This window comes from Pygocentrus nattereri, chromosome 10 (assembly GCF_015220715.1).
Source record: "Pygocentrus nattereri isolate fPygNat1 chromosome 10, fPygNat1.pri, whole genome shotgun sequence".
Taxonomy (NCBI): domain Eukaryota; kingdom Metazoa; phylum Chordata; class Actinopteri; order Characiformes; family Serrasalmidae; genus Pygocentrus; species Pygocentrus nattereri.
In genome coordinates, this window is record NC_051220.1 from 31,923,436 (window position 1) to 32,046,463 (window position 123,028).

General features: G+C 39.3%; 9 protein-coding genes across 26 annotated transcripts; 5 read left to right on the forward strand and 4 right to left on the reverse strand.

Moving 5' to 3' along the window:
* Nucleotides 1-7,182: 7,182 nt before the first annotated feature.
* atxn3 (ataxin 3) lies at nucleotides 7,183-14,549 on the forward strand. Of its 2 annotated transcripts, XM_017690893.2 has the most exons (12): nucleotides 7,254-7,270; nucleotides 8,204-8,292; nucleotides 8,431-8,595; nucleotides 8,690-8,734; nucleotides 9,724-9,809; nucleotides 9,912-9,978; nucleotides 10,215-10,302; nucleotides 10,407-10,542; nucleotides 10,856-11,019; nucleotides 11,551-11,710; nucleotides 11,911-11,963; nucleotides 12,683-14,549. In XM_017690893.2, the coding sequence occupies exons 2-12, from the start codon at nucleotides 8,278-8,280 to the stop codon at nucleotides 12,718-12,720; spliced, it is 1,017 nt and encodes a 338-aa protein (XP_017546382.1). In that variant the 5' UTR covers nucleotides 7,254-7,270; nucleotides 8,204-8,277; the 3' UTR covers nucleotides 12,721-14,549. The 2 variants fall into 2 exon arrangements, with proteins under 2 accessions (XP_017546381.1, XP_017546382.1); XM_017690892.2 differs by lacking the exon at nucleotides 8,204-8,292 and having other exon boundaries at nucleotides 7,183-7,270.
* Nucleotides 14,550-14,594: 45 nt separating this feature from the next.
* si:ch1073-416d2.3 (protein Z-dependent protease inhibitor) lies at nucleotides 14,595-17,619 on the forward strand. Its single transcript, XM_017690891.2, has 5 exons — nucleotides 14,595-14,664; nucleotides 14,954-15,565; nucleotides 15,806-16,079; nucleotides 16,260-16,407; nucleotides 16,913-17,619. The coding sequence occupies exons 2-5, from the start codon at nucleotides 14,974-14,976 to the stop codon at nucleotides 17,102-17,104; spliced, it is 1,206 nt and encodes a 401-aa protein (XP_017546380.1). The 5' UTR covers nucleotides 14,595-14,664; nucleotides 14,954-14,973; the 3' UTR covers nucleotides 17,105-17,619.
* Nucleotides 17,620-18,135: 516 nt separating this feature from the next.
* ddx24 (DEAD (Asp-Glu-Ala-Asp) box helicase 24) lies at nucleotides 18,136-23,302 on the forward strand. The gene is made up of 9 exons (XM_017690885.2): nucleotides 18,136-18,248; nucleotides 19,053-19,900; nucleotides 20,771-21,274; nucleotides 21,353-21,506; nucleotides 21,661-22,173; nucleotides 22,280-22,355; nucleotides 22,450-22,638; nucleotides 22,806-22,935; nucleotides 23,028-23,302. Exons 2-9 carry the CDS (start codon nucleotides 19,063-19,065, stop codon nucleotides 23,264-23,266), a joined length of 2,643 nt encoding a protein of 880 aa, XP_017546374.1. The 5' UTR covers nucleotides 18,136-18,248; nucleotides 19,053-19,062; the 3' UTR covers nucleotides 23,267-23,302.
* A 215-nt stretch (nucleotides 23,303-23,517) lies between these two features.
* LOC108423522 (ubiquitin thioesterase OTUB2) lies at nucleotides 23,518-26,021 on the reverse strand. Its single transcript, XM_017690890.2, has 6 exons — nucleotides 25,577-26,021; nucleotides 25,344-25,424; nucleotides 24,310-24,428; nucleotides 24,113-24,197; nucleotides 23,831-24,022; nucleotides 23,518-23,750 (listed from the first exon to the last, which is right to left on the reverse strand). The coding sequence occupies exons 2-6, from the start codon at nucleotides 25,422-25,424 to the stop codon at nucleotides 23,544-23,546; spliced, it is 684 nt and encodes a 227-aa protein (XP_017546379.1). The 5' UTR covers nucleotides 25,577-26,021; the 3' UTR covers nucleotides 23,518-23,543.
* A 119-nt stretch (nucleotides 26,022-26,140) lies between these two features.
* si:ch1073-416d2.4 (coiled-coil domain-containing protein 42 homolog) lies at nucleotides 26,141-32,854 on the reverse strand. Of its 7 annotated transcripts, none has more exons than XM_037541895.1 (9): nucleotides 32,772-32,854; nucleotides 29,312-29,366; nucleotides 28,244-28,420; nucleotides 27,809-27,966; nucleotides 27,625-27,707; nucleotides 27,269-27,441; nucleotides 26,923-27,033; nucleotides 26,720-26,836; nucleotides 26,141-26,639 (listed from the first exon to the last, which is right to left on the reverse strand). In XM_037541895.1, the coding sequence occupies exons 1-9, from the start codon at nucleotides 32,792-32,794 to the stop codon at nucleotides 26,397-26,399; spliced, it is 1,140 nt and encodes a 379-aa protein (XP_037397792.1). In that variant the 5' UTR covers nucleotides 32,795-32,854; the 3' UTR covers nucleotides 26,141-26,396. The 7 variants fall into 7 exon arrangements, with proteins under 7 accessions (XP_037397792.1, XP_017546377.1, XP_017546378.1 ...); XM_017690888.2 differs by lacking the exon at nucleotides 32,772-32,854 and adding an exon at nucleotides 29,825-32,755; XM_017690889.2 differs by lacking the exon at nucleotides 32,772-32,854 and adding an exon at nucleotides 29,825-32,751 and having other exon boundaries at nucleotides 26,141-26,615.
* Nucleotides 31,449-39,434, forward strand: asb2b (ankyrin repeat and SOCS box containing 2b). 3 transcript variants are annotated; one of them, XM_037541893.1, is made up of 9 exons: nucleotides 31,449-31,549; nucleotides 33,004-33,102; nucleotides 33,594-33,757; nucleotides 33,975-34,130; nucleotides 34,264-34,509; nucleotides 34,996-35,167; nucleotides 36,097-36,706; nucleotides 38,087-38,240; nucleotides 38,411-39,434. In XM_037541893.1, exons 1-9 carry the CDS (start codon nucleotides 31,542-31,544, stop codon nucleotides 38,614-38,616), a joined length of 1,815 nt encoding a protein of 604 aa, XP_037397790.1. In that variant the 5' UTR covers nucleotides 31,449-31,541; the 3' UTR covers nucleotides 38,617-39,434. The 3 variants fall into 3 exon arrangements, with proteins under 3 accessions (XP_037397790.1, XP_017546371.1, XP_017546372.1); XM_017690882.2 differs by lacking the exon at nucleotides 31,449-31,549 and having other exon boundaries at nucleotides 32,815-33,102; nucleotides 33,570-33,757; XM_017690883.2 differs by lacking the exon at nucleotides 31,449-31,549 and having other exon boundaries at nucleotides 32,815-33,102.
* A 146-nt stretch (nucleotides 39,435-39,580) lies between these two features.
* On the reverse strand, nucleotides 39,581-41,757 carry LOC108423519 (protein FAM181A). Of its 2 annotated transcripts, none has more exons than XM_017690884.2 (2): nucleotides 41,587-41,757; nucleotides 39,581-41,318 (listed from the first exon to the last, which is right to left on the reverse strand). In XM_017690884.2, the coding sequence occupies exon 2, from the start codon at nucleotides 41,222-41,224 to the stop codon at nucleotides 40,403-40,405; it is 822 nt and encodes a 273-aa protein (XP_017546373.1). In that variant the 5' UTR covers nucleotides 41,225-41,318; nucleotides 41,587-41,757; the 3' UTR covers nucleotides 39,581-40,402. The 2 variants fall into 2 exon arrangements, with proteins under 2 accessions (XP_017546373.1, XP_037397798.1); XM_037541901.1 differs by having other exon boundaries at nucleotides 39,581-41,341; nucleotides 41,587-41,662.
* A 6,458-nt stretch (nucleotides 41,758-48,215) lies between these two features.
* Nucleotides 48,216-64,317, forward strand: LOC108423434 (proline-rich membrane anchor 1-like). Its single transcript, XM_017690726.2, has 4 exons — nucleotides 48,216-48,939; nucleotides 50,483-50,624; nucleotides 57,458-57,584; nucleotides 62,780-64,317. Exons 1-4 carry the CDS (start codon nucleotides 48,844-48,846, stop codon nucleotides 62,883-62,885), a joined length of 471 nt encoding a protein of 156 aa, XP_017546215.1. The 5' UTR covers nucleotides 48,216-48,843; the 3' UTR covers nucleotides 62,886-64,317.
* A 3,319-nt stretch (nucleotides 64,318-67,636) lies between these two features.
* LOC108423516 (unc-79 homolog, NALCN channel complex subunit) lies at nucleotides 67,637-120,785 on the reverse strand. 8 transcript variants are annotated; one of them, XM_037541943.1, is made up of 51 exons: nucleotides 120,678-120,785; nucleotides 117,513-117,633; nucleotides 110,084-110,238; nucleotides 109,061-109,231; nucleotides 107,291-107,386; nucleotides 107,054-107,109; nucleotides 106,846-106,975; nucleotides 106,605-106,669; nucleotides 105,412-105,500; nucleotides 103,831-103,871; nucleotides 103,442-103,470; nucleotides 101,198-101,427; nucleotides 99,716-99,887; nucleotides 99,000-99,230; nucleotides 98,719-98,909; nucleotides 97,597-97,720; nucleotides 94,765-94,905; nucleotides 94,077-94,292; nucleotides 93,159-93,386; nucleotides 92,843-92,990; nucleotides 92,245-92,324; nucleotides 91,997-92,145; nucleotides 91,586-91,743; nucleotides 90,768-90,949; nucleotides 89,483-89,684; nucleotides 88,981-89,160; nucleotides 87,474-87,542; nucleotides 86,332-86,633; nucleotides 85,996-86,178; nucleotides 85,311-85,476; nucleotides 85,065-85,214; nucleotides 82,592-83,854; nucleotides 81,548-81,649; nucleotides 80,188-80,313; nucleotides 79,392-79,494; nucleotides 78,838-78,978; nucleotides 78,579-78,617; nucleotides 77,991-78,103; nucleotides 77,808-77,893; nucleotides 76,635-76,808; nucleotides 76,450-76,518; nucleotides 76,245-76,355; nucleotides 73,323-73,427; nucleotides 73,158-73,235; nucleotides 72,537-72,626; nucleotides 71,748-71,923; nucleotides 71,238-71,421; nucleotides 70,572-70,775; nucleotides 70,115-70,192; nucleotides 68,492-68,533; nucleotides 67,637-68,387 (listed from the first exon to the last, which is right to left on the reverse strand). In XM_037541943.1, exons 1-51 carry the CDS (start codon nucleotides 120,697-120,699, stop codon nucleotides 68,199-68,201), a joined length of 7,950 nt encoding a protein of 2,649 aa, XP_037397840.1. In that variant the 5' UTR covers nucleotides 120,700-120,785; the 3' UTR covers nucleotides 67,637-68,198. The 8 variants fall into 8 exon arrangements, with proteins under 8 accessions (XP_037397840.1, XP_017546367.1, XP_037397837.1 ...); XM_017690878.2 differs by having other exon boundaries at nucleotides 80,188-80,304; nucleotides 110,084-110,397; XM_037541940.1 differs by having other exon boundaries at nucleotides 70,575-70,775; nucleotides 110,084-110,397.
* Between the last annotated feature and the right edge of the window lie 2,243 nt (nucleotides 120,786-123,028).

The window sequence follows — 123,028 nt, forward strand, 5'->3', positions numbered from 1 at the left end:
ATATTAAGGAACTAAACAATTATTAGTACACAACACACAACTTTCAGTCTCTGACTGAACTTTCAAATTCTAAGCAATAGTGTGATGGTACTGTAACCATGATCATGACTTAGGGTTAGTTTTATGAGACCCTTTTTTAAATCTAGTATTAAAAAAGCAGTGTGTGTGTTTGATACGTTTGATGCTGAGATTGGTGATCTTAGTAACCTAATTCTGGTAAGTGGGAATGACAGTAGTGACATTCTGAATAGAAAAACAGACCTCTGCAGTTGTATATGGTTATACTTTATTGATCAATGAAAAGGTGGTTTGGATTTTCATTTTGGCCAGTGATGTAGATGCAACACTACTGCTGTTAACTAATAATACAAAGTGATTTGCCTTTATGCCTTTACCTGGGATGCTCATGTTTCTCTACATCTGCGTCAAGAGAAGCTGTGGAGTAGCTGTGGGAAATCCCAATAACACCAAACAGTGTCATCTAATTTGAAAGGCTCGTCCAAGAAGCTGAATCAAATGTTTGCAGCTAGTGGTTTTAGCCTTTGCGCTGCACTGAAAGAACACATACAAACCATATGTCCTCTGATTACAATATCTCGGGCAAATTAGGCCAGGAAAGTGCCATTTGGATACATTAGGAGTCTGTTAGTCTCAAACTTAGAGCCAGTGTTGCTGTATATGATGAAGCATTTCTAGTGTAGGCCTGCCACTGAAAAATCTTCTATCGTATATAGCAACTGAAAACATGCAAAATTAAGGACAGGAAAAGCAAAACAACAGATGTGTTACAAATTTGGTCAAACACATATTGAAGGTGTGTTATTTAGTGTTTTCTAACCTAAAACCTATTCTGCGCTCAATGCATTCTAAGTATTATTAAATAGTAATATTTACATGTCTCAGTCAGACACCAGAACTTTAATTTGCTACCGCTTCTCACAGAGAGGTTTGTACAGAAGCCCTTAGTGCCTTAACACCTTGCTGTTATACTCAAGTCTCAAACATGATCTCAAACATGTCTCTGGTTTCACCAGATTCTGTCTCATTCTGTCTCAGTCCATTTACTGTTAAGAAAATGTATTTTGTATACAGTATATTTCCAAAAGTTTTTACTCACCCATCCATCCATCCATCCATCCATCCATCCATCCATCCATCCATCCATTATCTTCCGCTTGTCCGGGGTTCGGGTCGCGGGGGCAGCATCCTAAGCAATGAAGCCCAGACCTCCCTTTCCCCAGCCACTTCCACCAGCTCTCCAAGGGGGATTCCGAGGCGCTCCCAGGCCAGCTGGGCGATATAGTCACGCCAGCGTGTCCTGGGTCTTCCCCGGGGTCTCCTCCCAGGTGGACTCGCCTGTGACACCTCCCGAGGGAGGCGTCCAGGAGGCATCCTAACCAGATGCCCGAACCACCTCAGCTGGCTCCTCTCGACGTGAAGAAGCAGCGGCTCTACTCCGAGTCCCTCCCGGATGACTGAACTTCTCACCCTATCTCTAAGGGAGTCCAGACACCCTGCGGAGGAAACTCATTTCGGCCGCTTGTATTCGCGATCTTATTCTTTCGGTCATTACCCAAAGCTCATGACCATAGGTGAGGGTGGGAACGTAGATCGACCGGTAAATCGAGAGCCTTGCCTTGTGGCTCAGCTCTTTCTTTACCACAACAGACTGGTAAAGAGCCCGCATCACTGCTGACCCAGCACCAATCCGCCTGTCAATCTCCCGCTCCCTTGTACCATCACTCGTGAACAAGACCCCGAGATACTTGAACTCCTCCACTTGAGGCAAGAGCCTATCCCCGACCCAGAGAGGGCTCTCCACCCTTTTCCGCCTGAGAACCATGGTCTCGGATTTAGAGGTACTGATTCTCATCCCAGCCGCTTCACACTCGGCTGCAAACCGATCCAGCGAAAGCTGAAGTTCGCGGCCTGATGTCCCCAATAGGACCACATCATCTGCAAACAGCAGTGATGTGACCCTGAGGTCACCAAACCGGACACCCTCCATCCCTTGACTGCGCCTAGAAATTCTATCCATAAAAATTATGAATAGAATCAGCAAAGGGCAGCCCTGACGGAGTCCAACTCTCACTGGGAACGAGTCTGACTTACTGCCGGCTATGCGAACCAAACTCCAGCCTCAGTAATGGACAAGCCTATTCCCATGTCCCCAGATTCAGCCTCCTCACTGGAGAACGTGTCGGTGGGATTGAGAAGGTCCTCAAAGTATTCCTTCCACCGCCCAATGACGTCTTCAGTCGAAGTCAGCAGCACACCATCTCCACTATATACAGTGCTAGTGACACACTGCTTTCCCCTTCTGAGTCGCCTGACGGTTTGCCAGAATCATTTCGGAGCTGACTTAAAGTCAGTTTCCAAGGCCTCACCAAACTCCTCCCATACACGGGTTTTTGCCTTGGCAACAACTGAAGCCGCAGATCGCTTGGCCTGTCGATACCTGCCAGCTGCCTCTGGTGTCCCACAGGCCAACCATGCCCGGTAGGACTCCTTCTTCAGCTTGATGGCATCTATCACCTGGGGTGTCCACCACTGGGTTCCGACAGGCACCAACCACCTTACGGCCACAGCTACAGTCAGCCGCTTCAGCAATGGAGGAACGGAACATGGCCCATTCTGAGTCAATGTCCCCCACCTCCCCCGATATCTGGTCAAAGTTCTGACGGAGGTGTGAGTTGAAGATCAATCTGACAGGTTCTTCTGCTAGACGTTCCCAGCAAACCCTCACTATGCATTTGGGCTTGCCTGGTCTGACCGGCATCTTCCCCCACCACCTGATCCAACTCACCACCAGGTGGTGATCAGTTGACAGCTCAGCTCCTCTCTTTACCCGAGTGTCCAAAACACATGGCCGCAAGTCCGATGACACGACTACAAAGTCAATCATTGAACTGCGGCCTAGGGTGTCCTGGTGCCATGTGCACTTATGGACATCCTTGTTTTCGAACATGGTGTTCGTGATGGACAAACTGTGGTTTGCGCAGAAGTCCAAAAACTGAACACCACTCGGGTTCAGATCAGAGAGGCCATTCCTCCCAATCACACCCCTCCAGGTCTCACTGTCATTGCCCACGTGAGCGTTGAAGTCCCCCAGTAGGACAATAGAGTCTCCAGGAGGAGCACTTTCAAGCACCCTTCCCAAGGACTCTAAGAAGGCTGGGTACTCTGAACTGCTGTTCGGTGCATAAGCACAGACAACAGTCAGGACCCGTTCCCCAACCCGAAGGCGTAGGGAAGCTACCCTCTCGTCCACCGGAGAAAACCCCAACATACAGGCACCGAGTCGAGGGGCTATGAGAAAGCCCACACCTGCCCGCCGCCTCTCACCATGGGCAACTCCAGAAAAGAATAAAGTCCAGCCCCTCCCAAGGAGATTGGACCCAGAGCCCAAGCTGTGTGTTGAGGTGAGCCCGACTATATCTAGCCGGTATCTCTCAACCTCGTGCACCAACTCAGGCTCCTTCCCCGCCAGTGAGGTAACGTTCCAAGTTCCAAAAGCCAGTTTCAGCAACCGAGGATCAGAACGCCAAGGCCCACGCCTTCGGACACTGCCCGATCCACAACGCACCGAACCCCTACTACTGCCCCTCCCATTGGTGGTGGGTCGATGGGAGGGGGGACTCATGTAGCTCCTTCGGGCTGGGCCCAGCCGGGCACCATGAGTAAATGCCCGGCCACCAGACGCTCGCTGGTGAGCCCCTCCCCCAGGCCTGGCTCCAGGGTGGGGCCCCGGTAACCCTGTTCCGGGCAGGGTACACAAGTCCTGTTTTTGTGTCTTCATTGGGGTTATTATGGATCACACTTTGTCTGACCTGTCACCTAGGACCAGTTTGCCATGGGAGACCCTACCAGGAGCTTTTGCTCCAGACAACATAGCTCCTAAGATCATTCAAGCACGCAAACCCCTCCACCACGATAAGGTGGTGATCCAAGGAGAGGACTCACCCATCCAAATAATTGATTTCAAGTGTTCCAGTCACTTCCATTGCCACAGGTGTATAAAACCAAGCACCTAGGCATGCAGACTGCTTCTACAAACATTTATGAAAGAATGGGTTGCTCTCAGGAGCTCAGTGAATTCCAGCAGAGCACCATGATAGGATGCCACGTGTGCAGTCATGAAGTTTCCTTGCTACTACATATTCCACAATCAACTGTCAGTGGTATTATAACAAAGTGGAAGTGATTGGGAACAACAGCAATTCAGCCAGTGGTCGACCACGTAAAATGACAGAGTGGGGTCATCGGATGCTGATGCGCATAATGCGCAGAGGTCGCCAATTTTCTGCAGAGTCAATTGCTACAGACCTCCAAACTTCATGTGGCCTTCAGTTTAGCTCAACAACAACAAGAGAGCTTCATGCAATGGGTTTCCATGGCCAAGCAGCTACATCCAAGCCTTACATCACCAATCGCAATGTAAAGCGTCAAATGCAGTGGCATAAAGTGCTGCCACTGGACTCTAGAGCAGTGGAGATGTGTTCTTTGGAGTGATGAATCACGCTTCTCCATCTGGCAATCCAATGGACGTGTATGACTGCATGGTGTAAAGGTTGGTGGAGGGGGGATTATGGTGTGGGATTGTTTTTCAGGAGTTGCGCTCGGCCCCTTAGTTCCAGTGAAAGGAAGTCTTAATGCTTCAGCAGACCAAGAGATTTTGGACAATTTGGTGTTCCCAACTTTGTGGGAACAGTTTAGGGACAGCCCTTTCCTGTTCCAACATGACTGCGCTCCAGTGCACAAAGTAAGGTCCATAAAGACATGGATGAGCAAGTTTAGTTTGGAAGATCTTGACTGGCCTGAGTCCTGAGTCCGGACCTCAACCTGACAGAACACCTTTGGGATGAATTAAAGCGGAGACTGCAAGCCAGGCCTTCTCATCCAATATCAGTGTCTGACCTCACAAATGGGCTTCTGGAAGAATGGTCCAACATTCCCACACAACACACAACACACAATTCCCAGCACATTCCTAAACCTTGTGGAATGTTGTCCCAGAATAGTTGAAGCTGTTAAGGCTGCAAAGGGTGGGCCGACATCATATTAAACCCTATGGGTTAAGAATGGTGTATCACTCAAGTTCATATGCATGTGAAGGCAGACGAGCGAATACTTTTGGAAATATAGTGAATGTTTCGTTTTTAAAGGACCCATTTCATGGAATGTTTTATGCTCCTCACTTTTTTAAAATAAGAATTATAGAATGTAAATATTGCGATGTCACTAAAACCAACGTTTATCTATCTATTCAGCCTACAGCAGTTTGGCCCCACCCATTCCTTCCACTTGGACAGCACAGGTCATCTACATGTACCAGTCTTACAGGGACAATAACAAAAACACTCTAATTATCTAAAAACACTTTAATTATAAGAGAGAGATTGGAAATGGTTACACAAAAATTAATTATGACTGTTTTGGTAGATAAAAGCACACAAACATTGGAAATAGACCTGGAATAAATAAATAAATAAAATACAAGAAAAATTTAGGATGTAGGCTCTGTCACCAACATGCACTGACTGAAAAAATGTGTCTTGTGTTATATTTCATTGTATTAAAAACAGTTGAAAACTAGTTAAGGCTTGGTCTTAAAGAAGACTCATTTATTTATTTATTGGGGGTTTCTTGGTCTTGATCACTTTCATTTAGACTCAGTCTTCGCTTTGTCTCGGCTAGTCATGATCTTGGCATTAGGCTTATAGTCAACAGGTGGTCCTGGCTACAGCCCTTACCCTTGACAAGTATGCAAACTGGCATAACATCAGTCCCAAACACACACACACACACACACACACATCTTCTAAGCTGCTTCTTCCTCAGGGTCCCAGGGAGAACTGTAGCCTTGGACTGTGGGAGGTAACCGGAGTACCCGGAGGAAACCCACGCAAACATGGGAAGAACATGCAAACTCCACACAGAAAGGACCCTGATCTGGGAATCGAACCCAGGCCATTCTTGCTGTGAGGCGACAGTGCTCCCCAGTGTTAGCAGTGGCACAGTAACTAAAATCTGCAGTTAAAGCAAGCAACACATTTACTGGGGGGGTGAGGCTGTGTTGAGGCTTTATGGACAAAAGATCAATTTATTGCCAGTTTCATCACTCTTTACGATAATAGCATATGGGTACTATACAAAAGGCAGCTTAGTTCAGGTTCAGTACTTGGTATAGTAATGACATTTCAGCTGAATGGTGGATCTGAAGGCTAAATTTTAATTACGTACCAGCTCCTGCAATCTACTCGTCTATGTACATTGATGTGGATGTCAATAGCGCCATCTGGTGGACTAGATGTCAATGGCACAATCTGCTGGACAACAGCAACATCTGTCTATTTTGTTTTCTTGCCTTATTGTTTGCTCACTACTTAGGAGGACAGAAACCACAGATCTCAATAAAATACCTAACAGTACATTAATATCAAGCATCTCACATGGAACAGTGGCACCCACTGCTTTCAGAACCGTTTCAAGTCGTGGCAATGCTGCTGTACACCGCAGGAGCCCAAAATGATCTACAAGCACAGAATACTCACCAGAGTGCTCTTGAAATACAGAAATACAGCGGAAAAAAGCCGAGAAAGGCGTATTTGAGGCACACAGAGCATAGACTACATTAAAAGAGCTAAGAGTTAAAAGGGAATTAAATGGTTAATAAACGAAGTCATTGTGGTTTGGTGTGAAATGCTCCGTTTTAGAGAAACTTACTGAATCTGAATTGTTCACAGTGGCGGATACGAACCCGACGTCGACAGAAATTTTTAGATGAAATTGTTGGATATATGCTGCCTGATGTCTGATACATTGTTTTAATATCATTTTTGGATAAAATCATAAAACATATGGAATCAGTTTATTTTAATCTATTCATGGTGGGAAGGACAATAAGGCAACATAGTCCCCAAAGAAAATGGGTGTAGATGAGACCCCTAGTTCCACCACTGTAAAGAAATCCGAGTCTGTAAGTTTCTCTAGAAATGAATCATTCACACCAGACTAGCCTGAAATATTCTGTTTACATCTCAACCACTGAACCGTGCATCTGATTATTGTGCCACTGAAAACGTATCTAAAGTCAAGTCACTCACTCACTCACTCACTCACTCACACTCACTCACTCACTCTCTCTCTCTCTCTCTCTCTCTCTCTCTCTCTCTCTCATATATGTGATGTCACACACAGGGTCAAAGTTGGCTTGTAGCTATGATGCTTCATAGACAATTCAAACATGGAGTCTATCTTCCACGAAAAAGTGAGCTCTGGTGTTGTTTCTTTTCTTTCCTTATCTAGTTGCCGACTGATTTTTAACTAACAGCGAGCTGCACTTAAGTCGATTGAAAAGGTCGTCTGTAAAACGCGTGTCTCCTGTGATTGTGCCTTTATCTAGCGCTTTGCTAGGTTGTTTAGCTAACTTGCTAAGCTAGCTCGCTAACTGACAACAACACTGAAGCTAGACGGTGTTTTGACGAGTTACGACAAAGTGTGTAGGTGATGTTTATTGCGCAGGTTTATGTGTGTTGGTTGAGCTCATTTTAGAGGCTATATCGATGTCATTGTAAGCCATGTAGCGAAGCTGCAGTAGTTCCTGTGTGCTAAATAACTAGCTAACCAAAATATTATAAATATGTTGGTCCGAAGCTTTTATGAACTAGCTAACGTTAAGATTAGTTACCCAGCTAGCTAACTAGCTAGCAAGGAAGTTACTTTGGAAGTAATTTTAAGTTTAGGTAACGTGATGTTATTACGTTACATGATGTAATTTACAGTTTTGCTAGATACACATTCATCTGTGCTTATATTAAAGTTACATTAACGGTACCAGTTTTATAGCTTTCTCTGTAAGGTGGCCACAGCTACGTCAAAAGTTGCTTTCAGTTATGGTTCATTTGGTTTGGGATGATGTCTGAAAAAATACAATGTACAAAACTTTAATGACACCTCTTTGTCTAACATTTCTTCATAAATTAAAGTTATTAATAAAGAGTTTGTTCCCCTTTTGCTGCAGTATCAGTCTCTACACTTCTGAGAATGCAGGAATCATTGTTCCTGCAATTATTGGAACATTGCTGTGATTATTTGACTGCATTTGGCCATAAGAGCATTAGTGAGGTCAAGGAAGATACTTATGTTAGATGTTTTGTTCTGGATCACAAATGCCTCTCCAACTTATCCCAAATGTATTCAGTGATGCTCCATCACTCCAGAGAATGCAGTTCCACAGCCCAGTCCTGGGGGGCTTGATAATCATCTAACCGACACATGGCATTGATCATGGTGCGCTTAGGCTCTTTATACTGGCAATGCTTTTCTGTGGAGATAAAACGGCCTATGTGTGCATATTTGATTTGTCTTTATCAGCAATGCGTGTATGTCAGTTGTAAATATATTAAATGTCATATTACTGCCTTGTAGCAAGAGGGCTCTTTATGTGCCCAGCACTGCCTGAATAACCTACTTCAGGGGGAATATTTCACTCCAGTGGACTTGTCATCCATCGCACAGCAGCTGGATGAGGAAGAAAGGATAAGAATGGCTGAGGGTGGTGTACTGAGTGAAGAGTACAGGACATTTTTACAGGTAAGCAGTAATGTTGGGGTAAATGCAAGGGTCAGTGTTGTGGGAAGCTGTTCAGTGGCTTATCAGTGTTTTTGCTGTTCCTTCTTTATCTCAGCAACCATCTGGAAACATGGATGACAGCGGATTCTTTTCCATTCAAGTGAGATATTTTATATCATTTTTGTCAGTAGGTTTGTTAATAATAATAACAACGATAAGAAGAAATAGAATAATTTATAGATGTCGTTCCGTGTCACACTACTAGAGCTCGCTGCTACGTTACCAGTATTGTCATAAGAACCTTCAGATACAAAGTTTACAAACACAAATTGGTAAAGAGCCAAAGTTGGCTATTTGGTTTTAGAAATGTCACTTAATACTTTCTAATGATAAAAAAGAGAGTGCACAAATGAAGAATAAGTAAAACCAGAATGTGAACATTCAGCAAACAGCATTCAGATATATTTCAGCTATAGTTCTTCAGTTGTCATGTTGTCATTTATCTTTGTATATATGTTATGTTAGGTTTATGTTAAATTAAATGATATTTTCCCTATCAGGATATTAACATCTCAAGTGAAGTCTTTTCTAGTTACTCTGGCCCAACAGTGCCCTCACCTGGACTGATTCGCTATCACAATAATAGATGAAATTTAATAAAAAATATAAAGCTGAAGACCTGATAATATTCTAAAGCCATCTTGGTTTTCTCCATGATCTGTCTGTCAAGTGTGTAAATATTAATCTCAAATGATCATGCTTATTAAACATTTACATGTGTTTACATTACAACAGTGGTACTTTGGAGCTTGACCTGCTGTGTGTTGTTTTGGATCACTCTGGTCTTTCAACAGTGATAGAGCTCCACATATGTGACTCATAAAATTAGTGATGATTAAAAACATAAAATAAATTTGAGCCTTTCTTTGTGTCCCATGAACATTTTTACAAACATTTTAATGGCTTTAAAATCCTTGGTGGATGATGTCAGAACTGCCTTTCTTCAGGTGATTTGACATGGAATGACCTTTATTCAAAACATGTTCATACAACAAATTTTTGAATGAGATGTTAAAGCAAGCTTTTACTTTACTATTTGCATTTGAACTGCCAAAAAATGACTGCTTTGATATTGTACCATCTTGGTAGGTAATAAGTAATGCCCTAGGAGTTTGGGGTTTGGAGCTGATTCTCTTCAACAGCCGCGAGTACCAGCGACTAATGATAGACCCAGTGTAAGTACCTATATGTGCTTTCATGAGTCAGTGTTGTCTTATTAATATATTTTCTGTGGTTTCTTTAATTTATATTTAATAGAATGTTATTTGTGGTTTCAGAAATGAAAGAGCCTTTATATGTAACTACAAAGAGCACTGGTTTACAGTACGAAAACTGGGGCAGCAGGTATGATGTCTGAATAATACATTTTATTTCTTAAGCACCTTTCATGTTCTTATGTCTTGTACAATTCTGATCACAAAAGACAATTTAATGAATTGTTAAAGTGCATGTATAAGCTGCTTTTATATTTGTGGCATCTGAAGATCTCTGCTGGTTATCTGACTGAAAATAACTAAGGATTACAAAACAGTGTGTAATAAAAATTTTATCTAAACTCCCTGTACTGTCATTCTTTCTAGTGGTTTAATTTGAACTCACTTTTAACGGGACCAGAGCTGATATCAGATACATACCTGGCACTTTTCCTTGCACAATTACAGCAAGAAGGTAAACTAATTTTAAGTAGCATTTTATTTGCTTAAATATTCTTTAGTTTACCTTGCATGTAAAAGATGACCCTGACTATGGATGCATTCCTGTCTTGTCTTTAGGGTATTCCATTTTTGTCATTCGTGGGAACTTGCCTGAATGTGAAGCAGACCAGATTTTGGAAATCATGAGGGTGGAGCAGCAACACAGACCAAAACTCATTGGAGAGGATGAGGCTCAGACAAGTAGTGGTCAAAGGTATGGAGTCACAAGCAGTAACTACATTGTGTTCTTGCCAGAACACACTGCACATCATATATGTTTTCGCTTAAAAAAATGTACGCCTGTATGCATGAAGTTACATCATCAAGGACCAATTTTTCTTTTTGGAATTCTCTTTTTTTCCCCTCATTCATAGTAACATTAACATTATTTACACTGTAATGTCATAACGAGCCAGTAGTAAGACGCATGATTGTAGGAACTGCAGACAGTACAGATCCTGTATTTTTAGACCTTACACCAGCAAGGACAGCAAGAAAGTTTAAATATGGCCTATCCTTTTGTCCAGAACCTCAGGGCAGCATGCATTAGAGACTAGGCATGGTCTGGAAGAGAGTGTGATGGATGAGGATGAGGAGGAGCTGAGAAAGGCTTTGGCTCTGAGCAGGCAGGATATGGAAGTGGAAGATGAGGAAGCTGACCTTCGCAGAGCCATACAGCTCAGTATGCAGGGTAAGACATGGATAAATTAGAACATGTGGCGATGCTTAAGTTGTTCTCTAACATGGAAGTGTGTTATAGTCATGATGAAAATTGTTCTCCCTCTTGGAGTCCATTCAAAAGTATCATTGTAACCTAAAATCTAATTGGCCTTCCAAACACAGTATAGAAACTGTGATCTCCAAAACAGATGGAGATCATGAATGCTTTACTGATTCCTCATCAGACTCGATTAGGATGTACCATAGGTAGCAATATATGAAGTGAATCTGCTTTCAGATGTACTACACAGTTTGACTTAAAGTCATACAGCGAAATTACGTGTTGCTTGAAAGTCCACACACGCCCTGTTGATGGATGCAATAGATAATCATATTGTCATTTGGTCAGGACATCCTACTCAGGAAATGGCATGTGTGCATTTACAAATTCTGCTGTATTATCCCCTATAGGTAAAATATGCTGAGACATATATTGAAGCTGTATTATAATATTTATGGTTTTGTTGACAATACCTACACAGATCTTCTCCTCTTACTCTAGGAGCTTCAGGGAGCAGTAGCCTTATAGGTACTAAAGAGGTTGGAGCTACAATGACTCCGGGTTCCTCAGGAAGCACTACAGGTGGTGTGGCACAAAGCACTCCAAGCGAAAGCCTCACAGCAGAGGAGCTCCGCAGGAGAAGACAGGCCTACTTTGACAGGCATGAAGCATTTTATAGCTTCTCATCTGATCATTGAACACATTTTCACTTGTACATTTTTGCTTTTTGAAATCTATAAGGGTTGTAAATTTCAGCCAGTGCTACCGAACATGTAATTGTTTTCTATTTAATTTAGCAGCTCACACGCATGTCATAATGCTTTAGCCATTTGCTCTCCTTTTTATTACATTACCTTATAGGCAGTCCCAACAACAGGCTCAGCCCACATCTTCACAGGACACAAAAGTTGCTGGTAAGGGCTAATTCAGAAGGTATTCTTTTAAATTGTGTTATGACATGGAGGTAGATGTATTTGAGAAATCTATAAAAGTATTCCTAATGATGTTGTTTATTTATAGTGAGTAGCTAAAACACAAATAGAATTTTGTTCCATGTATATTCCTAAAAAGTGCCCCAAAGGGTTCTTTGAGCGATGTATATTGAATAATGAAACATAATTTAAAGGTTCTATACTAACATAGCTTTAAAAAAAATTTTTAGACCACTTCCATTTTAAGGAGGTTGTTTTCCATAGGCTCCCAGCCATCTGTTGGTGGGAGTCCAAAACAACATGACTCTTCGTGTTCTGACTGGGTGGGTAGGATGACCCTCCCTCCCCATCACTCAGTGCAAAGCCAGCCAATGTAGGCGTCTGTTAATTAACGTAATGAAATCGGCAGTTAGCCAACTCCTCCAAGCGTGTTGAGCTGTCCAGTGAGGTTGCATTAGTAGCTGTTTCAAAAGATGTGCTGGCACTAGTCGTCACCCTCTTATCTTGGTAGATCGACATGATCTAGTTATGGAATGGAATTGGCATGCATTAAATTGGGGAGAAAATTGGGGAAAAAAGGCTCCTCAGGGTACTAAAGGTGGTTTTTCTCTGCCACTGCACAAACAGCCCTTTTCGGTACCTTTTTTTATTTTGTATTAAGTGTATTTTCAAGTTTTTGCTATTACTTTCCTTTTTACCAGGTGAAGAGCAAGACACTGGAAGTAAACACAGCCAGTAAGGACATGGTGGCAATGGGGATCTATAGCCAGAGCCCTATATCAACCAAGTACTACCTGCCCCGTCCACCTCTTTAAACCGTCTCGGTGCTTGAATGACAGGAAGGACCAGATTCCAGGAAGGGCCATTCACCACCAATGCACCACTCTGTGGATCCACTCATAAGGCTCTTATATGGACAGAACTGTTAAAACAGACATTCATATGAAAAATAGTATGATGATGATCTACTGTTTAAAGTGGTGTTGTGTGCACTGCTGCTTTACCTTTTAAAGTCAGAGGGAAAAGGGAGGGCTCAGTAGCCTGGTACAGTTTTCTTGCTTACATCTGTTACGGCCTTTTTACCACAGCGCCTTTAAATATGCTAATATAATTTTCATAATACTGATCTGTTTGTAATATTTGGGACTCATGGTGGAACAGGAGGTTTGTGAATTGAGCGAGTGTGCCTGCATTGATGATGTTATAGATGGGCAGTGGGTGTTGTCACAAACATGTCAGCTAGAGGAGAGTGGAAAGAAAACTGAATTCCTTCTTTAGGGTGCAGGGGCTAAGGACCACTTAATGGGCACACCACACCCTGTCTTATCTTTCTTTGCCAGCTATAATTTTAAGAGGGACCGATTTCTTAGTGAATTCTGTTGCAGTACCTGTCTTTTTGGGTAGTGCTCTGGGGTGGTTTTAAAAGATTGCTTGAAAAAGCTCAAAGCTACCATTTTTTTGGTGTGGGTTCAGTCATATAAGGGTCCACTGTGACCTCAGAATCTCATTTTGAGGGAAAAAAAAGAATGAAGCTGAATGAAAAGGTATTGTCAAGTCTTATTCTACACTCTGTCCTCCCAAGATCAGAATTTGTTGTGACTCTAAGAAAGGGACTACAGCAGTGGGCAGTATTAAACTGCATGGATTCATAGCTCTCAGTATAATCGAACAGTTACTGCTGTTTGTTCTTTAACAACTGTTGTTCGTCTCTGTGCGCTTGTGTGTGTGTGTGTGTGTGTGTGTGTGTGTGTGTGTGTGTACGCACCAAGCCCGCATAGATAACGCGTGTTAATGGATACTCTACATTGGTCGCTGGAACATAAAAGCATATAATGCATTGCCAGGGCAGTTACTCTCCGATCCTGCTTAATCGCTGTACTTCCAATGCAGTAAAGTAATGAAGCTTTACTGAGAGTGTTTACAGGTACCTCTCACTGGATTTACCAGTGCCGCGAATATCTTGAGTGAGTTTGACGTATGCAGCAATCAAGGGGTGGTTTTTCAAGCAAAGAAATGTCATGTATACTAGTAGTAAACAAATATGCTACTATGGAGATTAAACCATCTAGTTTTTCACCCATATTTTAATTAATTAATTTTCTTCCTAATAGACTGTACTCATACACTTAGTATTCAGTTTTTAATTCATTAAAACAGGTTGTGGATGTTGAAAGCTTTTTGTTTTAGTACATAATCTTACTCCCAACCCTTTGCAGTAGACTGAGTGATCTTTATGCTCATGCACCGACAATTACCTTTGTAGCTTTTGATTTTTTTTTTTTACTTCTTAAAATTAAATGATGGGTTTTCCCTTTGAATCGTATCCCTCTCCTCAAGTTTGTTTCTTTGCCTACTTTTGAAAGAACACTTTTAAACATTCTGATTTAAGCCATATGACCTCGACAGACGGTGAGACTGTATGGTAAAATGTTGTAGTAAGATTGCAAAGGAAAATGTAAACTTCTCCTACACTTGAAAATGCATAGTATTCTATTAAGTATTATTTTGAGAAACTGCTCAATCATTCCATTAGATTTGCTTTGGATTAAACTTGCTTTGTGGACTGTACACGTTTGAACGCCCAATTGTTAATAGATAATCTTTGGTGCACACTTGCACTTTGTTTCTCCAAACAAATGGGAACAGAGCAGCCTGAAACGTAGCCTTTAGCTGGTGTTTGTTGGTAAGTTGAAGGACAACAAAGCTTATCTATAGTCACATTTATGTTTTGATCAGTAAATAAATTGCTTCTATGTATGTCTGTTTTTCTACACTTGACTGAGGCTTTATTTTAGACAGCATATTCTAATGTGTTTATGTAGTTTTCAAACTAGTGATCAGTGTCTGTACTTGTTGCTCAGGTCAGTTTAATCAATGCCCTGATTTGGGTAGTTACTTTTCTAAGTAATAGCTAATTTAGCTGAGGATTTTATGATTATTGTAAAAGATTGCTTGTTATTTCTTCTCTTTAGATCATACATTGAGGAAGGTGATGATGAAGAATAGCGTATTCTTTCTGATCTGTGCTTCCTGCTTCCAGCTTTCTCTCCAAGCTCAGGAAGCCCAGGCTCCTAACATCACTGATCTCACCTTTAAAAATATTGACTTTGCCATGAACCTTTATCGCAAGATTTCCAGCCATCATGATAATAACATTTTCTTCTCGCCCCTGAGCGTTTCCACAGCATTCGCCACACTGTCGTTGGCAGCCAGGGACTCTACTCGCAGCCAGATCCTGTCAGGGCTGAATCTGGACACGCTGGAACAAAATGGCCAGCCTGAGGTCATTCCACAGCTCTTCCAGCACCTCCAGGGGAACATCACCCATGATGGAGCACTGAAACTAGAACAGGGAACAGCACTCTTTGTGGACCTTAATTTCCAAGTAGAGAGGGCTTTCAGTGATCAGATCAAAAAGTTCTTTGATGCTGATATTGAGAATGTGGAGTTTGAAAAAGCTGACCTCAGTAAGGAGACAATTAACAAGCATGTAAGGAAGAAAACTGGCAATAAAGTGAAGGAGATAGTGACTAACATTGAACCACTGACTCAGATGATGCTGATCAATACCATTTTCTTTCAGGGTGAGTTATATGCATACTTAAACTAACACAGTCATGACATTTCAAATGGCTTGCTGGCTAGAACTGGCTTGACTTTGAAGAAGTGAATTTAGTCTTGAGTAAGATATGATCTATGTATATGTGTGTGTGTGTGTGTGTGTGTGTGTGTGTATATATATATATATATATATATATATATATATATATATATATATATATATATATGAGATCTAAATGAGATTGTTCTTTTTCATCATCCAGGTGCCTGGGAGAGACCATTTAACCCAAACAACACTGAAAACGGTCGTTTTTATGTAGACAAATACAACATTGTCCAGGTTCCCATGATGATGAATTTGGATAAGTTCTACATTGCCAGTGATGATGAGCTTAAAGTAAAAGTGTTGCGTCTGCCTTATTTGGGTGGCGCAGCTATGCTCATTGTCCTACCTGACAACAATGTTGATTACACCATCATAGATGATGAAATAAATGCTGATAGATTTCTTAACTGGATCAAGAATATGAAAAAAACGTAAGTCTGAAAGTTAATGTTATGCAATTGTCAGTTTGTTTTATGCTTTTGTCACCATGAACTCTAAATTTGCATTAGCATTTCCATAAAATATATAATGTAAAATCACAAAAATATCTATGTTTCAGATTACAGTGCAGTTGCTGGATTTTAATGTCTCACTCTCATTCATATTTTTAGAAAACTGGAGGTCTACCTGCCCAAATTTAAGATGGAACAGTCTTACCCCCTGCACAAAATTCTGCCAGCTATGGGTATTCAGAACATCTTCAAGAACACAGCTAACCTCAAAGGCATGAGCCAGGAGCCTGGTCTAAAAGTCTCACAAGTTAGTGTGCATTTTTGCCTGTAATATAAGGTGCATATGTTTGGGCAGTCGTGGGCTGGAGGTTAGGGAGCTGGACCTGTGACCGGAAGGTTGCCGGTTTGATCCCCAGGGCCGACAGTCCATGACTGAGGTGTCCTTGAGCAAGACACCTAACCCCCAACTGCTCCCCGTGCACCGTGGATAGGGCTGCCCACCGCTCCGGGCAAGTGTGCTCACTGCCCCCTAGTGTGTGTGTTCACTAGTGTGTATATGGTGTTTCACTTCACGGATGGGTTAAATGCGGAGGTGGAATTTCCCTGGTTGTGGGATCAAAAAAGTATCACTTAACTTTAATATTACAAAATACTTGTGATGGTTTTAAGGACTAGATATTGCTACATTGTATGCTAATATTTCACATGTTTGAGGTCAGTTTGAAGTAATGTGAAACCAGAATATGAAATTTGTACGGTGGAGATCTTAAGGGAAAATATGATTCACTTATTTACCCTTTATTTGTGTGCAGGTTTTGCACAAAGCTGTGATTGAAGTGGATGAGAAAGGCACTGTAGCTGCTGCAGCAACAAGTGTGGGAATCACAGCTTACTCCATGCCAACCTCCTTTGTCGTAAACAGGCCTTTCTTCTTTTTTATCTACCACGAAGCAACCAACAGTCTGCTGTTTATGGGCCGAGTGATTGATCCCACTAAGCAGTGAATCAGCATGTGCTGTCATCAACAAATTAGTGCCCTGGATTAGAAACATTATTCCTACTGTGCCCTGCATTAAAGCACTGTTTTTCTAGATCATATTGCTTAATATATTATTAATAATTGCTTATATGTTATTAATAAATATTTTTTGTTTTAATGGACAAAGTGTGTACAAACTATAGGAAAATATTTGCATATAAGTGCAATAGGTAAATCTATTCCTAAACTGGTTTTGTCATGTACTTAGGCTAAAGAATTTCTGTAATTTTTGAAGCTACATTACTTTTTGCATTATGAGACCATGGTTAGATTTAGATTCAGACTACAACATTTAGATCATTGTAAGGGTCATAGCAGGCCTGTCTGTTAAAGGTTCTATATTAGGCTGTGAAAAGGATAAGTTTTATACTTTGAATTATACAGACTGTTACATTAAAATTTGAGTCCTTTCAGGCATTGAAAATGTATGTGTTAACTAGCAATTTACAGTGTGAAGATATTAAACTTCTTAAAACTGAACTTTGTGGTTTAAAATATTTCATGATCTAATAAATTTCGCAATATCATCTTAAACAGTGGGTGATTAAAATGATCGAAAGCTGTTTTAGCTTGTAAGTTATAATTTTTTTATATCAGAAATTCAACATGTCAATTCCAGGTTTAGTTTTCATTAGTAGGAAATATATTTGAGCATGGAAGTTTTCAGTTAACCTTCGCCAGTTTGTTTTAATGGAAGGAACACTTTTTGCTAGTATAAGTTAAAATTTTAAATGCGGTTACTTTTTCAAGTAAAAAGTTGTTAGACATAATGAAATTCTATATTCAAAGTGATTACTTGCTAGAAAGTTAAAAAGATATATTAAAATCGTACATGAACAGAATCTGTTTTCCCAGGCAAGAAATAGTCGGATTTGTCCAACGTCGCCTTTTTAAAACTGAATTTCTGTGAATTACTCTCTGAAACGACTTGGCTAGAAAATGGAAATGGGGAATTTTAATACGCAGCAGGTGGAGTTCGTCGGAGGTATTTGGCAACCCAGTTCGTCGTCACTACCGTAATGGCTGCGCCCTCGTGTTGGGCATGTGAAGAAGGGAGAGTTTTATCAACCGCGTAACGTTCCAGCTTTTATTGGAGAGCCGAGCCAGCTGTGAGTACTGATCACATTTGTTTTGACCTGGTCAGAAAGAATGAAAAACAGCGTGTTATTAACTAGTTAAAGTGGATGGCGATGATGTTTTTAATGGATTAGCATAACGGCTAATGCTAGTTTTCTAGCATTATAATATATGCCTATTTGTGTCAAAATAATAAAAAATTATATACATATATATTAAGATAAAACTACAAGTTAGGTGCTAGTAGACCACCCTGCTTATTGTATGACAACTTTTATATGTTTTTGTTGGGGACACATTTTTGAGAACTATTCGAGATCTTAAGCAGCAGCAGACACACACACACACGACAGCAGTGGTTCTTAAAGCCTGGTCCTGGACCGCTTTCCTGCACGTTTTAGAATTTCCCACTCTGTCAGTACACCCGAAACAACTAATGAACTAATCAGCAAGCCCTGCCCGAGGTAAACTGAAACTTGGAGACCCCACAGATAAGTCTATATTTTTCTTTATCCTTGTCTGTTGTGAGCAGGGCTCAAGCTAAAATGTGGACCGTCTGGTGGTCCTTGACCAGATTAAAAACAATGCATTAAAGCGGGAGAATCCTACGACAGTGGTCTATCCAGAACCAGGTTTAAGAATAACTGCTGTTTAATTATTCTGTATTATTGGAATGTATTCCAAATTCAGAAAGCTTAGCATTTATGAAGTAAATACTAAAATCAAACTTTGCGTACTTTGTTTAAGCCTTTTTTCAGGTATCCAGTTTACATTTTGTATCTTATTCAGTTTCATTCACTTATTTCATATAACTTAAAGTCATTTCTCTCTTGCAGGAAAAAAAAGATGAAGACTAAAAATTCACAGTCAAAGAAGCGCTTCAGATCTGCTAAAAAAAGAGGGATCCTGGTAAAAGGCAAATGGCAGACTGTCAAGATAGATCCCAGCGTTTTTGCTGATGAGGGCATGAGTGAAATAGTTTGCTTTGAAGAACTGACAGATTATTCTCTGATTGAATCTGAAAAGACAGCGACTGTGTCCCAGTTGCTGCAGGAGCCTGTTGGAAAAAAGAAGAGGAAGAGAAAAGCCTGTGAAATAGAAAATTATGATGAAGAAGAAACCTTTGAAGAAGCACAGGAAGAATTTGCAGAGCTGTCATCTGATGACAACATTGAGCAAGTGGATATTGTGGAGAAACCAGATAAAAAGCGGAAAAAGAAAAAGAAGAAATCTAAAAGTGATGCTGCAGACTTTGAAATGAAACACCAGGACAACAATAAGAATATGGAGAGCTCTTCAGAAGGTTTGTCCAATTTGGCTGACAAGGGAGAAGAACAGATTACAGCGCAAACAACACTAAAGTCTAAAAATAAGAAAAAGAAGAAGAAGCAAGACAAATCAGATGCAGAACAAACAAGGCCTTCTTCACAGGTAAAAGAGACTGATGGCCAAATAGGACCCGTTAACAAGACTAAAAGAAAAACCAAGAACTGGGCAGATGCAGCCCTCTCACACTCAGCAGGTCAGGATACAGATGTATCTGCTTGGAAAGACCTGTTTGTACCTGCGCCTGTTTTGAAGGCACTAAGCAAACTTGGATTTTCTGCACCTACACCAATTCAAGCTCTCGCTCTCCCTCCTGCCATTCGAGATCACATGGATATCCTGGGTGCAGCAGAGACAGGTAAAAAAAGTCATACTGTCTGTTGTTTTAGCGGAAAGCTATATCATGCATATAGTGCCATCCATAAGTAATTGGGCAGTGACCTTTTTTTTTTTTTATCTTTTGGGTCCGTACTCTGTGCTCTTCATTCAGTTGTTCGCTGGTCAGTTGTTTTTCAACGAGCTGGGTATCAAAACTCAATACCTTTGTGGTGCAGACCAAATAACTTTAGTTCTACTTACTGAAAAATTCAGTGTCATTTAGTACCAAATTTTAGTATCATTGTTAGCATCCATGAGCCAATAAGCATATTTGTTCTAAAATCCAGATTGCTGACTAGCTGTATAAATTACGCTCTGCCAGCTTGTTAATATCAGCACTTCTTGACTAGCTTGCGAACAGTTACTATCTGGTTGTAATCTGGTCAATACTCACTTCCAGCACTTTACACTAATTTCTGGTTTGAGCTACACTGACTTTTGGCTTGTAATTTAAAAAGTAGCAAAATACTGCAACCAAGATATTGGTGTTGATAAAGTTTGTAACAACCCAGCCTAACCGTAATGTTGCTGAATCATTATTTGTACACAAGAGAGCTAACAAATAGTCCAGAGTATATTTTGCATGCAGCATTTGTATCTGTATTTGTATTGCTGTTAACTGCTGTTCACCACCATGACTTAAATAAGTGTTAACAGCTATTAAACAGGACATCATGCGGCTGAAAGATGAGAATTAAGCAATCAAAAGACATGGTGAAAAAATTCGGTCTTTATTATAAACTGGTAATTTCAGAATAACTTGATATTAAAATTTTCCTTGTATTGATATGGGCAAAATATACACTTTGGTTTGTCTGTCATTATAAACATCTTTGTTATTGTTCTGCAGGAAGTGGGAAGACTTTGTCTTTTGGGATTCCGATGATCCACACAATATTAGAGTGGAAGAAAACCATCAACTGTAAGAATGCAGGGGCAGATGGGAAGTCTAACACAGAGGAGGACACTGAGCCAGGATTCAACAAAGCAGCTGGCATAGCAATGAACGCAGACAACAGTCAGGAAAACTCCAGTGCACAGGAAGAGGGCAGTTTGAATGATGAAGATGAGGGGATCATATTGGAGTCAGCAGAAGATGGAGATGTGGGTGGTCAGACTGTAGAGGAAGATGATGATGATAGTGGTGATGATGATGACTGTGGTTCTGTTGATCAAAGTCAAGATGAAGATGGCTTGACAAATGATGATGAAAGCATAGGTTTAGACATTAAAACAATGGGAGACGTGAAAGGAGATGGTGAGAAAAAGCCTTTGCTTGGACTTGTTCTCACCCCTACCAGAGAACTTGCTGTTCAGGTCAAGCATCACATTGATGCTGTGGCACAGTTCACAGGTTGGTATCTTTAAGTGCAGATACTTTTCAGAGTGGTTTGATTGGTATATCAGCACTCATAGTGATCTCTGTAAACAGGTATAAGGACTGCTCTTCTGGTGGGTGGGATGGCACCACAGAAGCAAGACAGGATGTTGAAGCGCAAGCCAGAGATAGTGATAGCGACACCAGGGCGACTGTGGGAGATGGTTCAGGACAAGCACCCCCATTTGCGCAATCTACGGCAGCTCAGGTAAGGTTGTGTGGCTGTAATGTTGTCATTGCTTTCCTCCCATAGTGCACAGAATTAAGTTTTATTTTATTGAACATATTGACTTTTTCACCTTCACCAAATGTAAGATGCAATAGAAGTTAGCAGCTGTTAAAGTATAAAATAACCTCCTCAGGTGCCTGGTCATTGATGAAGCTGACCGCATGGTGGAGAAAGGCCATTTTGCGGAGCTCGAGAAACTTCTGGAGATACTCAACACCTCCCAGTTCAACCCAAAAAGACAGACCTTTGTGTTCTCTGCAACTCTGACCATGGTCCACAGCTTGCCCACCCGTCTGCTGCAGAAGAAAGGAAAAAAGCTGGAGGAGCGCAGCAAGCTGGAGCTCCTCATTGAGAAAGTAGGAATCAAAGGCAAACCCAAAGTCATCGATCTTACCCGTAAAGAGGCCACAGTGGAGACACTCACTGAGACTAGAATCCACTGTGAGAAGGAGGAGAAAGATTTTTATCTTTACTACTTTCTGATGCAGTACCCTGGGCGCACAATGGTATTCGCCAACAGCATTGACTGCATAAAGAGACTTACGTCACTATTAACTATTTTGGACTGTACCCCACTGCCACTGCATGCCAATATGCACCAGAAACAGAGACTGAAAAATCTGGAGAGATTTGCAGAAAGGGAGAGGTAAGGGAAGAACAAGCAGTTCTATCTACTACACTGTTAAGCATTTTTGACCAGTGACTTCTGATATATGTATATAATTTTTTTTTTCTTTTTCTATTCTAAACAGTTGTGTCCTCCTTACCACGGATGTTGCTGCTCGGGGGCTTGACATTCCAGACGTTCAGCATGTCATCCACTATCAGGTAATATTTCAAGTAGATGTTTTATATCCTTTCATTATATAAATGAATCATTTATGATAAATGTTTTAAAATCTTTCATTTTGCTTTGGAATAGGTTCCCCGGACATCTGAGACATATGTCCATCGTAGTGGACGTACAGCTCGTGCAGCTAAAGAAGGTCTTAGTCTGCTCCTGATTGGTCCAGATGATATGATGAATTTTAAGAAGATCTATAGGACTCTGGGAAAGGATGAGGATCTTCCCTTGTTTCCTGTTCAGAACAAATGCATGACAGCCATTAAGGTATTGGGGGAAAGCAATTACATTTTACATTACGTTTGGAGACTTCATTTTGTTTGTTATAATGTACATTTCTGAAACTAAACATGAAGTAAGAATTCATTTAAAAGCCATACAGTGAAAAGGTATTCTCATAACCTACTTGGTCTGATCCTTGATCATTTCTACAGGAACGTGTTGACGTGGCCAGAAAAATAGAAAAAATTGAATACCACAACAGCCGAGAGAAGCAGCACAATTCTTGGTTCAGACAAGCAGCAGAGGAAATGGATATAGATCTTGATGATGACTTGCTTTTGGGTAAGTAAAATGTATTCTACAATGCTGGTGTTACATTGACATACGTATAAACGTTTTGTTATTTAGAAATAAATTGATTTATGGTTTTTCAGGAGCTGGCAGGGATGAGAATGAAGAACGTGAGCAGCAGAAGTTAGTGAAAGGCTTGAAGAAACACCTGAAGCACTTAATCACTCAGCCAGTCTTCAAACCCCATATGAAGACAAAATATCCTACTCAGATGGGCAAGCTGCAGCTGCCAGAGCTACCCTTGGCTAACGAAACGGCTTTAATTAGTGTGACCAATCAACGGCGTAAACAAAACCAGCAGAAGCGTAAAGGGAAACATTAATAGCTGTAATTATTTTGTTGAGGATAAATGGCTATAAAGGACTTGCTTAAAATGTGCTTTTACAAAAAAAAACTGCTGTTTATATATAAGTGATCTGTCTAAAGCGTTTTGCTTAATTTTGTCAATTAAACTTCAGTTTGTGTATATTAAAAAAAAAAAAAAAAAGCAACTTTCTGGTAACAGTTTTTCTTATAGTTTGTGGAAAGGGTGTATAAACTTTTCTTATATAAAGCAGTCAGTGGTCTTCCAAATGTGGAAATCTGATCCAAGATCCTTTTTAATGTTCTCTACACTTGTAGAGAATGTCATAGTGTGATGTCTTGTAGAGAAGATATAAAGAAGGTTGAGATCCTTCTGGAATGGTGTGGTATACGGGGTGGCTGTTGCTGCCGTCCATAGATATAATACACACACTAATATCCAGCGTTTCAGACAAAGCCAGGATCTCCACATGGTCGCACTCCATTGCCATGGCTTCCACTTCCTGAGAAATCAAAGAGGCCCATGTCAGTGGTGAAGCTTCTCTAATGACTCTAGAAGATGAAACACAGTAACAGAGCTGACCTGAGTACAGTAAGCTTTCAGGCTGGGGGCCTCCACAAAGTGCTGGAAGAAATCCGCATGATTCTGCAAATGTGCTGATGTGAGGAGCCTCAAGTACTTCACCATGCTGTCTGAGGTAGCCTGATCATTGAAAAACCCCAAAAGGGTCTCCTCACGATCATCTGCTTCTAGCTGATCCAGTACCCTGAGAAACTTGAACAATGCCACACTTTTAGGCTAATGCTGTAGTTTATGGTTTAAACTTTTAGCTGTAATGGAAATGATGTGGCTCTAAGTACTTACAGTGCTGAGGAGATCTTTAAACTCATTTTCATCAAATCCTGCTTTTAGAAGTTCTTCATGACTTCTCAACAGTTTGTCCTTAATTCTGAAGAATGTAGAGACAACACAACATAATGTAAGAGCATTGTATAAACAAGGTGCCAGAGAATATTGCAGGGAAGACATAAGCTGTTGAAGCATCAGCTCACTCAATGTACCTTTTCATGGCACTTTCATTGTGCACCAGTGTTTCTACAAGTCGGAAGCAAAAGGCTCTGTAAAAACAGTTTCCATCTCCTTTTACTCTGCGAATAAACCCAAACTGATGGCAAATGTCCTATGAGAAAGAACACAGAAGTTGAGAGAGAGCAAGTACCATCCTCTTAAAGGGAATGCTTAAATGTTAAGACATGCAAATGTCAGATACTGTCAAAATATCCTGTATAAACAAAGTGAAATACTAATATTACTACCCAACAGAAAAACCTGTGTTATATCTGACTTAGTCCAATGCAACCATGTGACATCACAGTGCAACAATGGCAACCTACCAGTAGAGGTGTTTTATCACTATCAATGGCTATAAAGGACTTGCTTAAAAATGTGCTTTTACCAAAAACTGTTCAGTTTGTTCCCCTTTAACTATTGTTTCCCTTCCGACTTTGTGCTCTCCAAATCCACTCTACACATCAGACAGGCATGCTATATGTGATTTTAACATGCTCATGTCCAAATACCCTGCTTGAAAAAAACAGTATAGACCAGCATTGCTGGTCACCAGCAAAATCAGCATTTGTTGTGTTTCAGAAACTGGTATGCTGGTCAACCAGTATGACCACACTGGGGTGACCAGCTAAACCACCACGACCATAAAACGCATGCCTGCCTGCTAGATTTCCAGCAGTGAACACAACGCAAGTCCCATTGAGTGTCAAATAGTTTTGCTTTGGATGAACATCTAACATTTTATGAATTTCTTTTATTAATGTATTTGTCTGAAATTTTCACATTTTTATTCACAATTAAATTTGTTTTCTACTGTCAAACAAAATCACTCATGTCACCAAAGCACTACAGGAGGAATTAAAAACACACTTTTTAGACATATCGTTTAAGCAAAAAAAAAAAAAAAACAGATTTGTGTTCAGCAAAGCTCAGAGATCATTGGGGCCACAGAAAATATTACATTTTCAAGTACGGACATTAATGGGTTAATTACAGCATCGTATACAGAAATGCATCGTACACAAACCTGACATTTTGTGGCCTCCGGCTCTTCCAGTACCTGAGCTGAAGTTGCTTCTTTGAGTGAGACTAAACCGGACTCATCCATCTAAAACAGAGGGGTGCAACTTTGCAAATTTATCAAATCTCGAACGTTTCATAAGAAACATCTGATTATGCCTAGTTTATTCATGTTAATCGAAACGACCATAAGATAATTTGTCGTGATGAACACTTGCGAATGCTTATATTCTGAATTACCGTATTTAAAAGCCTCGAAGCTGTGGTGAGCTAGCGCTCAGTCGACAAAGCGCAGGCTGAGGTCTGTCTGCTGTGTGTTCCATGCAAACCAGTCGACGCTTCCAGTCTTACAGCACGCGCCCTTCCGAAACAGCTGCTTAAATTCAAATGTCTTTTGAAGCGGCATTCTGGAACATTTCACATATGGTTAATAATTGTTGTCACAGTAACCGGACGTATGGAACAACCACGTGCCTTCCTTTTAAAGGGGCAGAGGATAACAAAAGCGAAAGTAGCACAAGCACTACACAAATTCATGAGCTTTCTTAAATTAAACGAGTTGATGATGATGATGATGATGATGATGATGATAATACATATTTGTAATGTGAACATGGCTTATCCACGGTATGCAACAGCAGGGGGCGCTATAATTCATTCTTTAATTCAATGGAAAGTTCTATACTAGGGATCCTACTAACAAAAGGCCTCAAAATCAGATTGTTGTTTATAAATTTTAAATCTTATCGCCTAACCATTTAAGATTTTATTGTATGTTTAGATGCACACAGTTCTATTTGCCAGCACTTTCAATCTGCTTTTAATAAACATCTGCAACATACACAATTCACAAAATTGGTTTTCAGTCTCATCAGTACAAAGTAAATATAAGGGATCCTATTAGCAAAAGGCCAAAAAATCATATTGCTGTTTATAATCTTATTACCCTTCCATTTAAGGTAATACTGCATGCTCAAATGCACACAGTTCCATTTGCCAGCACTTTCAAGCTGCTTTCATCAGTAACACACACAATGTACAAAATTGGATTTTAGTTTCATCAGCAATCATAAATATGTCTCATTGTCTTGGTTGAACTGAACAGTTCACCCCTTCCGCTGGCTTTGCTGGTACTCTTCAGGTGGACTTTACTGGAGGTATTTCTGCTCAGGGCCGATCCTTTCCTTCCTCTCTCCACACTCCCCTTCGTTAGCTCTGAGCCAGAGTCTGTCAGTCGCAGTGCTCTCCGCTCCATGTCTGCCTTGTCCAGGATGAACTCCTGCAGATATTGTAACAAGCAGGTCTAACTTCTAACATTAGTTCTGCCATAAAAAAAAATTCATTCTATTCTTTGGGACACAAGTAATTAGAAAATAATATTACCTTCATCATAGCCATCATAGTCAGGAGGCTCATATCTTCTAATGGCCCATAGTGTTGCAAGTGGCATTGCTGCCCAAGGTTTTTCACAGCTATCAAAAGACTCCCAATCTCCTCGACCTGACCACACAAAAATACATAGACATCAATACTGTTATAGTGCAGAAGGATTCTGAGTTTGTGCGATTGAAGGTCAGAAGTCAGACCTGGTCACGGGACTGGCCCTGGTGTACATGCAGGGTCATCTCCAGTTGTTTATTCTTCTCTTTGATTTGATCCCACTGGGTCTGCAGTTCTGAAAGCTCCTTATTTGTCATCTGTCTCAGCAAGCAAGTACAGACAGTTTGATCTTGGCTGAGACGTTAATTTTTATGTGGTATGCTACACTAAAGGAAGCAACAGGCAAAGCATGCTAGCTGATGATATATTAGCACTCTGTTTGTAGAGCCTGTGTCTTCTCCACGTATAACAGACTCTAAAGCATAATTAAATACCAATGCCTTGTTTTTCCAACTATTTCAGAGTGCAACCGTGATGTGTGTTTCCACATACCAGTTTGTTTGTGGTGTGCTCCTGTTTAAGTGAGTCAAGGCTGTGTTGGCTCTGGTCCAGTTCCTCTGCTAGGCTGGCCAGTCGCTGCAGCAGGTCCTGCTGGGTGATGGACAGAGTCTCGTGGCGTCTGATGATGGGCATTGCCAAAGTGTCAGCTCCATATTCTAGATAATCTGCACAAAAGAACAACCAGTGGAAACCCCATCACCAAGATAAGCAAAGCTACATTAATTAATGTTAATGTGATATACAAATCACATCAAGATTAGTATTTTATGAGTTTCTAATGTGAACACAGACTTACATATATGAATTACTTAGTCAAATTTGAAAGATAGAATAAAGTTATCTCTCACTCTCTGGAAGTAAATCCAGAATCTTCATCAGATAGACTTCATAAATCTTATATTTATCAACCCTTTCTTTGAGACGTTGATGCCTGTAGATAAATAAACAAAAGAAATAAAAAAAATTTAGGTTCTACTTGAAACCTATGAGGTATGGACATTATCAATTTCAGTCTTGTCACAAATCTCTTGCCTTTTCTGAAGATGCTCAAGTTGCGCAGATAGCTCTGATTTCTCTTTCTCCTTCAACTCATTCTGTTTTCTCTCTACCTGGTATTTCTTCAAAGAGCGGCGTCGCTTCACCTCATTTTCCTCCACAAACTTCTCAAATTTTTCTGCCCTCTCTTTTGTCTGAGGGAAAATTGAGGTTATACAACACATAAAATAGCAATTCATATTTTCTGTACAATCTAAGTGTTGATTTCTATTGAGTGACTTATTAATATTGTTTCAAGATATTTATTGAGATAGAACATTGATAGGCATCAGGCAAAATTCACTGAACTATTCACTGGTTCAGAGTTATTAATGTCATGTGACTCTAAAATGTCATCAGATGAACCAATCAGTTAGGAACATTGAAATTTGAGGAGGAAAACATGCTCTCTACATTTTAAAGTCCACCTACTTCTTCCTGTTTGTGCAAAAGTTCTGCCCTTTTCTGCTCCAGGGCCTGCATGCGTCCTTTAAACTCCAGTCGTTTCTGCATTAACTGTCTGTTCACTTCATCCACCTGCACCTGCTTCTTCAGTACTAGAGTTCTCTGTAATGTGTTGACTCCTGTGTCCAGTATTCTGCTAGAGGACTGGATTTACAGCAGCACACAAAGTTAGTGCGCATGGAAACTCTTTCATTAAAGGTGCAGCATGTCAGATTTAGTGGCATCAAGTGGTAAGGTTGCAGATTGCAACCAACTGAATAACCCTCCCTTTCTAAACGTGTAGTACAACCTATGGTGGCCGTCAAGTTTTCTGCCATCGCCTGTCCCAGTTTTGTTTTGCTTCTTCATGTTTTCACTTCTTTGTTGATGAGGATTCACCTAACCTTGATTTTTCTTGAACTTATCACAACACAAAATGGTTAGCCAGCACTGGCAGCAACCACTGATTCTTCTTTATATGTCTTCCAACCAGTGCTATAGCATCACCAAATTCAAGCTGCTGCTTCAACATTCTGAATCAATTCTGGTCGCCGGTTCGATCCCCAGAGCCGATAGCACATGACTGAGGTGTCTTTGAGCAAGACACCTAACCCCCCAACTGCTCCCCGGGCGCTGCAGATTGGGCTGCCCACTGCTCCAGGCAAGTGTGCTCATTGCCATCTAGTGTGTGTGTGCTCACTAGAGTGTATGTGGTGTTTTGCTTCATGGATGTGTTAAATGCGGAGGTGAAATTTCCCCCATAGGTGGACTAATAAGGGAATCTTAATCTTTAATTATACACTAATGAAACATGGACATGGCTTTGTACACCATATTGCATTTCTGCTAATAGTGCCCCCTGAATCTTACACACTGCACCTTTAACATACAGATTATAAATGTGCTGTGTAAAGAAATCATTGTTAAGTTGAAACTGTCATCCAGATATTAGAACTTTCAAGTGAGAAGCAAAATGTGTAACAAAGGTCAACAAAGTTATCATAGTCAGATTATGTATGATTATGCAGCAGCTTTGTTTAATGCAAACTTACATACCTCTGTAATGACAGGAATGTGATTGACATTCTCAGCTTGTTCTGTGTTCTGAAAACTACAAGGGTTAAAAACATAGAAGCATTTATGCAAATCAGCCACACGCATTCCTGTGGCTGTTAAAAGGCAGGTCTGGCCTGCTGCTAGCAATGCTATGTGGTACTGGGCGTACTGTTTGAACTCATGCATTTTTAAGGGTGCAACAATACAGCGTATCGTATTGTATTGTTTTGTAATGTATTGTATTGTAGTGCACTAGACCAGCATACAATATTTTGTTAGCAGGTGTGTTAAAAAGGTTGTTAAACTTTTATAATGTTAAATGCTCCAATAAATTCAAAATGGAACATTAACACATAAACAGAAGACACATTTTCAGGCACTACTTATTTTAATCGAGACACCACTGTATGGAATCGAATTACGCGTTTTGTGAATCGCTACACCCGTCCTTTTCATGCATATGTTTATTTTATGCATCATATGTGTCAAGAGTTTATGCATATGAAATCGTACCTGATATCCGCTGACTGCGTTACAAAGATATTTTTCAACCTATTTTCCACTTTCAACTGCAAACGGGAGTCATCCTTATTCAAAAAAGGGAGAGATGCTGTAGCCATTTCTAGGGAGGCCGCCAGCCTGTGTTCAGTCCAAATGTTAAATCAGAGGAGAGAGAAGTCCGCGCTGTTGAAGTCCTCTTGTAGATATGTTACATTTGTCCCCTGCACTCGAACAAGAGCTCTCCAGTCAGCTCTTTCCGGGTTGTGTGTTGCCCGTTACCGGGACACCGAGACACACACGCAGCCACGCGCTCTATGCTGTCATGGCAACTGTCCGGCAGGCGTTCTCTTCAGGTTAACGTGAATTTTCACTAAGTGGCCTCTGAGGGGAGACGGTGGGTTGATCTACACACAGGACCACCGGTAACCAGCACAGGTCCCTTATAATTTCTTACAGGACCATCATTAACCAGAACCACTCCTGTCCCTTATAGCTTCTCACAGGGCCACTATTAACCAGCACCTTTACTCGGTACTGCCCTTTAGTTACTTACAGGGCCACTGTTAACCGGTGCTGTAGGTTATAATACTTCTACGACAATCAATAATGTTATATTATTGATATAATATTCCTGGTTTGCCTTATCTTGTCTTATGATGATCTATAATACTTGTGTATCCTGCTGTATACTACAACAATTACCTGAATTTATCTTACAGGAATCCTGAAATTTCTGTAGAATTATGGATCTTTTTCATAAGGAGTGGTCCACCTGCTCTCACAGTTTGGTGTTTTCCTGTACTAACATGCCTAACACAACAGTTATGAAATAAATGAGATGTTATGCATGGCCAGGTTAATAATCAACAATCATGAAAAAAGGCATTTCATAAACCACAACACCTCTAATGATCATATATAATAGTAAGCAGTTCAGTTTGGCCTCCCCCAACACAGTTACACAGTAATGTGCATGGCTGGTGGTTCAGAGGCAAATGAAGCTAAACAACGTTAAGCATGTCCTTAAAAGGCATGTGTAGCGCAGTCAGGGCAGCTTGGACTTGTCAGCTCAGTCAGGCAGTGAAACGGGTTTCAGATCCACATATGCAGGGTGAGTACAGAACTCTTCTTTCTTATGCAAAGTATTAGACTTCTGGCTTTAAATGCTAACAGTGTAAATGTGTACAGTTGCATCCTCATATCTACCAACCCCTGGGCTGACTGTGCTCTGTCTTTTAAAACTTAAAAAAAAGAAGTAAAACAAGGCCTTTTAAGGCTCCTGTATCATATGTACTGTTTACCTTTACCACATCCTCGCACTATTATACACTAAGAAAAGGTGATGCATTGAATTTACTTGTGTAAAATACATATTCTCATCAAACCTTGTGTTGTATGCAGCAATTAAGTTGATGTACTTTATTCATGTGGAAATGATGTATGCATTTCCTGATGTAAATTCAGTGCATTGCTTTTTTCGTGCATATGAACAAGCTGTACTGGACTTTATAAATGCTATAACAGCTACGACATTTGCTTGAGGCTGCTGAAATAGGATCATGGTCACTCATGATTAGCTTGAGTTTGATAAAGAGTTTGATAAAGAAATCCGTGATTATATTCATTCAAATCAAAGGTCTTTGGACTGCCACACATACATAAGGACCACAACCGCAGAATTTCTCAACAGCAGAAGCTTCCCCGCTATATCAGCTCAGAGTTGCTGCTTATGGCAAGGTAAGATTTTTTTCCCTTAAAGGGCTGATATCATGAAAATGTGCCTGCTTAATGTTGTATGTAAATAAACTTGACGCTTTAAAAGGCATTCACTCATCAGTCCATGCGGACCAAGCTGCAAAAACTGTTTATGTGATATCACGAAAACATACAGCCATCTATTCGTGTAGGGATCTATTCAGCACACAGTAGTTTAGCCCCGCCCATTCACTATGATGTTATAGGCGCAAAGCAGGACAGCCAATCAGGACAGGCGTCACTTGTATATCGGACTTAAAGGCACAGAAAAAAAACAACCTAGTTTCGTAAACGCTTCGTAGTATTAAGATCATCTTAACTGCTACAGACAGTGTTTAATATAATCCTGCTGTACCATTTGATCTTTGTGCTAAGAGGCTTCTGAGAAGCACAGCCCTATTTAATTCTAGGTGATAAAGATAGGTTAGAAATAGGCCACATAAACATGAATTATGACTGTTTTAGTACATAAACCCACACAAACGTCATAAGTGGACCTCAGGGGAAGAAGATAAAATACAAGAAAAAGGTGGGATATGAGCCCTTTAATTCTAAAGTTACAACCCAGTTCGTTCAGCACTGCCAATCAACATGTCTATACACACAGTAAAAATAATATGTTTTATCATGTACTGTGTACACGTTTTAAAAACTTATTCAACTTCGGATGTCTGTATACACAGAGGCCATGCTGCTTCATGCCGTTTACTCTAGCTTCAGGAGAGTAGTCTAATTATGGGAGGCTAAGGATAGCTGGGAATCTTTTATCAGTCCAATCTGAGTCTGCCCGGCCTACTTCCAAAAATGACATAAAAAAAAAAATAGAATGAAAGAAAAAAGGAGGAGGAGGAGGAAAGAATATGAAAAACCATTTGACCTATGAGTTAGCTGCTGAGGCAAATAGATTAATTTCATTTTCGTTTCTTTGGGAGGATACCAAGTGCTTGTGTGGGTCAAATGTACTTCAGGTTTAGTACATTGTTTGTTTTTTTTTTCTTTTCTTTTTTCTTTCTCTGGAAGTCTCCATGTAGGAAACACTTATGCCATTCAGTCTATCTGAAGCCTTTAGCATTCTAGCAGAGACGATTAAATTCCCGTGTAGCCTGGGCTAACAGAGACAAAATACAAACAGCACGCCCACTGCATGATGTCATTTCGATAGCTGAACATTAAAAGCAGCCGCTACAACACAAAAGCGTCAAACCTGTCGAGTGGTTGGTCATACATGGTAATCCTCAACGGCCTTGCCCACTGCCTAAAATTACCACAGAGAACAGCTGAGCCCTTGATGACTGCTCGCTCTCCCCCTCTCTCGCGCTCTCTCTCTCTCCCTCTCTATTTCTCACGCGTGCTCTGTCGCTTGCGTTATAGTAACAGCCTCTTTTCACAATGACACGTTTTAGTTACACGGAGTATTTTTCGTTGTTTCATTCAAGTGGAATGAAGAGCAGCTCGGCGCTGGCTGTGCTCAGCCAGTGTTTTGACAGTGGAGGGCGACGAGGGAACCTCGGCGACGTCACCTCAATCTCCCCAGAGTGAGTGTGCCTTTGTTATGCTGTTGTTTCAGAGCAGAAGTGGGTAGAACGGCATAAAACCACAGTCTATTAAGACGATTCTTCCTGCAGCCAAATAATATCTCTGGTTGAAGAAAAATGCCTGTAAAATCTACAAGCATATATAAGATATTAAAGTTATGTAAGTCAGCACAGGAGTTGAAATGTATGTGCAGTTCTAATTAGTTTTTATTACTGTCCACCTCTGCTTAATTCTTATATTTGCATTATGCAAACAATTTCAGTTAGTCTGAAAGCATTTATTTCATTGAAACCACCCTGTCTTAGAGGGTAACAGAGGAGTAAGTAAGATGCCAAAAGCTAAACATCCACTATCAACAAGGTTATATTCTCCTTGAGCCATGTTGGTCAACCTCAAACCTACATTTGGCATTTGCAATAAATTAAGTCATGTGTCATTTTCAGGATGTCCACAACAATGCAATTAGGCCTACACGTTGTCTATTTCGCAGGGATGTAGAGCCCATGATACAGGCTATTAGAAAAGGTGACGTGCAGACCGTGTCTGAACTAGCCGCATCTACATCATGCATCCAAACACAGATGGAGGGCTGGACAGCTCTACATGAAGCAGCATACTGGGGGCAAGCCGGCTGTGTTAAAGCTCTACTTAAAGGTGAGCATGTATAGAAGCCTAATCTTTCTCTTCCTTGAGTGTTAGACGCAGTTAACTTAGGGAAGTTGGGGACTCGGAGCCACAGGATGTTTTGCTCTAATCGTTTCTACGGAATTCTAGATGGGAGGATAAACTTGCTGTACCAGTTTAGCCACTGTTATGATTTGGCCCAGCTATGATTTGGCACGTGTCATGCAAGGTTTTTTCCTTCACCCAGCTAAACCCACTTCAGTAGATAAGCGCACGCTCCAGGAGCAGACCGCTCTTCTAATTGCGACTGATGGAAAACACCTGGACTGTGTAAAGTGTCTTTTGGAGGCAGGAGCAGACCCAGATATCAGCAATAAAAACAAAGAGACACCACTATATAAAGGTACCATATCCACATTTATCTTATCTCTTGTGCTGTATATGCATGAGAGGGTGAAAATATAAGTAAGCATTATTACTAAAAAAAGGAGTATTTAGGGTGTGCATGTTTAATACTCTGCACCCTGTATCTCCAGCTTGTGAACAGGAGAGCATTGACATAGTCAGAGTGATCCTAGCATTTGGAGGTGCAGTGAACCAGCGTTGTCATCGGGGGTGGACAGCTCTCCATGAAGCAGTGAGGCGTGGAAACACAGAGCTGTGTGAGACCCTCCTTCAAGCCGGAGCTGCCATTGATCCCCCTAGCACCTACGGCATCACTCCACTCATAGAGGCTGCGCAGCATGGGAGGACAAAGGTTGTGGACTACCTCATCCAAAAAGGTACACTGAAGATATTCATGCCATTTCATGATCATGGCTGGCTGTCGGGCATCTGAGTGAGGGAGGAGGCAAACTGTTATATTCGACAGCAGTTGTGTAGGGTTGATAACTGTAAGCAGCCAATCTGCAAAGTGTATATCCACCAACATCATTCAAAAGTCATTTTCAACTACTTAAATTGGTGCGTTTGCCCTGCCTATCTTCTCTTTGGCTGTGTGTAAGAACATACCCTCTGGCAATGGGTGTGTTAGCTGTTGTAGTCTGATAAGACATAACTAATGGAAGAAGGGTCATGATAGCATGCCTTAACTGACATAGTGTAGCTAATAATAAGTGAGAGAGTCAGCGGGACATATAAAGCCATTTCCATTTGTGTCACAAACACCGTAGCAACATGCAAATGCCTCTTTGCCTTTGATAAGTGTTCCCCTAAATAGAGATGAATGTTAACACCCACACAACACCAACTCTTTTTTATCTGTATAGGTGCGAAAGTGAACCTACAATCATGTGAGGGAACAACTGCTCTGAGTGAAGCAAGTAAGCAAGGCCATCTAGCTACAGTAGAGCTTCTGCTCAGACACCATGCAGATGCCAACAAAGCTTCCAATACTGGACTTCTACCTCTGCACATTGCTGCCCAGCATGGACATAAAGAGTAAGTATATTTGTGTACTGCCCAGGAATCATTACAGAAGCTGCAGATATAATGCAATTTTAGTAATAATAGTAATCATAGGGCTTTCTCAGAGAAGTACCCCTCAGGCTGCTGGACAGCTATAGTAGACACCATTATTGTCTCTGACAGCTGTATGTCGACAATGTGACATAAATCAACAGTAGCAGTCAGGGGAGACATGAGGGTTGAGGGTAAGAGGGCCAATGGGTCAACAAAGTACATTATATTGACAGTGCCTGCTGTGTGACAGATGATGCAAATAAAGCATTTGCCTATGGCAACTGCCAATAGCCATCCTTTTGTGAACTGCACTGAGCTTGCTTTTCCTTTTTTTCTGACAGTAAATGTAAATATATATGTACTAAGTCTCTTTAGCTCCTTCAAGTTATTGCTTTCATTTTGCCATGCTATTCAAATGTAATTAAACAATTATATATTTAATTACACAGCAAGTAGATTGAATAGAATGAATAACACTTACATTAAATTTACATTGTGTATTGACAGGTTTGAATCTACATTTCTGACATTTTTCAGGCAAAATCAAAGCAAAAATATTGTTTCTTTCCACAAAATAATAAAATTAAATTACAAATTACATATGACACACCAATATATATATACACACATATATATATATATATATATATATATATATATATATATATATATATATAAAGTTATATTGATAGATACAAACACAGTAAACACAATACAGGAGACACAAGGAAAAATATTAATATCTTGTTATACCATGCTTCCATGCTTTTATCACTGCCAGTAACTGAAAGGGTTCTAAGGGCTAAAATCTGGCCTTTAACTGAATCTCTTCATCAACACATGGAGATTTATCCCATGGAGGAAATCAGATTGAGCTAATCCTAACTTTGTTATCTTGTTATTTACAGGATTGTCTCCTTGTTGCTGCCTGTCACAGGTCGAGCTAAGATACGGCAAAGTGGGATCACACCTCTCCATCTGGCAGCTGAGTTCAACCATGAAAATGTTGTGTCTTTCTTGATCAGTTCTGGCTCTGATGTAAACAGCAGATTGTCCAACCAACGATCATCCTTATTCCATGACCATCGTACTACAGCTCTTTACTGTGCAGTGGCAGCTGGTAATGCAGGTGTCGTGGACACTTTGCTCAAGGCTGGTGCAAACCCCAACCTGGACCCTCTCAGCCCACTGATGGTTGCAGTGCGCCAGGGTTGTTTCAGGACTATTTCCACCCTGGTGGAATATGGGGCAGATGTTAATGCTCGCATACCAGCCCATCCAACAGATTTCCCAGGAGTGCTGTTGTGTACACATCATTTGGGAATTTTACAGTATCTATTGGACAATGGCTGTCAGGCACATAATTGTTTCAGGTGTTACCATAAAGAAACCAGGCAGCCTTACATCACCAGTCAGAGCAGAAGGGGAGATGCAGGGCAGAGGATTCACACAATGATGGAAAACACATCGATTCCATCACGAACAACCTGCACAGAATCAGCCACCAGAAATCTACAGGTATGAACCAATTAGATTAAGGAATTATTCACTAATGCTGTTAAGATTGTAGTTTTATTTATACCTATAAAGAGAATTCAGGCCATTTCAGTCACAGCATCCAACTAAAAAGGATGTAAACTCAAATAACCTGCACAAAATAGATATAGATTGAGTATGAAACAAATTTTTTAATGAATTTTTATAATAATAGTAATAATTAATAATGTTATGTAATGTAATTTGTTAATAACGTTTTATAGTTTTACATTTAGATGACAAACATTTTACTCTTCTCTATAATGATTCATATGTTAAAATGTTGTCAAAGCCAGTGCTTTAGTATGTGTTTGGTATTGCATACTTTCTTGTAGATTTTGTAAGACATTTAACCCCTTCAACCAGGCCAATCTAAAGCGTGGCCTGTCAGTCAAAACTGGTTTCTGAGGACATTTGATTTGGCCTGCCAGAAAATTGTCCTGACCCTACCCCTTTATCCAAAAAAGAACAGATTTGTATACTGTATATAAGTAATTATATTCTTATTTCCCCTTTTTAATTGCATTTTAAGTTTTCAGTAAGCACATATAGTGACCTGTTATAAAATGCATTTAAAAAAACTTGACTGGAAACATATTTGCCTTCTTTATTGTATATTGTTTTGACCTTTTGGCTTTTGGGCTGCCACAAATGATGGGCCTCATTCACCAATATCTTCCTACGTTTTCTCTTAAATTCTTACACAAGAACAAATCCCAAAAAAGAAAACACTGGTGAATGTCAGAATCTTCATGAAAACATAAGTGGGTTTTAGGAAGATATTTCTTCTTAAGAACAGTTGGTAAATGAGGACCATTGCTCTTTGGCCCCCAAAACAAAAAATTTGCGCACCACTGCGTTAAACACTAAGGACCTGTTAGCAGGTTCTTCACATTTATAGCTATGTACATATACAATATGTAACATGTATATGCTACATATTAGTTTCATAGTAATTTCTAATAATTCATAGTAATTGCCAGATAGTAAGCCTAATGATAAATAAATTAATGACAATCTTAGAGTCTAAAATTGCATTTTGTTGCAAACAATCTGAGCTTTAGTTTACTTACAATATATACTATAACATGTAACTTATTGTATTCATTCTTTTATTACTCAAATGGTTAGTGGTATTCCTTGAATTTGTTGAATTAACCTAAACCATTTCCTAGATTGAAATAAGCATGACATACAAAATCAACTAGTCAAAAACATGATTTAATTTAGCAGTATAACCAAACATTAATTGCATGTATTGGTGAATGAAAGCAATATATCAGCACATTTCAATGAAGTTTTATCATTTTAATGTTTCTGTCATAGCTCTAAATACTTGTGCCTCTCTTGTCCCAACGTCAGTTTTGTGAATGGATCTCCTCTGCCTCTGTGTGTCATATGGCAGCACCTCTTATCAGCCTGCTTCTGGACTATGTAGGAAATGTCCATCTGTGCTGCAGAGTGACTGAACAGTTAAACAGAAAAGAAGAGTGGATTGGTATTAAGGAAAAAGCATGTAAGTAATTGGTGTCTGATGTCTAAAATTCTTATTTGTGCATACTCCCAAGGACATACCTTTTAATCCCATAAAGAAATGATGCCTCTACCTCTCTGCGAGGCTCATCTTATCATTGACTTACAGTCATTGTGCTTTAACCATTGACCACTGTGCTTTGATCTCCACAGTGTCTCCCCGTCCACTGATGCACCTTTGCAGGTTGAAGATTCGTGAGCAGGTTGGTGCCCACAGACTGAAGTCCCTAAATACTCTTCCACTACCAGGCAGACTACTCCACTATCTGCGCTGTTCACAGACCAGCACTAGAGAATACCCAGACCTCATGCTTGGCACAGCTCAAACACAACATGCAGGACCACAAAGATACCTATGATGCCTTTCCTGCCTCAGCTGATGGCAGAAACTAAACCAGTAAGACTTTGGTAAAAATGAGGTAATGGGAAGGGTTAGAAATGTTGAAACAGGCATGCATTAGGGAATGTCTGTAAATGCTGCTTGTGATACTACAAGTTATATTCCAGTGGTGCTTTCTGGTAGATTTGTACACATTTGCATTATTATTTGAGGTAGGGATTCTAGGCATTAATGTAGAAAGTGATTTGGCGGTCAAACAATCAGTAAGTCCAAACTCTGGGTGCTTCTAATTTCTATTAAACAGTAGTAATAGGTGAACAGTAAACATGCATACAAAAGTATAAATAGCAAGTAAAATTGCCAAACGCTGTCTATAAGAAATGCACTAACTACACTTGGGAATACAGCTACTGAGTGGACTTCAAATGTGTTTTGACTGAAAATTGAAGATGAAATTTTATTACTTGAAGGTCTCTTCATTGTAGATGATATAGTGTTGTTTTATTAAGTGTGTTTGTGTTCAATGTAACATAAAATGTGGCCAAAATGAATGTTAAAATCAGTTATACAAAACATGAGCAATGTGTGCAGGAAAATGTGCAGAAAGGTGTTTGTTAAATGTGACCATTGTTGTTTGTTTGCTTGGCTTTTTTGTTTACAGAAAAGATGAATATTACTGCATTGATTGAATCTGGCTTTATGCTTTAAATTTAGCACACAATGCATGAGAGTGATAGACAAAGGCTTACTGTAGTGGTTTAAATGTGCACAGTATCATGTATCAGTACAATGGATGCTACAGAGAACAAGGGTGTGGAATTAAACTGTGTAAAGTTTTCTCTGAATCTAAATCATTTGAGGTAGCATATTCACATCATTGTGAATAATTCAATACTTACATATATTCTCAAACATGATGAACAGAGGTCTTCAGAATCTTTAAAATGATCAAAACCTGACCCAAACTCTTAACAAGATCTGACCTGTATTAAGAAATGTAACACATACATTCCCTGAATATGATACAAATGCATGATTTACAAAACAGCTTCTAAAAGAGTCTCAGGGTAAAGCAATGACATGAACACATTTCCCTTAGTAACATAAGCTACAAGCTTCATTTGAGTTTGCTACATTTATTTATTTGTCATTATTTGTCATTTAAGTGCTTCATCAGAAATGGGTAGGCCTAAGGCCTATTTGTGAAGAATTACACATTTAACCTAATGTGGAAATACAAACTTCAAAAAAAAAGGGAAATTGTACACATTTTTATAAAATTATGCATAATTAAATTATGAAGACGTATAGAAAGTCTGTTGAAATGGTTTGATGTGAAATTTTGGAGAAACTTACATAATTATAGTAGTGCTGAAAGGTAGCAGACATCTTAAGTATTCAGTGCCTTTATAGGGTACATCACAGTGGAAAGCTATTAAACATTATTATGTGACCTGATGTCTGAGACACTGGTTTATGAGTGCTTATATAAGGATTTGGCCTAAAATTTAAAAAGCAAAACAGTGTCCAAAGAAAACATTTTTTAAAATTCCCCTCTGTTATTCCATTACAAATATCAATATAACATATTTACTAGTCATTTTGGATGACAAATTGGTACGTTTCTCTACAGTGTACTATTTCACATCAAACCACCCCAAATGACCTTTTTTCCATCTCAACAACTGAACTGAGCAGATTTTTTTTACATCTGTGAAATCCTCCTTTAATTCTCTGGATAGAATATTTACCGATCATCTCAGCTAAGAGCAGTTCAGTTTACACTCAAACAGTCGCGCTGAGACCTAAATGAAGCCGAACACACTGAAAATGGAGGCTGAAACCGGTTTGGTAGGAATCGGCTTGACCACCACGTGTGCTGTATTGTTTTTAAGACCGTCCGGCATTTTTTGCATGTCCAAGTCAGTTCCGTTTACTTTCGCCCTGAGCCCCACGTGGGTGAGAGGGACCTGGGGCAGCAGGAGGTGTGTGTGCGCGTGTGTGTGGAGAGCCTGGCTCCCGCGGTACTGGAAGGGAGTGCAGCCGCATGTGAGAGCAACCCTTAGCGGCTCCAGGTCTGGGGAGCAACGCCGAGCAGACGGCAGCAAGTTAGCTTTTCGTTCGTCGTAAATCCTGGCGCTTTTCTCGCCGTCAGACTCGTACGCGTGAGATCCCACGTGCGAGTTCCTCTTCCAAGCGTGGTGAAAGCACGGCCGCTCGCCGCGAGAGGAGCGAGGCTCTTCCCAGAAAGAGGCCGGGAGCTGCCGCTTGCGCATGGGCACCTGGCCCGTCTGCTGAGGGTCCTCCGGGTCCGGGTCCAAATCCAGACGTTCTGTGCGCGGCTCTCGCTTCCCATTCGCGTGGGAAAGGGATGCAGCGCTCTCCTGTGTGAGCGTAGCAGGCTTGTCCTCGGTCACTTTGGGGGCAGAGTCGGTAACTCTGTGCGTATGGCACCGGGGCATCCTGGAGCACTTCTGCGAGAAGCGCTTCAGCTGTTTCTGGAGGTATTTTCTGTGGTCCACGGAGCGCCTACACGGGGCTGATTTGTCCAAGGCTGCCTTGATGTCGCTGGAAGCCAAGTTCACGAAGTTCAGTAATGTTTTCACCTCGCTGTCTGAACTTGCCATCTTTTATGAATGATTATTCTTTTTCTTTAAAAACAAAAAAAAAAACAAAGTGGTGTCTTTTTAATCCATCCCGCTGATCCGCTACAACTTCACTCTGCATGAAGTAAGAAAAACATCCTGTAATTTATCAAGAAAAAAAGTAAATTGACAAAATTGATGCTGATGATGCCTAGGTCGTAGGATTTGATTTATCACAGCATACGACAAAAGTACAGTCCATATAATGAATGCTCTATGAATATCATTATTGAAATTATTCGTTGACACGCAATATCCTTCAACCAGTCAGTGATAAAGCAACACCAGCATGCAATTAAAAAGCCTTCAATAATACACCAAAATAAAACACCAATAAAACTCACTATTTTTGTTGAAGCGTCAAACTTTGCCCCTCTTTCTCTCTCTCTGGAACGGTTTAACCACTTGAACGAGCTGAATGAATATAAACTTCGTGTAGTTATGGTGCTTTTCTTTGAGCCAATCAGCGACCCCAGTTCCCCCCGCAGTCACCCAATGAGCTGCAGAATTCCCTGCTATCGAATTCTTTACCCGCGCAAATTGTTGTCATGGCAATCCCTAAGAAAAGAGGCTAATAGATGCTATATTTCTTTGTAGCGACCGTTGTCTCATTTCCCCCCACACATATTGGATCCCTTCAAGACAAACTTTGCTCTTTTTGTCTTCTTGCCACACTTAAAAAATAAATAAATAAATAAATTTTATATATATATATATATATATATATAAGTTGCTCACAAACAGTTAGCTAGTTAGCTACATAGCTTAAACATCAAACGCTTGGTAGGCTGTAGCTAGCTTAAGTCTGTGTCCACTAGCTGGGGAGCTGGCATGCTTCACCGCAACAGGACAATAACAAGCTTTTAGGGTTTCGTTCAGGCTACTTTTAACTGTTCTGATCTAAAGTTCTCTACCTAAGAGTGATGTAAGGAAAAGTAGGATTTGGGGGGGTGTCTAAAGAGATGTGCGCATAACCATGGAAAGGGGGCTTGAACGCTCAAGAATCTTGTCTTTCTGTTTGCCCCCTCAATCGAGCACCACAAAAGCTGAATTACTCATTCAAACCTTGCGGGACAAAAGGGAAGGAGCTGGATAGCACTCCTGCATTTGTAGTCAAACATTTAGAGACTTAAATCGAGTCGTCATGAAGGAGAAAGAGTTAGACAAAGCCCATAGAATTGCCATCAGCAAACATTTTCCTGTGTCATATTAGTGGGGTCTCCATGACTCCTTCTGGCCTGGGGACAATAGCACAAGTTTGCACACTCGAATACTGTCACCCTGCCAACGCCGACAAGAGCCAGAAACAGGACAATCCCTGCAGAAAGCACGGGCTCCGCGGGGAAGGTCGCAATAGAAAAGGAAAAAGGGACTTGTGAAATGCTAATTGAGCTCCGTCCCACATTGGGGGGGAGAGGAGGCTACCTATCGTCCCGTTGAGCCACCTCCTCCTAGCAGAGGGGTATTAGTTGAGAGGAGCAGTTGTCTGAACAGCACACTGCAAAGCATACCCTAGCACCTTAGATTCACATGTTGGGGCCTAAGCACACGCAAAAAACATTAGTAGACATTTAAATGTTTTTAGCACGTATAATGGAAATTTGTGTATATAGTGTATTGTAAGTCATCATGGATTATTACCATTATAGAAAAATACAAAGCTTTATTTAACAACCTGACTATTACACTTGGCTTTTCTTCTGTTGGGACAAGAAGCAAGGATAAGTTCGTTCCATTGCTGTTTTCTTAGTTGCATAATTGTAATATGACAACAAAAACTCTGTCTTCAGGCCTCAATAACCCATACTGAGACTACTTATTGAGAATGAACAGAGTGCATAATGAAGTATACCCTATAAAGGGTGTACACCCTTTCTGTTGTGTTTCAAAGCACGTCCTAATACCTAAACTGTAGATGCGACGAGGACATGGTATTTACAGCCAACTGCTGCAGTTGGCCTGAGGTTTTTATTTCCACTGGCCCTACAGCTCAGACTCTTTAATGGCTGCAGGACTCCATTGTCATTCTCTTTTTCAATTCTCACCACTCCTCTGTCCATCTCGAAAGGCCAATTAAACAATAGCATACCCCTCCCCTGGCTGCCTGCCTCACTCCTGCTCTTTTGAAGTGACAGAAAAAGAGGGAGGAAAGACAAAAATACGATGGGCTAATAAAACCCCGGTGTCGGCTTCTGTCTCTGACAGCCTGAAGAAGATGGATGGTTGGATTGTTGGACAGATGATTGATTTATCTGCATTTGAAAGACATGGTATGTAAACCTGGATGGGACTAAAATAAGTATTATAATTATGCTTTACATGCCCATGCATGATCAACATTTTAGGTAATGGGTGCATAGGAGTAGGTATGGATATTTACATTGTAGTACACTGAAAAATGATTTAAAATCATTTGGATTAAGCCTCATGCTTGACTAAATTTCAGCATACCATTGGACATTCTTTAGACTCAGGCTTAATCTGGGTTTGGGAAAGTGTCATTATGTGTAATATTTCTCTCTATATACTCAGTGACGATTATTCAAAACAACTGATATAAATATAATCCCTGAACACTAGCACTTTATAATTTAGATCTAGGGAATTAAACCAGACCTACTAATGGCTGAAAATATTCCAGATCTTTGTGCTGGTACAAACTTAAAAAGAAGTAGGTGCCAGTGCAAAAATATTCATAGTACTAAAACATGCATAGCAATAAATTGCTAAAAAGTGTGGAAGTCTACACCAAGCGCCTATAAATGTATAGTGTTTTTTAGTGATGTTTTGTGAGTAAACCATTGTATTTATGCTGCTGTTTTTATGGTGGGCAATTGTCTATCCACCCTAAATGGCCTGCATTATAAGTGATTTCCTTTAGAGGGCAGCAGTGATTTACTAAAGTAATCCTTTCCTCCAGTGCACTACAACACAAAGAATGCCGGTATAATTGTGTTATCCCATATCAGTAAATTCAGCAAAGCTACACTCATGCAGTGTTTTGCAGTGTAATGTTACATCAATAAAGTTGTATGTTTCAAAGCCTTGGATATAACACACATGGAAATGTATATGTTCTGAACAATTTCTAATTTAGTTTTCATTTATTTCAAAAGATCCTAACCTATAGTACAAGAACGGCCTCAGAGAGCAAACATCAGCACATATCTCCTCCAGTATATGTAGTTAAAGGCTAATGGCATTCTCTTGGACGCTGAGCTACAGATGGTACATGGCAGACCTCAGTATTGCTAAGCACTGCTTTTACCAGGTACGTCCTCTGGGGTGAAATAAGATCAGGCTGATGCAAGACCAGGAGTTTTAAATGTCAGGTCTGCCTCAGTTTATCTCTCATAACATAAAGGACTGGCAGCTCTGTTATTCTCCCTCAAATGGCACTTGTACCCTTGGGCTAGCATTGTGCAGCGAACATGTCTACGTGCCACCACATTCAGGCTTAATCACTCGCACTACTAGTTTGTGAACCTTTCATGAGTATGTGTGTATAAAAATCGAAGACTTTTCAATTCAGATATGATATTGAAACTGTGAAGAACATGGTAGCTATGGCACACTATCTATTTAAAATCATTCATTATCTGTAATATACTTGACATTAAAAGATGGCTTCACATGATCTGAGTTCTTGTAAGAAAATCATTAAAGGCTGAGCAATGTTCTGCTGTTTATGTCGTGCTTATTGTTTCCCTGAATATGCACTGCAGTTGGAATATTTTGCAGGAATAATTTACAATACTCTCTAGGCTTTTCGACTAATGAGACCCAGTTTAGTGAGCTGGAGTGTTGGTTTGAGTTTTCTGAGTTTTAGCTTGTGCCCTAAGCTCCATCTTTCTAGAAGGTGAAGGGGAGGAGAGCAGAATGACATCTGGTGAGAAGCAGCATGAACCCCCATGCTGAACAGAAGCCAGCATGCCTCTTAACATGCAAGCTGGTTATGGATGCTGAGTATCCCTGGCAGCATTATGACTGTGAGCTGAAGCACAGCTTCTCTTTTCATCTCAGCTCTGAACTGCAGCCAGTTACTTTAGTTAGATGCATACTTGGAGATTTGTACATCTGTGTAACATTCTCAGCATATTACACAGCTAGCACAGTTAGCGGTTAGCATATTACACTGATGTGTAAAATGAATAAAGATTTTATTTTATGAAAATAGTATAAAAGACTAAGCATAGAATCAACCAAATATATGTCCAAAGGTTTGTAGATAATCCCTTTAATTAGCTAATTCAGCTGCTAACTGCACCCATTGCTACCACAGGCGTTCAATTTGCACACAAATAAACTCTTGTATGTTCTCAGTAGGCAAGCATTGTACATAGTACATACTCTGGAGCAGCTGCACATAAGCCTAAGGTCACCATGCCCATTGTCAAGCATTGACTAGAGGGACCCTCAGACTACCCACATTTTTGCCCCAAACCAACTTGTAACACATAGGGATAGAGCAAAAATATGGACTATGGCCCTTGAGGACTGAGAAGACTTTGAGAGCCACTGGGCCAGAGGTGTATCAAGCTCCCCATAGCTTTGGGCCATGCAGCAGTGGATCAGAGTTCCAGAACTAATCATCTAATATCAGTACCTAACTTTAATTATGCTCTTGTGGCTGAATGCCTTCCAATTCTCACAGCAATGTTCCAGCATTTAGTGTGAAGCCTTCCCAGAAGAGTAGGGGCTATTACTGCAGCAAAGACAGACAAGCTCCCCAATTAACACCCTTGATTTCGGAAAGAAATGACAGGTGAACAGGTGTCTAAAAACCTTTAAACATATGAAAAAAGTAAGATATGTCCATAATTGATTGCAATGATCAATGATAACACACACACACACACACAGATATATATATATATATATATATATATATATATATATATATATATATAGAGAGAGAGAGAGAGAGAGAGAGAGAGAGCATTAATTGTTGCCGCTTTAACTCAAGTTACAACAGTGACACAGTGGTGGTGTGTCTAATATCCTCGCCATTACAGAGCATCACTGCACTGCTGAATAACTCATGTTCCCAAGTTCTGATGAAAATGTGACATGGCATGAATGATTAGGTTTTTTGGATATCCTTTAGGCAATGTTTTAGCATCAGGAGGAACCACTCTTTAATAGTACTTATAGAGAAAGAGTACTAGAAGGTTTCTACAAGGTTTCTTTCATGGTGATCTATCTATACATGGTGATACACCTGATATAGAGGAAGCATCTGTTCCATAGCTGTTTCTTATCTATGGGCATTCGGTATTCACAGAGATGTATGCAAATGCATCTGCCTGACTAATACACACGTTCTTTTTTTGATAACATTGTAACACAATGTCTGCACATTTAAGCCTCTTCTCCAGCTTATAGAGAGGTTAAGTATGGTGACTAGATGACATACTGGTGCTGACAGAGAGCAGGTCTCCTGCTAATATCAGCTCAGGACGAGAGCACTTATGCAACTTTCTAAGACTGATCTTGCTTCTTGAGACTCTGTGTGCCCCACATATCACTCAGGGCAGCTTAGCCTTACCCCTCTATTCAGTCTAAAACCACTGCTGTTATACATACACTAATAAGTGTGATATCACTACAATGGGAGAGATAAAACAGTGTAGCCTCAGATATTATGAGCAATTAGGCAACATGTTATGCATAATTAACAAGCCCTCAATGGCAGTCATTCTTACATTCAATTTCCCATTACTATAATAAGCTATTTGCTTTGCTCATTTACAGCAGTTCCTTCTACTAATTTGGAAAGAACATATCAGCATCTGAATCCACTCAGTACATCTAAAATCACTTTTTTTATATAACATGCATGCTATATCATTATATGTAATGTAATGTGGCTATGTATATGGCTGTAACATGTGGGAGCGATAACGAGGCGGACGCATATGTGAAGAGAAGCGAGATTTATTAGGGGCGAATCCAGATTCAGGGTCAAGACAGTCCAGGGTCAAAGAGCCAACATGGAGAGATTGAGGGACAGACATTACAAAAGAAACACAGGATAAACACAACAAGAGAGAACAGGAAATATCATGTAGGTCAGAATACAATACAAACAATACACTACAAAGACCAAACAACACAATCCAAACAATACAAAGACCAGCAAACTCACAGGGGAAAACACAGGGCTTAAATGCAGGGAAAGGTTGAGAGTTAACAATACACAGGTGGACAACACAGGTGAGAACAATTAAGGGTGGATTCAAGAAACAAGGGGGCAGGACAGGGAAGAATCAAAACAAAGAAAGTATATTGACAAGACCAAAATAAAACAAAAGCACATGGCGGGCTGGGAGGGGTCACTTGTGACACTGACTTTGCAGGTTCTGTCTTGAACAAATCACTAAATTACTTTTTAAGTAAGTAAATTTTAATGCCTCTAAATGCTATTTCACAGAAAGATGTTGCATGAAATGTTACATATACATTGCCTGATGCCTGAGACATACAGGGCATTGCAAAGCAAAGTAGTACCCAATGGAAACTTTATTCTTATGGTAAAACTCAGAACACATGTGTAGGCTTGTTGATCATTACTGATGGTAAATAAAATGACTATATATCTGTCGTAGACATTGTGACCACTGGTTCTTATCCCTACTGAGTCTGTACATTTCTCTACAAGAAACTACTTCACGTCAAACAACTAAATGCCTGTTTTAATCATAAACGGCTGAATTGCAAAAAAATTGAAAGGAATTGGGAATTCACCTTTAATTGAGCCTATTTACGATATTGCCTTTTGCTCAGTAGTAAGAATGCACTGTTAAACATTAACTGCAACCGGAATAACAACGTGTCCCCTATTATTTGACGTACCTGCATCTACTCTATTGCTTTCTATTAAAGCCTGTATGAATATTACATCATAGGTACCCAGCTAAAAAGTACTAATACTCTCTCTCTCTCTCTCTCTCTCTCTCTCTCTGCACCCTCCCTATCACCCTCCCCTGGAGCTCCAGCACAGCAGCCCTGCGCAGAGAGGAACATCCAGAGGAGCATCCAACCACGCTTCAAGAACTTTCCCCTAGCATCTCGCGCTGATTGGCGTTTGGTTTTGTTTACTTCTCTCCGCCTGGCCAAGTATGAAGAGAACGAATGACTGTGTCTGGCTCTGGGATGCAGAAGGGGCTGGACTAGCGGGTGCGTAGTTGTGGAGCAGCACGCAGAGGGTGGAATGCATGCACCTAATGCAGCTGACCACTTGACTGCCTCGTGCGTATCTGGCCAGCACTAGGGACGAAGATGCTGTGGAGAGGACGGAGCACATGCGTATGAAATAAAACGGGGCTGAATATGGGACTACATGGACGTGGTGATCGGCGTTGAACTCAGGAAAGTTTCCACAGAAGACACTGTCCAAAATACGTACAAAGTCTTTGCTTTCAGTCAGTCTTTCATGCTGTAGACCGCTGGCATGAAGACTTGGACGGAAAGGAGCCAGGGGAGCCCTTTGCTGGACTAGCCAGAACGGTCGAGGTCCCTGCCAGCTGTCCAGTCCAGTCCTATGCGTCCTCCGTTTGCTTCCACGTTGATCTGTGCGCGAGAAGAGCCGAGGAGGATCAATGCTGCTGCTTCCACACACAGCACCCCTCACACTCCGCCTGTGCCCGTTTGTCTTCGGGCACTGCTTTCTCTCGTCGCTTCTGCTGGTGTGCCAGGTAAGCTCGGCTTCTTCTCCACTGTCACGTGAAGTTTTTTGCGCACCGTGTCCGTCGTGCACGCATTGGGATTCGGACCTGCAGAGCTGAGAGGAGGCAACGTGGTCTCTGTAGTTTGCATGGTCGCATACGTGAAGCAGCGGCGTTGCCAGAAGAACCTCACTTTTTAAAAGGCGAACTTTATCGAAGCTGCCGGAAGATGGAGAATATTCTGGGACGATGTGCAAAGTTGGGTTGATCTAGAATTGCTCGTCTTGAAAGATGTCAAGGGTTTCCACAACAAACAAGCAGATTACAGTAAAAGCTTAATGGCAGGTCCTTATAGTTGGGGTGGACAATATGGCGATATTAATCATTATTGTGATAAACTGTCACATTACAATGTGGTTGCCTAGGCATATCATATATAGTCTGTAATTAAAATACACTAAACATTGTATAAGTGATACATTTGGCACAATTGGTTCTTTTTTGCCTGTTCATATTTATCATAGCTCAGGGAAAAAAACGTAGTAATCTGATGCATTACATGTATTAGGAAAATTTCTTGAAGTAGGCTATTGTGAGTCTGCATTTTTGTCATATCATCCACCTCTACTTCATAATATTCATACAGGCCAGGGTTTCCTGAAATATCCCCAGGTTTGAGTGTTTTTCCTCCAACATACACAGCTCAGGAAGGCCTTGTGAGTTTGCCAGCTAGTTGGATCAGGTGAGTCAGACAAGGAGAAAACATCAAAATGTGCAGAGCAGAGGGTACTTCAGGACCAGAATTAGAACTACTGATGAAGGCACATCATGCCATGACTAGAATATTTCTCTTCTTAGGCTTAAAAGCATAACTGCAAGACTGGTGTGAAAATCGCACACTGTTTTCACTATTTTGTGAAGACAGCCTGACCAGATAAATGGTGCTAAAACATAAGAAATATAATTACAAAAGGCCTATCATTTGGGTCATCTCAGCTCAACTTACATATTTCCAGACTCTACACCAATGCCCACACAAATACTAATAAGAACCTGCAGGCGAGTAATGGGGTTAAGGATCAAGAGTAATGTATTCTCCCCATGTCTCAAAGCCCACCCACTACCAGTCCTAAAGGCATAGAAAAGCCCACTCTGTGGGTGGGCGATTTTTGCAGAAAGCGGGATTATTCGCTGTCCTAAACGTATGGTGTGTTGGGTTTGACTGTGGCTGCAGGCAAAGCTCTTTCAGTGTACTTTCATTTTGACTCTGGTGAATGCAGGGGAATTGTGCAGAGCCAAATTATCACATTCATCAATGCGAGCATATGTATGCTTTTTTGTTTTGTGAGATTTTATCAGCAGTTGGATTGTGTGGTCACACCTCCGTCATGTGGGCAATCATAGTAAATCTCCTCTCAGTGCATCACAGCCCACGCAATATGTCACACTGTACGTGCATGGTCTGTTGTTGCATCTATTGCTCTTCATCTTTCACTCATGCATATTCTCCTACTCCCACCTACTCAAGCTCTGTCTCTCTACTTGTTTCTCCCTCTCTCTCTCTCTCGCTCAGGCTGAGCTTCAGAGGTCATGCTCACAGCTTGGCACTCAGAGAGGAGGTGAGCGGTGCCAGTCGCTCTGCCACTGCAGGACCTATCCACCTCTACCACCCCCACCTCCTCCCCCACCTCCTCCTCGGCTACTGATCCCCACAGGTAGGGGCTGCTGTAATACCTGGGATAGATTTCTACAACCCAAACAACCTTGCAAACAACAGCTTCACAAATGTAGGGCTAAAATAGGAATCAGCATGCCTGGCTTTTTTTGCTGTAAGAGATATACAGTGAGTCCAAGAAGTATTTGATCCCTTGCTGATTTTCTTTGTTTGCCCACTAATAAAGACACTATCCTTCTGCACTTTTAATGGTAGATATATTCTAACATGGAGAGACAGAATATCAAGACAAAAATCCAGAATATAATTTTAAAGAATATATTTTAATTAATTTGTATTTCAATGAGGAAAATAAGTATTTGATCCCTCTTGCCAAACACACTCAATACTTAGTGGCAAAGCCTTTGTTTACAAGCACAGCGGTGAGACGTTTGTTGTAGTTAACCACAAGTTTAGCACACACACCAGGGGGAATTTTGGCCCACTCTTCTTTGCAGATCCTCTCTAAATCACGAAGGTTGGTGGGCTGTCGCTTGGCAACTCTGACCTTCAGCTCCCTCCATAGATTTTCGATCAGATTGAGGTCTGGCGACTGGCTGGGCCACTCCATGACCTTAATGTGATTTTTCTTGAGCCAATCCTTTGTTGCCTTTGCTGTATGTTTAGGGTCGTTATCATGTTGGAAGACCCAACCACGGCCCATTTTCAGATCCCTGGCAGAGGGGAGGAGGTTGTCCCTCAGGATTGTGCGGTACATGGCTCCATCCATCTTCCCAGTGATGCGGTGAAGTAGCCCTGTACCCTTGGCAGAGAAACACCCCCAAAACATTATGCTTCCACCTCCATGCTTGACGGTGGGCACAGTGTTCTTGGGGTCATAGGCAGCATTTTTCTTCCTCCACACATGGCGGGTGGAGTTGAGGCCAAAAAGTTCAATTTTGGTCTCGTCTGACCACAAAACCTTCTCCCAATAACTTGGTTCATCTTTCAAATGATCATTGGCATACTTGAGGCGCGCCTCCACATGTGCTCCCTTCAGCAGGGGTACCTTTCGGGCACTGCAGGATGTGAATCCATTGTTGCGCAAAGTGTTGCCAATTGTTTCCTTGCAAACTGTGGTCCCAGCTGCCTTCAGGTCATTTGCTAACTCCTGCCGAGTGGTTGCAGGACGATTTCTGACCGTTCTCAGCATCATTGCCACCCCACGAGGCGAAATCTTCTTTGGAGCACCGGGCCGAGGTCTGTTGATTGTCATGTTATACTCTTTAAACTTTCTGATAATTGCACCAATAGTTGTTACTTTCACATCCAACACCTTACTAATCTTTTTGTAGCCCATTCCAGCTTTGTGAAGGTCAACAATTCTGACTCTGAGGTCCTGTGACAGCTCTTTGGTTTTACCCATGTTGGAGACTTGAAATCTGTGTGATCTGTCTGATTCTGTGGACAGGTGTTTTTCACACAAGTGATTAGTGAGAACAGGTGGCTTCAGGTCAGGTAACAAGTTGATTGGGAGTGTCTAACTGGTCTGTAAAAGCCAGAACTGCTAATGAATACTAAGGGATCAAATACTTATTTCACTCCATGAAATACAAATCAATTAATATATATTCCTTAGATTTATTTTCTGGATTTTCTTTTTAATATTCTGTCTCTCCATGTAAGAATACATCTACCATTAAAAGTATAGAATGATCATGTCTTTATTAGTGGGCCAACGAAGAAAATCAGCAAGGGATCAAATACTTCTTGGACTCACTGTAAGCAGTTGCTTAGGTCACCCTAGTTGAAATGGGCCTGTATGTCATTTTTCACATCACATTTTTCACAGCTTAACCACTTGACTAGTGCATGTTTTCACCCAGTCCAGCTGGATGTCTTGTCAACCACCTTGAACATCTTATACCAGCAATAATTAGGGATGAACAGTTGTATCATATTCATATCAGTATCAGCAGAATGTTTAAGAACAGATTGTTTAGTTGATGCTCGACTGATGTGTTAAAATGTCTGTGTTCTTTTACATTTGTAACCATGCAGAAATAAATTAGATTTCTATGTAAATACTAATCCAGGTGGAACTAGCCCTAATTTCTACATCATATAAACATTTATGTATAGGTTATCAGCATCGGCATGTATGTATATTAAAAGTATCAGCACTGGCCCACAATTCTCATATTGGTGAGAATTGGTGAGAGACATCAGCGACCAGATTAGGTGAAACCAGCCACGAACAGCTGGAATTTTCAGCAGGGGTGATATTAGCAAAAATAAAAAAATCAAGATTGCAGAAACTGCAATGACACTCATAAGCATAATAATTCATTTGTAGGCTATGTATTTTTATTGCAATTATTATTTACTTATTTTATAATTTACTTGTTGAAATATTTAATTTCCCCTGTATTGAGTCAGTACTTGCTTTATTGGGTTTCCTTCATCTTGTATTAAACTTTCTTCTGATTTTAAGTTTATTATCAATTCTTTTTCATTCTTGCATACAAAATACTATGAGTGGGATGGGCATGGGACTCCCAAGTCATTTGTAGCTTAGGGTTTTAAAATATTCAGAACTGGCCCTGTCAGCAAGATTGCAAAATTAGGAGAGATGTTTCACATGAACTGTGCTGCAATTCAGTCCCAGTCTCAGACTATTCACACTTTCGTTAAAAAAAGGTCATATGTTTTATGACTATAAATACTTTTGATATATGCCTGCAGAAAAAAGAATCAATATTATGCATATGGAGTCTGAAAGCGGCATTTGGAAAGGTTAATGATGTGTTAGAAGGCTAATAGAGAGCTTTGCTGAGGTGTTAAAAAGTTTGATTCGTTAAGAACTTCAGCTGTGCTGAGGCATGATTTGCAAAATTAAAAGTATTTTCTTGTGGGAGAGTGCACAAACAGTGGGCTAATCATGCACCAGTTGACCTTGGGGAGTTCCCCATATGCCTGGAGCAGCTTGTGAGATGTTTGCCTGCTGCTCTGCCAGGCGCTGTAGTCAGCTTCCCCTGGAGGAGCCTCTGATTAAAACTCAGATGAGTTAATTAAATTAGGGGTTTGATACAGATAGGGGGCTAATGAACTGGGCCAACACTGCAGTCTAGTTTTTTGAAGTTGAGCTTTTACAGACAGCTAGAGGTATTTTAAAAGTGAATATGTAAGAAGTATGATTGTGTGTAAGTTTTGTATATTATACACATTTAGAAAACACTTAAGAACTCTGTGGTGTATATTTGTGTAGGTTGTCAAACAAAGCGTTAGGAAAGTGTAGGGAAGGAGACATTTACACTTTGAGGGACATGTCCACTTGGGCTTTTGTTGCCGTTGTGCCTGATCGCTCTGCTTGCTGCTGGGGGGCATTTCTATGTTGTTTCTGTTTGTTGATTTGTAGACTTAAAGCATCATTATGCAAGAATTGGTGTCTTTTTCTCTTGGGCTCCTCCTACCATTGAGGAGAGTAATTCAGACAGGTCACCCCAGACAGGTCGCCAGTCCGCCAGTCCATCGCAGGGCAGACAGACAGACAGACACAATCACTCACACGCTATCCTATGTTTCAGTCTTGCATAAAAAAATAGCAGGAATGTAAAATCTGCTGTTGTTGTTTGTTGTTTTCCTGTTAACAGTGGGATTTCATCCTTTTTTAATCTCTTTTAGCTCTTGCCAATGAGTAATTTTTCAATTCTTCGCTTCCTCCAGCAACATTTTCTTCTGCATTTTGGCAGGCTCTGTCATGATGTCCATGCTGGGAATACCAAGCTGTTTTTTATAGCTAGCTGATGAGACAGTTGTTGATGCGTAACATGGTGCAGTTTTCACAAGAGGTCTAAAGCTCGTTCCTCCAAAGTCACATAGGCTATAGCCTATAGTGTTGAGGGCCAGAGTGGCAATGCCAGCAATGCCATTTTCTGTCAGCGTACCATTAAAATGATTCTGAAGCTGTTATTTTTAGGTAAAATGTTACATAATGTTGTTTTAATGTAGACTTATTTTTTATGCTTTAATAATTTCTTAAAGTGCTTCAGCTAGCCGCATGAACCATAAAGTTATGTTGCGCAGTCTGGCTAGCAAGCTAAGTATATTAACGTGTAACCTACAAGTTCTGTATGATTTAACCCTTGTGTGGTATTTGTGTCTGTGGGACCCATTTTCAGTGTTCACCAACAGAAAAAAAGATACAATTTATTATTTCAACCCGAGATTCCTTGGCCTTTGCTCATTTTCTGTGAAGAACATATAAAATAACACATTTACAATTCACACTTCACACTGTACAACCTCTACACATTTATATTGCACATGTGGGCTGAACCTACAGGGAATAAAAGTGTCCTGCATCACCTGCTGTTAGAGTGTGTGTGTCTGCGTATGTGTTTGTATATGTGTGTGTGACAGTGGAAAACATGGACAGGCTGCTGACTGGCTACAGCTGCTAAAGGAGAACACTACACTGGCCACTTGTGATATTTTAAACATCTGGTATTTTTACATAAATTGTTATGGCTGTATTGATGAAAAAAAAACAATAATGCAGTGGGTCCACCAGACCACTGAGTAAAAACAACATGAACACCGTACAAAAGTTAAGATTTCCATTTTCATTGCAACATACAACCAAATATCTTCCCTCTGGAGCTTTACTGTCAAGAACTATGTGTAAAACCAAACATTTTAATTATAATGTAAAACTGTTATGGATTGAACAAAGAGAATAAAATAGCCATTGTTACCACTTTATACCTTTACATTTTAAATAAATAATATTTTATTTTATGCTCATTTGGCAACTATTTACTGTTTTCCTGTGAATTATGTATGCAAATCCTATAATTCAAAAGAATGATAGGATGTTGAATCTGAGTATAAGGGATATGTCCTTAGCCAATGGGACATTCATCTTTGTTTCAACCAATTATGTTAATAAATCCTGGGAGCTTCCTTGACTCTAAGCAATTACCTTCTCCTCATCTTCCCTTCCTGCATCTATTTGACCTGTTCATATATATCTTCTACTCCTGTTGCCTAACAGATTTTCCCTGTATTTTTTGCAGTATTGGCATGAAATTAACACCTACAGTCTTAAACTGTGTTCAGTGCTAATTTCTCATGAATATTGCAGTTGTTGTCAGTTGTTTAGCAGTACTCTGCAAATGTTAGAGACCACCCTTCATTTATTTAATTATTTAAAAATGACTGTCATATGACAGGGGATCAAATGAAAAATAAGTAGAAAAATATAGAAGCTTTCAAAGCTTTAAGAAAAATGATTAAAAGCTACAGAGAAAATGGGACTCCTAACAACCATGCAAGAGCTGGTGGCCCTCCAAAACTTTCATCCTTAGAAAACAACTCTTAAAACTTTCATTTTTGAAATGAAATGAGATGTTTCTGTCCATCTTTCCTCTGTGAGAAGACAACTCAACGCTATGGGTCTGAAAGGATGTGTAGCTGTCAAGGAGCTGTTACTAAGAAGAGAAACTACTAAAAAATGAAGAAAACAGTTCCTACTACAACACCAAAACTATAGATATGGAGTAAGGTTCTATGAACTGATGAGCCCAAATTGAAAATCTTTGGAAGTACCAGAACACAATGTACATGGCAAAGCCATGAAAGACTCTTCGAATCGTGTCTACAACAAGGCAGATAATCAGTGCAGGTTTGAGGATGTGTAACATATGTAGCTAGTGATTTGCTTTTTATTTATTAGGTTTAATTAGGAAAATTCCTGTAGAAAATAATTCTACCACAAGATAATGAATCCAAGTGAACTGCTGAGATGAAGACGTACTTACCAAACAAGAAGTTTCCGATGTTATGAAAACAATGGATTGGCCACCCCAAAGCCCAGACCTTAACATTATTGAATGTGTTTATGACTACTTGGATCATGCAAAGCAGAAAGTGTAACTTCTAAGACTGAATTTTGGAGGTGTGTAAAATTATTCCCACATATTCCTTTGAAAAACTGAAAGCAGGTTTCCCAAAAAGAATGGAAGCTGTAATAAAGTCAAAGAGTGGGTACACTAAATACAGAAAAAAATGATATTATATTTAGTTGTGTAATATTATATATTTAGGCTATAATTTTCTGTTAAATATGAGTAAGACATGTCTCATTTTACAGCACTTAAGTGAGCATTTATTTAAGTATTTATTCTAATGTATTGTACTGCACTGTGTTTAATTCTGTTATTTTTCTCTAAGTATCAACATGGGCTTTTGTTTCTAGCCATATCTGAGCTCAGGACTATCTTTCTCTCTAATTTGTAACTAGGAAAGAAAATTTCTCTACGTAAACAAGGTGCTTTCTGTTAGTCGCTCTGGATACGAGTGTCAGCTAAATGCTGTGAATGTAAATGTAAATTAATAACTGCTGGAAGATGAGAAGCATGTACTTAATGACTGTTTTGATTGGAAATTGAAAAAGAAATGAAGGGTGATCTCTGCCTTTTTGCACTGTACATTTGACAATGAGTCATGATTGTCATCGTGTTATTTAGTTTAATAATAGTAACTGACTTGTAATGACAGCAAATAAAAATAGCATTAGTCGCTGCATAGATACAATGTTTACATACATTAGTTATTCTGTAGTGAGTGGTTGTAATGATCCCAGCCTCTTTTTAAAGATTCATGACTTCATGCGATATACTGAGTGTATGGAATCAGAGGGCTGGTTTGTGTGAGTGTGTGTGTGTGAGAGAAAGAGAGAGAGAGGGAGACAGAGAAATGGAGATAGAGAGCACAGTGTTATGATAAATTGCTTGAAAGTCTTGGAAGGTTAATGGAAATATATATAAAATTGACCAGCCCTTCACAAACCCATGCCATTTACACAGACTAATGCTTTGTTTTTTTTTTCAGTGGCTGAGCCTCCGGTTCCTCTGCTGAGGCCCTGGTGGAAGGACTTCATTGTGGTTGCGACAGTAGGATGTTCTTCAGCTTTCTTTCTACTCTTAACTCTCATCATCTGCTACAAGGCTATTAAAAGGTATGCAGAATTCACTGATTTATTTTACATATTTGATTAGCATCCTTCACACCAGTTCAAACATATATGGTAACAAACTGCTACTAAATGTTATTAGACACATGGACATGCATGGTTAAGTTCAGAGTTTCTCACCCCAAGGATCTGGAGTCCCACTGCCCTGCACATTTTAGTGCTTTTCCTGCTTTAACACACCCACGTTACGGCTATATGATAGTCTTTGTATCAGATGCCTTGAAAATGTTTACTTTGCAAATGATTATAGCAGAAGATGATTGATTGCCATGGATCCCATCACTTATCTCTCAACAGAAAGCCCCACCCAACTTTATCCACCACTTAGATCATTTATCCCTCAATTAAGCCCTTTTATGAACCAGTTTAGCTGGCTAATTAGTGGTGAAAAAGCATATTCTTGTTAGAGAATTGATGTGTGTCATTCAGTACAATAGAAGGATTTGATAATAGTAACATATCATCTTATTAATGATTCTGTCAATCCACATGATGGCTGTTTTTTATTGTCAGTAAAGGACATTTTGAGTCTTTTGAATCATCAGCAACAGATGAAATGTACTGATATTGTACTGATAACAAAATTGCTTCTGGCAAGTGGTTGGTTTGAGTCTTTAAGAGCCTGTCACATTTTGTAGTTAATGCCAATCACCAACAAAGTCTCTGAGTCTCTCTATTGAGATGACCAGTTGAAGGTGATTTGGGTGCTTTCGCATCTCAAGGATAGGCTGGTTATCAGCACGAACATACCGTGATATGTGCATTTTACAGAGCTTTATGAACAGGCCGCATCGGTGATGTGACTGTATGCAAAGATGGAGGAATTAATATTTTAACCTATTGATTCATTACATCCATAACACTTAAAGATTAGTTCAGAAATGTCAGCTAATGCTGATATCCAACATTTTTCATGTACATACTCATACATAAAAAATTTTTAAATGTAGAAATTGGGAGTAAATCCACCTGGAATAGCATTACAGAAAAATGTAACAGTTGTATAGGGTTGAAATGGAGTGACATTAATATAGTGCAGACATTGTAGCAATATAACAAAATAGTCTAGCATCACCTAAATTTCCTTCTTTTCCAGAGTATAATAAATGCACCATCAGATATTGGTTTGAAATATTAGTCAGATCTAAGCTTCTGTCGGATGGTGATATTGTTTTTAAAGCAAATGTCTACCGATATGGATCTGATATCATTATGCATCCCTAATAAAAGGTCCTGCCTAACCTTTGCAACATGCCTACATAAGTCTGTTCATAAGAGGTATAGGTAGCAAGCTAAGTGTTTAGCAGTAACAATGAACTTTTTTTATGGCAGTGAATAAGAAAAATAACTTTGAGTCTTTCTCTACTGAGGAATATCAGGTTCATCTGAACTCTGGAAACTAATTTGGCATAACACGGAAAGAACACAAAAGAGCAAAAGAGGCCTGCTGTGGTTCTGTTATGGCCAGGAAGTCAGGCACAGGCACTGTTGAGCACTTTGCCAAACACACATGGATCCCAGTTTCATTACCTGTTTTTTTTTTTTTTGTTTTTTGCTGGTGTCTGGCGTCTCTCAAAAAAGTACTGTGGTTCTATGTATGTAAATGGTATTGTATTACATAGAAATAAAGGCTATGTCCCAGATAATTCTTTAAGCTTTAGCTTATTAATAGCTGTACTATTAGTAGCTGTTTCAAATGACTACCAGCTTCCTAAGCAGATAATTCTACCATTTTGACGTCTATAGACTTGCCTAGAAATATGAACTGAAAGCTATACTTCATCTTAATCCGTCCATATTCAAAATGGCACAACTGAGATCACTTTGTTGACTGCAATTGTTAAGCTATCTTACTTGCTATGTTACTTACAGATGACAAACTGAATAGTGACCTTTAGTAAACAACACGCTACAAGAAAGACTGTGAGTCCATATTGGTTGTGCAACATCTAAGGTTTAATGTGGCATTTCTCAGCAGGGACATGTTCCCTGTGTTTGCAAAGAGGCAGGGGCAAACGCAGGCAGCGGAAGTAATGAGTGGCTGGCCTTGGAATTCATTATGGCAATTCTCCAGTCTTCTGTAGCCAGGGGGCATCCTCGTTTTAATGCTACACTAGCAAGAATGTGTTATTGCAGTGAGATGGATGCTGCAGCCCCAAACTCAAGTTATTATTTATGAATTAATCTTCCCAGTCATTCAGTTGCAGGCAACATCTTTTAAACATGCAAGCAGGTTGTGTCCTAAAGTTTAAACCAGTAAGAGCTCACCAGTGAGAGCCCAAGAGTAGTGGCTTTCTTAGGAAACCTGAATGAATCTCTAGCATCACTTGCTTCAGTGGAAGGCCATTTCACAATTTCAGCTGCGTTTCAACTTTCCCATCTGGTTCTCTTGAAGAAGTAAACAAGCTGCAGAGGATAGATGCACTCAGTCCAATCTGACAGCAATCCTATTTCCAATAAAGGAAAACACATTTCACATCCAATATAAAACTTGAGTTCTGTCAGGTACGGAATATGACAGGTACAATGGGTAAGAAACCTAAGCATTTCATTTGAGACACAATATGAAGGTGGAAACCTGCGTTAGAAGGTGAACTTGAATTGGAGAAATTGATCAGGCCATGCTGTAGTGATGTAGTGTTTACTTTTCAATTGAAGCATAGTGACTTATAGATTGTCACTTATTGTCACAAACAAGAATGGAAAAAAAACTGGAGATGACTTGCAGTCAGTAAAATCAGCTCTGTTCCTGAGAGATAAGCCATGGATGTGCACTCAAATATCCCTCAAAAAAATTTGTAGCTTTTGACTTGTTAAAGATTCACTTTCACATTTTGAAATATTAGGCTCTGGGATGGTGAGAAAGGCTAGAGTTCTGAATGAAAGAGTATAGCCAATAATGAGAAGAAAAAACTGGAAAACTGTAATTGAACGTTGGCTGTGAGATGTCTGAGTCAGTAACAACCAGGAGACAGTATTATCGTCTCCTCAGCCCCTCAGTACTGGGCTTCCCCAAAGAAACAGACTGGCCAAGGGCCAGGGCTGCCATACACCATTGCCAAAGGAGGCCCTGCTGCAGCAGCCTCTGATGACTTAGACTGCAAGCCTTATCTGTATTTGTGCCAGTCATCCATCACTGGCAAAGAGGGCTTAAGTTGAAATAAATTCTGCTCACGTCACCATGGAGGAAATCCTGGAAAAGCTGAATGGATGTTTACTCAGTGCTTTCATTTCACAAACAAATGAAGGGCACAGCAGCTTTAGGGAAGCAGTTGGAGAATTTCTTGTACACAGAACAACATAGGAAAACAGAGGAAAATAGACAGAATGTACACAGCATAAATAGCCTGGCATGAAGAGCTCATACTTTAATTATTAAAAACAAAGACTATGACAATGATAGCCATACCAACACAATTATGTGGCCAATAAAGACTACTGGAATTTTAATTTGTACGTTTGTCTTTGAGTATGCTCACTGTCTTGTCATGTTTTACAGCAGAATCTTCCAGCCACTTAGTCTACACCATTACAGCATGTTTTAAACTGTACAACACTTGTACTGGTCTCAGTGTTCTCCTCAAAACTTCAAACGGGAATATGCACTGCACTTGAACAGCTTTGGTATAAAATATTTATCAATTCTGTGAAGTGTTGTGTCACCACCTGCCATGTGTCAACTGCTGCCATCTATTATTGAGGAGCCACAGTGGTACCAGGAACATGGGACACCCAAATGGGCTGCCCATGGACCCTAGGCCACGCTACATATTTAGTTAATCAAGGCTCAGTTTCTCTTGTATACAGTCTGAGATTCAAAGTTTTGTTCTTGGTATACTCATGGACATTGTACAAACAGCTTCTGTAGCATATTTACAGATTCTATGATGCACTTAATATCCAAACTGAGGAGAAATTAGTTGGATAAGTGTAATATTGTGAATACATCTTCTAAAGCTTGTTTCCTCATGACATTTTGGATAACCTTCTGAAACTGACCTCTTGGACTAAATAGCCAGTTACTAGTTGATCTCTTCTAATGGATGACCCATTGGTTTGCACTTTAGAACATCTCCATACAAGCCTTTTTCATTACATGTAACTTGTTCACAGCTATTGGGTGGATTTACACTTAAACAGTGAATCATGTATTAGGGCTGATAGGTTACAGTACATGTAAGCTAGCATTGTATAGCATAGTCTGCTGGCTCTAAAATATAATAAGTGTTAACATATTAAATTTCATCTATATTCTCACATTTATACTAAGCTTCAGCATTTCACTCTTAATGAGTAACAATGTAAATGAAAGCAGAAACTTGCAAACTTTTTTACTTAATTTAAGCAAAAAATATCCTTGAACTGCCAAAATGAACAAGTTTTTGGGTAGGGAATGATGACAACTTGCTAGCAGCCACGCAGGCGCATACGAAAGCTAATAAGAGCCTCTAATGGCTTGATGATGCCCACTTCCATCCCCCATCAGGGACCAAAGCACATGTTTGAGACAGCTGTCCTAGAGATGCTTCCCTCTATACACAATTATAGAACTATCTTGGGATTTAAATGCCTTCCCACTGGACTCCGTTTTGCCCTAAAACCCAGGGAGATTTTGAAATTTAGCTCAAAGTTGTGGCCTTGCATGACTGACTTGCTCTCATGTGATATGGCGGTAAGATTGTCACAAGAGGAACAAAGACAGGGGTCCTGATGTACCTTTAGGGACCTAAGCACCAATAGAGCAAGTATACAGTAGTCTGAGGAACAATGCCTGCACTGACTGTATTCAGCTCCTTTCTGTGTTACATAAGCCTAAAAAGACTACTTGCTGGCACATATAAGACACAGTGCAGTGGAGAAATATAATAACCAGTGAGGTAATGAAAGGGAGACAGAGGGGTGCATGAATAGGCCATGTTGAGTAATACTGTCTTATACAGACCAAGAGATTTTCAGCATCATGTGGGCGTAGTTAACTCTGTTCCTTGTTCTCTTGTTAGAGAGGTAGGGAGACCGTAGGAGGACTACAAGAGGGAAAGTGGAAAATTGATCTTTTTGTTGTTGTGCTGGAAATATAACACTGACTCGATACAAATTGTTTCTGTCCCTTTTTTTTGACACGTGTATATGTCTTCTGAACACTGTGGGTCAAGTAACAATCTTTCTGTTACTTTTTGCAGGAAACCTCTAAGAAAAGAGGAGAACGGGACCAGTCGTGGAGAATACGCAATGAGCTCCCACAAGAAAAAGACCAAAAATGTTGCCACTAATAATGTTGTAGTGTAAAATGCACACAGACTAAGTGCAAACAATGTCCACTTTTGGAGCGTCATCTGCATCCTCTGACTGAATGCAAAGCAAATGAACAGCCAACATCAAAGAAAAGAGGAAATGAACAAGATTGATGTGTTTGAACAGAACAGGCTGCACTGTAACAGTACTGCAATGTACTCTCAAGGAGATTGACTGGCAATCTGTGGCTTAGAGACACTGAAAAATATTTGCATGTTTTTTATTATTTTATTTATTCATTTTTTTGATAGTATACTAAGCTAAATGCTTCATTTTACATTTAATGCACTGGTGTGAAAAATGTCATTTATAATTGTAGCTTTTTTCTATACATTTATTTATTTGTTTATTTATTTATTTATTTACTTTTTAACCATGCAGTGAACGGTGGGGCACTGCATGTTTTTCAGTTACATTTTACAGCTAGATCTTGGAAAACACCTCAAAAACTTTTTTGCATGGTATATCCTGGACACCTACCAGAGATCCTCTCTAAAACGTTTTGTATTCAAACAATCATGTGTAGATTGGTTCACATACACAACCAAGACTGGACTGTGGTATGTATATAAAAGTCATGTTCTGCATCATTGAGATATGCCTATGCACTTACACTTACGCAAAGTATGTTACATCATCATTCTGTGATGAACACTGGAGTGTCTTTCCAGTGTTTCCTTGCATTATTTCTGTGGTGTAGTGTGGTTTCATATGTGCAGTGATACTAACATTCCATTTTTTTGAGACCATATCCTCTCCAAGGCTAGAATGCTAAACAACCCCCTTGTCTGTGCCAAATTCTAGTGATTACAAGGACAGTGGACAGTTGCGCAGGAGGCACTTGGTCATGTTCAGATGTGATTACATGCTAATTGTTCTCTTCACAAGCCACCAGATAAGGGCCCTTCTGCAATAGTATGACTACTAAGTTTAAGCTGTCTGATGAACACCGCAATATAATATGAATGATTGTGAGAAGTGCAGCTGTGTTTCATGTACTGTGTGGCTGTCACCAGATGAATAATGAATGTCTATAACATTGCTGATGCTTTAACAAGAGTATTGTGAATATCCTGCTAAAGTGAAAAAAAAAACATGAGCTTTGGGATATGCATTACAATAGACGCAGTTCTGTCTCAGTAGTTCAAACATCATGTTTTGTGTCAAAGTGCTGTCTGTCTATATCTGACGTCTACTTGCCCGAACCGTGAAAGGTCGTTTCACCTACGTTGTAACAAGAGTATCCTAGAAAATTTCAGAAAGCTATATTTAAAATAACTGAACAAGTATTATATTTACAAAAGAGAGGGAATGATGCATGAATGTAAATATTGATTTCAGCATATTTGCCTTCTGGACTGTTACTCACTCATACAGAGTGGCTTAATATGTTTATACATAGTAGAAATAAAACAATGCAATCTGATGTGAATGTGGTTCTAGTTCAGTGATACATTGTGAAAGCTAATGTATGTTTTGTGAATATGCTTTGTTGCACCAAGCACCCCAGTCTTAGTGTTGAACTGAACAGAGATTGTCTGAGGAGTGGTAATTATGGTTTAGGCTAGTTTCTCTGCCACAGATTAAGTCTGGTGTGTAACTGTAAGAATTTCATTTGAGACTAGGCTTAATATGTGACAAGGAAACTATCCCATAATGTACAAATAGAAGTTTACAAATAATAAGGTAAAAAAGCATCATTTGTCTCCTATAAGCATCCAGAACAAGAATTAAAGAAACATGAATGAATGGTAGTGTGGATGAGAGTAATATGTCTAAGAAACCTCCCTCTCTGCTGTAAATGTGCCACTTGAGGATAATATCATGTGGCACTCTGAGCAATTTAAACATTCATGCATTGTCTGGCCTGCAGCACTCTAAATGGCTAAGGAAAAAAACTGATCTGACAAGCTTGTATGGGTTGGAAGGGGCTGGGCTGTATGTAAGTCAGGAAAGCTCCTTGCAGTGGCAAATTTTCTGCTGTGGCATCTTGACTGCTGTGGGGAGAAAAGGCATAGCTTTGTAAAGGATATGTCCATGATTTAAGACAATTAACTGCATCACATGGCAGATTTCCATTCTTAACTATAAAATAGTTTTCATACTTTGGAAAGTAACAGAAACATATATTTTTTCTGAACCTGAGTCTATGCAAAGCCTGATTAATTAATTAAAATTAATGTCTTATTATATCTATGGCCAAGCCTATGTGTTGTAGCTAATGTATGTGCTCAAAATTCATCATCCAAAGGTGAAGATTTGGCTTTTGAATCAGGGGAAGTTAATAATTGATTCAGTCTTATTTTAAGATTGTCTTGGCTTTACAAATAGTCCTGTATATCAGACATGGGTTTGTGCTGCCATACAGGTTTAAAGCAATAAGCCAGACTAGAAACACGCTGTGCATTACTGTGTTTTTACCACTGGCATGAGATGTATTTAGGCACAATACAAAGTGGAGCTTTTATAAAATCACCTAAAATATGTAACATGACAAAATATGCTGTTTTTCTTTTGAAATAATAATTGTGATAACAATTATTTTGTCAAGATTTTTGTCAAGAACTGACAACTGAATTATGTATGGGTGGATGCCAAGACTTCTACCATAGTATCAATACAGCATCAACAATCTTGACTGGACAGCATACCTCCATTGTTGTAGGCCACCTTGTGAATTTTGGTCTGTAATATTCCAGTCATTTACAGATTTTTTTGTTTACAGATACAGTCATGTGCTAGTCACACATTTCATCACATAGTGATGTTTATTGCAATTAATTTACATTATAATTTACTTTTTTCATTTGTGACAACGTTGGTAACCATGTGAGTGATGTCAGCCAATGCAACAGCATCTATGACACCAGATGAACCAATTTTGTAGGCCCTGCTGGAAAAAACATAACAGCTTCCATTTATGCTGGTCTAAGATGGTTTATGCTGCTCCGATTCTAATCTGTTGCTGCTCACCCAGTGCGGTCATGTTGGCTGACCAGCATGCCAGCATCCAAAACACAACATATGTTGAGTTAGCTAGTGATAAATATTATAACTTCCACTGCTGTTGATCAACATACCAGCATCTAAAACATGCTGATCTTTGTCGCCAATGGCAAACATAACTACGTGCAAATTATATAAAATATGGTAAGTATTTAATCATGTTATAAACCCTAACAGTCCCAGTGTGTAGTGTTAACTCCAGCACTGCACAATGGTATGTGTACTCAACCAACAATGTTCATTTGAGAAACAGAATAAGGAGCAGCTTGTCAGTAGCCAGATGGTAGTGACCTTCATCAGCCTAAAACACTTTGACCTTTCCATCCACACCTTACTTGAGGATTCGTAGAATCCTCTGGTCAGCTTTAATTACAGACTTCTAGCTGCCCACTCATCAGGTCATCTCTCCACACGCTGCTTGGAATGTAGAGAGGCAGGCAGTGGTGTAAGGCAGGATCAGGCAAGAGGAGAGCCAGTGTTCCTGAGACTGATTATATAAGCAGCTTTTAATGAGTGAGATATTTGAAAGGGCTCTGAGTTCAAACGACCATGGCAGGCGTCTGGCAGATGCTGCATCTGAGCATGGGGAGTTGATTGCATGCACACACACACACACACACACACGCTGCAGGATAGGGTCTCTTTGATGAGCTGGGCTTAGAGGTCGATGGGAAGGGTGCCTCATCCTCTGATTTGCTTGAGGGCAGGGTGTGTTGCCAGGGTTGCAGTATATGCTGATATGAGGGTTAAATGTGTAGGCAACATAACTCTTGTAGTACAATAATGGCACTTTTCCCTAGAATTTTATTTTATAGTTCAACAAAATCTAACTTAATATATAATTAATATGTTATTTAGAAAGTGGAACAATAGACCAGCTAATAGACACTGAGAATTTCCACATTGTGGGACTAATAAAGGATTATCTTATTTTAAGAAAAGTCTTCTCTCACCTCATTCAGCAGTATAAGCGCCATATTATGCCTACAGCAGAATAGCCCTGCCTGTTCACTTTCAAGTTATAAGGAGTGTTTCAGTTGAAACTGTGGACACAATATAGGACAGCCTTTTAGTAAAGATCTAATTTACATACATCAGTTGTAAAAATTTTGTTTTAAGGGATAAAGAGAGGTTGTAAAATGGTAATGTAAAAATTAAGATTTTGGTACATAAAAACCTCACAAACATCACAGGGGGGGGAAATAACACTTGAAAATGTATGGCAGAAAGAAAGTAGGCTTGAAAAGGTCAATGTGTATCTATAACCTAATGAGACCTGGCCAGAACACTTCATCACTTTAAACTTGGTTGAGTGCATCCGTAATTGAGTTTGCTGCATTTCTGAGAAGGGAGAACTGATTAATGAGTGAAAATGGCCACTATTCTCCCATTTCACCAGGCTTGTTTACCTCCATTGTCTATTGGTCAGGCTTTATTGAGTTACACGGCTGCCTGGACCTGGTTTGTGGTCTGATTGATTTGTGCTAGGGTGGATGCATAGAGGCAATATATCTGATCTTGGAGCCCGAAAGTGAAGGAGGAGGAGGATACTGGAAATCCAAAGGCCAATTAGATTTGAGGTAGGCTATTAGCTTTGGTTTATGTTATTTTGGCAGCCACATATTTTCCTCTGTAAAGGTTACAGTAGTTTCTGTATCAATATTTATTTAAATACCTCTTTAAGGCAAAGTTTTAAGCAAATAGTTTGATGAGCCATCATAAAATGGTCACACTGTACATTAAAGAAAACTTATTCTGTTTATTTTTTTCTTGAAATGAGTAAACATAATATACACATACAAATATATTACTCATCTTTATAAGCCCTCTAGATTTAACACTTTTCTTGCATCTTCTGTTAATACATATGGCAGGTGTACACATTATATCGAGTGATTTTCACACCTTGCTGTACTGTGGCTGAGAAACATACACACACACATACATGCACACACGCACTCACGCAGTAGGAAGACTCCTGCATCTGTTTGTACCACGTTCTGCTGTTTTGACACCTTATTATTCAGTGTCAGTGTTTCATAATGACTACCTCACTTCCTTTATGCATGATCATGATAGTTGCATGCGAACATAAGACCTCTATTAAGGTATACACAGTTAGCCTGTATTAGTAAGTGTATGTTTGCTGTTGCCAAAACCCACAGAGTGTAGTACAATTCAGTCCATAGATACAAAAGCAGAGCTGCTAAAAACAACTACATTTGGAGTCAGTATGCTGGCTGGAGCAGAGGATGGATATGTACGGGTCTTGCAGAAGCTCCTATAGGACTGCGCTGCACATCACATGGGGTAAAACTGGGAGGCGGCCTCAGACGACTGGATCTCCACTTGAGCCATTTTAAACTGAGTACACTGCAGCCACTTGCGCAGGGCAAAGGGAAAGGAGCCAGAACCAGACCCCTGGAGGCACTGGTAATTCACTCGGTTTTGGATCGCCTGCAGTCGCAGCTGGAGACCCGCAGATAGGTGCTACGAATCAACACAAGAGTCAATCAGCTCACTTGGAAATTGTTGTTATCGTGAGTCTGGACAGATCCATTTATATTGCATTGTGTGACAGACAGAATACTTACATTTAAGTTGGACTGAATCATTGGCAGCCACATAGGAATTAACTGAAAAAAGGTAAAGTTGATGACAGTTTAATTATAGTTTCAGGCATCTCAGAGATAAGAAGAATTTAACAGACAAAACTGACCATACACACTGAAAGATGTAATGCACTGAATTTACTTTATTATTTATATTATACTATTATCCATGGTATAGGGTAACTTCGGGGAGCGACCCAGGGTAATATTTTCCCCTCATCCTAATTATCAAATCTAATTGACACATTTACTGAATGTCTATGGTCTAATCTATATTCTGAAATTTCACCTGGATCACTGTATTCCTGGGACTTATTGCCCTGTAAAATGTTTGGGGTGAGTTGATCATTGGATAAAAGGGATCTATGCATTAAAACAAACACAGGTTCTGAATACAAAGTCTAATTAGCTTTTAATCTCATGTAACAGATTTGAAATTCACATAGTATTTTATTTTGGACAATGAACCCAGACAAATATTACCAACAACTACGAGAAAAATAAATTAATGACTAGGCCCAATATAAAATGACTTTGTTGAAATGTTGTTGCTAAAACTGTGCTTAATTTAAATAATTTGTTAAACTAATTTATAAAGAATAATGAAAGGAAAATGGAAAAGGAAGAAAAGTGAGCGCTGAAAAGTGCCATTTTGTCTAACACTCTGCTCAACACCAGTGAACTACCCATTAAAGGCTAAAGGCAAAAAGACAGTGAGCTGCCAGCTACGACATAAACAGAACAACAGTGGCCCTCTATCATTTTCTACATAGAACAGTATATTTGTTTTTTGAGATAAGTGAAACTGAGAGCTTTGGGTTAAGAAATCCCCAAGACAAGCTCCCTTTATCATATTGCCCCATAATTATTCATTAGTTATATTTTCACAAAGTTGACTAAAAGTTGTTCAACTGAGTTTCACTGAATAAGCAGCATTAGTGTTACATTTGTCTTTCGTCAAAGGTTAAGAAAATGAAGTGTAATCATTAACAAATAGCTTGATGGAGACCTTACTTTCACATATAATACATACTATATATTCTGCATGCAATAAAAAATGAACTGCCTGCTGTTCCATTTTATTTCTTCTAACCATATGCAGATTGATACATCATCCTGTACATGCTAAAGCCATGCAGGGATGCAGAAAGTGGGGCTATCTCCTGCAGCACCCCAAAATAATGAAACATTTTGAACTTTTTAATGATTTTAAAGAGATTTATATTAAATATATTAAAGAGATTTATATTTTATTTTTATATTTTTACAATCTGCAGTAATCATGCACTGTTTAAGCACATGCTGTATTTTTATTCCACTGTGCCAAAAGCCCTGAGCCCCAAAGGAGCTAATACTGTAACTAAATCGGTTACCACAGCACATATCAACAATCTGATAATTTCCACATGATTACAGTAAATACAGTGCATTAAGGTAATGTGTTAAAGTAAATTAAGTGCATGAACATGATTATTGCCAAATTTAAATAAACAAAAGAAATGATGTACACATTTATATCAAGTAAATTCAATGCATTATTTTGATTCATTTTCAGTTCCAAAGGCATTTCTGACCAGACTAGCAGCTAACAAATCTCAAACTTACTTTTACAAAAATGGTTGAATTACATTCTTGTAATGCTTCCATCAGACTGATGACATGCAAACACACCATCTCCACCATCTAAAGGGAAGAAAAACACAGCCTCTCTGAACAGTTGTCATTCGTGATTCATAAAATAACATCATGCTACTGATCATTTAATTATTTGCACAACACAGCTAGAGACAAATAGTGTGAAAGTGTCTTCAGATCAAATATTGATCAAATTACAAAGCCTGAATCATTTGTCAGCTGTACTTCGATGCCACATACACCACATAGTAGCAGATGTCTCCCCTCATGACTCAGCCTCAAATGATGTTAAAGACATGCAGTGCAATCCAAATTGCAGCATAGATTCAAACAACACAAAAACATGCTTGTAAAAAGCCACAATGCAAAGAACAAGCTGAACATACATGGTGAACTTAAAAAAACATCTTAGTGAACAGGGTCTTACTACTTTGTTGTGTGCCATGAGCTGGAGGATGCTGGGCGTGACGCGACTCCAGAACTCCAGGCCTGTAAGGATGGCTCCAGATGAGAACTCATTCTGGTTCTGGTTCTGTCCGGCTGGGGCTGCAGCAGCCTGCTCACAGTAGATGGTCCACAGCTGAGCAAACATGAAGGCGTGGAACAGGGAGCACATGTGGAGCACTGACGTCTAAAGAAGAGAACAGGAATGTCAATGTTCCAGTCTCTAATTGATAAACTTCAGCAGCACAAACACTGAAAAAAAACCTGCTATGGAAATTATTATGGAATATTAGGTGCTGACCGGACCTAAAATGATTTCAGTTACCAATTATATCCTTTTTCAGTAAAAAAAAAAAAAAAAGAAGAAGACAAAGAAGATTAGCAATGCCATAATACAGGATCCAAGACATTCCCTTTAGTGTTCCTTTCAGTTGGTGCCATCAGCCTGTTGCTATAGAGTTCCACTAGCTAAACCCAAAGTTTTTAGAAAGTCGTTTATACCACAAATTATGGCTACAAATTGTCTTAATCAGTAAATAGCAAATGAAACTTGATGGACAATATTGATTTTCACTTTAGTTAATTTGTGTATTTGTTCGTATGCTGTTGCATATGCACTTTTAAACAGTAGACTGAAGGAGCGCCATACCTTGGATTGCTCTGGGAAGCCAATGAGAATTACAATGAGGTGATCTGCTATATGAGAGCCAGCGTCCAGTGGAATGGGCATACAAGACGTAGAGCCCTGATACAAAGCACAGTGGGTAAGAGAGCCCAGCAGAAGCCAGGAGAGCTGGCGGATGTGGGACACACATTCAATGAACTCTTTGGGCCTGAGGAACAAAGAGAAAAACAATTAACATACATAAAATGAGTGGCATTATTTACTATATAAAAAATTTACTGACTAGGTAGCTTTTAGTTATATGGCTATAAAGTATGACTTTAAAGCACAAATAGCATGACCTTGGTATGAACTGAGGTCTTTTTCTTCTCTATTTGTGGGGAGGATGCTCTTTTAATCAGGAAGGTATATGGGAAGTTCGGGAAATTAGGTCAAATCAGCAACATTTTGAAAATGCTTCAAAATAGATTGTAGCTGTTGTAACGGTTTTCTGTCATATTTCCAAATAATTAATTTTCATATGTATGCTCTTACCCCTGTTGCATAGCAGAGGGAGGGTGGTAGAGCCATGGTAGGTAGCGAATCACTGCCTTGTTGTCACGGTGATTGCTTTTACTGATCTCCATGGCAGCAACCTGGGCCAATCCCACTTTCAGATTTCCGCCAAAAGTATCCTCATGGAGGGGCTGACAGCAGGCCTTCATATGACTCTACAGGAGGGAAAGAAAGCATATCCCTGCTGTAAAAACCAAACCAGTACAAATTCCATTCTGCTCTAAGCCGGTTTGTGCTGGTTTATGCTGGTCTGGTGCTGATTTAGCTGGTCACCCAGCATGGTCATACTGGTTGACTAGCATGCCAGCACTCAAACACAACATATGCTGGTTTTGCCAGTGACCAGCTATGCTAGTTTATGCTTTAGTTTTTCTAGCAAGAATTTCCACTTACAACTCCTAACATGAACATACAAATAACTTTTTAAAAATGCATTTATTTTTGTGGTACAACACTGTGTCATGCATAGATAGGCTTAGAATAATATTGTTGAGAAGTATTGTATCCCTGTGATCTACTGAGTGTTTTTTTTATGTTTGCCTTCTTGTGTTTTTTGACCATTGCATTGCCTTGACATTTTTTTGAGTTTTTCCCTTGTCCTTTTGGTACTGTCACCTATATTGATTGATCAGTGTTTTGACTTCCTGAACTGTGTTTTGACTACGATTCTGGCTTTCCCTCTGGTTAAGATTAAATCTGACCTTTTTCAAGATCTGCACTCGTCTGAACTCTGGTCCCACATAACACACTGATTGTTGTATACTGAACCTTTAATTTGGTCAGTGTATGCATGTCCGCAATGAAGTCCAGCAGCTCACTGAGGTACTGCCTCAAACACTCCATGGCCGCTGTTGTGCACTGAGAGAGAACAGAAAAGGATGAGCTATGTAAAAAAACAGCACTCAGTTGCTGTAATATAATCAAATGATAAAAGAAAAAAAAAGAAAAAAATGTGTATGGTTGATATATACTTGTGATATAGGCACTATATTGCATTATATTGGACTACAGCTTACTCTACAGTTAGATACAGTTGTAAGCAAAAGTTTTAACACCCCTTGTCAAGTTACATGTTTTTTGATTTTCGAAGTGACAATAAGTTAACACATCCCTATAAAATGTGCCATTTGCACAGGCCAAATTAAAAACAATAATTGTGCATTTAAATGTGCAGAAATGTGTAACTTATCTAGAAAATCAACAAAATGTAATTTTATCAGGGGTGCCCAAACCATTGCATACAACTGTACATTAGCTTCTTAGCTCTAGTGTAAAACTAAAGACGTCAATGTCAGACACAAAATATGTCTTGGCTGTTTTACCACATTTGGGAGAAATGTGTATATTTATGTATCTATTTCCATTTAAAGTAATGTACAAAGCACTCACCCCAGGTAAAGATGAGATCATGTGCTTTTGCAGAATGGTGGACTCAGATAGCCGGGTTCCGATGTCGGCACATACAAACTTATTGAAAGCAGAAAATAGAGAGGCAGCATTATTGTACATCTGTCTCTATATCTCACCTCTAAACTAGATCACCACACAAATTACCTGGACCAGTAGTAGTAGATTAGTGTCAGGAATTGGAGACTTGAACTTCAAAGCTTGTAGTAACTCCAGAACGACAATGCGGGACATATAGAACTTGTCCCTTTCCTGCAGGAGAAAAGAAGAGACTTTTTAAATCTTTGCCTCTGTTAGCTCGATGTCTTTTGAGTGTTTGCCTTTTTAAATTTGTTTTAAGGATTATTAACTGTGTCCTCCTATCCCTGTCAGTCTATTCTCCATGACTGTCTGTCTGTTTCGCCCTAATTATCTCTTCCCCTCACTGTCCGGCTCAGTGTAATGTCGTCTATCCATATTCCAGGCTGAAGACCAAAGGATTAGAATGGCTGGCAGCCCAGCTCTTCTGCCACAGTCCCAGCTCAGATAAAAACCATCTCAACTGCTCTCTCTCCCTCTCTTTTTCTCACAGCAACAAGATCTGTGTCTTTGTGTCAGCAGTTTTAGTCCCATCGGGTCAAAGGCAGGGACGGAGGAGAACCCAACTGTAATCACTATTTCTGTTATGCTTACCGAGGTCAATTTGGGATGCCACACTGCAAAACTGGATGTCTGAGTTTGCTCAAATAGTTTATAAGAAACAATGTCCTCTAAACCTTTGAGTGGCAGTTTGGGACACAAACACAAGTTTCAGCTTTGTTAGGCCCTGTTTTTTACATATAATGGATGCAACAACAACACTTTGAAATCAGATTATTGAAGGAGAAACATTTAAAGACAGAAATAGCTGTGTTTGCTTCAGTGTCAAAGGGTTAGTATTATTTGGCTAGACAACTAGTTTCTATTAGCCAATTTACATAGCCTGATTTCTGTCTTCATCTATGGAACAGATGGTAACTTCTTCACATTAACTGGCCTCTATCTCATAGTACTTACTATTAAAACAACCCTCACACAGTCTATCACTGTCCCAGAGCTTCACATACAAGGTGACACTGGAGTAGCCAACCGAACCTGACACATTTATGATGCTGAATCATTCAGAATGAAGTCTATTCCCCCATCGTATGAAAAATGAATGCTGTGCAATCGAGAGAGAACATGTCCAAGACAAATCGATATACTGAGAGCATAAACTCATAGTGCTGACAGGTGGGAAGCTACAGAGATCCATCTGAAGGACAACTCTTCACACCCACTAGAAATTACTGCAGGGCCTCACTTATCATATCATCAGCAGCTCTCTGGGGCAGATGTGTCTCCTGTGCCTCTAAACCAGCATTCTAAAATATGAAAATCAATACAGCCCGATTGAATTCTTCTTGAAGTGGTAGGCAGCAAGAAAGCGAGAGGAAGGCCATATTTCACAAAGAGGAGAGGAAGAGAGGATTTATATTCAGTGAATGGAGTGGTGCAGCTCTGTGGTGTATTTGCCTCAAGATAAGCTGTGCGAATGGAAGGCTCATCAGTTGACCACTTCCTCTGGTTTGAGAAACCTTTTAACGTACGGTTGGTAAAAAAAAAGATACTTTTCTCAAATGGAGTCAAGACATATTAAACATTTAAAGTTTGTACATGCAAGTATATGCACAAAATTCAGTCTTCAATTGCTGCTCTTGGCTGCTACTATTCTTTTATACACATTTGTCCAGTTTTGTAGATAACAGAAGGCAAAAGCAGGGTTTTCACTCTTGACCTATATTCCAGACATACCATACATTAGCATTACCATACTAGTAGCAAATGAAAGCTGAACATCTTACGTCTGACGAAATTCAAATTGTGCCTTTGTGCCATACAGCCCCAACGTAGTTGGCACAATGTTAAAAAGCTATAGTTTTAGAGAATAAAGCAACAAATTGGAATAATCTGTGCTATGTAAAAACAGTCAGTGACAAAAGAATAACATTATCTGCTATGAATTTTCATTCCATCATCATTTGCTTGTATTGAAAAACATGTTGAAAAACAACAATACAATGTTTTATCATTTCAAATAAGACATCAATGTGTAATATATAAATGGGTTGGGTTCAAAGTTTTGTCTTTTTCATCTTGAGATTTGCTCACTTATGAAACGGCCTAAAGCTTAAAGGTAAGAATAATTTGTTACAAATGTAATGTAGTTTTGCATTCTAGTGTGTCAGTTAGGATATTTAATATGTGTTCAGTGTATAATACAAAATAACATTAATTTATGACAATAGTCCTACACTTGGGCATGCTGAAACATGTGCCAACCACTCCCAAAATTAATCTACCAACCAACCTCACCCACATCAGGACGCAACTCTGTATTTAGTTCTTGTTAGCTAGCTAGCATTAATTATCGTTGGCTTTCATATTATATATCAGCATATAGACTGCCATTTCTACTAATAAACAATCTCTTTAAAGCGTTTCTAATACATCCACCTTAACAGACCATAATGCTCAAAGCTCCTGATAAAAAAGATGGATGTTGGTCAAGAGGGCAATCATTTTCATGTTAAATTTTGTGAGAGTTCCCCAAAACTGATACTGTGTCAACCAATTCCATTCTCCTCCAGAAATCACAAAGTAAGTCTATGTGACATTACAACTTCACACAGTTTGAGGCAAGCGTGTGACGATGCAGTTTTTACAGTGCAGTTTGATGGGTGTGAGCATCCATTGTTTATTAGTTACGATATACTTGTACCTCAAATGCAAAAAAGGCATTTTTTTCTGACTGACTACTTATGGAGTAAAGGGAAACTATTTTTTGGTATATTCAGCATGCAGAGTAGTTAAACATTCAGCCCAACACAGATGGATGTCAAAGTTATACCCTCATGGGATATTATTATCCATTACAGTATACTTCATAAATAAATCAACATACCCACTTATACAGTACCACAAGAAAACCAGGCACAATATCAGTATTGATTATTCTTGTGTGTTCTACACACTTTAAAATCAATCATCAACAACATTCATCATACTCACCTTACTGAAGGTCTTGTAGCACAGGCCGCACAGTTCCACAAGATAAGAGAGGCTGAAAACTCCATACTGGATAACAAAACTCAGCAGCTTAGAAGAAGGTTCCAGTAAACTCTAGCAAGGATAGTCACAGAAATGTTTCAGTCTCCAAAATTCACCTTTAACATAGTTTTCAGTTCTTCAGCTCCATCAACTTAAATGAACTTACTCTAGTTGCATTAGCGGTTGGAATCTTCAGCAAACAGATGATGATTCTCAAGCTGGAGTCCAGTGGATACTTAACAGAAGAATTAAATTGAGAGTTTGAACAGTGCACATGGGGTAACAACCACATCGGGAATAATATTTAACTGGTATAGCAGTCAAAAACAAACAGGAAAGTAACTTTAATACCTTCAGAGGCAATACAGCAGGAAGCTTGGTCAGAAAGGTTTGGAACTGGTTACAGATGGTTGTCCAAAGGTTACTAGGGGAGTCCATGGGAAGAGCCTCCATAAAGGAGGCAATATTGTCCAAGCAGTGGAGCATTGTGCCCCCAGCAGGCAAATTCTTCTTATTGTTTAAACCCTAATAGAACAGCACACATTGTGTTTGAGATTACAGGGGAATTTTACTAGAATTTAATAATTAAATTCAAAAGGGGCCAAACAGTTTATTGTAGGGAAATTTGTTAACTCTGATTTTTTCCCAGTGGTGGTATTAGGAACTAGGGGCTGTGATGTCTCTCTTGTAGATGTAGCCATTTTACAGTCTATCCAAACTCCCAGTGAACAGTTTTTATTGATATCTGAGGGTTTCCTTTGGGTACTATTTTGCTTTGCTATACACTGTACCCCTCTGCTAAAATGGCTTTAAAAATTGTTTAAGGCTGAAACATTATCACAAAGCCATCATAAACAATCTATCAGGCATCAGACAATGTATTCACAACAATTTGGTGGAATGGCTTTCTGTTTTAGAAGCATTAAACACTTCGGATGTCTGGCTCCTGTCATCACCGTGAACTACTCTGACTCAGTCCACTTCTCTGGAATGCCACATTTTGTTCTGTTCTGAATGACTTTGTTTACAGCCAGTGTTTACATCCCAGTGGTCTGCTTATACACTCTGCGTGTCTTTAGCATATATTTTTTTCTGTTTTTATTTTTTGTTACTGAAAATCTTAGTTGTTCATTACATTATGTGAATTATTAACAATGGGCCAATACAAGTGGTTCAAATTTACATAATAAAATTATTGCTAGATTAATGTGATTTAAAGTTACGTTTGTTTTCCAGATACCATTTCTGAGGTACAAGGTTTTGTTATAAGAATTTGACAATAACGTTTCAGAAATCAAACACAAATGAAATATAATAATTTTTGAGTAAATTATTACTATAACTAGAAATGTTGACATTCTTGCAGAATGTCTTGCAGTCCTTGGAAACACTAAAGCTTTCAATTCTTTGACAAGAGTGCCATCTGCTGGAGAACATCTTCACTGTAATGAGTGCAGTGTATTTTTTTGTACCCAATACAAAATGCACCTACAAAAAGCATCAATAAGCTCATTTAAGTCCTACCTCAAGAAGCTGACTTAATGCTGCTACAGAGCTCAGCTCATTGAAATCAATGAGAGATGTGGCCAGTGTGCGAAGGAAACTTCCATCTGAAAGGGAAAAGCATTATTAACTGGTGTTCCACATTTGTGTGTGTGTGTGTGTGTGTGTGTGTTGAGTGAGTATGGTTGAGCAGGTTTTGGATACCTTTGATGTTGCTCTGAAATAACTGTGGGAGGATGCCGTTGGGTGCGAGCTGGTGGAGCACACAGCGCAGGAACTGCTTAGCTACACCTGCAGCATTGCCAGGGATCAGCATGCTACACACATACACACAGAGTAAAAAGTACAGGGTTTTAATAACAAAGACATACACATATACACACATTTATATATATATATATATATATATATATATATATATATATATATATATATATATATACATATATATGCTTTTGAACAGTCAGAACAGACATCATTTATACATTTCCACATTCTATGCAATTCTTTATATATATATATATATATATATATATATATATATATATAAAGAATTACATAGACTGTGGAAATGTATAAATGATGTCTGTTCTGACTGTTCATAAACTTCAACAATTCAGAAAGTTTGGCAGTGTTTACATACTATACCAATTTTTTTTCAAAAAAGCAATAAAAAAAATTACAAATCTGAATCATACAAAAATAAATAATCAACATTTAAACATTAATGGTAACCAGCCCCCACAATCATATAATACATATACATATAATAACCTGACAATTATAACATACCTTTCAGCCTGGCCTGAGAAATTAGCACTGGATGCCAACCTGCATGACACAACACATTTTAAACATATTTCAGTCACTGATTTCCTTTGGACATGAATAACATGACATTAAGAGCCAGCATGCACTTATCAGCTGATGTTTTGAATTCTATGCTTTGTGGCTTTGTGTCCTTTCCTGTGTTGGTAAGCACTGAAAGTGATACCAAAAACCAACATCCTGCCTGCAGTGTGCAGAGAAGAGCATTGCTGCTGTACTCTACCTTCCGACTGACTGCATAATGTCCAGCAGCAGTGGAGCAGCCAGGTCCGGACTCAAGTGGATAAACATAGAGAGAACGACTACAGCCAAAGCCAGGGTCTCCTCATCATACTCCTCTAATACAGCCCCGCAATCACGACACCTACACATATACAAGCATACATACACATACAGGGCCATATATAAAGTAAATATGTATTATATATGCAACTACCCCTGCAATAATGATATACCCCATAATATTATATCCCATAAGTATTACATTGTAATATGTGCATCATATAATTAACAAAAAGTATTGCTATTAATTATGTATACTTATGTCCTACCTACATATGTACTTACTATATAATAGTATTTTCATATGTATTATATATTTGTGTGAATTCTTTATATAAGAATTGCCTAATCCTAAACCTAACACTAACCTCAATCTCAGTAACTAAAATGAAATGGTTCTTAAACAGAGGAGCAACAAATGTTTATCTTGTGGTCTGTTTTTTTTCTTTCATTTTAGTCAAAATACAAACTCACAAATGCATAAAATGACTTTACCTGTCAGCCATATTGGTAGGCTGCTCATCACTGAAGTCTTCTGGTGCAGGTACATACATGCTGACTGTGCTAGGAGCTGACAGCAGGCTGGTCTTTGTTGGACCTGGAGGAAAATAAAACTTTAAAGGTAAGTAAGAACACTCCCTAAAGCACTTCCCATCTGGTTTGTGTTCATTATTGTTGTGTACATTTGATGAAAGGGGAAACCTTATTCGTGATTTTGACAATTGTCCGCGAACTTGTCCTGCATTTTTCAAGATACTGACACCAGGAATGGAGTGCTTGTATTCAGCTTGAATTTGATGCAAGGCCTATGTACAATTATAATTAAATTACATTTTTTTTCCTATTGCAAAAAATGAAGGGTAAAAGTTTGTACACCTCGCTTATATCACATTGATAACAGGCCATTAGCAACACCCTATTAAATATGTGGGATAACATAACAATGCCCTTGCAACACCCTAGCAACCATCTAGGATACCAGAGCAATGGCCTAGCAACACCATAGCAACCAGTTGGGATTACCAAGGTAACCAAGGTAGCAACACTTTAGTAACCATCAAGAAAACCATACCAACTGTCTAGCAAAACCAAATCAACCACAAAGCAAACACCCTAGCAATTATTTGGGATACCAGAGCAACAGCCTAGCAACAACCTAGCAACCATTTGGGATACCTTAGCAACCACCTAGCAACACACTTGCAAACACCTGGGATGCCACAGCAACTACCTAGCAATATCTCAGCTTCTTACTCTGAACAGTGTTAATGAGGAAAGCTAAATGACTGACCTGTATCCCATGTGCTGATGTTGTGCGGAGCGCTGGACTGATGCTCCAGCTGTCGCTTCATCAGCTGACTCATCGTCACAGCACCCAGAGAGCCTCGCTTCACCTGCCGGTACTGAGCTGTGGGACATGAACATAGAAGCAGAGAAGTATGAAACAACATGAGAATTTAAACAGAGGCCTAAAGCCTTTTGACTGATTCAGGCTTTGATCATGAGATCAACAAGATGAAATCACTGACACGACAGAATTCTGAACGAGCGTTGATTTGCAGCAATATTTTTCTGAAACAAAAACAGAGTGTATTATATGTTTATAAGATGTACACTCAACTGCCACTTTATTAGGTGCTTGCTGGTAAAAGGTTGGACCCCCTTTTGCCTTCAGAAATGCCTTAATTTTTCGTGGCATACTTTCAACAAAGTGTTGGAAACATTCCTCAGAGATTTTGGTTGGTTATTTGAGTTACTGTTGCCTTTCTATCATCTCGAACCAGTCTGTCCATTCTCCTCTGACCTCTCACATCAACAAGGCATTTTCTTACACACAACTGCCGCTCACTGGATATTTTCTCTTTTTTGGACCATTGTCTGTAAACCCTAGAGATGGTTGTGCGTGAAAATCCCAGTAGACCAGCAGTTTCTGAAATACTCAGACCAGCCCGTCTGGCACCAACAACCATGCCACGTTCAAAGTTACTTAAATCACCTTTCTTCCCCGTTCTGATGCTCGGTTTGCACTTCAGCAAGTTGTCTTGACCACCTCTACATGCCTAAACGCATTGAGTTGCGGCCATGTGATTGGCTCATTAGCTATTTGTGTTAACAAGCAGTTGAGTTGTACCTAATAAAGTGGCCGGTGAGTGTATGTCCTGCTTTTTGTTAAAAGAACCATTTAATATTGTTCAGTCTAATGAATGAAAAAATATTAAATGGTGTGAAAACCTTTACATTTTTTATATTTAGGTATGATTAACATTTCATGGTTCCTTCTGGCGCTTTTTATGCATGTATTGTAAAGTAATACTGATAAGTATGTTAGAACAACACTGTTTTCATGAATATTTATTGCATCTCTCAGCCTGTGATCACTGTTGTTACAATCCAGTTCCTGTTACATTGTATTGGATACCTGTAAAATAAATTATGCCTAACAATATAAAATTCTACCTCACTCTGGTGAGTTCAAATTGAGCAAACTCATTTATGAACACTGAAGAAGGGGGAAATGTGCTTAGGTTTATGGGTGAGGATGAGTGGATCTGGTTACAGATTTATGGTCTGCTTAATGGATTAAAGACAGCTTTATGAGCTAGAAGTACCATGTGATGGATATGATTAGTAAGAAGGTCTTTGGCTCCTACTTGTTACTGAGGAGCGGTTGCTTGTTTCTGGGATTGTGGCTTCGAGGGCAGGGGCTGAGGCCGATTCTCGTGGCTTTTCCAGTTTGGATAGGGCTTTGTGATCTGCAAGGCAATGCAGGGGGGTGATGGGAGAGATTTAGTGCATCACTACTTGTAGACCTCATATTCTGGCCTGTGGTCAAGTATTGTTTTAGTAACCTTTCTATTTACACAGAAAGGTAATTTGATCAGCTAGTTATGTGCGATCACTAACTTTTATAGGTCACTCTGAAGGACAAATGACTCAAATATCTTACAGATGCTTATTGACCATCTTTATTGTAAAGTTCTTTAATATTTATGCATTTAGAAGTGCTAGTTTTACATAATTTGTTAAGAGAAAATCTGCATAATTCAAATGTCAAGATGTAAAAGTCATTTGAGTGTTTAGATATAGAATGGTTCATTGTAGAGAAACCTACTGACTTGGACATCTTTTCCATTGTGATGATAGGAACCAGATTTTGTGATGCCCACAACATATAAAATGACCACTGTACCCCTTGCAAGTTTTTATATGTGATGTTGGTAATGGTTAAAAAGTGGCAAACATGAAAAAAAAAGTTTTTTTTGGGTGCCTTACAACTCTTCATGTACCTTTCCATCATAAATGCATTAAACACATTTTAGGCTAAAAGGTTATCTTAAAACTGTGGTAAAAAAATGCATATCATTTCATGCATATTCTAATTCTAGTTTCTCTAGAATGCACCACTTCACATTCTCAAACCATTCTAAATTATTTTATTTAAATCTATAAAAATATGCAGACATTTTTAAAAATTAAGGGAAGTATTTTGTGTAATATAATGTAGAGATATTCAACATAGAGAACTCAACTGAAATGAATTCTCTTCTTTCTTCTGATTACCAGATATATACTACATTATGTAATATACTTCTACATAAAAATGGACAGTATTCCACACTACATAAAAATGGAAACATATATAAAAGTTAAACACACACTTCTAATCTTAGCCATCTATATGACGATAAATATACCTGAGTCTGTGCTCTGTTCTCCCATCTTGTCCAGTGTATTGAAGGAGATGTCCAGGTATTCCCTCTGGATGGCACTGACTGCTATCTTCCGCTGTTTGCGCTGGCGCGGAACAATCTGGATCTTAAATTCAGCTTCATCACTCTCGTCGTCTGGCTTTGGATCACTGTCTCTCTCATCGCCTGTGTCATCATCATCTTCAGCATCATCTTCATCCTCACCCTGAATGCTTCCTTCACTTTTCTTGGGTTTCAGTGGGTCCAGGCTGTCCAGTGTGTCTTCAGGGATGTTAAGGAACACCGATCTTCCAGAGGGGCTTCCTCCTACAACTTTATCCTCAGTTGCGTCGTCTACTGAAGTGTCAGGCACATGGGGTGTTTTTCTAAAGAGGTCTCGTTTCTGCTTCAAGGTCATTGGGCTCTCCAGTCCAGGGTGGCTTGTGGAGTCTGGAAGCTCCAGGGAGGCAGTAGGGGTTATATGAGGAGGTGGCCTGCTTTCAGCTGCCTGAACAGGGCTTCCTTTGGCAGGGCTGCTTGAGACATTCTTTTTCTCCTTGGAGCAATCTTCCACACTGACTTGGACAACTGGAGATAACCGTAGAATAGTGCTTGCAGATGAGGGTGATGGATGCTCAGATTTATATTGCATGCCACTTGGAGGCTTTGAAAGTGCTTCAAACAAGTCTTCATCACTTTCAACAATGCGTAGTGGTGGGAGTGGCTCAAACACCAAGGAGTCACTGTCAGACAGAGACAGAATGGAGCGCTTTTCTGGTATAGATGCACAATCTGAAGACAAATCAATCAGGTCAGCGTCTTCTTTGCCAGGTCCACTAGAAACAACCAGTGGTAAGTCAATCCCTGTGGATTTATCCTCAAACGTCTCCATGCAGCTTAGACGGACCTCAGGAATAACTGGCCTGATGTTGTCAGCATGCAGGTTTGACCCCCGGCGATCAGCGCCCGAGGAGCCGTCAGATGAGTCTTTGCCGTACCGGTCTCCCCGACGTGACTGCCTCGCCGTAGAGCAAGAGGACGAGGGGGGTGGAGGTGGGGGCCCCTGCAGGTCACAGCGGTCAATGCAAGACTTGCGACGGTGTTCATCAAGGTTGAAGAGGATGGAGTCCGTGTTGGCGATATCCAGAGACTTCTGTTTGTGCATGGCCTGCAGTCGCTTCTTCTTGCTGCTGCTGTCATCTCTTGCAGGGTGCAGCATGCTGTCCTGCAGCGTGCCTGGCTCTCTGTACTCCGCCAGCTCAATCTCACCTGAAACAGGAATGTAAAGGTTAATTTTACAGTGCACTAACAAAAATAATACATTGAATTTGCTTGAGTCTAGGACTGGGAGATATCTAAAAAATGAGATTCTCTTGTTGACCATTGGGTCATGAACTGTTACACTTCTTTTGAAAGTTGTGACAGCAAACATGCATTCATTAAGTCCTGCTAGTGTGTGTTCATAGTTGTTTCATCTTTTTAAATAGCTCCTCCTTGTGGAGAAACTTCAGACTGTGCATGAGTGAGTGAACTTCAGACTGTGTTTTATATGTGCTTCATATCCGAAATAACAAGGCGTTTTCCATCAAGCTGCACAAAAAAAAATGCTGAGAATTTTCCTCAGATGATGTGTTTTACTCTGGAAAGTCCGCAGCAAAGACAATGGATAATTTGCTTTACTGTAGCATAACAGCTTATTTATCATCTGTAATGATCCACTGTTTTAACAGTGAATGGCAATAAAACATTACATGTACATTTTTTTAGATAAAACAGAAACTTCAGAAATCATCACTAATATCCAATTATATCACCTTATCACCCAAACATAGAGTATTCTTTCCAAATGGTCAAATAGTATCATCAATTATTGTCAAAAGTACACAAATGAAAAAAAAGCATGTTAATCTTATCGCTGCTGCTGGAAGAAAATCTTGCATCCAAAATACCAGTAGAAGGTATATACCTACTATAGTTTTACTGTAAGGAAATGGAACCAATTTTTTTTACAATTCATATTAGGCCATTTCTTTTGGTCCATTCATCATGAATTTTCCACACAAAGTAAAAACCAACAAGCATTTTCAAATTATATGAAAAATGACAAAAATGGATATACAAGCTTTTGTTCCGACTACAGCGTTATATAATTTATTCATGTTGAAATTATATATATATATATATATATATATATATATATATATATATATATATATATATATATATAGATAGATATAAATATAATTTCAACATGAATAAATTATATAACACTTATAATTATATATAATTATATATATATTAATCAAACAAACTAAATGCATTTTTCAAAGATCTTAACTCCAGATTTCTAATCCAGATTATCTGATTTAGCAAAACACCAAGAACAGGGGTATTCCAGGACCAGGTAAGCACTCTTCAAGAACAACTGAATCATGTTAAAGGAAATTATATAACAATAAGAAACTGAGCAGATACTTACTTTTCTGAGCATTGAGCTCCACAGGCTGATACTTGACGGATTTGCTGCCTCCAATCCTTTTTAGCCGTGCAAAAAACGTCTGAGATTCTTTACTGCCTGCTCCCGTTGGAGTGTCATGGATGTCTGATTCATCAAACACACTATCCTCCTCTGCAAATCAATTCGTGCCAACAGACAAACACATGTCAAAACTGGCTGCGATGACTGCCGCTGTATACTTCACTCTAATGGTTAATTATAATGTACCTTTCTCTTTCTCACTGTAGCGGCTGACGTTTGAATTGTCACTGTAGAGTGGGCCAGCAGAGGCATGCGGTCTGCAGCTGTGGTACTGCGCATTCAAGGTGTTGATGGTGATGTGGATCAGATGCAGAACAACTTCTTTAATCATGTCCATGTCTCTGTACGGATACTGCAATGAGGCATGTTTTTCAGTTATTTGTACACGTGCTCCTGGTAACTGTTCACCTACAATTTACTTCCGCTCATGATGTGAGAAACAAGATATGGAATGAGCTTTTTTGCTTAAAGTGGTGTAGAAAGATAATAAAAGTCACATATGCTTAAAAAAACAAGGGAATATATATATGTATATACATATACAGTTCACAGTTCACAGTTCACAGTACTTTATTAGTTCCCAGAGGGCAATTCATTTGCAGCCTTCTCGTCCACACACATATATATACATATATAATTATATGCTTGTTCAGCTAGACTTAGTTCTACCACTTGGGGGAGCTCAACTACTCATTTTCAGTCATTCACTTATTCATTGCACCTCATTTGGAAACAAAGCATCTGTCAAGGTACTCCAGATTAGTCAAGAAATAGAGCTACATAATCAATAATATATTAGCAGGAAACAAGACTGATTATCACAAAAGGAAACTAAATCAATGTCGTACTCCCAAAATTATGCAATGAGTACCTTATAGAGGATAACCAACAATGCTTTGAGCCACATCTGACGGATGTGTGGCCTCAGAGCCCAGAGTGAGCAGCGTGGAGCCTCCTGGAAGTTTGGTCTGAGTTGAGGGCATGTGCAGTACTTCAGCACCTGCACCACAAGGGGCAACATCTGCTTCCCCAAACTGATGTTGTAGTCCATTACCTGACAGATGCATAAACACATACTTTTACTGCAACTGTTGAGCATTTTTATTCATTTGAGGGATGTATTTAGCTGATTTGCAGAGTTGTTGTGCAACCATCATGATTTGTTAAGTAGAACCATCTGTCTCATTTAAGCATTTAAGACTCTCACCTGTGCAATGCCAGCAATGAATGCATTAAAGCATGTGGATGAGCGCATCTTCTGTGGGGCGATCATAAAACATCCCATCTGCTGGTCATAGCCTAAAAGCACATAAAGGTGCCTTTTCACAGTGTTGAAGGCTTTGGCACTGCCAATGTCAGCCTCTGCACTGCTCTTGTCCTTCGCCATGAACTTCATCAGCACCATGATGAGCTGGTGAACAGTCTGGTGGTCTATGCCTACATCCTCTGGGAGAAGATCCTTGATGATGGAGTCATCCTCTGGGGGAGAGCTCTGGCCAGGCAGGTGGGCTGCAGAAAGTGGAAGTTAACATATTCACTAGCTTATTGAAAAAGAGTGGAGTGCTTCAGAATGTGAGCTGAGTCATAAGACGTTTCATCTGCAGGTTGCAGTTGTTTTATGGTGAAGAAATGGTTCACTTCAGTGGTTAACACTGTTGCTGCAAATGTCTGAAAGAAGCTCCGCTCTGAACTGTGGGACGTGCCATCAACATGGCAAATCTTCAAACCGCCAACATAACAGATGGTAAGGTGTTAAACAAAATTAAATAAATTAAAAACAAACCTACATTAATAGTGTGGATATGAATATTTATGTGTTGGGTGCTTGAAAAGTATGCTTCTCTTCATTTCAAAGGAGAACAGAATGAATTTTAAAGGAATAGTTACGCAAGAACATCAAATTTACACAATTTTTGCCCCAAACATAGTCAGTGAGCCAAGACAAGTTTGTTGAAACTCCTACTTTAATTTACCGGTGGCACTACAAGGATAAAGTAACTAAAAGTAATAGAAGTTAATACCCTCCATTTATTATAGTGCATCATGCACAACTGACTAAAACTGAGTTGTTAAGCAATCTTGCTTATGTGCTTTCTTATACTGTATGCAACACTTTTACCTATGAAAGTGGATGATGATTAAGTATGTGTTTCCAACATTAATAATGCAGCTCCACTGCAAAACTAAACATGTAAACTTTGGGCACCAAACATGTCTTCCCTGATCTATTATACTCGGATGAAGGGGAAACTGTGTAAATATGATTTATCTGTAACATCCCTTTAAAGCTGCAAAAAAGGAATGTAATATAACAAAAACATTATTTTGTTCCAAACTGGTCTTATTTACCTGGCAGGACTTTCTCTAGCATATCGCCAAGTGTGGGTGCAGACTGCTCTTGTCTTGTGAGCCTTAGTGCTATGAAATCACACATGGAAACACAATTAGGGAATCTAGGGGTGGGCACAGATACACATCTGAGTTTCCACACTGTTCCACAAACTATTAAAACAATCACTTGAACATTTTACCTTGACTGCAGTCACAAAGAAAAGTACAAAGTTGCTAAAATATGTTATTCCAAGAGAATTATTAAAAAGAAATTAGCATCATCACCTACTTTTCTGTATTAGCATTTTGCAAGTAGGCTGCAGTTGTAAAGAACAATAGGGAAAAACAGGGCACAACGTAATGCAAAGTAAAACGTAACAGTACTTTTATGGTCCAAGTAAAATGTGCTTTTTGTCATGGTTTTGTCCCATATAGCAACATCATCTGTGAATTTCAACATGTTTCTCAAGATTAACCCAGAAAAGTGTTTTTGAGTCATAAGTATACTGTATTCACATCAGAATTAATTTAATTACCTTGGTGGATGTAATATAGCACTATTTTGTAGCATGTAAAAAAGTCACAGTGAGAACTAACCATGTTAAAGTACGGCCTCAATGCGGCGGGTTGAGTTTCTGCACAGTGTTATAACTTATTCAAGTCTTCCTGAATAAGCAATGACAGTCTACATCCAGCCATATAAATTCAAAACAGTTGATTTTTGGAAGTTTTTTATGCATAAATCAATCAGAAAAGTACCACAAACATCATGTAAACAGTATATACTTTAAATGTATTTCCTCATCATCAAAATATATGTTTAACACAGCTTATTTTCACTAATCATGTTCATATATTAAATGTATTTATGTTGCAAATCTTTCTCTGGTTCAAACAACACAGAATTGTATTGTAACTGTGTTTGCATCAATTTACCAGACTTTTTAGTGGCTGTTACAAATAGCTCATATGTCTGATACATCCTTACCTGTGGGGTAAGTTAAGCAACATTTACGCTTATTCTGATTTTGGCTGAATTGTATACTAATGGTAGGTCCTACAAACAAAGTTTTCATTTATAGCAGAGGTGTCTAGGTTGTATTAAAAATATACTTTCACATTTATTTTTAAAATTACTTAGCATAAACCAAAATGTGTCAGGTTGTGCCCCCCTCTTTCCTACAAAAGTTCTAAAAAGTTAAAGAAATTCTGAGGAAATTATTAGGAGGAAATTGCATCACCCAAATTAAACGCACAGAGACCTTTGGGGCAATTTCTCTGTATTGGTCCAAAAACATGAACTACTTAAAGCCTTTGGATCAATTTTCTGGAGTTACTCATTTGGAACTCAGAGCGTTTTGTGCAGTAATTGAGGTGTACGAGCACACAAAGTGACAAGATGTTAATAAATCACTGACATACACTAACACACTGGTGAGTGAGGGGAAAGAGACAGTAGGAAGGTGAGGTACGAAAGGACAGAATAAACAGAAACAGAAAAATACACAGAAGTGAGATGACTTACGCAGTTTGTTGCAGAGGGTCTCGGGAAGGGAGAAGGCACGTTTGGACTCCGATGGGCCCTTTATAGTGTCTCGAAGTGAGCGGACACTCTTTTGGCGATTTCTGGCAAAACGAGCCCTTCTGATCTTCCACATAGCTGCATCACTCAGATTAGCTGTGTTAGTCCTCACTGCAGTGATGGCTTAGGTCATAAAGGAGGAAAAAGAGTTACAGTGGAAGTACATAGTAACTGCACTGGAAATTTACTTCACTGTACATTATTTATCAGAAAGAAGATGTATTTGTGCCATCAGAAAAATGTGGTTAACCCTAAAGCTCTGGGCTTATTATTCAGCTACTAATCTTACTGTATATTACTTAGTAACAGCTGCAAAACTAAAATGCACTTTACATTGTTAAAACAGTGTTGAATGGAAATATGAACTTGCCAAAGGCTCCTGAGTTTAGAGGCTTATGCTGTTATCATCAAACACATGGGTACTCACAGAGACACACATGCTTACTAGTAGGGAATGGGAATTCCTTATTGCAGTCTAGGTGTAGTTGAGCCTCTAGGGACAGTGTCTCAAAGCGGTTCACAAAGAATTCCCAGCTCAGTGCTGGGATATCCTGCTTCAGAGAGTGCAGCAACAGCAGTTTGCTAAGGATGATGGGGCGATCCCTCACCACTGTGTCAAACTGGAAGTCCATGCACAGACACAGGCCCTGATGGAAAACACAAATATACACACTCTCCCTCATACACATAAAACAATTGTAAAAGTGCAATAAAATAAATTTCATGACAGCATATTGTCACTGTTGTAAGGACAAAAGGGAAGAAAAAAGTTAAAAAATTAAAGTTAACTTTAAATGTAAGATATTATTCAAAGCCATTTTGGACCATTTATATTGGTTGTTTGGTCATAACACTTTGGCACAGTGTAATCAGCAGCTGGCATTTTCAAATTATGCAAAAAAGAAAAATGACTAAACAAAGAAAAGAAGAAAACTTTATTAAATGCTTACTACTAGGCATTTGTATTAGAAGCTCTTATTTCACTCAATATCTCTATTTTTTTTTAGTTTTGTCATGGTCAGTTCCTATCTGCTAGCACACTCTCAGAAAAAAAGGTACGACACTATCGCTGGGACGGTACCCTCAGGGGTACATCTCAGTACCTTTAGTCATGGAACATAATTGTACCATAATCCACTGAAATGATATTTTCTAAGTTGTACTGATGCCACACACCCTGTCTGGTCTCCAGGCTTTTTATTAAATGGTTCTGTTATGAAAAATTAGTCCATAAAAAGGTACAAATATTTACTTTTCCACTGGGAAAAACTTATTTAAGGTACACAGTTGGACCTTAAAACCACTGTTGTACCTTTAAGGGACCATTTACACTGTTTGTACCTTGATGAACAAATCATGCACCTGCATGGTACCTTTATTTCTAACAGTGCATCATGCTACCAAGAAGTGAGTGTTAACTGAGATATGCAAAGCCAGTCACCACAACTTTTCAAATTACTGCTAACACACAAAAAAAACTATTCTGTTATGCCAGAAAACAGACAGTAGTATCATGCTTAGTGATCGTAGGAGAGGCAGGGCCATCCTACCCTACTGCTTTGAGCCAACAGGTTTTGGCTTTGAAATTGGGTTTGGTCAGTGATAAATATGGTGTGATATACATATGGCAAATAAAAAAATAAGCTGAAAACGCAGAAGTATTCCTTTAAATAACACACAAATTCACTATTTCTATTATGTTAATGGTCAAAGTTTTTATGTGTACACACCTGCAGTGCGGGGCGTTTAATGGTGTCTAGTAGTAGCCTGGCTCTGGTGGCCACAGCAGGGTTGACGTCCTCAATGCTGGCCAGAAAGCAGCAGAAGGCATGGGCCAGCGAGTACTTCAACAGATGACTCTTAGTGACTGAGCCGATGTCCAGAAAGCGGCACAGCACTGCGACCCGCTCCACTGTAGAGATATTCACTCTTACTTCAGTTTCTAAATCAGTAAAAGGTCTTTTCAAGGTTAATATCATGAGTAACAAATCTAAAATAGCACCATAATTACACTGTAAATACAGAGGAATAATGGAGCTTAAGTTATAAGGAAAAACCCAGTACTGAAGTCAGCAAATGAGAGACTGTTCTATAATGCATCAGTAGATGGCACTGTATGAACAACTTCTGTTGAACATTCGCTCAATATCACTAATGCATTGCCACCAATGTAAAGTATATTGCTCTTCTACAGTGGTTTTCTCTATTAGTGGGATGTCCTCTTGCTTCCCATACAAGGTCACAGCTTCATTCTGCCAATCACCATAAGAGGCTCCTTTAATCCCACAATTCCTCAATGCTGTAGGAGCCAGGCTGGTAACCATGGCAACCAAAAGAGAAAATGAGCATACGTATGCACACACACACCTCATCAAGATTAGCATGACAGGGGTCTGAAGGGGAGTGCGGAAAAAGTGCAGAGCGCACTTCTACAGCAAGAAAGGCTATTTATTTTAATATCACTATTATAGTATTCATTCATGCTTGAGTCATGTAACACAATACAAATGGCTTTCAAAAATGGACTCTTGAATCAAATGTATCTAACCTGCTTCAAAGCGAATCTTCCAGTCTTTGTTGTTGAAACTGCTGTCCACCAGCATCCAAAAAATGTCCGCGCCATGGGACAGTGAGAGAGCATGGAGCAGCTGAGGCACTGCCAGAGAGGCCAGCTGGCAGAACTCAGACTTCAGCATGGACCACAGGCTGGGCACCAGAGCAGACATTACATCACACATTCACACATATACTGTCACTGGAGTTCATTTTCACTCTCTATTCAAGGCTATTTTGCATGAAATAGGTTAAATATCCTTTTTCTCATTTTTTTCCTGTAAATATTTGTCTACAATCTGTTACATTAAATGACAGTAATATAGTATCTTAATTATTGCAATACTATAAAGCTAAGCAGTAAAAACCCCAGAAAAATACAATTTATCCATCATGTCATTCATACCAGGGAATAAGCATCTTCTCCTGGATGTAAGCCAGGAATTGAGGGTGGTCTTTGCGAGCATGACAGAGACACTCCCCATGTAGACACAAAATCTTCAGACAGTTCAACATATTGAAGAGGATGTCTGGCTCCTCAAACTTGGCCATCTCCTACAGCAGGGAAGCAACATTTACCTGAATTCAGACACTAAACCAAACAGATAGTCAGTGTCACGTACAATGTAGCATATTGGAGAATGCAATATTTACCTGAAGTATGGTGTAAATAAGCCTGAGAGAAACAGGAAGCTGCTGGTAGGAGAATTTCCTGTCAGCATTATTCTTTAAAGCTGGGGGAGAGAAATTATTATAAGACAATCAAATACAATATATACAGCCATTCGTGTGGCAGCAGCAGTAATGTGTCTTTCCTTCTTTTATAAGGTTATCATTCTGGAGACAGAAGACGAGGTTTTGTTCCAACAGCGAACATATTGGCAAAAGCTTAATGACAAAACTCCCTGCACTGAGCAGTTTTTAATTATTTATAAACACTTAGTTTAAACACATCTGATTCATCAAGCCTTCAGGAATATCTGATTATGAAAATTAAAAAACTAATGCGGCATACATGTATTAAGAGCCTTATGTTCTATGTTACTACACGTATTACTGTTTGTTATTCCTTGATAAGTTTTTTTTTTTAATCTGTATTTTTTTTTAATAAGTTCGTGCAGCTTTCAAACTTTTGGCCTATAATGTACCTAACAGTATAGTATATTTTTCAGAGTTAGGTACTATGAATAGCAGAAATTACCTTAACACACTGTGTTATCTACGTTTGCTGATAGTTGTCATAGATACATACGTGGGTTGTCAGGGGAATGACTCTGGTTGCCAGGGTTGTCTGGGTTAGCTCCAGATGTGTTGTCCCCCTCCTCTGTAACGTTCTCTGTTTGCAGACAGTGCTCTACCCTGGGGAAGATGAGACTCTCCTCAAGACTGTCTGCAGGCTCCTGTTTCAAACAACATAAAATTACCAGATTCCGTCAAATGACGTTGTTTGAAGGCCAGAGAAAAACTGGGCTAACCTACAATGTCAGGAACAACAAAAGAGTCTTGACTTAGTGAAGTGCTGCAGGTTTCAGTATTCAAAACTGAAAGAAAATGTGTTTGTATCTCACCACCAGGGCTATCTCATCAGGAGGGGTAAGTCTCTGGAGGAGCTCACAGCCCAGCTGGTAGCAGAGGATGCTGGACTGGCACAGGTTGCACTCCAGAGCCTTCTCATCCTTCTGGCAAGTGTGTGAGCCACCCCAGGGAGCCTGGAACACGCTGTTAATGATGCCCACAATGTCCCTGCCCAGATTGCCCTCCAAACCCAGCATCACTCCATCATCCTGCAGCTCCATCTGCATAGAAATAAGCATGATGACATTAGATATCTACATGTTGGAGTCTCACAACAGTATCACCTACATAAACTACCTGAATTGGATTGTACTGCTTCACACCATGACTAAGAATATCTCTCATGTAGAGCTTCATTTGTGCTGGAACACAAAAATCTAGTTCCAGCATCTCCCAGATTGAATCCAACATGTGTTTTACTGGATTCAGTGCCTCATTCACATATTAAGTACATTCACGTGATAATCTGTGGAGATGTAAAAGATGTTTAAAATAGTACTTTCTACAAACAACTCAATATATTGCACCAAATGCACCACTCCTGCTGATACTAATCAGTTCTCAAAAAAAAAAGATGCTTTGTAAAGATGAAAATAACCACTGGCTTGTGACAATGATTTAGTAATTACTCATGCATCAGACAGATTATTTTATTTTGGGAAACTCATGTATGACAGAATATTAAGAACCTCAATAACACACTCGTCACACCAGCTGAGAGTTTGAACCTTTTTTTCTTTCTGTGGCCTCACCCTGCCTAATCAACCTGTCAGATCCATCATCACTCAGTGTTCTGGGATCTCAATATGACCACAGGGAATAACTGAAATGTATGGCCATGAGTGTCATACAGCTTTTATAAAACAGTAACGATATTCAGTGATAAAACACATCCCCACATTGTAAGTCACCTGTTTAAGGATGAGGTCAAACATGAGGATGAAGCAGCCCAGGTTCATGTCGTCATCATCACAGTCCAGGTCCAGAGCACAGTTGCCTGTGGCATGGCCTAGGTTTTTGAAGGGGCTACAGCGCAGGGGGCTACGGAAGGGGCTCCGGAATGGACTGGGAAACGGACTCAGAGTGTTGTGCTGCCCCCTTCTGCCAGGGTCTGACACTACACTGACCTACACAGAGGGACAAGTGTACACACTTGTACAAAACATATACATAATTTCTGTATAATCACTGCTGATGATCATAGGTTACATGTTGATTTATACTGAAAGGTTCCATATTGAACAGTTAGTTTCAGGTTTTTGAGTAGTGCTTTTGTTAAACGTCTTTAAAATATGTTTCCACACTATTTAGTGTCATAGCAAAGTGAGACTTTTTGCTCTGAGAACACAATGTTCTTTTTTCCATTCACTTATCCAGCTGCGTTTAGATAGATTACTTTATCTTGCTTGCCAATAATCAAGCCCCTTAACAAGACTATATTTAGTCTTCAGCTTGTTGTCATGACAACCAGCCTCCCTTTAGTATTGCACCCAGTAATTGAGGATACTCACTTCTGTCTTGCTCTTTATACAGCCGTGTCTAAGCACACCACAGTGTATTATTTGCATTATAACGAACCCAATCAAACGTCAATCATACCCTTCTGGCCCCTGCATTTCTCGTCAGGTCTGCAGCTTGAGCCTTCCTCTGATTGGCCAGCTCTTTTAAAGAGTTTACACCATCTGAGAACATCCCGATCAGCAACTGCAGTGGCACTACAATGTCCAGCTCTGATAGTACCTGCACACAGATGGTCAAACTTATTTACCATAATTACATTTTACCTGCGGGTACAGGGCAAACAATATAGTATGCACAAATGGCTGGTTACAAAACTGAACCAACGTAATGCATCACTCCATTTTAAATATGTGATATCCTGCTATTAAACATCTACACATCTGTGCACATGTAATAGTTTTCCTTTTCAATCATATACATGTGCTTTTTGGCCATTGGTCATAACTAATCCAAAATGGCATTATTAAGCATGAACCACTAGATAAATCTCACTGTGAACTGTAGTAACAGTGTAAAATCATGTGGTGGGAGCAGTTGGTGGCTGAACATTTGACATCAACTGAGACTCAACTGCTATCTGGGAGCTCACTGTGTTTGTCTCACGATACCACTGACCCAGATCCATACTCAGCATGGCCCATGCCTTTATATTTTCTCTCCATAATCCTCCCAAAATAGACACATGCAACATTTTGCCATGCACTAACTGAGTGTGTGAATTGTCAAAAGTGAAATCAATGCTGTGTGCTGGTGTTAATGCACAATTTTAGATTTAGACTGTAGCTGTAGCTATCTTGCTGCATGATTCTGGACTTCTGTATTTGCCCAACTGGAAAAAGTAGAAATTATTTCATGGATGTGCATGTTTTCTCATATCTCTGTGTGGGTTATTCCACAGGTCACCTCAGGTCACCAAAGGTTTATATTTATTTAAAGGTCCCATATCTCATGTGCTCATATGCCCATATGCTGGGCCTCATTAAAAAAGCAGTCGACAACAATGGGTAGGGTTAAAATGCTGTAGGCTGAATAGATAAATGTACTGTCATTGTCCAAAAAAACATAGTAGATGCCCTTTACATTACAATAGTAATATCTTAATTTCTAGAGCACTTTTCATACCTGGCTATAAGAAGAGCATTACAGTAATCAACTCTGCTTGTAACAAATGCATTAACAAGTTTTTCTGAGTTAGAACTGGCCAAACGTCAGCAACATTTATCAAATAACAAAAAGCTATTTTTGTGACTGAATTTATATGCAGGTTAAAACAGAGGTCAAAATCTAAGATTACACCCTGGAGTCGTACTTCAGGTTTAGTAAACAGAGCTAAAGAACAGAGGTTCTCATTAAGTTTTCTATTGACATGAACTAGAGATAACATACAAAGAGAAGAGCAAGGGCCCTAAAATTAAACCTTCTGGGATTTCGAATTTCTACAATTACAGACTATAGTCCGTCTGTTTTTCAGCATGCTTCATTAGTCCCCTTCTAGGCTGTTCTTAAATAGTCAGGCCCCCCACAGCAACACCACACAGCAGGTATTACTTGGGTGGTTGATCATTCTTAGCACTGCAGCCTCTGTGTCACTGCTGGGCTGAGAATAGTCCACCAACCAAAAATATCAAGCCAACATCGTCCTGTTGGCAGTGCCCTGTGACCACTGATAAAGGACTAAAGGATGACTAATACAAACTGTGCAGTAACAGCTGAGCTGCTGTCTCTGACTTTACATCTATAATGTGGACCAACAAGGTAGGAGTGTCTAATAGAGTGGACAATGAGTGGACACAGTGTTTGAAACTCTGCCAGTGCTGCTGTGTCTGACCTACTTGTACCAGTACAACAGAAAACACATCACCACATCAGTGTCACTACAGTGCTGAGAATGATCCACCATCCAAATAATAACTGCTCTGTGGTCCTGTGGGGTCCTGAGCCTGACCTTTGAGGTACAGGGTGAAAGGGGTCTAATAAATTATGCAAAAAAAACTATAGTCTGTAATTGTAGGACTGTAAAGCGCACCTACAGAGTAAGTGGACCTGATAAAATGGACAATGAGATGTACTTAAGGAAGTGTTCGGTCAGTATATGTTTTGTTTTATTTGACAATATGCAAATATTTTGATGTAAAAAAAGTATTCATAATGGCCTGTTTTTTGGTTAGTTTCCACATACGGACTGTATGAACTAGAAGTAAATGATGCATTTGTAGACAGAATTGCAGATGCTCGTGGGTAAGGTGAGGTGGTTTAATAATCCACACAGTCAAAGGGGAAAACACAGTTCACAGTGAAAGTCCAGTCCAGAAATCCAAAACACAAAGCAATCCAAGAAGGCAACAGTACCAAAGGGGCAAAACACAAATCAGAAACGGGTATACTAAACCAATGGTCGAAACACAGAATACACAGAACAATAGGTAGAAGTGAATGCTCAGTTATTGCCTAAACAATACCTCGTAAAGTTCTGAGTCCCTGCTTAAATATCCCAGTAGTAGATGAGACTCAGGTGTAAGGGTTCAATAATCAGGTGACTGAGATCGCTGATAGGTGCGAGGGGAAACCACGTGATCAGTCTGAGAATCCTGGGGGTTGAAGTCTTCTCCTATGATGGAGTCAGAGAGCACGTGATCGGTCACGTGGTCTCCCCTAGCACTCTGGGAGATGAAGTCCGTCTCCTTTGCTGAATGCGTGACATCATTTTGAATTTTAAAAATGTATACATTGTACATTAAACCGTTTTGTTTCAAGAAAGTGAAGAAGATTAAGTTTTCTGTGACACAAGACAAATTTAAAGTGAATTTGAGATCGAATTTTTCCATAGAATTCCATGACATGATCGGAGAATCCCAAAGTGAGCTGGTGTGCAAAAACCTGTATGTGCACATGTGAGTGTGCTATACTCACGTGTAGCCACAGCAAGGCTTGCTCCTGTACAGATGCAGGGTATCCTGTGAATCTACAGCTTATGAAACCAAACATCTCCTCCATGGAGAATGGTAGTGGACACAACTCTATATCAAACATCTTACTGCAGGGAGAAGAAGAAAGAAAGGTTAGTGTGAACATGGCAGGCACACCTGCTTCATATTCAAAAGTAAAAGAAGGAAACGAAGCACTTTGTTCTTATTAGGTCAAACCAACAGACATAATTAAAGCAAAAGGGATGCATAGCAAAGCTGGACAACATAACAGAAGAGGGGAACAAGGGCAGGAGACGTAGCTAAAGGGCCCTTGGATGCTAACTGCTGTCTTCTCATTAAGACTGACCTCTATAAGGCTGCTCAGAGCAGAAATAAATTCAGTGGTGCCAGAGGGAATTCAACATTTGACCTTGTTTGTACTGAGGGTCATGGCACCTAGCTGGTGCGTGTGTTGCTATGGTTACAGAGATAAATGAGGCTGGGCTCGAAGGTGCTTGAACACACTGTACCTGAGGACCACTGGGGCTACTTTAAGCCATGCTTTTAAACACCTGAGTCTTAATCATGGTTGAAAATAATTGTCCTCATTGTGATATGATAGGCAAGGAGTGGCAAAAAAAACTCCTCCGACCACTGCAATGAAACCTCAGTGTTAACTATGAAGCAAATGTGCCACTATTAACAAAAAACAGTAATTAAAAATCAGTGATTACTTGGATTGTGAGAAGCAGAAAATGCAACTAACTTCTTAGACTGAACTTTGGAGGTGTGGAAATATATCCTTTTTTAAATTGAAAGCAAGTCTCCTGAAAGGAAACTGTAATAAAGAGTAAACATACTAAATACTGAAAATGTGGATATTATTTTTAGTTGTTAAGGTCTTTGAGTCATTTTCTGTTAAATATGTTTTCTGCTTTTTTCTGACTCTGGAAAATTAATAACATTTACTTAATGTCAGCTTTGACTGGAAATTGAATACAGGCACAATCTGACTTTGTACAGTACATCTGGTGTATCGCAAAAAGTATTGTTATATTTCATTACATCCCATTTCTGACATAAATAAATAATCCAAATGAAACATTTTCAGCAGAACCCTCTATACCTAAGCACTTCCCGGAACTCTTTCAGCTGGTTGTCTGGCACTTCAGTGCGGATTGCCTCAAGCCATTCTGGCATAAAGCACTCCCACAGCGGCTGGCTGATGACGTTATAAGGGATCAAACACAGGATGCGGTTCAGTCCCTCCTTCAGCTGTGAAACTGTACTGCAGGATTTATCCCAATAGCCACCCACCTATGCACACACAGGTACACACACAAAGACTCAGTGAAGCCTGATTCTATAGCAGCTTTTTGGTCTAATAACATTATAAACTCTTCTCACCCTGGCAAACTCCACTGGCTTGGGCAGCAGGCACATGACCATGACATCAAAGCGCACATCACACACTGTTTTCAGCCACTTTGTCACAAACTGTGGCTTGAGCTTCTCCACCAGACTGCCCACCTCATCGTCCATCATGTAGGCAGTGGAGTGGAACCACTGGAAGACCATGCTGACCAGCCGGGCCAGGCTTTCTGTAGGTGTGTTTTCACTGGGGGTACACAGGCTCACCTAGGGCAGCGGAAGGGAAATGGAAGGGTGCAGGGTGTTTTGGAAATGGAAATTAATGGGATTAGCTTGATGGTTAGTGTAGCTGGGGGAGTGTATTAGCTGTGTCAGTACGGTACATGGTGGGGTTTCATAATCTTGGTTGTGGGGCAAAAGGGACAGTTGTTGTGATTTGATTGAGATGCTCTGGTAAATTAGCTGTCCTCATTAAACGGTATCTGTAGCTTTAGTAAAGTAGTAATGGCAGTGGTGGTATTATTATACAAAGAAAATGTTCACAATGTAAACTTATTAAAATGTATTATATACTATATTCACATACATACACTGACAAAGGTAATGCATCAAACACACACACACACACACACACACATATATAGATAGATAGATAGATAGATAGATAGATAGATAGATAGATAGATAGATAGATAGATAGATAGATAGATAGATAGATAGATAGATAGATAGATAGATAGATAGCCTCCTACCAAGAGCCAGATGCCAAACTGACTGAGTAGTCTCTGATCATGCTGGTCATCTTCTTTGTTGTCAAATTCCAAGTTATCCAGCGAGTGGTGGGAGGTAGAGAGGCCCATCTGACGCCGCCGGTTCATCTCGAACTCCCGCTGCTCTGCATGGATCTCTGCCTCTTTCAGCAGGCTGCCACGAAGGGAGAAAAAACAGACATGATCTAATAACACATTAAAAACCCAGGTACAGTACAGTGTCATTGACACTTCAGTTATTACACATTGACTGAACCTTACTGGCTGACTACCTGACTTTCAGTAAAAATGCTCAGCTTCAATAACTGGCATATATAGTACTGTGCAAAAGTGAGAGATCACTTTGTTGTTTATTTAATTTACAATCTAAACAGCAAATGAGTCATTCTTCAGGTTCAAAATAATTAAAAAGCAGAAAATGTACACATTTAACAGAAGAGGCTTCCAACAGTATATATACACACACACACACACACACACACACACACACACACACACACACAGATCTTCTAAGCCGCTTATCCTTCTGGGTTGGGGGGGGGCTGGGGCCTATCCCAGCAGTCATTAGGTGGAAGACAGGACACACAGGAGACTGCTTTATTACAGTCTCCATTCTTTTTGGGAGACTTGCTTTCAGTTTGTCAAAAAGATCTGCAGGGATATTTTTTCATACCTCCAAAGTTCAATCTTAGGAGCTGGTCTCCTTTTCAGCTTCTCACAATCCAAATAAATTCAATTACATAAAATTCAATTATTGACATAATACCTATAATAAATATCTCTACATGTCCAGTTTTGGTGTTCTAGTGCAAAGTTTATTCTTTTTTGTATATTTCCTTTTCTCAGTAACAGCTTTTTGATAGCTACAGCTACACATCTTTTTAGACTCATAGTGCTGTATTCTTCTTACAGTGGAAGGATGGACAGAAACACCTGTGGATTTGTTCAGATCTGAAGCAAGAGAGGAGTTAGATTTTTTTTATTGGAAATCAAAAATAAACAGTGATTTCACAGTGGTATTTATGCATAAATATATATATATATATATATATATATATATATACACAATATTGTTGTTATTTTTATTATTATTTGGTACTCTGAAGAACAACATTGAAGAATCTGTGATCAACTGTCTCATAATAATGTAAAAGATCCAACATTTAAATCAATATCCCATTTGGCCTATTATTAATTTATTAATCTTAGGGTTTATTACTTAGTACCTATGAATAATTCAGTAACTGCTATGATACCATTATGTAACATATGTAATTATGGCAGTGAATAAGTAAATATGGGCCTGCTGACAGGTCCCTAGAGTTAAGGGGTTACAATTCTAAATGTTTTTGTTTTTAAAAAGCAGCAAATAAAAAGCTATTTCAGATATCAACAATATCATGAGACTGTATTATGTTCTGTAGGGGTTTTCAGAGCCAGTGCTGGTCAGTGCAGTGTGTGTACCTGATGACGGACTCCACAGTGCAGACTAGCTCCTCAGCTCCACACTCGCGTGTGTTGATAGGCGGAGGAGACGTCTGGTACAGATGAGTCTCTGCTGAGGCCCCCACCTCACTACTGTGATGGTTGACATGGCAACGCTTGCAGTAGCGCACAGGTCGGTTGCCATGCCGACCGCAGCAGCCAGCCGAGAAGCAGGTGACGACTGCCCGCCTCACATGAGAGCTGCAGTTCTGTTGTTGAGAAAGAAAGGAGGGGTATGATTGGGGGACACAGAGAGAATGAGTAAATTAAAGAGGCAGGAAGAGGAGGGGAATCAATCACATCAAGCCACAGCAACACAGTGATTTATGTGTGATGTGTATACAGCAGTATTGTTCTCTGACAGGGAACTGTATCCCTAGAGTGTTTCACTTTTCTAAAAATAAAAAGCATGGGGATAGCAGTCCATGCTTAATCTGATCAGTCCCTAAAAGCAGGCTCCTGAGATGCAGCGCAATCTATCAAATTATCTGATATGCTCCTTTACTAGTTCCATCTGTCACAACAGCACATTACTGGCAGAAAAAGCTGTAAGAGCAAATGATCTGCAGCTTTAAGCACCTGTCTTACCTAATGAGTTTCTCATAATAAGGCTTTAATGTAACTGAACGCAAATACAGTATGTGTTTTGTCACTGGTCTATGGTGTGAGGCTGATGCTATACTACAAATTTAGGTCCCAGATTGAAAGAAATTAAGGACAGAATGATCATACAGAAGACATAGATAAAGTTATGTTCAATGTGCAGCATGTAAGAATAAAGTACCATCAACTGTACATTTACATGACCATAATGTGATTTAAACTACTTCAGAAATATTGCTTTCCACAAAGCAATTCAATTCGTTCTGCTTCTGGTGCTCATAGAGTTTGTATGCAAACGCAAACTAAAGTAGAATCAAAGCCACACACTTTTTTAGATGAGAAAACTGGCATGAGTCCATGTGAAAGTCAAAAGAGCGTTCTGCACAATGACAAAGCCTATTTAAACGATTGTGGATTAAAAAGGGGCAAAACACTAAGCTTCAGGACAGCTGTCTCGTGTAAAAACGCTATGTGGCTATTCAGCCAGGCAGAGTACCTGAGATTACCACCCCTCGCTCACTGATTCACTGTGGAAATGTGGGGACGACCCTCTAGTCATAGGGGGCATTCCAGGACAAACTTTATTATTCCCTTCTATTTCCATTATGATGAAGGATGATGTATGCAAGATCAAGATCAAAATGCAATCTTAAAAAGCAAGGGCAGTTTTTCAAAGATTCTGAAAGCTCTGAATGGATTTTTTTCAAGGCTTTTTTTCCTTTGGGTCATTAGCTTTTAGAGGAACTTATGACTTAAATTTTACACTAAGGAAATTTGAGGATTTATTTTTGGAACAAAAAGGTTCCTGTGCCTATAAAGTGGTAACTTTGAAGAGGATTAGTTTTAAATGTAAGCTAACCCTTTAATGTCCAGGGCCCCAAAGTTTTATTACCCACTTCTATAACTTAAGAACAGCTGAGACAGTTTGCACCTTGTCCCTGTAGTTACTGGATAATAAGACAGTATGCAATAAGCCTGGGATTTTAAGGGGTTAATATAATAAAACCTTTTCCAATTAATTCTGGAGGTTTAGTCCAATCATTGACATTTTCACAGTGTAAAAGGTATCTGTCATTTTCCAATTAAGAAAATAAAAAAATTGAGATACAAGGTTTTGTACTAATAATGATTCATAAAAGTGATGTGTTTGATACCTGCATAGAAAAAGTGTCACTCCCACTGAAATGTCAGATCAATTTAATTCATTCAACAGAATATGCATTTACAACTGTACTGGGTTTCAACAGTCCCTATCAGTCTACATGGTAATGCACCAGAATAAGCTTCACTAGACCTAAATATGGATGCAGGTGTGAAAAGGTGAGCTGATTATGCCCGTTTCAGATGAGATACAGACTGCCATGGCAACCACCATGCAAGCACACACAGAATCACAAGTACAACAATGGCCAGTGTAAATCCAGGGTGTGTAAGTTGAAAACAATTGCAAGGGAACAATCACAAGTCCAGTAAAAGTACATAAGTGAAAAGATGAAGTATGACTAAAAGAACAGATTAGATCCCCCATGCTCAAAGATGTGATGTCCCACCGACTACATGAGCATATACTCCAAAACACACACATTACCAGACATCAAACACGTACTAACAAGATCTTACCTTCTTCTGACATATAGCCGATATTTCAGCTGTTAGGGTGAAACCACAAAATCGCACAATCAAGAAACATGAACACTCAAGCAAGGCAAGCAAATCACCCAATAAGCAAATGACCCATTTTTATCTAAGTAGGAACATGTTGCTACCTCATGCTACCTCAGATTTGAAACATCCCCAACGGTAAACACACTATATTTATATTATTTATAAGGAAAAGTGAGCAGGAGGTTCATAAATAAATATAGCTTTACTGTCCATCATCCCACTTGCAAACATCCAATTATTTATATCTAACCAGATCTTCATATGTGCGGGTAGGTGGTGGGTGTGCGTCCTCGTGAGTGTGACTAAGCACGTGTATGCAGTACATGTTGACTAGTACTGCTGACCTTGAGGTAAGAGCACATCAACAAGCCACTCAGCATGGTCTCTGCAGAGGCACAACATAAGAAAACATCACTTAAGAAAGAAAGAATACCTACAGTAATGCACAAAACTGAGAGACTACTCTTTCATTTATTTTATTACCTGTCCAAATGGCCATTAAGTACTCAGTTAATTACTTATAAATTACTCATTTTTCAGTGTCAGAAAAAAAATCTGAAAGCACATATTCAACAGAAAATTACACTAACACCTTCAACACTAAGTATAATATCAAATCTATCAGTATTTAATTTGTTCACTCTTTACTTTTATGCGTTCTACTGTGACTTTAACTCTTCCATCTCTCCAGTCTTTAGACCAACGTTACATCTGATTCTTCCAGCTGCCCCTCCTTCAAAATGACACTAACATTCACACAAGCAACTACCCAATCTCACCTTAACTGCCTTGCACATTTCTTTTTAAAATAGCTAAAAGAGACATTTCTGCAGAGATTAGAGATAAATAATCCACTTGCATAGGTGGAGAATGAGTAAGGAAAAACTACAAGAAAAATATGTAATAATAATTAAAAAGTGGGTACCCAAACTGGGGTTGAATACAGACAAAATGGGACTCTTGACAACTATGCAAGGCCTGGTAGACCACCAAAAATGTCCTCATCAGATAAACAGTACTTAAAACTTTAATCTTTGAGAGAGAGGAGAAAATGAAGCTCCACTCTTGCTTAAGATCTGAAAAAACCCGTGTCCATCCTTCCACTGTGAGAAGACAACTTGACACTATGAGTCTGAAAGGTAGCTGTCAAAAAGCTATTACAGAGAGAAGAACAAAAAAAGTCAAGATGTGTAGTTTTATGGACTGAGGAATCTAAATTTGTTATTGGGAATGTGAGAAGCAGAACACGCAACCAACTTCTTAGACTTCAACTTTGGAGGAGAGGAAAAATACCCCTGCAAATTCCTTTGAAAAACTGAAAAAAGCAGAAGGTGGAGGCAGAAAATACTGAAAAAAACACATATATTTAGTTGCTGAGGCTTCTGAGCAATTTTCTGTTGCATATATAATTTTCTACTTTTTCCTAAACATGAAAATGAATAACTTGTACTTAATGGCCTTTTTGTCTGAAAATTAAAGAAACAAAACATTTGATGTTTGCACAGCACTTCATTTTTTAACAACATCTTTTTTAGCTCCCCTGTAACGTTACCATTTTGAATACATGAGATTTTGTTGCGACAGTGACAATATTCATAGAGACAAGATCTATCCCTCTCACAGTCTTGACCCAAAGGCCAATATTGACAAATACAAACTGGCAGAAGCTTTACCAACTCCCTACTGCATCTCACTCTGAGAATTACAGACAGCTCGTTCAACAGAGCTACAAGTCATATAGGAGATCAAATCATATGAAAGGCAAGATTAAGCAACAGAGAGGAACTCACAGCTCTGTTTCACAACGATAATAACATTACAGACTCTTGGGGAAAAGGGGATAATATAACCATGGCAACTACTCACATGAACAAACAGAACAGTCAGACACTTGTGCCTATGTGTGTTGATGCAGTAAGACCTACCCAGCAATCCTCTGACTACATTCCTCACAGATATAGAGAGGAGGGGGCTTGTCTCCCAGGGCAACCGAGAGAGTAGGGTCGATGCACATCTGAGGAGAAGACAGTAGGCATGTTGAAGGACACCAGAGCCACATTATTACAATAACTGTCAGCCAAATTAGACAATATTAATGAGAGGAAGTGACCGTCAGCAACATGCACTTTGGATCCTATCTGCTATGCATATCATCACTGTCATATAAAAATCTTATGCTTTTTCTGCTTTATTGTTTAGATTTTTTTCCACCTTTAGTAAACACCAGATGTCCCTTACATATTTGTATTGTGAATGAAATATTACATTGATGTATATTAACATTAATAATGCTTTTGTTTGACTTTGAATTCTCCTGTGTAGTTACCATCTGCTTTTCAGATTCTGGGGCATGTTTTGCATTTGCACATAAGGCAAGATTAACTGACATATTTGCCCGTATAAATACAAAATATATTGTTATATGTTGTTAAGAACATAATGTAATATATATTTTCAACACCTTACAAGAAACAACTGTAATGCCTTTATTGTAATATGTTTTAAATACATTACCTTTTTGTAAGTGTGAATTATTTGCGACTGGTCAAAACAGATCAATACATTGCCAGCATATATTCCATTCAAGAAATATGTCAGCCCTAAAATGCCTGCACTGTTTAATGAGAAGTTAAGAGTCAGTGGTTAGGCTATAGCTTCTAAAACAAAGTCCAGTAATTTACAGTGCTCTTCCACACATGCATCCACTCCATCCTCCGGCAGCACAGGGTCATCTCTCCCCATTAAGCTCCTCCACCTCCAACCCATAAAGCACCGTCCCCTACCAGGCCTGTAGTAATTGAAATGCGGCACCTGTCTGTTCCTGTTCTGCTTCTCAGCTCTGAGTGCAAGCTGAGCCAATACTGACAGAGCAGCACAAATGGCCACAGACATTATCGGGTAGTGTGTGTGTGTGTGTGTGTGTGTGTGTGTGTGTGTGTGTGTGTGTGTGTGTGTGTGTGTGTGTGTGTGTGTATGCCAGACAGTTTGTATGTGTGAGTGTATGTGTCTTAGGCCTTATCATAGTGGGAAATGGAAGGCTCATTTCAAAGTTTAGTATGCAAACATAAGACAGTCAAATCACATTAACCCATATTCAGTAAAAAGCTTTATACTTTACCTTTACTGCAGGTTTATTAATAGAATTCTGACATTCAATATGTTGGCAGTGGATGGGATTCCAGGCTATTAAAAGTGAACAGAAAAAATAAAATATTTGAATGAAGAGATTAATGACAAATGTGGCAAAATCAAATAATGTCAATTAAGATTAGAAAATTTGAAATTAGAAAAGACAAAGAGAGAAAATAAAATAGACCTTTGCTTTTTTACAGCTCTTGTATTTAAGGAGATTGACTCACCTGTGTACTGTAGCCCCCTGTATTCACTAATCGCACCTGGAGGCTTCAGGTTAGGCCAGTAATGGAAGAGCATTTGAACTGCAGGTGGCTTTACTTGGGACGGCCCATATGATATCACATAAAGAAGGTCCTGAACAACAAAAGAATCATTCATAAAAGGACTTTCCCAAAGCAGCTCCTAAAAGATAATAAGATGCTAAATCCTTACCTTCCACACCTCTTGCTTATACTTCATCAGGCACTCCAAAAGCTGACAGTGGTACACTAAAAACAGAATAAAAAATGACAGTTCTTGCATACTGTAAGTGGTACATCTATGTTTTTTGGTCATTATAATTTAAAGTGAAAGTTATATTGATGCTCATGTGAGTTATGTCTAATTAATATTCTCTCCAGAAAGAAGGGAGACAATGGTCTTTTCTTACAAATGGGAGAACATGTTTACCTGGGTTGGAGGTATACTGCATAGCAATCATCAGCATAGAGGAAGCGGAGAGATTGACATATGCTGGAACTCCTCCTTCTCTACGAGTTGAACCCACTTAAAAAAAGAAAGAAAAGAAACAAAAAGCAGAAGGCACTACTGTATTTCAAAAACCAATATGTATATATACTACTATTAAAAAATTTGAATAATTTGTCATATTAGTAATTGTTATTCATCTAATAACATATACAGTGTAGATTGAAATACTGTATTATTAAACTGAAACCAAAACATATATCACTGGTTTATTCACAGCCTAAAGTAAGTTAGAACATGCTACCAAATCATAATTTTACCAAATAATAAAATGTAATTATCTATTTAAAGTAATTTCTTATCACAAAATTACTACTAACAGCAATTTTATCAACAACATTTGGTCACTGCTTTTCAAATATGAGGCATTTAGGATATTCATTTTATTGTACATATATTCTCGTTGCTATAAAGCTATTATAATGAAATCATCTACAGCTCCATTCCTACATACTGTTTGAAAATTGAAAGAAATAGAATACTAACACATTCATTTTATAAATATATCTGCAACAAAACTGGCTTTATATTATTGAAAACACGGATTCCACTGAACCTTTGAACAGCAGTGTAAATATATCAAATGTATAATATGTAACATTTGGATTTTTAAAAATATAGTGTAATATGGGTATATAACATTGATCCAGTGCACATGCATGTAACAGGATTTTGTCTTGTCTTATAGCTTGATGACGCTTTTCTTTGAATTGAAATGATTACACTTCCAAATGATTCAATTGAAAGTGTAATGTTTATAACTGTCAACAGCATATTCGAAGTTAGAGCTGTGAGGACATTATGTTCCTGGTGTTCTGTTCTATTTGGCTTTTCCACTAATTCTGATGTGAAAAAGTAGTCTTGGCTACTGAAGACGATCTCAGATCTTTGAAATTCCCCAGTCTGTCAGAAAGCCTTGTTCTATTTTAAAGTAATGAAGACCAAACATTGTATACAATGCACAAGGGGTGTCAGACTCATGTCCTGGAGGGCAACAGCACTGCAAAGTTTAGCATTCCACTTCTTTTAACAGTCCTGATTCAACTCAACAGTGAACTAGCAACACTAATTGAGATGAATTCAGAGTGGTTAAGGAGGGAAAACCATGTGGCCCTCCAGAACCAGAATATGACACCGCTGCCGTATACACTGATGGAAAAGTTGTGGTCATTAAAGCTTTACTCTACATTGCCACTACAGTGAATGAAATAGCATTCCAAATGGGCTTGATTGAGAATATTTACAAGAGCCCCACATCAGTTGAATATATTATATCAAAACAATTACTGCCAAAAGAAGGTAAACTAAAAGGCAAATTGTGTTTTATATTATTCACATGGAACCAGCAGCACATTTGAATTAAATACATTCAAAACAATATTTTTTTCATCACCATTATTTATGCACTACTATTACTAATTCTAACTATTATTGCAGTTACACATGAAAAAAAATTGCTTTGAATGTATTTAATTCAAATGCATACATCAGTTGAAAATATTATATCAGCACAATAATTATTGCCAAAGGAAAGTTATCTAAAAGGCAAAATTTTATTCATGTGGAACCGATGTACACATTGGAATCAAATACATTCAAAGCAATATTTCATGTACAACTGCTATAATAAGTGTGTATAATATTGCATGATCACAGTGATACATCTCTTGTAAATAATATCAACATACTCACATATAGCCATTGGGAGGAAGGAGGTGCTCAGGTATTCTATGATGTCTTTGTGTAGGAAGGGAGGAAAGGTGGCTAAAGTGGAGATCATAGTATAGGGCAAAGTGCTGAGAATATCATCGCTGAGAAACGGTAGCAGGCAAGTTGTCGTGTAAAATATGGCCTGTCCCAGATCTGTAAGGAAAAAGAGGAAAAGCAAAGACACAAAGAAAGAAACTAATGTAACATTTCCTACCTCACACATGGAAATTTCTGAAGCAAAAAAAAAAATCACAGGCTTCTAAATTTTTTTATGCAATACATTGTTAAAAGCTGTCCAAAATGATTTATATTGTTTGTATCAAACAGCACCAGGGTGACTCCACTGTATATGTAGCTGTCAGCCTAGATAACCTGTGTGTCTCATGAATAACAAGCATAAGAAATGAAAAAGAAAATCTAGGGGTTACTAGAGGTTACTTAAAGGACAACTTGTTAGGATCACAGCCTTCAGCAGATTACACAGAGTGGCTTTAAAGTTTTAGCGTCTTTTTCAACTGATGAAATATTTATGAATGAAAAAAACAGAGGGCCAACAGGTGGACAGACACATTCAGCAACACTTCAGGAGGTCAAAGGAGCTTTTGAAATGGCTAACTTTGCAGAATGACTATGTAAGGTAAGTTCATGAATGATTTATTGCTATCAAATTCATTTTTGTCACTATTAAACTTATGGAACATAACCGTGAATATTTGTCACTGTATTTTACTACATTGTAGAACTGAAATTCAACCCCACAAATGCCAAAGACCTGACAGCAGGTCCAGGCTTCCACTCTTTACTCCTAAAACTTATAAATAATTATGCTACTTTGCAATGTTTTCTATGTGGTCAGGGAATAAAAAGTGCTACGATGTAACTGCCTGAGATTTTAAGGGGTTAATTTACTGTATTCCAATACTCTGATCAGCCTTTTGGCCCTTTCACCTCATTAGGTGGGATGGAACAAACGGTCACAAGAAATCTGATGGCATCATCACTCACCGTGCTGACCATGCTGCAGCAGGGGCACCAGGTCAAGCAAGGTGACGAGGGTGGCATAAAGCCCCTGATAGTCCAGAGAGGGGTACTCTGAGAGCTGAGCGTCCCGACTCTGCTGGGTGGCCCCCCCACGGTCGGCCGGGGCGTCCCGCAGAACGCTGTAAAGGAGGGAGCGAGTAACTGTAGGGTTGATGGAACTGACTTGTGGTCTTAGAGATGGGGTGAGTGGGAATGGCACAGGAAAAAGACACATGGTCATGGGCACGGCCAAATTGGAAGCTTCCTGGCTCTCCTTCCTGCCTGTACGGGACAGGATGCTGCTCCGGGGGAGAGGGGAACAGGGGAAAAAAAGAGACAACAAAGACACAAAGAAACAGCACATTACATTGAAATGGTTCTACAGAGACAGTGTAAGTAGAAAAGAACCAAACCCAGATAAAACCCACATAGGATGCAGTGTCTCTACTCTCGTCTTAGTAAGAATGTGCACTTTCTTTTTGTTATAATATTACCTTTTTTATTCTTTTTGTTTGAATGAGTTTATTCGAAAGCAAAAAGGTATAAACAGAAGCTTGCAAAGAACTGCAATGATCACTGCATCTCATGCGTATCTGGTGACAAGGAGCAAAAATACAAAAAAAATGGCATGTTTTCAGTGGCAGCCCCGTACTTCTCCAGAGGAAAAGCTCTTATAAACACTGCACCCTCTCATTAAATCAACTGCGGGGCAGCTATGCAAGTCAAATCAGATAGGAGGCCAAATAACCATGCTTTGATCAAGAAAAACAAAAGAAGGAATGGCAGGGGCTGTCAAAGATGAGAGCAATTTTTAATTGGTTTGGGCACAATACAGAGATGACACTTCTGAAACATGCTTTAGCCAGTAATAAACATGTGTGTGAGGTTAGACTAAAAGCTCCTTGGTCACAACACATGTTTATTGCATCATAAAAAATAATGTCAGTATGTAAATACATTATGATACTGTCTCAGTATCATTGGGGAAGAGAAATAATGAGATCCAACAGGCATATGGATTTCAGTTCTAAAATAAATGTAACTAATCTACGGTTGGGGAAGAAACTGTAATGGAAAAGGAATAAGGTTGCTTCAAACGGGATGGCTGGCAGCATTATGCTTGTGAACTAATGGGGGATGGACATTTGTGTTTGCTGTCTCCTGGGAGTACTTTTTTCCCTAATTCTCTGAAGAAAAACGGCAGCAGTATTTCATTGGGCTATGATGGGCTTGAGAGCATTTGGAAGAGAAACACTTGGTCTTTGGATGTACGTTACATAAAAAAAAACAATATGATGTTTCATTGTTCAAGCTATAAGCTATCTATAAACATGTATGCACAGCATTGGCAGTATTAGACAATGACATTTCTACTACTCAGTAAGTAAACAGTGGTGCTGAACTGCATAAAATTATACTCTTTAAGATTGTAGCCCTGCTATGTTTTTAAATAAACCCATTCTGAATGGACAGGAGGAATGTAAACTATAGTAAACAATGCTAAATCTTACAGAGTATAATTTTAAGTCACTGTCCTAACTGAGCTGAGCACTTATTTTCATCATCAGTCATAATAATTATATTTACTACACAAACACTAAAACATAAAGACACAAACTGATCCACAGACACACAAACAACCACATATCCTTTCCTCAACGAGCTGATGCTATCATACATGTGTAAATATTTATAATTCAAGACTCCATGGATGAGTGAGTAACTGACTAAATGTGCATGTTTGATATAAATAATAAACCAGCCATTGTAGACATGATATACAATACCGTGCAAAAGTTGGAGACCACCTCTCATTTATTAAATGTTCAATGTCAAAACAAGCATTAAGTACAAGTGATTCTTTTTCAGGATAGATTTCTGAGGAAAATCACTTGCATAAGAAAGAGGAAAGTAAAAGGAAATTAAGTAAAGAAAAACAGAAGTTTCCTAAAAGTAAGTTAAAAAACATTATTAAAAGAGAGATGTAGAGAAATTGTACTCCTAATAACCACACAAGATCTAGCAAACCACCAACATTGTCACTATCAGATAAATATAACTTACAAGTATTCATTCTCTGATAGATAAGAAGAAAATCAAACTCCACTCTTGCTTCAGATCTGAAGCAATTAGCTGAGATGGCAACCCAATGCTGTGGGCATGACAAGATGTAGCTGTCAAGAAAGGATTACTAAGAAAAATAAACAGACAAAAAATAATTTTTCCAAATCAAATAAAGAAGCTGTTGGTGTTCTTAAAATAATGCATGGAGTCAAGACCTCAACATAACTGAACATGTTTGGAATTACTTGGATTATGAGAAGCAGAAGATGCAACCGACTTCTAAGACTGAACTTGGAGGTGTGGAAAATATATTACTGCAGATTTCTTTGAAAAATTTAAAGTGAGTCTCCAGAAAACATTAGAGGGTATAATAAAGGCAAACGGTGGACTGAACGTATATTTAGTCGGTGAGGCTTTGGTGTAATTTTCTGCTTTTATCATGCAAAAAATTTACTTCAACATAATGCCATTTTGATTGAACTTTAAATAAATAAAGGTTGGTCTTGGACTTCTGCACAGTACTGTATTTTATATTATCATATATTATATTATCAAACATTTCCCAAATTCTGAAGATGAAGTGATGAAACATGCCTTGCAATCAATGGTGCAGCAAAATATTACAATTTCAAAATAACCCAAGGTTTCAGTCTGTAACATACATAATAAATGAAAGGAATTTAATATATACAGAATTAGAGTTAAAGTAATTATGTTTTTGGCTCACTCATGCAGAGAGTTTGATTTATTTATTTATGATTAAATGAGTTAAGTTAAACATCTATCTAGCTAAGAGTACATAAACTTTCCCACAATTCTTCACAGTTATATACTTTTCTTGCCCTTCCATACTACATGTCATTATTGCCCTGTAGCAGTCCCTGCTGAAGCAATAGAGAACTGTGTCCATGTATCAAATATCCATTTGGCTGCTCCATCCTCTGTCTGATATTCCCTCTATGAACCTGACATATGCTGTGTCCCTGCCGTCCTGCTTTCAAGCTCTGCTGCTCTCACTCTTTACCCCAGGCACTCTGTAAAACAGGTGTCTGAAAAAACAAGCAAAAAGAAGAGCAGGAAGCATTTCAAACTGGTTACTTTCCTCTTTCTGAAGAGCACACTGAGAAATGTAAAGCAATAAAGTGCTTGACTCAAATATGAACATTCGTTCATTTCCGCATGAATGACATATAACACAATTAACAAAATTAATATAAAATGAAAGACAAAATTGTGTTGCACTGAATATATTTTATGTGGAAATTATGCATACATTTAAATCAAGTAAACTGAATGTATCACTTTTTTTCAGTGTGACTTATGTTAATTCATTTACAGAATCTGTTTTAAATAATATTTGGAGCTCTCTGTTATTAGACTGACTGCATAGGGTCATATAAGTCTACCATCCCTGTTTACATGCAGAACTTTTGTTTTCATCACTGCTTCCATTATCATATCTGAACTGAACATCACTGTAATGGCTGCTTTGTACTATCAGGGGGAAATGAAAGCCATTTGAAATATCTAGAGAATAATTAATATCAGAAATTATCACCCTAATGCATTTGCTGTCAAATCAATAAATATTTAATATTGCAGTTAAATAAGATTAAGGAAGACAAGCGTGTCTGTTTTGGAAGTTCTATCGGCATAACACTGAATGCAGACTTGAAAGAACTGTAAAGCAGTAAACAAATGCATACTGCTTTTTAATGGCCAGGGGCTAAAAGACAGTGCTACTGAATGAATTAAAGTACAAAGTAACTGAAATCTGAAGAGGCATGTCCTATGGGCCAACTGCTCCACTGGAGTCTCACTAACCAGGATCAAATTTGCATTCACTAGCTTATCTAGCATGTTTTTCTGATTTATTGTCTAGTATAATTCATTTTTAAAGGGCTCATATCATTAAAAGCTGTAATTTCCTCACTTTATTAAACAAGAGAGTTTGATGTGCTCAAGTTTCAAAATGTACCAAAAACGTACCCAGTCCACATGATCCATGTTTTCATTCATTCAATGCATTTCAGTGTATTTATATATGACTTTTCAGCCTACAACACATTACACACATCCAGGTTGAAGTTATAAAGAGTGTTTTCACTCAGATACCTTTTTAAATGAGGCACAAAAAAGGGCAGCTAATCAGAGGAATTTTATGTACCATTGTTAAAGGTAAATGAACAGAAACAGCCTGTTATTTTTTTATTAAAATGACAAAACTACAACCCCAATTCCAATTAAGTTGGGACGTTGTGTAAAACAGAAATACAAACAGAATACAATGATTTGCAAATCCTTTCCAACCTAAATTCAATTGAATACACTACAAAGACAAGATATTTAATGTTCAAACTGATAAACTTTATTGTTTTTTGCAAATATTCACTCATTTTCAATTTGATGCCTGCAACACATTCCAAAGAAGTTGGGACAGGGGCATGTTTACCACTATGTTACATCATCTCTCCTTTTAACAACACTCAATAAGCGTTTGGGATCTGAAGACACTAATTGTTGAAGTTTTGTAGGTGGAATTCTTTCCCATTCTTGCTTGATGTACAACTTCAGTTGCTCAACAGTCGGGGGACTCAGTTGTCGTATTTTGCACTTTATAATGCGCCACAGGTTTTCAATGGGAGACAGGTCTGGACTGCAGGCAGGCCAGTCTATTACCTGCACTCTTTTACTACGAAGCCACGCTGTTGTAACATGTGCAGAATGTGGGTTGGCTTTGCTTTGTTGAAATAAGCAGGACGTCCCTAAAAAAGATGTTGCTTGGATGGCAGCATATGTTGCTCCAAAACCTGTATGTACCTTTCAGCATTAATGGGGCCTTCACAGATGTGCAAGATGTGCATTCCATCAGAGACGCTGGCTATTGAAATTTGCACTGATAACAATCTGGACAGTCCTTTTCCTCTTTGGTCTGGAGGACATGACGTCCATGATTTCCAAAACCAATTTGAAATGTGGATTCATCAGACGAAAGGACACTTTTCCAATTTGCTTCAGTCCATCTCAGATGAGCTTGGGCCCAGAGAAGCCGGCAGCATTTCTGGGTGTTGTTGATATATGGCTTTCACTTTGCATGCATGAGTTTTACCTTGCAGTTGTAGATGGAGCGACGAACTGTGTTCACTGACAATGGTTTTCTGAAGTGTTCCTGAGCCCATGTGGTAATATCCGTTACAGAATGATGTCAGTTTTTAATGCAGAATCGCCTGAGGGATCGAAGGTCACGGGCATTTAGTGTTGGTTTTCTGCCTTGCCGTTTACTTGCAGAGATTTCTCCAGATTCTCTGAATCTTTTGATGATATTATGGACTGTAGATGATGATAATCCCTAAATTCCTTGCAATTGCACGTTGAGAAACGTTGTTCTTAAACTGTTGGACTATTTGCTCATGAAATTGTTCACAATGTGGTGAAACTCGCCCCATCCTTGCTTGTGAACGACGGAGCCTTTCAGGGATGCTCCCTTTATACCCAATCATGACACTCACCTGTGGAATGTTCCAAACAGGTGTTTTTTTGAGCATTCCTCAACTTTCCCAGTCTTTTGTTGCCCCTGTCCCAACTTCTTTGGAATGTGTTGCAGGCATCAAATTCAAAATGAGTGAATATTTGTAAAAAACAACAAAGTTTATCCGTTTAAACATTAAATATCTTGTCTTTGTAGTGTATTCAATTGAATATACATTGAAAAGGATTTTCAAATAATCATATTCTGTTTTTATTTATGTTTTACACAATGTCCCAACTTCATTGGAATTAGGGTTGTATATAAATTATGTAATATGTTAATAACTAATTATGTTAATGTTAATAAATGTTAATTATGTTACTGTTAATAAATATATGTTATATGTTAAAATATAAGAACAATGTAGGATACAGACCCTTCAACAAAAAAATTTATATTTTTAAAATGTCTGCATAATTTAATCATTAAGATGCAAACAATTAATTCATAGTGGTTTGATGTGAGATGTACCAAACCACAGTGACTTATTTATACACAATGATCAGTGAACCTTAACATCTTCTGAGTAAAACAGTGTTAAATCTAAACACTACTATTTGATTGGGCCTTCCAATGCCCTGCATGTACTCTTTGACTTGCATGTATTATAAAAATGTATTTTAGGCCATTTTTCAGGAGTTTGGATATAAGGTAATGAGGAAAGATGAAGTCAGTCTTTGAAAATCACTGAATGTGTTTGAGACTGTAATAAGAAGAAAATGTAACCAACTTCTACAACTGAACTTTGGAGGCAAAATATCCTTGCAGATAAATTGAAAGAAAAATAGAGGGGCAAAGGGAGAGCATAATAAATACTGAAAATTAGATATTATATTTAGCTCTTGAAGCTTAGGTGTAATTATCTGTTAAATATACATTTCCTGATTTCTGGAAATGTATATTTTTACTGGTGTAACGTGGAGCGAGGTTGTGGACTTTTATTATGGGCAAATCCAAAATCAGGGTCAAGACAGTCCAGGTTTAACAAGCCAACATGGAGAAATGGAGGGAAAGACATAATGAGATAAACACAGAATACAGAAATCCATATACTTCAAACCAAACAAACATCAAACATATCAAACACCAAACAGCACAATCAAACATACAAACACACAAAGACCAACAAGAAACTCGGGAAAACACAGGGCTTAAATACAAACAGGGATAACAAGGGATAACCAGACGCAGGTGGAAAACAGGTGGGAACAATCAGGGGCAGAGTCACAAAACAAGGGGGCCAGACTGGGAAGAAATCAAAACAAAAACACATGACAGGACTAAAAGGTAAACAAAAGCACATGAAGAGATTGGGAGGGGCCAATAGTGACAACTGGAAACTATATAAATGAAGGGTGGTCTCTAACCTCTGCACAGTACTATAGCTTATGCATTAAACAACACTTTGGACATCTGGTTCCTATCATCACTGCGAACAATTTTGACTTGTGAAGTTTCCCTAGAATGGCAAGTCACATTAAACCACTAATGAATGACTTTGTTTACATCTTTATGCAGAAATTTTCTAAAATAAGTGTAATTCCCCATAAAATAGTACCGTGGTATGCCAGAGAGAGGCTGGAGCAGATCAAATGCTTTAATAAAAGTGATTTGTAAACTTGATGCACAGAAATCTAAGCAGGTTTCTTACCATGCTAACAATTTTATCATAAACAATAACAAGGTCACTTTTTCTCTACAAATATAATAGTAGAATACTAAACTGTCCCTGTGTAATCTCATGCTATCTGCAGAAACACTAAACACAGACATCTGCGGTCTACTGTACTTCACCTGTGGGTCCCAGTGTAGCACACTTACCTGAGCAGGGTTTGAGAAAAGTATTTCAGTGTGTTTGCAATGTCTGTTCCAGATGGCACAGGGTAAATATTGTGTAGCACACGGTTGTGATACTCTTGCAAGTATCGAATCTTAGAGGCAACTAAACAAAGAGCAAAGTAATATATAATCAACAGCAAGTGATGCCTCATTCACAGAGGATCAAAAAACATGCTTGAGCCTACAGATCAGACTGCTCTGCTAGTTCTTACTACACTGTAGTACACTGCCCACAGCTGGACACAGTGAAGTGCAGGAAAGAGCATTAAGTAAGCCAGATTCTGTAGCACTGCAGCTCATTTGTTTTCATAGAGCACATCCAAAGCCACCAACAAATTAGAAAAGCTATAAACACTGCAGCCTTACAAAATGTGATGTTGACAATGAAACACAGGCGACACTTTGACAGCATTTTCTATTTACAGGAAAATAGGCACACGTGCAAAATAATGGCTCCTAAATAGTTCTTGGCTTGGACATATGGAAAAAAAAATCCAGAAAAAAATGCTGTTATAATATATTTATGCTATATGAAGGTTATTTAAAGCTTTTTCAAATTTGTACATCTCAGTTACTTTTTTGTTAAGAACCATCATTTGGAAAGTTATTTAGGGAATAAAGAGTATTTCTTTGACAGCATCACTCCAAAGAATGCTTTTTGGCACACTCTTAAAAATAAAGGTGACAAAAATAATCAATTCAATTAAAAATTTATTTATATAGTGCTTTTTATGACAGGCATTGTTGTTGTTGCAAAACGGCTTTACGGCCCCCATGAGCTTTACAGCTCCCAATGGCTACTAAAACTCCCTAAAAGCAAGAAGAAGAAATCAAGACTCAAAAGGGGAACCCATCCTCCTCTGGTTGATACCAGATAGCAAAGAGTACCACCAGAGTGAGATGAACAGAGGTAAGGTTAAGATAAGGTTTTAACATTAGTATAAAATAATAAAATACAGAAACGGGGAAAAATGGGAGAAGCAATGGTTATAATTAAATAGTTTGAGTCTGTGCAGCAGCAGTATCATCAGAAAGGACATACAGGTGAGATTTGCACATAGTAATGTGAAGTGATGCCACAGAACAAATCTTTAAAGGTTTCAACTGATGGTTCTTTAAAGCAAAGTGCCATTTTAATAAAGAAAATACACAATGTGAAGACTCCACATCATATAAGGGTGCTTTGCCACATAAAGGTTTTTCTTAGCACCATAGATCTAAGCAAAGAACCATTTAGAATTTTAGAGTAAGAACTTTGTTTTATGCGTTCTTTGATCATTTTAAAAAGAAAACACAAACAAACAAAACAAATGGCTCAATGAGAGAATTATAGCATGTCTACCAGCATCACACACTCTGCCTTATGGGGCTGTGTTGGTCTGTGCTGAAGTGTTCAGCCGACAATAGGAATATCATTTGTCCTGAGTGTTTAACCTGCAGTAAATGACCTTTAAGTATTTGGGTGGTCAGGTCAGTAAAGGCCCTGCAGACACCCATTGTTATGCCATTCTTCTGATGACTCATATTGTTAGAGGTATTAACTCCAATCTGCCCTACCTTTCACTGTTCATAACTCATAGACCAAAACAGACTAACCACCAGAAAGAGAAGAGAAGAGAAGAGAAGAGAAGAGAAGAGAAGAGAAGAGAAAGAGAGAGAGAGAGAGAGAGAGAGAGAGAAGAGAAGAGAGAGAGAGAGAGAGAGAGAGAGAGAGAGGGAGAGGGAGAGGGAGAGAGTAGGGTGGGAGATAAAAGAGCAGAGAAAGATATACAAAATAGGAAGAAGGGGAAAGGAAAAAGAAGAGACAGACAGAGAGGATGAGGAAGCAGAAAGAGAAAGACAAAGGGAGAGGAAAGAGAAGAGGAGGAATGAAGAGAGAGGAAAGACAGAAAGGGGGCAGGAGAGAGAGAAAATAGAGGGGAGAGAAGAAGAAGAAACAGAAGGTACAGAAAGAGAAAGTCTGGAGCTCTGCTGATGGCATCCTGTGTAAATAATAGTGCGTAGCCACAACTTAGTAAGGTGTGAGAATGAGATAATTAAGTCATGGCCACAGCTTAATGAGGCATGATCTCATTCCCACGCCTTAGGAAACAGTGGCCATGACTTAATCTTGTTCCCTTGCTTTGACCACACATTATATTTTATTTATATGTGATGTCACCAGTAGGGCTCCATTAGATTACAGAGAGAGAGAGAGGGAGAGAGATGTTATTGTCAGCTGCATACATTTGATTTTACAATTTTACAATATTACATACAGAGACATAGTGAGAAGAGGGGGGAAGACAGTAGTAAAAGAGAGAAGAGAGGGTGAGAGAGGGAAAGAAATAGAAAGAAGAAAGAGATAGAAGAGAAATAGAGAAAAGATGGGGAAGAGGAGAGAATAACAGAGAGAAGAGAGGAGAAAAGAAGAGACAGAAAACAGGAGGAAGGGGAAAGGAAAAGGAAGAAAGAGACAGATTAAGAGGAACGAGAAAAGAGAGAGAATAAAGAGAAGGGATAGAAGGGACAGAAGATAGAACGGAGAGAAGAAGAAAGAGAAAAGAGAGAGAGAGAGAGAGAGAGAGAGAGAGAGAGAGAGAGAGAGAGAGAGAGAGATGTTTTTGTTAGCATCTGTTTGATTAGTCTGTATCTCTGCTTATGCTGAAACACTGAGCTGCTCTGTGCTTGTTCTGGTGCCCAGCAGTGACTCACCTGTTCATTATAATAAGAGACCCTCCTGTCAAGCCTCCTCACTGACAACCCTACAGGAGGTTCCTACGTGAGGGTTTACTAATCACCCTCCTGATAAAGCACAATCATCTCGACCTTGAGAAGAGCGCATCTCGGTTCATTATTTTGTCTCGAAAAGCCTAGACGCTTCAGCCAAAGGCGCGTCACCGTCACCTGAGAGTGAGCGAGCATGTATGGCCACTGCTGTTCAGTTCTCTCTCCTAAGCTGCAAAAGCTCAAAACGCTCAGCCTCGTCTTCTGCAGCAGGAGGACGTGTTGCAGCTCCTTTGCCTTAGCAACGGCTCTCTCTCTCCTCATCACCAAGGGCAGCTACCCACATCCACAGCCCCAATCTCAAAAAATAACGCACTGACCACCACAGCGTCGTGGAAATACATAGAGAGACGGCGAACGGGACGTGCCGAGGATACTTACATTGCTCTGCTTTCGTAGACATGTCGAAAACTGGCCACAAAAAAAGCTCCCGATGGTGTTCTTTAACCCTGCGGTGGCTACACTGTTCCCCCCTCAGTGTTAGAAAAAGTGAACAGCCCCCTCCTGCCCCCCCGCCCCCTCCACCTCCACCAGCTCGAGTTCAGGTTGTACCACTGCCGCCACATCAGCCGTTTTCTCTCATCTTTTCGTGCCTTGTCCACACAAATCATATCCATACCGTCCATATTCCACTGCAGCCCGCCGCCTCCTTTCCAAACGAGCCTAAAATATTAATCTCACAAACCTTCTTCGGGAAAAATCCCCAAACAAATGTAGGCTAATCTCCCCTGCTTACCTTTACAGCAAATGGACTGTTCCGTGTCGAATAGTTGCCATTCATGATATTAATTTCTGACGACCAGAATGTTATTAGGAGCGGAAATACACGAGCCTGCCTTCAGGCTTTCCCTGATAACGAACGGAAGCTCTGATTGTTTCTTTTATCGTGTAGTGTCCGCTGCAGGAGCTCAATGTGCAACAGTTGGTTTTTAAGAGAGCATTTCACCGTTTCAGAGTAAAACGATGCTGACTCTCCACAGCTTTTCAGGTACTTCTTACGCTCTAAGGCTGAACTGCTGAATGCAAATTAAGAAAACAAGTCCAAATGTGACGTGTAGCCATTTAGTTTTGTCCTATATTAGACATGTGAATTGATATGGTTATATATAGTATAACTAAGAGCTTTTGAAATCAAAATGACAATTCTCACAGTGGACCTCAGAAGCATTTTGGTCAGTATTACTGATTGCTAACATGAAAACAGAGCAGATAACCCAGTGAGGAAAACGAATACACGATTGCTGCTTGTGTCACTGAGCAGTCAAAATGCGCATGTTCATTTCCTAACCCCTCTTTATGCCTTTAAATCAGCAGGTTGTTTTGGTTACTGTGCCTTTAAGACTGATATATATTGTAATAAGAGAACCTACACTTCCTACACATTCACTGTTTGGACAAAAGTATTAGGACACCTACACATTACACCCACAAGAGCCCTGTGACATCCCATTCTAAATCCATAGGCATTAATATTGAGTTGGCCCACATCAGCCGTTTTCTAACATCTTTTCGTGCCTTGTCCACACAAACCACCTCACACTCCATCCACTGGGAATTACAGCTATAACAGTGTCCAGTCTTCCGGGATCAGGCTTTCTACAAGATTTTGGAGTGTGTCTGTGGGAATTTTTGCCCATTCATCCAGAATCCATTTCATCCATTTGTGAGATCAGACAATGATGGACAAGTGGGCTTGGTTTGCGATCTCCATTCTAGTTCATCCCAAAGATGTTTGATGGGGTTGAGGTCAGGGCTGTGTGAGTGCAGTTCTTCCACACCAAACTCACCCAGCCATGTCGTTATGGAGCTTGCTTTGTGCACTGGGGCTCAGTCCTGCTGGAACAAAAAAGGGCCTTCCCCAAGCTGTAACCATATAGAAGCATACAATTGTCCAAAATGTCTTGATATGCTGAAGCATTAAATTCCTTTCACTGGAACTAAGGGGTCTAGGCCAACCCCTGAAAAAAAAACCCATAGCATTATCCCTCCTCCACCAAACTTTACACTTGGCACAATGCAGTCAGGCAGGTAATGTTCTTCACCAAACCCAGACTCATCCATCAGACTGCCAGGTGGAGAGGTGTGATTTGTCACTCCAGAGAATGTGTTTTCAGTGCTCCAGGGTCCAATGGCAGCATGCTTTATACCAGCCCCCTTACCCCCTCCCCTTTGGCTTGAGTATGAGTTGGTTAGTGTAGTGGTTAACACCTCTGCCTTCTACACTGTAGACTGGGGTTCAATCCCCACCTGGGTAAACACCCTACACTATACCAATAAGAGTCCTTGGGCAAGACTCCCAACACCACCTTGGCCTCCCTGTGTAAAATGATCCAATTGTAAGTCGCTCTGGATAAGAGCGTCAGCCAAATGCCGTAAATGAGTATAGCTGCTTGGCCAAGCAAACCCGTTTAGTGAGGCACTTATTGCGCACTTCTTTTGCTTATGTTGCTTCAGCACTTGCCAGCCCACTCTGAGAGTTTGTGTGGTCTACTGCCTTGTGACAAAGCTGTGGCTATGTTAGATGCTTCCATTTCTCAATAATAGATAGTATATAATAGATCTAGCAGGACAGAAAATTCACAAACCGACTTGTGGCAGAGGTGACATCCTACAACAGTGCCAAGTTTCTGAGCTCATCATTACCACCCATTTTACTGCCAGTGTTTGCCTATTGAGACTGCAAGGCTATGTGCTTAATTTGATCCACCTGTTAGCAATGGGTGTGGCTGAAA

Bases quoted from the DNA above. Each gene is read 5' to 3' on its own strand.
- atxn3 (XM_017690892.2), top strand. From the start codon at position 7,247: ATGGAGTCTATCTTCCACGAAAAA. The intron at 7,271-8,430 runs GTGAGCTCTGGT...ACTGCCTTGTAG, and splicing joins AGTCTATCTTCCACGAAAAA to CAAGAGGGCTCTTTATGTGC. The intron at 10,303-10,406 runs GTAAACTAATTT...TCTTGTCTTTAG, and splicing joins TGCACAATTACAGCAAGAAG to GGTATTCCATTTTTGTCATT.
- LOC108423516 (XM_017690877.2), bottom strand. From the start codon at position 120,699: ATGTCTACGAAAGCAGAGCAAT. The intron at 99,888-101,197 runs GTACACACACTG...CCTTCGTGGCAG, and splicing joins ACTGTGGAGTCCGTCATCAG to CCTGCTGAAAGAGGCAGAGA. The intron at 76,809-77,807 runs GTAGGACTTAAA...CTGTTCTATTAG, and splicing joins CATTAAGTCAGCTTCTTGAG to GGTTTAAACAATAAGAAGAA.
- ddx24 (XM_017690885.2), top strand. From the start codon at position 19,063: ATGAAGACTAAAAATTCACAGTCAAAGAAGCGCTTCAGATCTGCTAAA. The intron at 19,901-20,770 runs GTAAAAAAAGTC...ATTGTTCTGCAG, and splicing joins CCTGGGTGCAGCAGAGACAG to GAAGTGGGAAGACTTTGTCT. The intron at 22,174-22,279 runs GTAAGGGAAGAA...TATTCTAAACAG, and splicing joins AGATTTGCAGAAAGGGAGAG to TTGTGTCCTCCTTACCACGG.
- si:ch1073-416d2.4 (XM_017690888.2), bottom strand. From the start codon at position 29,931: ATGGCTACAGCATCTCTCCCTTTTTTGAATAAGGATGACTCCCGTTTG. The intron at 27,442-27,624 runs GTGAGAGATAAC...TCTTTTGTGCAG, and splicing joins TCTGGATTTACTTCCAGAGA to ATTATCTAGAATATGGAGCT. The intron at 27,034-27,268 runs GTATGTGGAAAC...TTGCTGAGACAG, and splicing joins AGCACACCACAAACAAACTG to ATGACAAATAAGGAGCTTTC.
- si:ch1073-416d2.3 (XM_017690891.2), top strand. From the start codon at position 14,974: ATGATGAAGAATAGCGTATTCTTTCTGATCTGTGCTTCCTGCTTCCAG. The intron at 15,566-15,805 runs GTGAGTTATATG...TTCATCATCCAG, and splicing joins CAATACCATTTTCTTTCAGG to GTGCCTGGGAGAGACCATTT. The intron at 16,080-16,259 runs GTAAGTCTGAAA...TCATATTTTTAG, and splicing joins ATCAAGAATATGAAAAAAAC to AAAACTGGAGGTCTACCTGC.
- LOC108423519 (XM_017690884.2), bottom strand. From the start codon at position 41,224: ATGGCAAGTTCAGACAGCGAGGTGAAAACATTACTGAACTTCGTGAAC.
- LOC108423434 (XM_017690726.2), top strand. From the start codon at position 48,844: ATGCTGCTGCTTCCACACACAGCACCCCTCACACTCCGCCTGTGCCCG. The intron at 48,940-50,482 runs GTAAGCTCGGCT...TCTCTCGCTCAG, and splicing joins CGCTTCTGCTGGTGTGCCAG to GCTGAGCTTCAGAGGTCATG. The intron at 50,625-57,457 runs GTAGGGGCTGCT...TTTTTTTTTCAG, and splicing joins TCGGCTACTGATCCCCACAG to TGGCTGAGCCTCCGGTTCCT.
- LOC108423522 (XM_017690890.2), bottom strand. From the start codon at position 25,424: ATGGATGAGTCCGGTTTAGTCTCACTCAAAGAAGCAACTTCAGCTCAG. The intron at 24,198-24,309 runs GTACATTGAGTG...TACATTCTTCAG, and splicing joins AATGAAAGTGCCATGAAAAG to AATTAAGGACAAACTGTTGA. The intron at 24,023-24,112 runs GTAAGTACTTAG...GCATTGTTCAAG, and splicing joins TTAAAGATCTCCTCAGCACT to TTTCTCAGGGTACTGGATCA.
- asb2b (XM_017690882.2), top strand. From the start codon at position 32,957: ATGACACGTTTTAGTTACACGGAGTATTTTTCGTTGTTTCATTCAAGT. The intron at 34,131-34,263 runs GTACCATATCCA...CTGTATCTCCAG, and splicing joins AGAGACACCACTATATAAAG to CTTGTGAACAGGAGAGCATT. The intron at 36,707-38,086 runs GTATGAACCAAT...TCCCAACGTCAG, and splicing joins CAGCCACCAGAAATCTACAG to TTTTGTGAATGGATCTCCTC.